At 44.8% G+C, this 128,641-nt stretch overlaps 1 protein-coding gene and 1 long non-coding RNA gene across 2 annotated transcripts; both read left to right on the forward strand.

Annotated features, from left to right (window-relative positions):
• Positions 1–51,170: 51,170 nt before the first annotated feature.
• Positions 51,171–114,246, forward strand: LOC112256991 (iron-sulfur clusters transporter ABCB7, mitochondrial-like). The gene is made up of 16 exons (XM_042326176.1): positions 51,171–51,344; positions 57,020–57,094; positions 57,183–57,257; positions 66,217–66,336; positions 71,022–71,154; positions 76,392–76,660; positions 79,939–80,027; positions 80,754–80,841; positions 94,757–94,931; positions 96,769–96,926; positions 98,440–98,603; positions 104,409–104,538; positions 105,530–105,701; positions 107,307–107,410; positions 108,537–108,644; positions 113,546–114,246. The coding sequence occupies exons 1-16, from the start codon at positions 51,204–51,206 to the stop codon at positions 113,762–113,764; spliced, it is 2,220 nt and encodes a 739-aa protein (XP_042182110.1). The 5' UTR covers positions 51,171–51,203; the 3' UTR covers positions 113,765–114,246.
• A 39-nt stretch (positions 114,247–114,285) lies between these two features.
• LOC121846962 lies at positions 114,286–115,166 on the forward strand. The gene is made up of 2 exons (XR_006083967.1): positions 114,286–114,373; positions 114,480–115,166. It is a non-coding gene; the product is annotated as an uncharacterized LOC121846962 (long non-coding RNA).
• The last annotated feature ends 13,475 nt before the right edge of the window (positions 115,167–128,641 follow it).

The following is a 128,641-nucleotide window of genomic DNA, read 5'->3' on the forward strand; positions in this document are numbered from 1 at the left end:
AACTCACCCCTCCATATTCTCTCTCACCCCTCCCTATCCCACCCCTCCATATCACCTCCCCTCCATATCCCACCTCACCCATCCATATCCCCCTCACCCCTCCATATACCAACTCACCCCTCCATATTCTCCCTCACCCATCCATATCCCAACTCACCAATCCATATCCCACCTCACCCATCCATATCCCCCACACCCCATCATATCCCACCTCACCCCTCCATATCCCACCTCACCCCTCCATATCCCACTCACCCATCCATATCCCAATTCACCCCTCCATATCCCCCTCACCCCTCCATATCCCCCTCACCCCTCCATATCCCCCTCACCCCTCCATATCCCCCTCACCCCTCCATATCCCCCTCACCCCTCCATATCCTCCCTCACCCCTCCATATCCCCCTCACCCCTCCATATCCCATTTCTCCCCTCCATATCCCATATCCCCCTCACCCCTCCATATCACCCCTCCACATCCCACCTTAACCCTCCACATCCCACCTCCCCCTCCATATACCACCTCCCCCTCCATATCCCACCTTAACCCTCCATATCCCACCTCTCCCCTCCATATCCCAGTTCCCACCTTAAACCTCCATATCCCACCTCCCCCCTCCATATCCAACCTCCCCCCTCCATATTCCCCTTACCCCTATAACATTACAGAGGCAGTAGGTGCTGGTTAGGTCAAGGAGAGAGCAGGTCCATTCGGCCTCCACACCCCTAGTCTTCACCAACTCTTACAGACCGTGGTTCCCCAAACCTCTGCCTCTGATCAGCAGGACTGGGTTGGAGCCGGGTTGAGTCCATCAGGTTTGACTTGGGCTGTCAGAGCCCCATGGTTTAACTCTCCCAAACTTCCTGATCGGGCCACAGCTTGTAGATCCCAAGTTAAATGTTCCAGGGCCGTTAGTTTAGGGTTGGGGCAGAGGCTGGGTTGGGATTGGGTAGAGGCTGGGTTGGGATTGGGTAGAGGCTGGGTTGGGATTGGGTAGAGGCTGGGTTGGGATTGGGTAGAGGCTGGGTTGGGGTTGGGTAGAGGCTGGGTTGGGGTTGGGGTTGGGTAGAGGCTGGGTTGGGGTTGGGTAGAGGCTGGGTTGGGGTTGGGCAGAGGCTGGGTTGGGATTGGGCAGAGGCTGGATTGGGCAGAGGCTGGGTTGGGATAGAGGGCTGGGCCTCAGCTATAGCTCCATGGTTAAATGCTCCAGACCATCAGGCTGGGATAGAGGGCTGGTCCTCAGCTATAGCTCCATGGTTAAATGCTCCAGATCATCAGGCTGGGATAGAGGGCTGGGCCTCAGCTATAGCTCCATGGTTAAATGCTCCAGACCATCAGGCTGGGATAGAGGGCTGGGCCTCAGCTATAGCTCCATGGTTAAATGCTCCAGACCATCAGGCTGGGATAGAGGGCTGGGCCTCAGCTATAGCTCCATGGTTAAATGCTCCAGACCATCAGGCTGGGATAGAGGGCTGGGCCTCAGCTATAGCTCCATGGTTAAATGCTCCAGGCTGTCAGGCTGGGATAGAGGGCTGGGCCTCAGCTCCATGGTTAAATGCTCCAGCTCAGGCTGGGATGGTTAAGCTCCATGGCTCCAGACCATCAGGCTGGGATAGAGGGCTGGGCCTCAGCTATAGCTCCATGGTTAAATGCTCCAGACCATCAGGCTGGGATAGAGGGCTGGGCCTCAGCTATAGTTCCATGGTTAAATGCTCCAGGCTGTCAGGCTGGGATAGAGGGCTGGGCCTCAGCTCCATGGTTAAATGCTCCAGACCATCAGGCTGGGATAGAGGGCTGGGCCTCAGCTATAGCTCCATGGTTAAATGCTCCAGACCATCAGGCTGGGATAGAGGGCTGGGCCTCAGCTATAGCTCCATGGTTAAATGCTCCAGACCATCAGGCTGGGATAGAGGGCTGGGCCTCAGCTATAGCTCCATGGTTAAATGCTCCAGGCTGTCAGGCTGGGATAGAGGGCTGGGCCTCAGCTATAGCTCCATGGTTAAATGCTCCAGACCATCAGGCTGGGATAGAGGGCTGGGCCTCAGCTATAGCTCCATGGTTAAATGCTCCAGGCTGTCAGGCTGGGATAGAGGGCTGGGCCTCAGCTATAGCTCCATGGTTAAATGCTCCAGGCTGTCAGGCTGGGATAGAGGGCTGGGCCTCAGCTATAGCTCCATGGTTAAATGCTCCAGGCTGTCAGGCTGGGATAGAGGGCTGGGCCTCAGCTATAGCTCCATGGTTAAATGCTCCAGGCCAGTCAGGCTGGGATAGAGGGCTGGGCCTCAGCTATAGCTCCATGGTTAAATGCTCCAGACCATCAGGCTGGGATAGAGGGCTGGGCCTCAGCTATAGCTCCATGGTTAAATGCTCCAGACCGTCAGGCTGGGATAGAGGGCTGGGCCTCAGCTATAGCTCCATGGTTAAATGCTCCAGACCGTCAGGCTGGGATAGAGGGCTGGGCCTCAGCTATAGCTCCATGGTTAAATGCTCCAGACCGTCAGGCTGGGATAGAGGGCTGGGCCTCAGCTATAGCTCCATGGTTAAATGCTCCAGACCATCAGGCTGGGATAGAGGGCTGGGCCTCAGCTATAGCTCCATGGTTAAATGCTCCAGACCATCAGGCTGGGATAGAGGGCTGGGCCTCAGCTATAGCTCCATGGTTAAATGCTCCAGACCATCAGGCTGGGATAGAGGGCTGGGCCTCAGCTATAGCTCCATGGTTAAATGCTCCAGACCGTCAGGCTGGGATAGAGGGCTGGGCCTCAGCTATAGCTCCATGGTTAAATGCTCCAGACCATCAGGCTGGGATAGAGGGCTGGGCCTCAGCTATAGCTCCATGGTTAAATGCTCCAGACCGTCAGGCTGGGATAGAGGGCTGGGCCTCAGCTCCAGGCTGTCATAGCTCCATGGTTAAATGCTCCAGGCTGTCAGGCTGGGATAGAGGGCTGGGCCTCAGCTATAGCTCCATGGTTAAATGCTCCAGACCATCAGGCTGGGATAGAGGGCTGGGCCTCAGCTATAGCTCCATGGTTAAATGCTCCAGACCATCAGGCTGGGATAGAGGGCTGGGCCTCAGCTATAGCTCCATGGTTAAATGCTCCAGACCATCAGGCTGGGATAGAGGGCTGGGCCTCAGCTATAGCTCCATGGTTAAATGCTCCAGACCATCAGGCTGGGATAGAGGGCTGGGCCTCAGCTATAGCTCCATGGTTAAATGCTCCAGACCATCAGGCTGGGATAGAGGGCTGGGCCTCAGCTATCCAGCTCCATGGTTAAATGCTCCAGACCAGTCAGGCTGGGATAGAGGGCTGGGCCTCAGCTATAGCTCCATGGTTAAATGCTCCAGGCTGTCAGGCTGGGATAGAGGGCTGGGCCTCAGCTATAGCTCCATGGTTAAATGCTCCAGACCATCAGGCTGGGATAGAGGGCTGGGCCTCAGCTATAGCTCCATGGTTAAATGCTCCAGACCATCAGGCTGGGATAGAGGGCTGGGCCTCAGCTATAGCTCCATGGTTAAATGCTCCAGACCATCAGGCTGGGATAGAGGGCTGGGCCTCAGCTATAGCTCCATGGTTAAATGCTCCAGACCATCAGGCTGGGATAGAGGGCTGGGCCTCAGCTATAGCTCCATGGTTAAATGCTCCAGACCATCAGGCTGGGATAGAGGGCTGGGCCTCAGCTATAGCTCCATGGTTAAATGCTCCAGGCTGTCAGGCTGGGATAGAGGGCTGGGCCTCAGCTATAGCTCCATGGTTAAATGCTCCAGACCATCAGGCTGGGATAGAGGGCTGGGCCTCAGCTATAGCTCCATGGTTAAATGCTCCAGACCATCAGGCTGGGATAGAGGGCTGGGCCTCAGCTATAGCTCCATGGTTAAATGCTCCAGACCATCAGGCTGGGATAGAGGGCTGGGCCTCAGCTATAGCTCCATGGTTAAATGCTCCAGACCATCAGGCTGGGATAGAGCTCCATGGGCTGGGCCTCAGCTATAGCTCCATGGTTAAATGCTCCAGACTGTCAGGCTGGGATAGAGGGCTGGGCCTCAGCTATAGCTCCATGGTTAAATGCTCCAGACTGTCAGGCTGGGATAGAGGGCTGGGGGCTGGGGCAGGCTCAGCTATAGCTCCATGGTTAAATGCTCCAGACCATCAGGCTGGGATAGAGGGCTGGGCCTCAGCTATAGCTCCATGGTTGGTTAAATGCTCCAGACCATCAGGCTGGGATAGAGGGCTGGGCCTCAGCTATAGCTCCATGGTTAAATGCTCCAGACCATCAGGCTGGGATAGAGGGCTGGGCCTCAGCTATAGCTCCATGGTTAAATGCTCCAGACCATCAGGCTGGGATAGAGGGCTGGGCCTCAGCTATAGCTCCATGGTTAAATGCTCCAGACCATCAGGCTGGGATAGAGGGCTGGGCCTCAGCTATAGCTCCATGGTTAAATGCTCCAGACCATCAGGCTGGGATAGAGGGCTGGGCTCCCTCAGCTATAGCTCCATGGTTAAATGCTCCAGACCATCAGGCTGGGATAGAGGGCTGGGCCTCAGCTATAGCTCCATGGTTAAATGCTCCAGACTGTCAGGCTGGGATAGAGGGCTGGGCCTCAGCTATAGCTCCATGGTTAAATGCTCCAGACCATCAGGCTGGGATAGAGGGCTGGGCCTCAGCTATAGCTCCATGGTTAAATGCTCCAGACCATCAGGCTGGGATAGAGGGCTGGGCCTCAGCTATAGCTCCATGGTTAAATGCTCCAGACCATCAGGCTGGGATAGAGGGCTGGGCCTCAGCTATAGCTCCATGGTTAAATGCTCCAGACCATCAGGCTGGGATAGAGGGCTGGGCCTCAGCTATAGCTCCATGGTTAAATGCTCCAGACCATCAGGCTGGGATAGAGGGCTGGGCCTCAGCTATAGCTCCATGGTTAAATGCTCCAGACCATCAGGCTGGGATAGAGGGCTGGGCCTCAGCTATAGCTCCATGGTTAAATGCTCCAGACCATCAGGCTGGGATAGAGGGCTGGGCCTCAGCTATAGCTCCATGGTTAAATGCTCCAGACCATCAGGCTGGGATAGAGAGGGCTGGGCCTCAGCTATAGCTCCATGGTTAAATGCTCCAGACCATCAGGCTGGGATAGAGGGCTGGGCCTCAGCTATAGCTCCATGGTTAAATGCTCCAGACCATCAGGCTGGGATAGAGGGCTGGGCCTCAGCTATAGCTCCATGGTTAAATGCTCCAGACCATCAGGCTGGGATAGAGGGCTGGGCCTCAGCTCCATGGTTAAATGCTCCAGTGACTCTGGGGTCCCTAGACATGATGAACACTTTCACAGCCCTTTGTAATAGGACGGCTGTTACTGCGGTTGCTATGCCACAACAAAAGGAATGAGAGAGAGAGTGAGTGATGAACAGAACACTCAGCCTTTCCACTGAGTTTTCAATGACTGGAACAGCAGAGGTCATTTATTAGGGATTCCTTTGTTGGGCTTTTTTTGTTCCAAGTTCCTAAAGTCACATCAGAACCTTTTAGCTGGTCTGATCTGGTCTCCATAACGGCCAGTGATACCTCTCATCAACTATTTCACAAACAACAATCATTTTATGCTGAGGTGACACAAAGCAACATGTATATATATATAATACTGGCAGTTGCAGTTGCAAGTGACATCACTTCAAGCAACTTTGCTGATACATGAAGAGACTCAAAAGCGAATAAAATTGCATGCAAAAGCTAGACATGAGGGAAAGAATGACTGTTTTTACACACCTGTATAGGACCAGAAACACATCTGTACACAGGTAGGACCAGAAACACACCTGTATAGGACCAGAAACACATCTGTACACAGGTAGGACCAGAAACACACCTGTATACAGGTAGGACCAGAAACACACCTGTACACAGGTAGGACCAGAAACACACCTGTATAGGACCAGAAACACACCTGTATACAGGTAGGACCAGAAACACACCTGTACATAGGACCAGAAACACACCTGTATAGGACCAGAAACACACCTGTATACAGGTAGGACCAGAAACACACCTGTATACAGGAAGGACCAGAAACACACCTGTATAGGACCAGAAACACACCTGTATAGGACCAGAAACACACCTGTATACAGGTAGGACCAGAAACACACCTGTACAGGAGCAGAAACACACCTGTATAGGACCAGAAACACATCTGTATACAGGAAGGACCAGAAACACACCTGTAGGACCAGAAACACACCTGTATACAGGAAGGACCAGAAACACACCTGTATAGGACCAGAAACACACCTGTATACAGGTAGGACCAGAAACACACCTGTATACAGGTAGGACCAGAAACACACCTGTATAGGACCAGAAACACACCTGTATACAGGTAGGACCAGAAACACACCTGTATACAGGTAGGACCAGAAACACACCTGTATACAGGAAGGACCAGAAACACACCTGTATACAGGGACCAGGACCAGGAAACACACCTGTATACAGGAAGGACCAGAAACACACCTGTATACAGGAAGGACCAGAAACACACCTGTATACAGGAAGGACCAGAAACACACCTGTATACAGGTAGGACCAGAAACACACCTGTATACAGGTAGGACCAGAAACACACCTGTATACAGGAAGGACCAGAAACACACAGGACCAGAAACACACCTGTATACAGGAAGGACCAGAAACACACCTGTATACAGGAAGGACCAGAAACACACCTGTATACATAGGACCAGAAACACACCTGTATACAGGTAGGACCAGAAACACACCTGTACACAGGTAGGACCAGAAACACACCTGTACACAGGTAGGACCAGAAACACACCTGTATACAGGTAGGTATACAGGAAGGACCAGAAACACACCTGTATACAGGAAGGACCAGAAACACACCTGTATACAGGAAGGACCAGAAACACACCTGTAGGACAGGTATACAAGGACCAGAAACACACCTGTATACAGGAAGGACCAGAAACACACCTGTACAGGAAGGACAGGTAGGGAACAGAAACACACCTGTATACAGGAAGGACCAGAAACACACCTGTATACAGGAAGGACCAGAAACACACCTGTATACAGGTAGGACCAGAAACACACCTGTATACAGGAAGGACCAGAAACACACCTGTATACAGGAAGGACCAGAAACACACCTGTATACAGGAAGGACCAGAAACACACCTGTATACAGGTAGGACCAGAAACACACCTGTACACAGGTAGGACCAGAAACACATCTGTAGGACCAGAAACACAAACACACCTGTATACAGGTAGGACCAGAAACACACCTGTATACAGGAAGGACCAGAAACACACCTGTATACAGGTAGGACCAGAAACACACCTGTATACAGGTAGGACCAGAAACACACCTGTATACAGGAAGGACCAGAACCAGAAACACACCTGTATACAGGTAGAACCAGAAACACACCTGTATACAGGAAGGACCAGAAACATACCTGTATACAGGAAGGACCAGAAACACACCTGTATAGGACCAGAAACACACCTGTATACAGGAAGGACCAGAAACACACCTGTATACAGGAAGGACCAGAAACACACCTGTATACAGGAAGGACCAGAAACACACCTGTATAGGACCAGAAACACACCTGTATACAGGAAGGACCAGAAACACACCTGTATACAGGAAGGACCAGAAACACACCTGTATACAGGTAGGACCAGAAACACACCTGTATACAGGTAGGACCAGAAACACACCTGTATAGGACCAGAAACACACCTGTACACAGGTAGAACCAGAAACACACCTGTATACAGGAAGGACCAGAAACACACCTGTATACAGGTAGGACCAGAAACACACCTGTATACAGGTAGGACCAGAAACACACCTGTATACAGGTAGGACCAGAAACACACCTGTATACAGGAAGGACCAGAAACACACCTGTATACAGGTAGGACCAGAAACACACCTGTATACAGGTAGAACCAGAAACACACCTGTATACAGGAAGGACCAGAAACACACCTGTATACAGGTAGAACCAGAAACACACCTGTATACAGGAAGGACCAGAAACACACCTGTATAGGACCAGAAACACACCTGTATACAGGAAGGACCAGAAACACAGAAACACATAGGACCAGAAACACACCTGTATAGGACCAGAAACACACCTGTATACAGGAAGGACCAGAAACACACCTGTATACAGGTAGGACCAGAAAACACACCTGTATACAGGTAGAACCAGAAACACACCTGTATACAGGAAGGACCAGAAACACACCTGTATACAGGTAGAACCAGAAACACACCTGTATACAGGAAGGACCAGAAACACACCTGTATACAGGAAGGACCAGAAACACACCTGTATACAGGAAGGACCAGAAACACACCTGTATACAGGTAGGACCAGAAACACACCTGTACACAGGTAGGACCAGAAACACACCTGTATACAGGTAGGACCAGAAACACACCTGTATACAGGTAGGACCAGAAACACACCTGTATACAGGAAGGACCAGAAACACACCTGTATACAGGTAGAACCAGAAACACACCTGTATACAGGAAGGACCAGAAACACACCTGTATACAGGAAGGACCAGAAACACACCTGTATACAGGTAGGACCAGAAACACACCTGTATACAGGAAGGACCAGAAACACACCTGTATACAGGAAGGACCAGAAACACACCTGTATACAGGTAGAACCAGAAACACACCTGTATACAGGAAGGACCAGAAACACACCTGTATACAGGAAGGACCAGAAACACACCTGTATACAGGAAGGACCAGAAACACACCTGTATAGGACCAGAAACACACCTGTACACAGGTAGGACCAGAAACACACCTGTACACAGGTAGGACCAGAAACACACCTGTATACAGGAAGGACCAGAAACACACCTGTATACAGGTAGGACCAGAAACACACCTGTATACAGGAAGGACCAGAAACACACCTGTATACAGGAAGGACCAGAAACACACCTGTATACAGGAAGGAAACACACCTGTATAGGACCAGAAACACACCTGTATACAGGGAAGGACCAGAAACACACCTGTATACAGGAAGGACCAGAAACACACCTGTATACAGGTAGGACCAGAAACACACCTGTATACAGGAAGGACCAGAAACACACCTGTATACAGGAAGGACCAGAAACACACCTGTATACAGGTAGGACCAGAAACACACCTGTATACAGGTAGGACCAGAAAACACACCTGTATACAGGAAGGACCAGAAACACACCTGTATACAGGACCAGAAACACACCTGTATACATAGGACCAGAAACACACCTGTATACAGGAAGGACCAGAAACACACCTGTATACAGGAAGGACCAGAAACACACCTGTATACAGGTAGGACCAGAAACACACCTGTATAGGACCAGAAACACACCTGTATAGGACCAGAAACACACCTGTATACAGGAAGGACCAGAAACACACCTGTATAGGACCAGAAACACACCTGTATACAGGTAGGACCAGAAACACACCTGTATACAGGTAGGACCAGAAACACACCTGTATAGGACCAGAAACACACCTGTATACAGGTAGGACCAGAAACACACCTGTATACAGGTAGGACCAGAAACACACCTGTATACAGGAAGGACCAGAAACACACCTGTATACAGGTAGGACCAGAAACACACCTGTATACAGGTAGGACCAGAAACACACCTGTATACAGGAAGGACCAGAAACACACCTGTATACAGGAAGGACCAGGACCAGAAACACACCTGTATACAGGAAGGACCAGAAACACACCTGTACAGGTAGGACCAGAAACACACCTGTATACAGGAAGGACCAGAAACACACCTGTATACAGGAAGGACCAGAAACACACCTGTATACAGGAAGGACCAGAAACACACCTGTATACAGGAAGGACCAGAAACACACCTGGAAGGACCAGAAACACACCTGACCAGAAACACATACAGGTAGGACCAGAAACACACCTGTATACAGGTAGGACCAGAAACACACCTGTATACAGGAAGGACCAGAAACACACCTGTATACATAGGACCAGAAACACACCTGTATACAGGTAGGACCAGAAACACACCTGTATACAGGAAGGACCAGAAACACACCTGTATACAGGAAGGACCAGAAACACACCTGTATACAGGTAGGACCAGAAACACACCTGTATACAGGAAGGACCAGAAACACACCTGTATACAGGAAGGACCAGAAACACACCTGTATACAGGTAGGACCAGAAACACACCTGTATACAGGAAGGACCAGAAACACACCTGTATACAGGAAGGACCAGAAACACACACCTGTATACAGGAAGGACCAGAAACACACCTGTATAGGACCAGAAACACACCTGTATAGGACCAGAAACACACCTGTATACAGGAAGGACCAGAAACACACCTGTATAGGACCAGAAACACACCTGAAACAGAAACACACCTGTATACAGGTAGGACCAGAAACACACCTGTATACAGGAAGGACCAGAAACACACCTGTATACAGGAAGGACCAGAAACACACCTGTATACAGGAAGGACCAGAAACACACCTGTATACAGGTAGGACCAGAAACACACCTGTATACAGGTAGGACCAGAAACACACCTGTATAGGACCAGAAACACACCTGTACACAGGTAGGACCAGAAACACACCTGTATACAGGTAGGACCAGAAACACACCTGTATACAGGAAGGACCAGAAACACACCTGTATACAGGTAGGACCAGAAACACACCTGTATACAGGTAGAACCAGAAACACACCTGTATACAGGAAGGACCAGAAACATACCTGTATACAGGAAGGACCAGAAACACACCTGTATAGGACCAGAAACACACCTGTATACAGGAAGGACCAGAAACACACCTGTATACAGGAAGGACCAGAAACACACCTGTATACAGGAAGGACCAGAAACACACCTGTATACAGGAAGGACCAGAAACACACCTGTATACAGGAAGGACCAGAAACACACCTGTATACAGGAAGGACCAGAAACACACCTGTATACAGGAAGGACCAGAAACACACCTGTACACAGGTAGGACCAGAAACACACCTGTATACAGGTAGGAAACACACCAGAAGGACCAGAAACACACCTGTATACAGGAAGGACCAGAAACACACCTGTATACAGGAAGGACCAGAAACACACCTGTATACAGGTAGGACCAGAAACACACCTGTATACAGGAAGGACCAGAAACACACCTGTATAGGACCAGAAACACACCTGTAGGACAGGTAGGACCAGAAACACACCTGTATACAGGAAGGACCAGAAACACACCTGTATACAGGAAAGGACCAGAAACACACCTGTATACAGGAAGGACCAGAAACACACCTGTACAGGAAGGACCAGAAACACACCTGTACAGGTAGGACCAGAAACACACCTGTATACAGGTAGGACCAGAAACACACCTGTATACAGGTAGGACCAGAAACACACCTGTATACAGGAAGGACCAGAAACACACCTGTATACAGGAAGGACCAGAAACACACCTGTATACAGGAAGGACCAGAAACACACCTGTATACAGGAAGGACCAGAAACACACCTGTATACAGGAAGGACCAGAAACACACCTGTATACAGGAAGGACCAGAAACACACCTGTATACAGGTAGGACCAGAAACACACCTGTATACAGGAAGGACCAGAAACACACCTGTACATAGGACCAGAAACACACCTGTATAGGACCAGAAACACACCTGTACAGGACCAGAAACACACCTGTATACAGGAAGGACCAGAAACACACCTGTATACAGGTAGGACCAGAAACACACCTGTATACAGGTAGGACCAGAAACACACCTGTATACAGGAAGGACCAGAAACACACCTGTATACAGGTAGGACCAGAAACACACCTGTACCAGAAACACACCTGTATACAGGTAGGACCAGAAACACACCTGTATACAGGTAGGACCAGAAACACACCTGTATACAGGAAGGACCAGAAACACACCTGTATACAGGTAGGACCAGAAACACACCTGTATACAGGTAGGACCAGAAACACACCTGTATACAGGTAGGACACAGAAACACACCTGTATACAGGTAGGACCAGAAACACACCTGTATACAGGTAGGACCAGAAACACACCTGTATACAGGACCAGAAACACAGGACCAGAAACACACCTGTATACAGGAAGGACCAGAAACACACCTGTATACAGGAAGGACCAGAAACACACCTGTATACAGGTAGGACCAGAAACACACCTGTATACAGGTAGGACCAGAAACACACCTGTACCTGTATAGGACCAGAAACACACCTGTAGGAGGACCAGGAAACAGAAACACCTGTATAGGACACCTGTACACAGGTAGGACCAGAAACACACCTGTATACAGGTAGGACCAGAAACACACACAGGACCAGAAACACACCTGTATACAGGAAGGACCAGAAACACACCTGTACACAGGTAGGACCAGAAACACACCTGTACCACAGGTAGGACCAGAAACACACCTGTACACAGGTAGGACCAGAAACACACCTGTACACAGGTAGGACCAGAAACACACCTGTATACAGGTAGGACCAGAAACACACCTGTATACAGGTAGGACCAGAAACACACCTGTATAGGACAGGATAGGACCAGAAACACACCTGTATAGGACCAGAAACACACCTGTATAGGACCAGAAACACACCTGTATACAGGTAGGACCAGAAACACACCTGTATACAGGTAGGACCAGAAACACACCTGTATACAGGAAGGACCAGAAACACACCTGTATACAGGACCAGGACCAGAAACACACCTGACCAGAAACACACAGGTAGGACCAGAAACACACCTGTATACAGGTAGGACCAGAAACACACCTGTATACAGGTAGGACCAGAAACACACCTGTATACAGGTAGGACCAGAAACACACCTGTATACAGGTAGGACCAGAAACACACCTGTATACAGGTAGGACCAGAAACACACCTGTATACAGGTAGGACCAGAAACACACCTGTATAGGACCAGAAACACACCTGTATAGGACCAGAAACACACCTGTACACAGGTAGGACCAGAAACACACCTGTATACAGGTAGGACCAGAAACACACCTGTATACAGGAAGGACCAGAAACACACCTGTATACAGGTAGGACCAGAAACACACCTGTATAGGACCAGAAACACACCTGTACACAGGTAGGACCAGAAACACACCTGTATACAGGTAGGACCAGAAACACACCTGTATACAGGTAGGACCAGAAACACACCTGTATACAGGAAGGACCAGAAACACACCTGTATACAGGTAGGACCAGAAACACACCTGTATACAGGTAGGACCAGAAACACACCTGTATACAGGAAGGACCAGAAACACACCTGTATACAGGAAGGACCAGAAACACACCTGTATACAGGAAGGACCAGAAACACACCTGTATACAGGAAGGACCAGAAACACACCTGTATACAGGAAGGACCAGAAACACACCTGTATACAGGAAGGACCAGAAACACACCTGTATACAGGAAGGACCAGAAACACACCTGTATACAGGAAGGACCAGAAACACACCTGTATAGGACCAGAAACACACCTGTATACAGGAAGGACCAGAAACACACCTGTATACAGGAAGGACCAGAAACACACCTGTATACAGGTAGGACCAGAAACACACCTGTATACAGGTAGGACCAGAAACACACCTGTATACAGGAAGGACCAGAAACACACCTGTATACAGGTAGGACCAGAAACACACCTGTATACAGGTAGGACCAGAAACACACCTGTATACAGGAAGGACCAGAAACACACCTGTATACAGGAAGGACCAGAAACACACCTGTATACAGGAAGGACCAGAAACACACCTGTATACAGGAAGGACCAGAAACACACCTGTATACAGGAAGGACCAGAAACACACCTGTATACAGGTAGGACCAGAAACACACCTGTATACAGGAAGGACCAGAAACACACCTGTATACAGGAAGGACCAGAAACACACCTGTATACAGGTAGGACCAGAAACACACCTGTATACAGGTAGGACCAGAAACACACCTGTATACAGGTAGGACCAGAAACACACCTGTATAGGACCAGAAACACACCTGTATACAGGAAGGACCAAGGACCAGAAACACACCTGTATAGGACCAGAAACACATCTGTACACAGGTAGAACCAGAAACACACCTGTATACAGGAAGGACCAGAAACACACCTGTATACAGGTAGGACCAGAAACACACCTGTATACAGGTAGGACCAGAAACACACCTGTATACAGGTAGGACCAGAAACACACCTGTATACAGGTAGGACCAGAAACACACCTGTATACAGGAAGGACCAGAAACACACCTGTATACAGGAAGGACCAGAAACACACCTGTATAGGACCAGAAACACACCTGTATAGGACCAGAAACACACCTGTATACAGGTAGGACCAGAAACACACCTGTATACAGGAAGGACCAGAAACACACCTGTATACAGGAAGGACCAGAAACACACCTGTATACAGGAAGGACCAGAAACACACCTGTATAGGACCAGAAACACACCTGTATACAGGAAGGACCAGAAACACACCTGTATACAGGAAGGACCAGAAACACACCTGTATACAGGAAGGACCAGAAACACACCTGTATACAGGAAGGACCAGAAACACACCTGTATACAGGAAGGACCAGAAACACACCTGTATACAGGAAGGACCAGAAACACACCTGTATACAGGTAGGACCAGAAACACACCTGTATACAGGAAGGACCAGAAACACACCTGTATACAGGTAGGACCAGAAACACACCTGTATACAGGAAGGACCAGAAACACACCTGTATACAGGAAGGACCAGAAACACACCAAGGACCAGAAACACACCTGTATACAGGAAGGACCAGAAACACACCTGTATACAGGTAGGACCAGAAACACACCTGTATACAGGAAGGACCAGAAACACACCTGTATACAGGTAGGACCAGAAACACACCTGTATACAGGAAGGACCAGAAACACACCTGTATACAGGAAGGACCAGAAACACACCTGTATACAGGTAGGACCAGAAACACACCTGTATACAGGAAGGACCAGAAACACACCTGTATACAGGAAGGACCAGAAACACACCTGTATACAGGACCAGAAACACACCTGTATACAGGAAGGACCAGAAACACAAACACACCTGTATACAGGAAGGACCAGAAACACACCTGTATACAGGAAGGACCAGAAACACACCTGTATACAGGAAGGACCAGAAACACACCTGTATACAGGAAGGACCAGAAACACACCTGTATACAGGAAGGACCAGAAACACAAGGACCAGAAACACACCTGTATACAGGAAGGACCAGAAACACACCTGTATACAGGAAGGACCAGAAACACACCTGTATACAGGAAGGACCAGAAACACACCTGTATACAGGAAGGACCAGAAACACACCTGTATACACAGTATACAGGACCAGAAACACACCTGTGTATAGGACCAGAAACACACCTGTATACAGGAAGGACCAGAAACACACCTGTATACAGGTAGGACCAGAAACACACCTGTAGGACCAGGAAGGACCAGAAACACACCTGTATACAGGAAGGACCAGAAACACACCTGTACACAGGTAGGACCAGAAACACACCTGTATAGGACAGAAACACACCTGTATACAGGAAGGACCAGAAACACACCTGTATACAGGAAGGACCAGAAACACACCTGTATACAGGTAGGACCAGAAACACACCTGTATACAGGTAGGACCAGAAACACACCTGTATACAGGAAGGACCAGAAACACACCTGTATACAGGAAGGACCAGAAACACACCAGGACCAGAAACACACCTGACCAGAAACACACCTGTATACAGGTAGGACCAGAAACACACCTGTATACAGGAAGGACCAGAAACACACCTGTATACAGGTAGGACCAGAAACACACCTGTATACAGGAAGGACCAGAAACACACCTGTATACAGGAAGGACCAGAAACACACCTGTATACAGGTAGGACCAGAAACACACCTGTATACAGGTAGGACCAGAAACACACCTGTATACAGGTAGGACCAGAAACACACCTGTATACAGGTAGGACCAGAAACACACCTGTATACAGGTAGGACCAGAAACACACCTGTATACAGGAAGGACCAGAAACACACCTGTATACAGGAAGGACCAGAAACACACCTGTATACAGGAAGGACCAGAAACACACCTGTATACAGGTAGGACCAGAAACACACCTGTATACAGGAAGGACCAGAAACACACCTGTATACAGGTATACAGGAAGGACCAGAAACACACTGTATACAGGAAGGACCAGAAACACACCTGTATAGGACCAGAAACACCTGTACACAGGTAGGACCAGAAACACACCTGTACACAGGTAGGACCAGAAACACACCTGTATACAGGTAGGGACCAGAAACACACCTGTATACAGGAAGGACCAGAAACACACCTGTATACAGGAAGGACCAGAAACACACCTGTATACAGGAAGGACCAGAAACACACCTGTATAGGACAGAAACACACCTGAAACAGAAACACACCTGTATACAGGTAGGACCAGAAACACACCTGTATACAGGTAGGACCAGAAACACACCTGTATACAGGAAGGACCAGAAACACACCTGTATACAGGAAGGACCAGAAACACACCTGTATACAGGAAGGACCAGAAACACACCTGTATACAGGAAGGACCAGAAACACACCTGTATACAGGTAGAACCAGAAACACACCTGTATACAGGAAGGACCAGAAACACACCTGTATACAGGTAGGACCAGAAACACACCTGTATACAGGAAGGACCAGAAACACACCTGTAACACACACCTGTATACAGGAAGGACCAGAAACACACCTGTATACAGGAAGGACCAGAAAACACACCTGTATACAGGAAGGACCAGAAACACACCTGTATACAGGAAGGACCAGAAACACACCTGTATACAGGAAGGACCAGAAACACACCTGTATACAGGAAGGACCAGAAACACACCTGTATACAGGAAGGACCAGAAACACACCTGTATAGGACCAGAAACACAGGAAGGACCAGAAACACACCTGTATACAGGAAGGACCAGAAACACACCTGTATACAGGAAGGACCAGAAACACACCTGTATACAGGAAGGACCAGAAACACACCTGTACACAGGAAGGACCAGAAACACACCTGTAGGACAGGAAGGACCAGAAACACACCTGTATACAGGAAGGACCAGAAACACACCTGTATACAGGAAGGACCAGAAACACACCTGTACAGGAAGGACCAGAAACACACCTGTATACAGGAAGGACCAGAAACACACCTGTATAGGACCAGAAACACACCTGTATATGACCAGAAACACACCTGTATAGGACCAGAAACACACCTGTACAGGACCAGAAACACACCTGTATAGGACCAGAAACACACCTGTATACAGGTAGGACCAGAAACACACATGTATACAGGAAGGACCAGAAACACACACCTGTATACAGGAAGGACCAGAAACACACACCTGTATACAGGAAGGACCAGAACACACACCTGTATACAGGAAGGAGAGAATTTTAGACGAAAGACTGGACAGGATATGGTTGGGAAGCAGTTTGAAGACACGTCCAAAAAGTCTCTGGGCACTGGTCAAAGGTACTCCACCTAACCTGACGATTAAATCTGGGACTATCCTCAATGTTTGTAAGGTGGCCCATGTACTCCACTTAAGCTGACGATTAAATCTGGGACTATCCTCAATGTTTGTAAGGCGGCCCACGTACTCCACCTAACCTGACGATTAAATCTGGGACTATCCTCAATGTTTGTAAGGCGGCCCACGTACTCCACCTAACCTGACGATTAAATCTGGGACTATCCTCAATGTTTGTAAGGCGCCCATGCCCATGACTATCCTCAATGTTTGTAAGGCGGCCCATGTACTCCACTTAAGCTGACGACTAAATCTGGGACTCCCAGGCGGCCCATGTACTCCATTTAGCTGACGATTAAATCTGGGACTATCCTCAATGTTTGTAAGGCGGCCCATGTACTCCACTTAAGCTGACGACTAAATCTGGGACTATCCTCAATGTTTGTAAGGCGGCCCATGTACTCCATTTAGGCTGACGATTATATCTGGGACTATCCTCAATGTTTGTAAGGCGGCCCATGTACTCCACTTAAGCTGACGATTATATCTGGTACTATCTCGTTTCACTGCCATTACAGCTGGATGAGTCAACAGACGTGGCAGGCCTGGCACAGCTCCTGGTATATGTCTGTTACAGCTGGATGAGTCAACAGACATAGCGGGCCTGGCACAGCTCCTGGTATATGTCTGTTACATTTATGGGGGGGTCAATTAAGGAAGACATCCACTTCTGCAAACCACTGGAAACCAGGACAGCATGAGAGCACTGGACAGCGTTGTGACATCAAATGGACTTTGGTGGTCAAGATGTGTTGGTATCTGTACTGATGGCGCAAAAACCATGACAGGGAGACATAGTGGAGTGGTAACACACGTGCAAGCAGTTGCTCCAACGCCACTTTGGGTACACTGCAGCATCAACCTAGAGGCTCTTGCTGCTAAGGGAATGTCTGATAGCTTGAAAGACATTATGGAGACTACAGTGAAAATAGTTAACTTTGTTAAACAAAGGCTCCTGAACTCTCGCATATTTTCTGCATTATGCACTGATATGGGCAGCGACCATGTAACGCTTTTACAACATACAGAAGTGCGCTGGTTATCAAGGGGCAAAGTATTGAGACATTGTTTTGAACTGAAAGACGAGCTTAAAGTTTTCTTTACTGACCATCATTTTCACTTGTCTGACCGCTTGCATGATGACGAGTTTCTCACATGACTGGCCTGTCTGGGTAATGTTTTTTGTCTCCCAAATGATCTTAATCTAGGATTACAGGGACTCTCCGCAACTATATTCAACATGTGGGACAAAATTGAGGCTATGATTAACAAGTTAGAGCTCTTTTCTGTCTGCATTAACAAGGACAACACACAGGTCTTTCCATCATTGTATGAATTGTTGTGTGCAAATGAACTCAAGCTTACGGACAATGTCAAATGTGATATAGCGAAGCACCTGAGTGAGCTGGGTGCGCAATTATGCAGGTACTTTCCCAAAACGGACGAGACAAACAATTGGATTCGTTATCCCTTTCATGCCCTGTGTCACGCCCTGACCTTAGTTATCTCAGTTGGTCTCCTCTTTACGACGAACGTGACAGAATAACCAACCAAAAAAGGACCAAGCAGCGTGCCAAAGAGGAGTGGACATCTTGGACCCGGGAGAAAGAGGAGTGGGGGACATCCTGGACCTGGGAGGAGATAATGGCAGGGGACAAGACCCTACCATGGAAGCAGGTGGAGCACAGGAGGAACGGTGACGATATGAGGGTACACGACTAGCACAGAAGCCCGAGAGGCAGCCCCAAGATTTTCTTTGGGTGGGGGCACACGAGGAGATTGGCTGAGTCAGGTAGGAGACCTGAGCCAACTCCTTGTGCTGACCGTGGGGAGTGTGTAACTGGTCAGGCACCGTGTTATGGAGAGATGCACACGGTGTCTCCAGTGCACTCTAGCCCGGTGCGCTCTATTCCAGCTCCTCGCATTTGCCGGGCTAGAATGGGCATCCAGCCAGGACGAGCCAGCTCTATGTTCTGGATCTCCAATGCGTCTCCACGGTCCAGTGTATCCTGTGCCTCCGCCCCGCACTCGCCCTGAGGTGCGTGTCACCAGCCCAGTACCACCAGTGCCAACACCACGTACCAGGCTTCCTGTGCGCCTCCAGAGCCCAGTACGCCCTGTTCCTCCTCCCCGTACTCGCCCCGAGGTGCGTGTTACCAGCCCGGTACCACCAGTTCCGGCACCATGCACCAGGCCTCCGGTGCGCCTCCAGGGTTCAGTACGCCCTGTTCCTGATCCTCGCACTCGCCCTGAGGTGCGTGTCCCCAGCCCGGTACCACCAGTGCCGGCACCACGCACCAGGCCTACAGTGTGCCTCGGCAGTCCAGAGCGTCCTGCGACAGCACCCAGTCCAGAGCGTCCGGCGACAGTACCCAGTCCAGAGTGTCCTGCGACAGCACCCAGTCCAGAGCGTCCGGCGACAGTACCCAGTCCAGAGTGTCCGGCGACAGTTCACAGTCCAGAACCTCCAACGAAGGGCCACAGTCTGGAACCTCAAACGACGGGCCACAGTCCGGAACCTCAAACGCCTGGCCACAGTCCGAAACCTCAAACGACTGGCCACAGTCCGAAACCTCAAACGACTGGCCACAGTCCGGGGTCTCCAGCGAAGGACCCCAGTCCGGGGTCGCCAGCGATAATCCACAGTAATGAGCCTCCGGTGATGATCCACGGGTCAGTGCTACAAGGGCGGAGGGCTCAATGTAAAGGGGGGCGGCGTCCAGAGCCAGAGCCGCCACCAAAGTTAGATGCCCACCCAAACCCTCCCTTATATATTTAGGTTTGCGGCCGGGAGTCCGCACTTTTGGAGGGGGGGTACTGTCACGCCCTGACCTTAGTTATCTTTGTTTTCTTTATTATTTTGGTTAGGTCAGGGTGTAACGAGGGTGGTTTGTGTAGTTTTTGTATTGTCTAGGGGGTTTTGTATGTCATGGGGTTGTTGTATATCTAGGTGTTTATATGTCTATGGTTGCCTAGATTGGTTCCCAATCAGAGGCAGCTGTTTATCGTTGTCTCTGATTGGGGACCATATTTAGGTAGCCATATTCCTTGGTTATTTCGTGGGTTCTTGTCTCCGTGTAGTTGCCTTTGTCTTCACTCCGTGTTCATAGCTTCACGTTCGGTTTGTTGTTTTGGTTAGTTTGTTCTTCCTTCATTAAAAGAAGAATGTATTTTAGTCACGCTGCACTTTGGTCTCCTCTTTACGACGAACGTGACACCCTGCCTCCAGTCCACTTAGCAATATGGGAACAAGAAAGACTCAACAAAATTGAAATAAGCAGGTTCTCTGAAAACTGAATTTAATCAGAAGCCACAGCCAGGTCTCTGGATAGGGCTGCGCTCAGAGTACTATGGTGATAATATATACTATGGTGATTCTATATACTATGGTGATATTATGGTGATACAATATACTATGGTGATGCAATATACTATGGTGGTACTGTGGTGGTACTATGGTGAAACTATATACTATGGTGATTCTATATTGATTCTATATATACTATGGTGATACCTATATACTTTGGTGAAACTATAGTAATACTAAATACTATGGTGATACTGTATACTATGGTGATACCATATACTATAGTGATACTATATACTATGGTGAAACCTATATACTATGGTGATACTATGGTGATACTATATACTATGGTGATACTATAGTGATACTATATACTATGGTGATACTATATACTATGGTGATACCTATATACTATGGTGTTACTATATACTATTGTGAAACCACATAATATGGTGATAGTATGGTGATACTATGGTTATACTATATACTAAGGTGATGCTATATACTGTGGTGGTACTAAGGTGGTACTATGGTGATAATGTATACTATGGTGATACTATATACTATGGAGATACTATATACTATGGTGATACTATATACTATGGTGATACTATATACTATGGTGATACAATATACTATGGTGGTACTATGGTGATAATGTATACTATGGTGATGCTATATACTATGGTGGTACTGTGGTGATAATGTATACTATGGTGGTACTATATACTATGTTGGCACCATGGTGATAATGTATACTATGGTGATACTATATACTATGGTGATAATATATACTATGGTAATACTATGGTGATACTATATACTATGGTGATGCTATATACTATGGTGGTACTATATACTATGGTGATACAATATACTATGGTGGTACTATTTACTATGTTGGTACTATATAGTATGGTGGTACTAAGTACTATTTACTATGGTCATACTATTTACTATGGTGGTACTATGTTGGTACTATTTACTATGGTGGTACTATTTACTTTGGTGGTACTATTTACTTTGGTGGTACTATTTACTTTGGTGGTACTATATACTATGGTGGTACTATTTACTTTGGTGGTACTATATACTATGGTGGTACTATTTATATACAATGGTGGTACTATATACTATTTATGGTGGTACTATATACTATGGTGGTACTATTTACTATGGTGGTACTATTTACTATGGTGGTACTATGGTACTATGGTACTATTTACTATGGTGGTACTATGGTGGTACTATTTACTATGGTGGTACTATGGTCGTACTATTTACTATGGTGGTACTATGGTGGTACTATGGTCGTACTATTTACTATGGTGGTACTATGGTGGTACTATTTACTTTGGTGGTACTATGGTGGTACTATTTACTATGGTGGTACTATATACTATGGTGGTAACTATATACTATGGTGGTACTATATACTATGGTGGTACTATTTACTGTGGTGGTACTATTTACTGTGGTTGTATTGTGGTGGTACTATTTACTATGGTGGTACTATATACTATGGTGGTACTATGGTGGTACTATTTACTATGGTTGTACTATGGTGGTACTATTTACTATGGTGGTACTATGGTGGTATATATACTATGGTGGTACTATTTACTATGTTGGTACTATGGTGGTACTATATAGTATGGTGGTACTAAGTACTATGGTGGTACTATATACTATGGTGGTACTATTTAATATATTGTTACGATTTACTATGGTGGTACGATTTACTATGGTGGTACTATTTACTATGGTGGTACTATTTACTATGTTGGTACTATGGTGTTACTATATAGTATGGTGGTACTAAGTACTATGGTCGTACTATTTACTATGGTGGTACTATGTTGGTACTATTTACTATGGTGGTACTATTTACTTTGGTGGTACTATTTACTTTGGTGGTACTATATACTATGGTGGTACTATATACTATGGTGGTACTATTTAATATATTGTTACGATTTACTATGGTGGTACGATTTACTATGGTGGTACTATTTACTATGGTGGTACTATTTACTATGTTGGTACTATGGTGGTACTATTTACTATGGTGGTACTATGGTGGTATATATACTATGGTGGTACTATTTACTATGTTGGTACTATGGTGGTACTATATAGTATGGTGGTACTAAGTACTATGGTGGTACTATATACTATGGTGGTACTATTTAATATATTGTTACGATTTACTATGGTGGTACGATTTACTATGGTGGTACTATTTACTATGGTGGTACTATTTACTATGTTGGTACTATGGTGATAATGTATACTATGGTGATGCTATATACTATGGTGGTACTGTGGTGATAATGTATACTATGGTGGTACTATATACTATGTTGGCACCATGGTGATAATGTATACTATGGTGATACTATATACTATGGTGATAATATATACTATGGTAATACTATGGTGATACTATATACTATGGTGATGCTATATACTATGGTGGTACTATATACTATGGTGATACAATATACTATGGTGGTACTATTTACTATGTTGGTACTATATAGTATGGTGGTACTAAGTACTATGGTCGTACTATTTACTATGGTGGTACTATGTTGGTACTATTTACTATGGTGGTACTATTTACTTTGGTGGTACTATTTACTTTGGTGGTACTATATACTATGGTGGTACTATATACTATGGTGGTACTATTTACTTTGGTGGTACTATATACTATGGTGGTACTATTTACTTTGGTGGTACTATATACTATGGTGGTACTATATACAATGGTGGTACTATATACTATGGTGGTACTATATACTATGGTGGTACTATTTACTGTGGTGGTACTATGGTCGTACTATTTACTATGGTGGTACTATGGTGGTACTATTTACTATGGTGGTACTATGGTCGTACTATTTACTATGGTGGTACTATGGTCGTACTATTTACTATGGTGGTACTATGGTGGTACTATTTACTTTGGTGGTACTATGGTGGTACTATTTACTATGGTGGTACTATATACTATGGTGGTAACTATATACTATGGTGGTACTATATACTATGGTGGTACTATTTACTGTGGTGGTACTATTTACTGTGGTTGTATTGTGGTGGTACTATTTACTATGGTGGTACTATATACTATGGTGGTACTATGGTGGTACTATTTACTATGGTTGTACTATGGTGGTACTATTTACTATGGTGGTACTATGGTGGTATATATACTATGGTGGTACTATTTACTATGTTGGTACTATGGTGGTACTATATAGTATGGTGGTACTAAGTACTATGGTGGTACTATATACTATGGTGGTACTATTTAATATATTGTTACGATTTACTATGGTGGTACGATTTACTATGGTGGTACTATTTACTATGGTGGTACTATTTACTATGTTGGTACTATGGTGTTACTATATAGTATGGTGGTACTAAGTACTATGGTGGTACTCTATACTATGGTGGTACTATTTAATATATTGTTATGATTTACTATGGTGGTACTATATACTATGTTGGTACTATATACTATGGTGGTATTATATACTATGGTGGTACAATTTACTCTGGTGGTTCTATGGTGGTACTATATACTATGGTGGTCCTGTATACTATGGTGGTACTATTTACTATGGTGGTACTATTTACTATGGTGGTACTGTTTACTATGGTGGTACTGTTTACTATGGTGGTACTATATACTATGGTGGTACTATATACTATGGTGGTACTATGGTGGTACCACCTATGGTAGTACTATATACTATGGTGGTACTATATACTATGGTGATACTATATACTATGGTGATACTATATACTATGGTGGTACTATGGTGGTACTATTTACTATGGTAGTACTATGGTGGTACTATTTACTATGGTAGTACTATGGTGGTACTATAGTGATACTATAGTGGTACTATTTACTATGGTGGTACTCTGGTGATAATGTGCTATATACTATGGTGCTACTATGGTGAAACTATATACTATGGTGATACTATATACTATGGTGATACTATATACTATGGTGATACTATGGTGATACTATATACTATGGTGAATCTATGGTGATACTATATACTATGGTGATACTAAATACCATGGTGATAGTATGGTGGTACTATATTGGAACGATATACTATGGTGATACTATGGTGATACTATAGTGATACTATATACTTTGGTGAAATGATATACTATAATGATACTATGGCGATACAATTTACTATGGTGATACTATATACTATGGTGATACTATTTACCATGGTGATCGTATGGTGGTACTATATACTAAGGTGAAACTATAGTGATACTATATACTATGGGGATACTATGCCGATACTATATACTATGGTTATACTATATACTATGGTGATACTATATACTATGCTGGTACTATGGTGATACTATTTACTATGGTGGTACTATGGTTGTACTATAGTGGTACTACATACTATAGTGGTAATATATATTATGGTGATACTATATACTATGGTGAAACTATATATTATGGTGATACTATATACTATGGTGATAGTATGGTGATAATATAGTGATACTATATATGATGGTGTTACTATATACTATGGTGATACAATTTACTATGGTGGTACTATTGTGGTACTATGGTGGTACTATATACTATGATGGTACTATTTACAATGTTGGTACTATGGTCGTACTGTTTACTATGGTGGTACTATGTTGGTACTATTTACTATGGTGGTACTATGGTGGTACTATTTACTTTGGTGGTACTATGGTGGTACTATTTACTATGGTGGTACTATATACTATGGTGGTACTATATACTATGGTGGTACTATATACTATGGTGGTACTATTTACTATGGTGGTACTATATACTATGGTGGTACTATTTACTATGGTAATACTATGGTGGTACTATTTACTATGGTAGTACTATGGTGGTACTGTAGTGATACTATATACTATGGTGGTGCTATGGTGGTGCTATGGTGGTACTATGGTGATACTATTTACTATGTTGGTACTATGGTGGTACTATTTACTATGGTGGTACTATGGTTGTACTATTTACTATGGTGGTACTATGGTGGTACTATGGTGGTACTATATACTATGGTGGTACTATTTACTATGGTGGGACTACATACTATGGTGGTAATATTTACTATGGTGGTTCTATGGTGGTACTATATACTATGGTGGGACTATATACTATGGTGTTACTATGGTGGTACTGTTTACTATGGTGGTACTCTTTACTATGGTGTTACTATGGTGGTACTATATACTATGGTGGTACTATATACTATGGTGGTACTATATACTGTGTTGGTACTATATACTATGGTTGTACTATATACTATGGTAGTACTATGGTGGTACTATTTACTATGGTGGTACTATGTTGGTACTGTATACTATGGTGATACTATATACTATGGTGGTACTATATACTATGGTAGTACTCTGGTGGTACTATTTACTATGGTGGTACTATATACGGTGGTACTATTTACTATGGTAGTACTATGGTGATACTATTTACAATGGTAGTACAATGGTGGTACTATGGTGATACTATATACTATGATGGTACTATGGTGGTACTATTTACTATGGTGGTACTATGGTGGTACTATTTACTATGGTGGTACTATTTACTATGGTAGTACTATGGTGGTACTATATACTATGGCCGTACAATGGTGGTACTATTTACTATGGTAGTACTATGGTGGTACTATTTACTATGGTGATACTATTTACTATGGTGGTACTATGGTGGTACTATTTACTATGTTGTTACTATGGTTGTACTATTTACTATGGTAGTACTATGGTGGTACTATATACTATGGTGGTACTATTTACTATGGTGAAACTGAGCCCTGCAGACAGTGAAAAACATCAGTAAATGGGATAAGACCTTTACATTCCACAGTATCCCATCTAAGATAAGCATATCCCAGTTATCTTATTTGGGTTCCTTAAAACTCTGACAGGAGCTTATTCAGGTTATTGTGAACGAGATGATGTTCATACGCATCAACTCGAAAAAAAATAATACTTGAGTATCACCAACAATAACGGGTTATTGGTTTGAAACTGGTCAGTGATAAGGGGTCTTTGGGTTTAGCTTGGTCCTGCAGCGCCCACTGCTGGTGACCAGGTGTAACATCTACACATGGTGGATGCCTTCGCCACTGTGTTTTTTTTAGTATTGTCAAGAAATGTCGCCGTAGCTCAGCTTGGTTTTAAGGGAACACAGAGCTATGATGACATAACCACTCCCCATAACCATGCCAAATGGCACCCTACTCCCTTTATAGTGCACTACTTTAGACCAGAGCCCTGTCCTACTCCCTTTATAGTGCACTACTTTAGACCAAAGCCCTATGGGACCCTACTCCCTTTGTAGTGCACTACTGCAGACCAGAGCCCTATAGGCCCTATGGGACCTGGTCAAAGTTGTGCACTATTTAGGACAGAACACATGAATTCCATCACTGTTTCCATGAGTAAACAGCTAATTGATAATATACTAATTGACTAACTATAATTGAGAATTTCAATAAGCATTTTTCTACGGCTTGCCATGCTTTCCACCTGGCTACACCAACCCCGGTCAACAGCACTGCACCCCCCACAGCAACTCGCCCAAGCCTTCCCCATTTCTCCTTCTCCCAAATCCAGTCACCTGATGTTCTGAAAGAGCTGCAAAATCTGGACCCCTAGAAATCAGCCGAGCTAGACAATCTGGACCCTCTCTTTCTAAAATTATCTTCCGAAATTTTTGCTACCCCTATTACTAGCCTGTTCAACCTCTCTTTCGTGTCGTCTGAGATTCCCAAAGATTGGAAAGCAGCTGCAGTCACCCCCCCCCTCTAGACCCAAATTGCTACAGACCTATATCTATCCTACCCTGTCTTTCTATGGTTTTTAAAAGCCAAGTAAACAAACAGATTACCTACCATTTCGAATCTCACCGTACCTTCTCCAATATGCAATCTGGTTTCAGAGCTGGTCATGGGTGCACCTCAGCCACGCTCAAGGTCCTAAACGACATCATAACCGCCATTGATGTGACATTACTGTGCAGCCGTATTCATCGACCTGGCCAAGGCTTTCGACTCTGTTAATCACCACTTTCTTATCGGCAGACTCAACAGCCTTGGTTTCTCAAATGACTGCCTTGCCTGGTTCACCAAGTACTTCTCCGATAGAGTTCAGTGTGTCAAATCGGAGGGTCTGTTTTCCGGGCCTCTGAGAGTCTCTATGGGGGTGCCACAGGGTTCAAATCTTTGTAGTAGAGTTACAATGGTTATTCCATCAAACTTCAAATGATTAGAATTGTACACAACACAGAACAGAACAACCAGGTTGAGGGTCAGTGGCCAAAGCCCACGAACAGGAATATTCCAAGTTCAGACAGAAGGGGGGAGTCAGATCGCTATGATTGCCAGGAACTTTTCTTTTGGTGTCTATTTTTAATTGTTGTGCTAATGGTGCTGCCTGTTGGTGTTAGGTAGGCAGCTACAGTAGTTGAATGATGTATGAACAGAACAGAGCAGAGTGCTAGCTGTCAAACAAATCAAATCTAATTTTATTGGTCACATACACATAGTTAGCAGATGTTAATGTGAGTGTATCGAAATGCTTGTAGTTCCGACAGTGCAGTAATATCTAACAAGCAATCTAACAATTTGCCAACAACTACCTAATACACACAAATCTAAAGGGATGTAATAAGAATATGTACATATAAATATATGGATGAGCGATGAACGAGTGGCATAGTGTTGTGTAGGTGTCCTGGAGGGCAGGTAGTTTGCCCCCGGTGATGCATTGTGCAGACCTTACTACCCTCTGGAGATTCTTACGGTTGTGGGCGGAGCAGTTGCCGTACCAGGCGGTGATACAGCCCGACAGGATGCTCTTGATTGTTCATCTGTAGAAGTTTGTGAGTGCTTTTGGTGACAAGAATTTCTTCAGCCTCCTGAGGTTGAAGAGGCGCTGCTGCGCCTTCTTCACCACGCTGTCTGTGTGGGTGGACCAATTTAGTTTGTCCGTGATGTGTACGCAGAGGAACTTAAAACTTCCTACCCTCTCCACTACTGTCCCGTCGATGTGGATAGGAGGGTGCTCCCTCTGCTGTTTCCTGAAGTCCACGATCATCTCCTTTGTTTTGTTGACGTTGAGTGTGAGGTTATTTTCCTGACACCACACTCCAAGGGCCCTCACCTCCTCCCTGTAGGCCGTCTCGTCGTTGTTGGTAATCAAGCCTACCACTGTAGTGTCGTCTGCAAACTTTATGATTGAGTTAGAGGCGTGCATGGCCACGCAGTCGTGGGTGAACAGGGAGTACAGGAGAGGGCGGCCCGTCAGGAAGTCCAGGACCCAGTTGCACAGGGCGGGGTCAAGACTCAGGGTCTCGAGCTTGATGACGACTTTGGAGGGACTATGGCGTTAAATGCTGAGCTGTAGTCGATGAACATCATTCTCACATAGGTCTTCCTCTTGTCCAGATGGGTTAAAATAAGTTATTTAGTCTGTCTGGGAGCAAGACATCCTGGTCCGCGACAGGGCTGGTTTTCTTTTGTAATCCGTGATTGACTGCCACAAACCTGACCACGACATACCCTGCCACATACCTCTTGTGTCTGAACCGTTGAATTGCGACTCTACTTTGTCTCTATACTGACGCTTAGCTTGTTTGATTGCCTTGCGGAGGGAATAGCTACACTGTTTGTATTCGGTCATGTTTCCGGTCACCTTGCCCTGATTAAAAGCAGTGGTTCGCGCTTTCAATTTCGTGCGAATGCTGCCATCAAACCACGGTTTCTGGTTTGGGAATGTTTTAATAGTTGTTGTGGGTACAACATCGCCGATGCACTTGCTAATGAACTCGCTCACCGAATCAGCGTATTCGTCAATGTTGTTGTTGGACGCAATGCGGAACATATCCCAATCCACGTGATCGAAGCAGTCTTGAAGCGTGGAATCAGATTGGTCGGACCAGCATTGAACAGACCTGAGCAAGGGAGCTTCCTGTTTTAGTCTCTGTCTATAGGCTGGGAGCTACAAAATTGAGTCGTGGTCAGCTTTTCCGAAAGGAGGGTGGGGGAGGGCCTTATATGCGGAAGTTACAATAACAATTATCCAGGTTTTAACCACCCCTGGTAGCAGAATCGATATGCTGATAGAATTTAGGGAGTCTTGTTTTCAAATTAGCCTTGTTAAAATCCCCAGCTTCAATGAATGCAGCCTCAAGATATGTGGTTTCCAGTTTATATAGAGTCAAATCAAGTTCGTTCAGAGCCATTGATGTGTCTGCTTGGGGGGGAATATATGCGGCTGTGATTATAATCAAAGAGAATTCTCTTGGTAGATAATGTGGTCGACATTTGGTTGTGAGGAATTCTAAGTCAGGTGAACAAAAGGACTGGAGTTCCTGTATGTTGTTATGATCACACCACTTCTCGTTAATCATAAGGCATACCCCCCCGCCTCTCTTCTTACCAGAAAGATGGTTGTTTCTGTCGGCACGATGGTTGAAGAAACCAGCTGGCTGTATCGATTCCGATAGCGTGTCTCGAGTGAGCCATGTTTCCGTGAAGCAAAGAACGTTAGTCTCTGATGTCCCTCTGGAATGCTACCCTTGCTCGGACTTCATCAACCTTGTTGTCAAGAGACTGGACATTGGCGAGTAGTATGCTAGGGAGTGGTGCGCGATGTGCCCATCTCCGGAGCCTGACCAGAAGATCGCTTCATTTGCCCCTTTTACGGCAACGTTGTTTTGGTTCGCCGGCTGGGATCCGATCCATTGTCCTGGCTGGTGGGCAAAACATAGGTTCCGCTTCGGGAAAGTCGTATTCCTGGTCGTAATGATGGTGAGTGGACGTTGCTCTTATATTCAGTAGTTCCTCCCGACTGTTTGTAATGAAACCTAAGAATACCTGGGGTACCAATGTAAGAAATAACATGTAAAAAAACAAAATACTGCATAGTTTCCTAGGAACGCGAAGCGAGGCGGCCATCTCTGTCGGCGTTGGAAGTTACAAACCACTCATATCTAGAGCAGCTTCTGAAGGTGAACCACTCAAATCAAAATCAAATCAAATTTATTTATATAGCCCTTCGTACATCAGCTGATATCTCAAAGTGCTGTATAGAAACCCAGCCTAAAACCCCAAACAGCAAGCAATGCAGGTGTAGGAGCACGGTGGCTAGGAAAAACTCCCTAGAAAGGCCAGAACCTAGGAAGAAACCTAAAGAGGAACCAGGCTATGTGGGGTGGCCAGTCCTCTTCTTGCTGTGCTTGGTGGAGATTATAACAGAACATGGCCAAGATGTTCAAATGTTCATAAATTACCAGCATGGTCCAATAATAATAATAAGGCAGAACAGTTGAAACTGGAGCAGCAGCACGGCCAGGTGGACTGGGGACAGCAAGGAGTCATCATGTCAGGTAGTCCTGAGGCATGATCCTAGGGCTCAGGTCCTCCGAGAGAGAGAGAAAAAAGAGAGAAAGAGAGAACTAGAGAGAGCACACTTAAATTCACACAGGACACCGAATAGGACAGGAGAAGTACTCCAGATAAAACAAACTGACCCTAGCCCCCCGACACATAAACTACTGCAGCATAAATACTGGAGGCTGAGACAGAAGGGGTCAGGAGACACTGTGGCCCCATCCGAGGACACCCCCGGACAGGGCCAAACAGGAAGGATATAACCCCACCCACTTTGCCAAAGCACAGCCCCCACACCACTAGAGGGATATCTTCAACCACCAAGAGACAAGGCTGAGTATAGCCCACAAAGATCTCCGCCACGGAACAACCCAAGGGGGGCGCCAACCCAACCCAGACAGGATGATCACTTCAGTGACTCAACCCACTCAGGTGACGCACTCCTCCCAGGGACGGTATGAGAGAGCCCCAGTAAGCCAGTGACCCAGCCCCTATAATAGGGTTAGAGGCAGAGAATCCCAGTGGAAAGAGGGGAACCGGCCAGGCAGAGACAGCAAGGGCGGTTCGTTGCTCCAGAGCCTTTCAAGGTCCTGGTCCTGGTGAGGTCCTTCACAGTTTTATTTGAGACGACTGTACAACCATTAAGATTAATTGTCAGATTCACCAGAAGATCTCTTTGTTTCTTGGGACCTAGAACAAGCATCTCTGTTTTGTCCGAGTTTAAAAGTAGAAACTCATATCTAGAGCAGCGTCTGGAGGTTAACCACTCATCTAGAGCAGCATCTGGAGGTGAACCACTCATCTAGAGCAGTGTCTGGAGGTGAACCACTCATCTAGAGCAGCATCTGGAGGTAAACCACTCATCTAGAGCAGCGTCTGGAGGTGAACCACTCATCTAGAGCAGCATCTGGAGGTGAACCACTCATCTAGAGCAGCGTCTGGAGGTGAACCACTCATATCTAGAGCAGCGTCTGGAGATGAACCACTCATATCTAGAGCAGCGTCTGGAGATGAACCACTCATATCTAGAGAAGCATCTGGAGGTGAACCACTCATCTAGAGCAGCGTCTGGGGGTGAACCACTCATATCTAGAGCAGCGTCTAGCGGTGAACCACTCATCTAGAGCAGCGTCTGGAGGTGAACCACTCATCTAGAGCAGCATCTGGAGGTGAACCACTCACCTAGAGCAGCGTCTGGAGGTGAACCACTCACCTAGAGCAGCATCTGGAGGTGAACCACTCATCTAGAGCAGCGTCTGGAGGTGAACCACTCATATCTAGAGCTGCGTCTGGGGGTGAACCACTCATATCTAGAGCAGCGTCTAGAGGTGAACCACTCATCTAGAGCAGCGTCTGGGGGTGAACCACTCATATCTAGAGCAGCGTCTAGAGGTGAACCACTTATCTAGAGCAGCGTCTGGAGGAGAACCACTCACCTAAAGCAGCATCTGGAGGTGAACCACTCATATCTAGAGCAGCGTCTGGAGGTGAACCACTCATCTAGAGCAGCGTCTGGGGGTGAACCACTAGAGCAGCATGAACCACTCTAGAGCAGCGTCTAGAGGTGAACCACTCATCTAGAGCAGCGTCTGGGGTGAACCACTCAGCGTCTGGAGGTGAATCTAGAGCAGCGTTTAGAGGTGAACCACTCACCTAGAGCAGCGTCTGGAGGTGAACCACTCATCTAGAGCCGCATCTGGAGGAGAACCACTCACCTAGAGCAGCATCTGGAGGTGAACCACTCACCTAGAGCAGCATCTGGAGGTGAACCACTCATATCTAGAGCAGCGTCTGGAGGTGAACCACTCACCTAGAGCAGCGTCTGGAGGTGAACCACTCATATCTAGAGCAGCGTCTGGAGGTGAACCACTCATATCTAGAGCAGCATCTGGAGGTGAACCACTCATATCTAGAGCAGCGTCTGGAGGTGAACCACTCATCTAGAGCAACATCTGGAGGTGAACCACTCATAACTAGAGCAGCGTCTGGAATCTAGAGCAGCGTCTGGGGGTGAACCACTCATCTAGAGCAGCGTCTGGGGGTGAACCACTCATATCAGAGCAGAGCAGCGTCTGGAGGTGAACCACTCATATCCAGAGCAGCGTCTGGAGGTGAACCACCACTAGAGCAGCGTCTGGAGGTGATCCAGAGCAGCGTCTGGAGGTGAACCACTCATCTAGAGCAGCGTCTGGAGGTGAACCACTCATCTAGAGCAGCGTCTGGAGGTGAACCACTCATATCTAGAGCAGCGTCTGGAGGTGAACCACTCATCTAGAGCAGCGTCTGGAGGTGAACCACTCATATCTAGAGCAGCGTCTGGAGGTGAACCACTCATCTAGAGCAGCGTCTGGAGGTGAACCACTCATCTAGAGCAGCGTCTGGAGGTGAACCACTCACCTAGAGCAGTGTCTGGAGGTGAACCACTCATATCTAGAGCAGCGTCTGGAGGTGAACCACTCATATCTAGAGCAGCGTCTGGAGGTGAACCACTCATCTAGAGCAACATCTGGAGGTGAACCACTTATCTAGAGCAGCATCTGGAGGTGAACCACTCATCTAGAGCAGCATCTGGAGGTGAACCACTTATCTAGAGCAGCATCTGGAGGTGAACCACTCATATCTAGAGCAGCATCTGGAGGTGAACCACTCATATCTGAGCAGTGTCTGGAGAGCAGTGTCTGGAGGTGAACCACTCATCTAGAGCAGCGTCTGGGGGTGAACCACTCATATCTAGAGCAGCGTCTAGAGGTGAACCACTCATCTAGAGCAGCGTCTGGAGGTGAACCACTCATCTAGAGCAGCGTCTGGAGGTGAACCACTGATCTAGAGCAGCGTCTGGAGGTGAACCACTGATCTAGAGCAGCGTCTGGGGTGAACCACTCATATCTAGAGCAGCGTCTAGAGGTGAACCACTCATCTAGAGCAGCGTCTGGAGGTGAACCACTCATCTAGAGCAGCGTCTGGAGGTGAACCACTCACCTAGAGCAGCGTCTGGAGGTGAACCACTCATATCTAGAGCAGCGTCTGGAGGTGAACCACTCATATCTAGAGCAGCTTCTGGAGGTGAACCACTCATCTAGAGCAACATCTGGAGGTGAACCACTTATCTAGAGCAGGATCTGGAGGTGAACCACTCATATCTAGAGCAGCATCTGGAGGTGAACCACTCATATCTAGAGCAGTGTCTGGAGGTGAACCACTCATCTAGAGCAGCATCTGGGGGTGAACCACTCATATCTAGAGCAGCGTCTAGAGGTGAACCACTCATCTAGAGCAGCGTCTGGAGGTGAACCACTCATCTAGAGCAGCGTCTGGAGGTGAACCACTCATCTAGAGCAGCGTCTGGAGGTGAACCACTCATCTAGAGCAGCGTCTGGGGGTGAACCACTCATATCTAGAGCAGCGTCTAGAGGTGAACCACTCATCTAGAGCAGCGTCTGGAGGTGAACCACTCATCTAGAGCAGCGTCTGGGGGTGAACCACTCATATCTAGAGCAGCGTCTAGAGGTGAACCACTCATCTAGAGCAGCGTCTGGAGGTGAACCACTCATCTAGAGCAGCGTCTGGAGGTGAACCACTCATCTAGAGCAGCGTCTGGAGGTGAACCACTCATATCTAGAGCAGCATCTGGAGGTGAACCACTCATATCTAGAGCAGCGGCCCAAATGGCTCCCTTTTAGTGCACTATATAATGAATATAGTGCCATTCGGGACACAGCCAAGCTTTTCCAGTCCTGTTAGCAAACCTATCAAACATTTAACAAAATACCAGCAACTTACTGTACCCATCAGTTCGTCATCTAGAACCTAATATCCTCCAGCATCTAAGTGTCTGGTAGATAAGATAAGGGAAGTGGACGATCGTATGGCTTCTCATCGTGTGTGTGTGACACCAGTCCACCTCTGATTGGACAGCATTATAAAGGTGACACCAGTCCACCTCTGATTGGACAGCATTATAAAGGTGACACCAGTCCACCTCTGATTGGACAGCATTATAAAGGTGGCACTAGTCCACCTCTGATTGGACAGCATTATAAAGGTGACACCAGTCCACCTCTGATTGGACAGCATTATAAAGGTGACACCAGTCCACCTCTGATTGGACAGCATTATAAAGGTGACACCAGTCCACCTCTGATTGGACAGCATTATAAAGGTGACACCAGTCCACCTCTGATTGGACAGCATTAGAAGGTGACACCAGTCCACCTCTGATTGGACAGCATTATAAAGGTGACACCAGTCCACCTCTGATTGGACAGCATTAGAAGGTGACACCAGTCCACCTCTGATTGGACAGCATTAGAAGGTGACACCAGTCCACCTATATAGATCTGTGTATATATCTGTTTATTGTGTATAAGATGGATCATTAGGGTATGTATATTTATATATCAGTCAAAAGTTTGGACACACCTACTCATTCAAGGTGTTTTTCTTTATTTTGACTATTTTCTACATTGTAGAATAATAGTGAAGACATCAAAACTATGAAATTACACATAGAGAATCATCATAGTAACCAAAAAAGTGTTATCACGGGGGGATGGAGTCCAGCCCCACTCCCCTGGACCATGACTGTCCTTCTGATACATGTTTACCGTCAGAAACCTATTTTCCTGGTCCTTATCACTGTCCTCAAACATGTGGATTTGCCTTCCCTTGCAGAGGCCTTCCTTTGTGGTATAGCTGAAATGCCTGGTTACAGCTGTACGCCAGGCAGTAGTGGGTCTGTGTAAAATAACAGGTTTGTAACAGTCCTGTTTTGTGACCAGTCGGCAAACAACGTTTATGAGTTCTCCCTCAGAATTCTGTGATTAAAGTTGTATCTCTCTCGCTGTCTCTATCTCCAGGGTGAATAGCTTTATTGGCATGGGAAAGGGCTTTATTGGCATGGGAAACATATGTTAACATTGCCAAAGCAAGTGAAATAGATAATAAACAAAAGTGAAATAAACAATCAAAATGAGCAATAAACATTACACTCACAGAAGTTTCAAAAGAACAGAGACATTTCAAATGTCATATTATGTCTATATACAGTGTTGTAATTAAGTGCAAATAGTTAAAGTAAAGGGAAAATAAAAATAAATAAATATGGGTTGTATTTACAATGGTGTTTGTTCTTCACTGGTTGCCCTTTTCTTGTGGCATCAGGTCACAAATCTTGCTGTTGTGATGTAACACTGGTATTTTACCCAGTAGATATGGGAGTTTATCAAAATTGGGTTTATTTTCAAATTCTCTCTCTCTCTCTCCAGGGTGAATAACTGTCTGTCTCTCTCTAGGGTGAATAACTGTCTGTCTCTCTCTCTCCAGGGTGAATAACTGTCTGTCTCTCTCTCTCTCCAGGGTGAATAACTGTCTCTCTCTCTCCAGGGTGAATAACTGTCTCTCTCTCACGCCAGGGTGAATAACTGTCTCTCTCTCTCTCTCTCCAGGGTGAATAACTGTCTGTCTCTCTCTCCAGGGTGAATAACTGTCTGTCTCTCTCTCCAGGGTGAATAACTGTCTGTCTCTCTCTCCAGGGTGAATAACTGTCTGTCTCTCTCTCCAGGGTGAATAACTGTCTCTCTCTCTCTCCAGGGGGAATAACTGTCTGTCTCTCTCTCTCCAGGGTGAATAACTGTCCCTTTCTCTCTCTCCAGGGTGAATAATTGTCTCTCTCTCTCTCTCTCTCTCTCCAGGGTCAAGAATACAGGAGACATGTTCTAGAGCCTACTCAGGGTCAGGAATACAGAAGGAATGTTTTAGAGCCATCTCAGGGTCAGGAATACAGGAGACCTGTTCTAGAGCCATCTCAGGGTCAGGAATACAGGAGACCTGTTCTAGAGCCATCTCAGGGTCAGGAATACAGAAGGAATGTTTAAGAGCTTACTCAGGGTCAGGAATACAGGAGACATGTTCTAGATCCTACTCAGGGTCAGGAATACAGGAGGAATGTTCTAGAGCCTACTCAGGGTCAGGAATACAGGAGACCTGTTCTAGAGCCATCTCAGGGTCAGGAATACAGGAGACCTGTTCTAGAGCCATCTCAGGGTCAGGAATACAGGAGACCTGTTCTAGAGCCATCTCAGGGTCAGGAATACAGGAGACATGTTCTAGATCCTACTCAGGGTCAGGAATACAGGAGGAATGTTCTAGATCCTACTCAGGGTCAGGAATACAGGAGGAATGTTCTAGAGCCTACTCAGGGTCAGGAATACAGGAGACCTGTTCTAGAGCCATCTCAGGTCAGGAATACAGGAGACCTGTTCTAGAGCCATCTCAGGGTCAGGAATACAGGAGACATGTTCTAGAGCCTACTCAGGGTCAGGAATACAGGATACCTGTTCTAGAGCCATCTCAGGGTCAGGAATAAAGGAGGAATGTTCTAGAGCCGTCTCGGGGTCAGGAATACAGGAGGAATGTTCTAGAGCCATCTCTGGGTCAGGAATACAGGAGGAATGTTCTAGAGCCGTCTTGGGGTCAGGAATACAGGAGGAATGTTCTAGAGCCATCTTGGGGTCAGGAATACAGGAGACATGTTCTAGAGCCTACTCAGGGTCAGGAATACAGGAAGAATGTTCTAGAGCCATCTCTGGGTCAGGAATACAGGAGGAATGTTCTAGAGCCATCTTGGGGTCAGGAATACAGGAGGAATGTTCTAGAGCCATCTTGGAGTCAGGAATACAGGAGATGGTGTCTAAATCAGAGTAGAACATGACATGTAAAAACCCTTGAGGAGAAAATGTATCTTAATTAAACGAGGATTTGTATTTTGCTGATTCATATCTCTAATACATACTATGGGACAATGATCACTGAGATCATATGCAAATACTCCACTAGACAAATATTTATGGTTGTTATTAGTAAGAATTAAATAAATCAGTGAGGAGTTAACAGTCTTTTTCACATTTAGCCTTGTGGGTTTTGAGATCAATTGAGTCAGACTTAAAATCAATGCATACAGTATCCCCTTAAATGATGGCGCTGGAGGAGATGGCTGCCGTTTTACGGTCCCCTAAACAATTGTGTTATTGTGTGTTTTTCTCGCTATTTGTAACTTATTTTGTCCATAATGTTTCTGCCGCCGTCTCTTATGACCGAAAAGAGCGTCTAGATATCAGGACAGCGATTCCTCACCTCGTACTGGAAGAAGATCTTTTCTTTAACGAGTCGGATGCAAAGGATTTACTTCAGACACCTGACTAGGACCTTTTCCTCATCATTCGCAGGAGAAAGAGAAGGAGATATTGGGGACGTAGGTCTGGGTGAGGATCTGACGGCGAGTGGATAAACTACCTTTACCATCAGTCCTATTAGCCAACGTACAATCATTGGATAATAAAATATATGAACTACGAGCAAGACTATCCTACCAACGGACATTAAAAACTGTAACAACTTATGTTTCACAGAGTCGTGGCTGAACGACGAAATGAATAATATACAGCTGGCAGGTTTGAAGCTTTTTCGGCAGGGTAGAACAGCCGCCTCTGGTAAGACAAGGGGCGGCGGTCTGTGTTCAGTGGCTTGAGAATGTATTCTCCCCCCTTGGCATTTTTGTTGCATTACAACCTGGAATTAGATTTTTGGGGGGTTTGTATCATTTGATTTACACGCCTACCACTTTGAAAATAATTTTCATTTTGAAACAGATAAGAAGTAAGATTAAGAAAAACTATTCACCCCCCAAAGTCAATACTTTGTAGAGCCACCTTTTGCAGCAATTACAGCTGCAAGTCTCTTGGGGTATGTCTCTAAAAGTTTGGCACATCTAGCCACTGGGTATTTTTGCCCGTTCTTCAAGGCAAAACTGCCCCAGCTCCTTCAAGTTGGATGGATTTCCGCTGGTGTACAGCAATCTTTAAGTCATACCACATATTCTCAATTGTATTGAGGTCTGGTCTTTGACTAGGCCATTCCAAGACATTTAACTGTTTCCCCTTAAACCACTCGAGTGCTGCTGGAAGGTGAACCTCTGTCCCGCTCTCAAATCTGGAAGACGAACATGTTTCCCTCAAGAATTTCCCTGTATTTAGCACCATCCATAATTCCTTCAATTCTTACCAGTTTCCCAGTCCCTGCTGATGAAAAAACACCCCCACAGCATGTTGGTGCCACTATCATGCTTCACTGTGGGGATGGTGTTCTCGGAGTGATGAGAGGTGTTGGGTTTTCCCCAGGCAGCATTTTCCTTGATGGCCAAAAAGCTCAATTTTAGTCTCATTTGACCAGAGTACCTTCATCCATATGTTTGGGGAGTCTCCCACATGCCTTTTGGCGAACACCAAACGTGTTTGCTTATTTTTTTCTTTAAGCAATGACTTTTTCCTAGCCACTTTTCTGTAAAGCCCAGCTGTCTGGAGTGTACAGCTTAAATGCCGTCCTTGCCTGGTCTGTGAGTTTTGCTGGGCAGGCCTCTGGGCAGGTTTGCTGTGGTGCCATTTTCTTTCCATTCTTTAATAATGGATTTAATGCTGCTTAGTGGGATGTTCAAAGTTTTGGATATTTTTTTATAACCCAACCCTGATCTGTACTTCTCCACAACTTTGTTCCTGACCTGTGTGGAGAGCTCATTGGTCTTCATAGTGCCGCTTGCTTGGTGGTGCCCCTTGCTTAGTGGTGTTGCAGACTCTGGGGCCTTTCAGAACACTCTTATTTAGGGGCTTCAAAGCGAATACATATGCACGCACCACTTTTCCTTTTTAATTTTTTAATAATTTTAAAAAACGTTTTTTACATTTTTATTTCACTTAACCAATTTGAGCTATTTTGTGTATGTGTATGTCCATTTATATGAAAGCCAAATAAAGATCCATTTAAATTACAGGTTGTAATGCAACAAATAAGAAAAATGCCAAGGGGGTGAATACTTTTCCAAGGCACTGTACATCTGTACAACAACTGGTGCACGAAATCTAAGGAAGTAGGAAGGTTTTGCTCACCTGAGGTAGAGTATCTCATGATAAGCTGTAGACCACACTATTTACCAAGAGAGTTTTCATCTATATTCTTCGTAGCTGTCTATTTACCACCACAAACCGATGCTGGCACTAAGACTGCACTCAATGAGCTGTATAAGTCCATAAGCAAAAAGGAAAATGCTCATCCAGAAGTGGCGCTCCTAGTGGCCGGGGACTTTAATGCAGAGAAATTTAAATCTGTTTTACCTCATTTCTACCAGCATATTAAATGAGCAACCAGAGGGAAAAAAAACTTGAAACCACCTTTACTCCACACACACAGACACATACAAAGCTCTCTCTCGCCCTCCATTTGGCAAATCTGACCATAATTCTATCCTCCTGATTCCTAACTAAAGCAGGGAGCACCAGTGACTCGGCCAATAAAAAAGTGGTCAGATGAAGCAGTTGATAAGCTACAGGACTGTTTTGCAGCACAGACTGGAATACGTTCCAGGATTCTTCCCATGGCATTGAGGAGTACACCACATCAGTCACTGGCTTCATCAATAAGCGCATCAATGAAGTCGTCCCCAAAGTGCCTGTACGTACATACCCCAACCAGAAGCCATGGATTAAATGCAACATCCACACTGAGCTAAAGGGTAGATCTGTCCGCTTTCAAGAAGAGGGACTTTAACCCGGAAGCTTATAATAAATTCCGCTATGCCCTCCAACGAACCATCAAACAGGCGAAGCATCAATACAGGACTAAGATCAAATCCTACTACATCGGCTCTGACGCTCATCGGATGTGGCAGGGCTTGCAAACTATTACAGACTACAAAGGAGAGCACAGTCGTGAACTGCTCAGTAACACGAGCGTACCAGACGAGCTAAATTACTTCTATGCTCGCTTTGAGGCAAGTAACACTGAAACATGCAGAAGAGCATCAGCTGTTCCGGATAACTGTGGTCACACTCTCTGCATCCGGTGTGAGTAAAACCTTTAAACAGGTCAACATCCACAAGGCCGCAGGGCCAGTCGGATTACCAGGACGTGTACTCCGAGCATGCGCTGACCAACTGCTATGTGTCTTCACTGACATGTCTCTCCCTGTCTGAGTCTATAATACCAACATGTTTCAAGCAAACCACCATAGTCCCTGTGCCCAAGAACACCGAGGTACCTGCCTAAATGACTACCGACCCGTAGCTCTCACGTCAGTAGCCATGAAGCGCTTTGAAAGGCTGGTCATGGCTCACATCAACACGATTATCCCAGAAACCCTAGACCCACTCCAATGTGCATACCGCCCCAACAGATCCACAGATGATGCAATCTCTATTGCACTCCACACTGCCCTTTCCCACCTGGAAAAAAGGAACACCCATGTGAGAATGCTATTCGTTGACTACAGCTCAGTGTTCAACACCATAGTGCTCTCAAAGCTCATCATTAAGCTTAGGACCCTGGGACTAAACACCTTCCTCTGCAACTGGATCCTGGACTTACTGATGGGCCGCCCCCAGGTGGTAAGGATAGGTAACAACACATCTGATCCTCAACACGGGGGCCCCTCAGGGGTGTGTGCTTAGTCTCCTCCTGTGTTCCCTGTTCACTCATGACTGCATGGTCAGGCATGACTCCAACACCATCATTAAGTTTGCTGACGACAGTGGTAGGCCTGATCACTGACAACGATGAGACATCCTATAGGGAGGAGGTCAGGGACCTGGCCGTGTGGTGCCAGGACAACAACCTCTCCCTCAATGTGATCAAGACAAAGGAAATTATTGTGGACTACAGGAAAAGGAGGACCAAGCATGCCCCCATTCTCATCGACGGGGTTGTAGTGGAACAGGTTGAGAGCTTCAAGTTCCTTGGTGTTCACATCACCAACAAACTAATATGGTCCAAGCACACCAAGACAGTCCTGAAGAGGGCACGACAAAACCTATTCCCCCTCAGGAGACTAAAAAGATTTGGCATGGGTCCTCAGATCCTGAAATGGTTCTACAGCTGCACCATCGAGAGCATCCTGACTGGTTGCATCACTGCCTGGTATGGCAACTGCTCGGGCTCTGACCGCAAGGCACTACAGAGGGTAGTGTGCACAGGCCCAGTACATTACTGGGGCCAAGCTTCCTGACATCCAGGTCCTCTATACCAGGTGGTGTCAGTGGAACGCCCTAACGATTGTCAAAGACTCCAGCCACCCTAGTCATAGACTGTTTTCTCTGTACCGCACGGCAAGCGGTACCGGAGTGCCAAGTCTAGGTCCAAGAGGCTTCTGAACAGTTTCTACCCCCAAGCCATAAGATTCCTGAACAGCTAATCAAATGGCTAGCCAGACTATTTCCATTGCCCTTTACACTTCTGCTACTCTCTGTTAGTATCTATGCATAGTCACTTCAATAACTCTACCTTCATGTATATATTACCACAATTACCTCGACTAACCGGTGCCCCCGCACATGGACTTTTTTAAAACCGCATTGTTGGTTAGGGCTTGTATGTACGCATTTTTTCTGTTGTATATGTGACAAATAAAATTTGATCTGATTTATCAAGCGTGTTAATTTGTTAAATCAAATCAAATGTATTTATATAGCTGATATCTCAAAGTGCTGTACAGAAACCCAACCTAAAACCCCAAACAGCAAGCAATGCAGGTGTTGAAGCACGTTGGCTAGGAAAAACTCCTTAGAAAGGCCAAAACCTAGGAAGAAACCTAGAGAGGAACCAGGCTATGAGAGGTGGCCAGTCCTCTTCTGGCTGTGCCGGGTGGAGATTGTTAGCTATCCAGTTGAGTGATCTAGCTTGTTAGCTATCCAGCTGAATGATCTAGCTTGTTCTGTTTAACCTGTCCTTGTGCTTGTCTCCAACCCCCCATCTTCCCCTTTATCCCATAGGTACTTATACCTGTGTTCTCTGTTTGTCTGCTGCCAGTTCATCTTGTTTGTCAAGTCAACCAGCATTTTGTCTCAGCTCCTGTTTTCTCCCAGTCTCTCCTTTTTCTTGCCCTCCTAGTTTTGACCCTTGCCTGTCCTGACTCTGAGCCCACCTGCCTGTCCTGACTCTGAGCCTGTCCCTGACCCTGTGTCTGCCTGCCTTCCTGTACCTTTGCCTCTACTCTGGATTATCGACCCCTGCTTGCCTTGACCTGTCCTTTGCCTGCCCCTGTTGCCGTAATAAACATTGTTACTTCAACAGTCTGCATTTGGGTCTTACCTGACACCTAATAGCTATCCAATTGAGTTATCAAGCTTGTTAACTTGTTAGTTTGTTAGCTATCAAGCCTTTTAGCTATCAAAGCTTGTTAGTGTAACAGGGTTATATTGGTGATTCCCCTTGCCACTTTATTGTTAAAGCCAATGGGTTTTTGGTTTTAGTTTTGTCTTGCCTTCACCTACTCAACATGGCATCTTATTGGCTGGTCTGCGTAGCTTGCTTTATGAGGGGGGATGTTTCAGTTAGAATTGTCCCAGTGAACAAGCACCAAACCAGCGGTAAGTTGTTGGTTGCAACGCACTGCACGTCAAACGTGATTTTTATACTCCCAAGTGAGGATTTAAATGTACAATTTATATCAATTTGTTTGTAAATGTTATTCGAATATCACACATAAGATGCAGCGTTTTTTTGAGAATATTTGTTGTGCATTTTGTTGTAGAGAATTCCAGCTAATACTAGCTAGCAACTTACTGCGTCTGGTGGGGGGGTTCGTATAGTTTGTACAGTGTGTGAGTGCAGAGTTGGATGGTGAGCCGTGCCTTGCATGACGTGCTGTTGTGCTGTTCCTATCAGGTACATTGTTAAAGATATTATATCGTATAGTTTGTACAGTGTGTGAGTGCAGAGTTGGATGGTGAGCTGTGCATTGCATGACGTGCTGTTGTGCTGTTCCTATCAGGTACATTGTTAAAGATATTATATCGTATAGTTTGTACAGTGTGTGAGTGCAGAGTTGGATGGTGAGCTGTGTATTGCATGACGTGCTGTTGTGCTGTTCCTATCAGGTACATTGTTAAAGATATTATATCGTATAGTTTGTACAGTGTGTGAGTGCAGAGTTGGATGGTGAGCTGTGTATTGCATGACGTGCTGTTGTGCTGTTCCTATCAGGTACATTGTTAAAGATATTATATGAGTTTGTACAGTGTGTGAGTGCAGAGTTGGATGGTGAGCTGTGTATTGCATGACGTGCTGTTGTGCTGTTCCTATCAGGTACATTGTTAAAGATATTATATCGTATAGTTTGTACAGTGTGTGAGTGCAGAGTTGGATGGTGAGCTGTGTATTGCATGACGTGCTGTTGTGCTGTTCCTATCAGGTACATTGTTAAAGATATTATATCGTATAGTTTGTACAGTGTGTGAGTGCAGAGTTGGATGGTGAGCTGTGTATTGCATGACGTGCTGTTGTGCTGTTCTATCAGGTACATTGTTAAAGATATTATATCGTATAGTTTGTACAGTGTGTGAGTGCAGAGTTGGATGGTGAGCTGTGTATTGCATGACGTGCTGTTGTGCTGTTCCTATCAGGTACATTGTTAAAGATATTATATCGTATAGTTTGTACAGTGTGTGAGTGCAGAGTTGGATGGTGAGCTGTGTATTGCATGACGTGCTGTTGTGCTGTTCCTATCAGGTACATTGTTAAAGATATTATATCGTATAGTTTGTACAGTGTGTGAGTGCAGAGTTGGATGGTGAGCTGTGTATTGCATGACGTGCTGTTGTGCTGTTCCTATCAGGTACATTGTTAAAGATATTATATCGTATAGTTTGTACAGTGTGTGAGTGCAGAGTTGGATGGTGAGCTGTGTATTGCATGACGTGCTGTTGTGCTGTTCCTATCAGGTACATTGTTAAAGATATTATATCGTATAGTTTGTACAGTGTGTGAGTGCAGAGTTGGATGGTGAGCTGTGTATTGCATGACGTGCTGTTGTGCTGTTCCTATCAGGTACATTGTTAAAGATATTATATCGTATAGTTTGTACAGTGTGTGAGTGCAGAGTTGGATGGTGAGCTGTGTATTGCATGACGTGCTGTTGTGCTGTTCCTATCAGGTACATTGTTAAAGATATTATATCGTATAGTTTGTACAGTGTGTGAGTGCAGAGTTGGATGGTGAGCTGTGTATTGCATGACGTGCTGTTGTGCTGTTCCTATCAGGTACATTGTTAAAGATATTATATCGTATAGTTTGTACAGTGTGTGAGTGCAGAGTTGGATGGTGAGCTGTGTATTGCATGACGTGCTGTTGTGCTGTTCCTATCAGGTACATTGTTAAAGATATTATATCGTATAGTTTGTACAGTGTGTGAGTGCAGAGTTGGATGGTGAGCTGTGTATTGCATGACGTGCTGTTGTGCTGTTCCTATCAGGTACATTGTTAAAGATATTATATCGTATAGTTTGTACAGTGTGTGAGTGCAGAGTTGGATGGTGAGCTGTGTATTGCATGACGTGCTGTTGTGCTGTTCCTATCAGGTACATTGTTAAAGATATTATATCGTATAGTTTGTACAGTGTGTGAGTGCAGAGTTGGATGGTGAGCTGTGTATTGCATGACGTGCTGTTGTGCTGTTCCTATCAGGTACATTGTTAAAGATATTATATCGTATAGTTTGTACAGTGTGTGAGTGCAGAGTTGGATGGTGAGCTGTGTATTGCATGACGTGCTGTTGTGCTGTTCCTATCAGGTACATTGTTAAAGATATTATATCGTATAGTTTGTACAGTGTGTGAGTGCAGAGTTGGATGGTGAGCTGTGTATTGCATGACGTGCTGTTGTGCTGTTCCTATCAGGTACATTGTTAAAGATATTATATCGTATAGTTTGTACAGTGTGTGAGTGCAGAGTTGGATGGTGAGCTGTGTATTGCATGACGTGCTGTTGTGCTGTTCCTATCAGGTACATTGTTAAAGATATTATATCGTATAGTTTGTACAGTGTGTGAGTGCAGAGTTGGATGGTGAGCTGTGTATTGCATGACGTGCTGTTGTGCTGTTCCTATCAGGTACATTGTTAAAGATATTATATCGTATAGTTTGTACAGTGTGTGAGTGCAGAGTTGGATGGTGAGCTGTGTATTGCATGACGTGCTGTTGTGCTGTTCCTATCAGGTACATTGTTAAAGATATTATATCGTATAGTTTGTACAGTGTGTGAGTGCAGAGTTGGATGGTGAGCTGTGTATTGCATGACGTGCTGTTGTGCTGTTCCTATCAGGTACATTGTTAAAGATATTATATCGTATAGTTTGTACAGTGTGTGAGTGCAGAGTTGGATGGTGAGCTGTGTATTGCATGACGTGCTGTTGTGCTGTTCCTATCAGGTACATTGTTAAAGATATTATATCGTATAGTTTGTACAGTGTGTGAGTGCAGAGTTGGATGGTGAGCTGTGTATTGCATGACGTGCTGTTGTGCTGTTCCTATCAGGTACATTGTTAAAGATATTATATCGTATAGTTTGTACAGTGTGTGAGTGCAGAGTTGGATGGTGAGCTGTGTATTGCATGACGTGCTGTTGTGCTGTTCCTATCAGGTACATTGTTAAAGATATTATATCGTATAGTTTGTACAGTGTGTGAGTGCAGAGTTGGATGGTGAGCTGTGTATTGCATGACGTGCTGTTGTGCTGTTCCTATCAGGTACATTGTTAAAGATATTATATCGTATAGTTTGTACAGTGTGTGAGTGCAGAGTTGGATGGTGAGCAGTGTGTGAGTGCAGAGTTGGATGGTGTGTATTGCATGACGTGCTGTTGTGCTGTTCCTATCAGGTACATTGTTAAAGATATTATATCGTATAGTTTGTACAGTGTGTGAGTGCAGAGTTGGATGGTGAGCTGTGTATTGCATGACGTGCTGTTGTGCTGTTCCTATCAGGTACATTGTTAAAGATATTATATCGTATAGTTTGTACAGTGTGTGAGTGCAGAGTTGGATGGTGAGCTGTGTATTGCATGACGTGCTGTTGTGCTGTTCCTATCAGGTACATTGTTAAAGATATTATATCGTATAGTTTGTACAGTGTGTGAGTGCAGAGTTGGATGGTGAGCTGTGTATTGCATGACGTGCTGTTGTGCTGTTCCTATCAGGTACATTGTTAAAGATATTATATCGTATAGTTTGTACAGTGTGTGAGTGCAGAGTTGGATGGTGAGCTGTGTATTGCATGACGTGCTGTTGTGCTGTTCCTATCAGGTACATTGTTAAAGATATTATATCGTATAGTTTGTACAGTGTGTGAGTGCAGAGTTGGATGGTGAGCTGTGTATTGCATGACGTGCTGTTGTGCTGTTCCTATCAGGTACATTGTTAAAGATATTATATCGTATAGTTTGTACAGTGTGTGAGTGCAGAGTTGGATGGTGAGCTGTGTATTGCATGACGTGCTGTTGTGCTGTTCCTATCAGGTACATTGTTAAAGATATTATATCGTATAGTTTGTACAGTGTGTGAGTGCAGAGTTGGATGGTGAGCTGTGCATTGCATGACGTGCTGTTGTGCTGTTCCTATCAGGTACATTGTTAAAGATATTATATCGTATAGTTTGTACAGTGTGTGAGTGCAGAGTTGGATGGTGAGCCGTGCATTGCATGACGTGCTGTTGTGCCGTTCCTATCAGAATAAAGCTCCATGACTGGTGCTACAAGTTGGAGTTCGTGTCGATGATTGATTGTACACAACGCAAGCAGAGTACTGTTACAATAGCTATCCAGTTGAGTTATCAAGCTTGTCAGCTATCCAGTTATCTTCTTGGGGTGGAATGAGACAGGAGGAGAGTAGGGTGAAGGGGTCAGGGAGTAGGGTGAAGGGGTCAGGGTGAAGGGGTCAGGGAGTAGGGTGAAGGGGTCAGGGTGAAGGGGTCAGGGAGTAGGGTGAAGGGGTCAGTACCTGTAGGACAAGGTTTCCATTTTAATTTACAGGATATTTGATAAATGTACAGGACCTATATGGAATGGGTGCTTAACCTAATTAGGGCGTCCACCGTCAGTGCACAGAATGACAGAAATCACATTTGCATTATGGTAATTCATATTAACAAAACATGCAAGTCGAGGATGCAACTATGTGGGGTCCTTCTTACTGAATTCTGATGTGCACTTTGAAGATGTTAGAAAACCTGTCCACATTTACTTTCCCTCAACCAACAAGGCAACTAACGAACAGCAAAATCACTAGCCTGTCAATCCACTACAGTTAAAAAGTTTAGGCTACCTTTTCTATATGCCAGCTTGCAATAAATCTGATGCAAAATATCAGCACGTTTAACATGTTGATCAACTATTATTTCTTCACGTTATAAGCGCAGTACGGCGTACAAGGCAGCAGGCTACCCGCAAACGTTTGTTCCATAATGCACATGGTGGGAAAACACGGTTGTCAAAAGGACACTGCACATGTGAGCGGTTTCATGTGACAGACGTAAGTTAGAAAGAGAGATTTAATAGGCTAATTTTATTTTTTTATTTGACCTTTTATTTAACTAGGCAAGTCAGTTAAGAACAAATTCTTATTTTCAATGACGGCCTAGGAACAGTGGGTTAACTACCTGTTCAGGGACAGAACGACAGACTTTGAAGCAAGGTAAGATATGCATCGTAATATGTATTAGGACATTCAGGTTTCAAACAAGTATTTGTTTTCAAAATGCATACTCCCTCCAACGTATTGCAAAGTTGGTTGTGAAGCGCTTATGAAGCCTGCCTTCCGTTGCCGTTTGATGCTGTGTTCAAGACAACTGGGAAATGGGGAAAAAAGAGCTCCGAATGGGAAAAATCGCTTTGAACGGTCATCCAACACTGGAACTCAGGCCTCTTTCTAGAGCTCCGACATTCCGACCTGAAGATCACTGACGTCATTTCACCTTGTATTTTTCAGAGTTCCCAGTTGTCTTGAAAGCACCACAAGATGATGCACTAGCAGCTCTCACGCTGTCTGACAGATTTTCCACTCCAAGACTCTATCTATATGCAGTGCACATGTGATAAATAAGATACATAACGAATATACTGTACACGCGCACCTATTTAATTCCACTAAATTATGCAAATTAACCTATAGAAGGATATGCATGACCAGTCAAACATGTATTTTCATTGACTGATATGTCCATCAGTGTAGAGGCTATAAGGCATTATGTCCATCAGTGTAGAGGCTATAAAGCATTATGTCCATCAGTGTAGAGGCTATAAAGCATTATGTCCATCAGTGTAGAGGCTATAAGGCATTATGTCCATCAGTGTAGAGGCTATAAGGCATTATGTCCATCAGTGTAGAGGCTATAAGGCATTATGTCCATCAGTGTAGAGGCTATAAGGCATTATGTCCATCAGTGTAGAGGCTATAAAGCATTATGTCCATCAGTGTAGACGCTATAAGGCATTATGTCCATCAGTGTAGAGGCTATAAGGCATTATGTCAGTGTTGGAATGTACCCCTGGCTATCTGTACATTTTAAAAACAAGAAAATGGTTCCATCTGCTTTGCTTAATAAAATACATTTTTAATGATTTATACTTTTACTTTTGATACATAAATATATTTTACATATTACATTTACGTTTGATACTTAAGTATATTTAGAACCAAATACTTTTAGACTTTTACTCAAGTAGTATTTTACTGGGTGAATTTCACTTTTACTTTAGTAACTTTCCATCAATACTTTTACTGAAGTATGTTTAGAAATCTTATCAATCACAAGAGTAAAACCTATATTCCAAGCTGAACAACGAAATAAACGTTATGTTATTTAATTAGGTATATAATGACCAAATGTTGCGAAATAGCCACATAGATAGCTATTATGATTTTATTGCTTTAAAAAAGGAATGAATGGCGAACAGGGCAAACGTTCGCTCTAATCGGAAATAATGTAACCAAAGATTTTAATAACAAAGAGACCCCAGCCCCTTGTTTCAAATGGAAACAAATGAGTCACAGTGGGCAGAACAGGCAAGATCCTATTGGCGCGTTCTGGCACGCATGCGCATATTTCCGTTAGGGAACGCCTACTCTGTGAAGTGCTTGTGTCCAATAACAACATTTCTCTTTGCACTCCTTCTAAACAACGCCATTTATTTTTTTGTATTTAATTTTTAATGCAAAGAGTAAAGTCTACAAAACCTAGTCCACTCTGTTCGTAATAAATTATAGTTTTGGGAACAGAACATTTTATTAACATCAAATATATCATCGATGAGAAATTTTGCAGAAATTTCAACCAAGTCCATCTCGGTCCAGCGTCTCCCAATGCCTGCATCTGGGCTTCCTTTTTACATTTATTTATATTTTTATTACCAATGTAGAAATGTCTGTATACTTACAAGAAGTACATAAATAGACAATGATATCATATGCTAGGGGGTACAACAAATTATAGATGATACAAATACCTTAAAACAATCAATATGTGTGTTTCTTTTAACAGCTTCCTTATTAGAATAATGTATAATGGTCTTAATGTACTGCTAGAATTCCTTATAGAAAACACGGAAGAGTGTTTTTATTTTATTTGTGAATTTACCATTTATGAATACAACTGGGCTTCCTCCGCGGTAACGCCAAGCGGATGCTTCACATTTATACATCCGGGGAAATATCGATCTCATTGCTGTGACGTAACGTCGTTGACTATGGAACCAGCCTTCCTCTGGCAAGATGGCGCCGCTGGTGGTACAGCTGAAATGTGGACTCCACTTGCAAAGACAAACATTTACTACTTTACTCCAACATACAAGTTCGTATCATATTTGGAGAGGAGGTAACACACCGAATGGGAAGCAACAGAGGACTTATTTGGTGAGTATTAACCTGGGGAGGAAGGATACTGCTCTTAGACACAAGTGTCCATCATAATGTTATAAAGTTAGCTAGTTTGGGGTGACTGGGTATTAAGTTGTGTTAGTCAGAAAGTTAACCAAGTTTGCGGTGCGTTGTTTCACAAGATTGCCATGGCTGTCGATGTTTGGCTTCAAGTTGAGATTAAAGTGAAAGTAATTTCGACATTAACTAGTTTAAGTTACTTGGATAACATCCCATAAGTAGCTGTGGTTAGCTTACCCAGTCGGCTCGGGGATTCGAACCAGAAACCTTTCGTTTACTTGCTCGTAACCGCTACCCTACCTGCCTACTTCAGAACTGACAAAGTACAGCGTGTCAGTGCAGTCTGTCCCGTGATATAAGACTGCGCATCCCACCGGTGGACCAACTGATAATAGCTGCAGGTGACAGACACCATGGGCTTATTAATTAGACCGATTTTGTTGCGAAACGTTTCTTAAACGGAAGCGAACGAAATGGACAGGGACCCACCGGGAATTTGTCCAATAAACTGTTTGAACTAATGATTACACCCCAGGTTGTAAGCCAACTAGTACTACTGGTACGATGACATGCTTTACTCACTGTTGAGCAACACTGTCACTGTGGTGATATAACGGTTAAATTGCATTGATCCTGGATATTCTGGCACATAGCTTGCTCTTGATGCCTAAAATCTTATCTTAAAGGCTGTAAAAATGTTTTCCACCACGAACCCTGTCTCAATGTGTTCCTGACACCTGAAATGGGTTGGTTTAGCCCTTGATCATGGACTCTCAGTCCCATAAGTCATTGGATGAAGGCGTCTTCTGAATGGGGAGTTTTGTTAAGATGCCTGACGCTCGGTCTGAACATGAACGTGTCTCGCTTGTGGTTTTGGACGCATAAGGGTCCTTATCTTTCAGCCAGAAATCATAAAGGTTAAATGAATACACTCCATGTTAGGGTTCCCACACGGCCATATCTCCATGTTTCCGCGCTTATTTACGGAGACAAGAGGCGACCACCTGTGCCAATTAGCTATCTAGCTCTGAACACCTGTGTGTAAACGTAATTTGGGAAGTGTAGTTTCAGCGGATGGAGTCACCCATAGCTGTATGTATCTGTGCAAAACTGCTACAGTAACTTTCTCACTCGTCATTATTCACAATTCATTCAGGATTATCCGTATTTAGAAAGTCTATTCGTATACTACATTATTTACCATTCCTATTGGGCACAAAATAACCTGAAACTCAATCCAAACAAATAGCAAATACATCCAACAAATTTGTCACAAGCTTGATGTAGTCATTGCATGTCATGAATATGGCATGCAATACTTTTTACTACTTTAATACACAAGTGAATTTGTCCCAATACTTTTGGTTCTCTAAAATGGACTATGTACATGTACTACTATTGTACTGTGTACAAAAATGCTGTAATTTGCAAACCGTTATGGAAGAAAATACTCACAAATTAAAGCTGACAGTCTTGACTTGAACCTCATTGTCATTGTATCATTTCAAATCTGAAGTGCTGGAATACAGAGCCAAAACAACAAAATGTGTCACTGTACCAATAGTGTTGGCGCTCACTGTATAGGACCAAACATCCTATTTGGACCAAACTCATGGCCAATCTCATGGCCAGTTTCCTCAACCCCCAACTGGATGGATCCATAAAGAATTACTTTGGGAATATTTTATTTATTTAACTCGGCAAGACAGTTAAGAACAAATTCTTATTTACAATGAGGGCCTAGGAACAGTGGGTTAACTGCCTGTTCAGGGGCAGAAAGACAGATTTGTACCTTGTCAGCTCGGGGATTCGAACTTGCAACCTTTCAGTTACTAGTCCAACGCTCTAACCACTAGGCTACCCTGCCACCCTGGGTAGAGGCTAATGCAATTGAAGCCATAAAATTGTGGCTTACTGAAATGCCCAAATAATACATTTGAGTCAGTAGCCTTCCAGTGTGGAGCCAACTATTCAGCACCGTTTCACACTGCTTTGAGACAAGCCTCTTGATAAATCAATTTCAGATATTTATTTTCAACCAATCTCCAGTTGGATACTGATTGTAGAAATGTTATGCTGAGGTGAGTGCTGCTCATGACCATCTTGTCTAGTAAGCTTGTTTATTATCACCGATCTGAACATTTAGACGGTGTGTTATGTAGTTTAACGAGTCGATTAGTTTGCTCTTCACTCGCTGTTGCTTAGTAACCTACTCTTTACCAAAAGCCTGTGTCTGAATCGATGTGATTTTTAATTTTTTTTTAATGAATGTCCATTTGGATAATTCTCTGGCTGAGAAAATAGGGTAAGAGGAGGTGGTATATCTCTTCGTTTGCCCATCTGTCACTGATCAGAAACATTTAGCATGCTATAATGTAGCCTAAATCAAGTGGTAATCTGTCACTGATCAGAAACATTTAGCATGCTATAATGTAGCCTAAATCAAGTGGTCATCTGTCACTGATCAGAAACATTTAGCATGCTATAATGTAGCCTAAATCAAGTGGTCATCTGTCACTGATCAGAAACATTTAGCATGCTATAATGTAGCCTAAATCAAGTGGTCATCTGTCACTGATCAGAAACATTTAGCATGCTATAATGTAGCCTAAATCAAGTGGTCATCTGTCACTGATCAGAAACATTTAGCATGCTATAATGTAGCCTAAATCAAGTGGTCATCTGTCACTGATCAGAAACATTTAGCATGCTATAATGTAGCCTAAATCAAGTGGTCATCTGTCACTGATCAGAAACATTTAGCATGCTATAATGTAGCCTAAATCAAGTGGTCATCTGTCACTGATCAGAAACATTTAGCATGCTATAATGTAGCCTAAATCAAGTGGTCATCTGTCACTGATCAGAAACATTTAGCATGCTATAATGTAGCCTAAATCAAGTGGTCATCTGTCACTGATCAGAAACATTTAGCATGCTATAATGTAGCCTAAATCAAGTGGTCATCTGTCACTGATCAGAAACATTTAGCATGCTATAATGTAGCCTAAATCAAGTGGTCATCTGTCACTGATCAGAAACATTTAGCATGCTATAATGTAGCCTAAATCAAGTGGTCATCTGTCACTGATCAGAAACATTTAGCATGCTATAATGTAGCCTAAATCAAGTGGTCATCTGTCACTGATCAGAAACATTTAGCATGCTATAATGTAGCCTAAATCAAGTGGTCATCTGTCACTGATCAGAAACATTTAGCATGCTATAATGTAGCCTAAATCAAGTGGTCATCTGTCACTGATCAGAAACATTTAGCATGCTATAATGTAGCCTAAATCAAGTGGTCATCTGTCACTGATCAGAAACATTTAGCATGCTATAATGTAGCCTAAATCAAGTGGTCATCTGTCACTGATCAGAAACATTTAGCATGCTATAATGTAGCCTAAATCAAGTGGTCATCTGTCACTGATCAGAAACATTTAGCATGCTATAATGTAGCCTAAATCAAGTGGTCATCTGTCACTGATTAAAAAATATATATATATATATATATGACACATTGCCGCAATGAAAGTTGTGTGGGAAAAATGAAAAGCTGAAATATTTTGAGTCAATCAGTATCAACCCTTTTATTATGGCAAGCCTACATAAGTTCAGGAGTAAACGTTTGCTTAACTACTCGCATAAGTTGCATGGACTCACTCCGTGTGCAATAATAGTGTTTAACATAATGTTTGAATGACTGCCTCATTGCAAAGAAGGGCATCGATGGGTATAAATAAAGAGTAGACATTGAATATCCCTTTGAGCCTGAAGTTAATTATGCTTTGGATGGTGTGTCAATGCGCCCAGTCACTACAAAGATACAGGTGTCCGTCCTTAGTTCCCGGAGAGGAAGGAAATCGCTCAGGAACTTCACCATGAGACCAATGGTCACTTTAAAACAGTTAGTTTGTTGTGATAGGAGACAATTATGGATAGATCAGTTACTCCACAATACTAGCCAAATTGACAGTGAAAAGAAGGAAGCCTGTACAGAATAAAAAATATTTCAAAACATGCATCCTGTTTGCAAACAAGCCAGCTAAGTCAGCCATTGGCTAGGCCATCAAAGTTAGATAAAGGCATCTGTCATTCAACTGTATATGGGGCAACATTTGGGAGTGACAGTGGAATCAACCAATCCATTTTCCTTGCCAAAACACCTGATACCGATAACTGGGGTTGCACATTTTGGGGAATATTCCGAGTTGGGAATTAATGGAGATATATGCAAATGAATATTATTTCCATTTAAATTATGTTTTTTTGCATTGGATATATTTACCATATCATATGGAGACAGAAACATAAACCTTAACAATAATCATTTGCAATTATGTCTACTTAAGTCCTTCCAATAGAAATAAATAAAACTATATTTAGTTACGAATTGAACGTTTGTGGACTTCACATGAGATGATTTCACTGATCGCCAATTATCTATCACCTCTTCCAAAAACATATTCAACATCTGTAAAATGATAGTCCAGAAACCAAAGCTTTAGTTGTCTTCCTCTCAGGCTTCCATGTCTTCTCCCTGGACCTCCTCAATGTCCACCTCTTGAACATCAGACTCAAAGGCCTCATCTTCACTGTCACTTTGCAACCTTGTTGAGGTTGGCTCGTTGTCAGGCTCAAAAAGCCTCAAATTTGCCCGGATGGCCACCAATTTTTCAACCCTTGTATTAGTCAGCCTGTTGCGTGCTTTGGTGTGTGTGTTCCCAAACAAGGACCAGTTGCGCTCTGAGGCGGCTGATGTTGGTGTGGTTTGGAGGATGATGGAGTCAACGGGGGAAACAGCCTCAGATCCACAATATCCCTTCCCCCAGGTGGCTGATGAGATATGTTGACATGACTGCCATATTGCATCCCAAAGCCCTTGCTTGGAAGTGTACTTCTCCAGACTGCCAAGAACCTTGCCCTCATCCAGGCCAAGGTGGCAAGACAGTAGTGATGACATCATAGGCCTTGTTGATCTCAGCACCAGACAGGATGCTCTTGCCAGGATTCTTGGGGTCCAACATGTACGCTGCGGTGTGTATGGGCTTCAGGCAGTGGTCTTCACGCCTTTTGATGTGTTTCAGAACTGCAGTTTCCTCTGATTGGAGCAACAGTGACGTGGGCAGGGCAGTATGGATTTATTATCTTACATCTGCAAGCAGAGTCTGAACATCAGACAGGATGGCATTGTCTCCCTCAATCTGTGCAATGGCTACTGCTATAGGTTTAAGGTTAAGTAAAAAAACCTTCTGATTCCAGGGGGACCATGAGCTGTTGCTATCTAAGGTGCCTGATTTTCACCTCGAATACAGAGGTTGCTTGTTGTGAGCGCTGAGGGAACTTTATGCACTTGGCCAGATGATTCTGTATCTTTGTTGCATTCTTCACATATGATTTGGCACAGCATTTGCAAATGTACACAGCGTTTCCTTCTATATTAGCTGCAGTGAATTGTCTCCACACATCAGATCGTGCCCGTGGCCTTTTCTGAAGAAAAATGAGTAAAAAAACAAATACAATTCCATGTATGTACCTGAAAATGTTTATGGAAACAAGCTCCTCCCCTCTGTTCTCCTCTCCTCCCCTCTGTTCTCCTCTCCTCCCCTCTGTTCTCCTCTCCTCCCCTCTGTTCTCCTGTTCTTTAGCTGAGCCCCAACCTGAGGACAGCCTCATGGACAGTCAACAGAAGTGACAACAGACGTATACTGGAGGCTGCAAAGGTATGTTCGATTTGTTATTGGGGCCTATGCCATTTATGATATCAGAAATTATTACGTTTGAATGTGAACTGTGCGTGCTTGCTCACAGCATTTGCAGGTGACCGAGAGGACATGTTGGCACGGAAATGCAGGTGGAAGGCTAAACGCAGACCCCAAAAATGTGGTAGGAAAACAAATAGTACTTCCAACTGTTCTATAACAGAAGCATGTTATGTTTATTAGCTCCATGATCAGCATGTAAACAGAGAGAGAAGGTGATCATTCATTTGTTCCTAACTCAGTTCTGTAGGGAAAGACTCACCTTTACTCTCATAGGCAAATGACTGTTAATTCATACCACTACTAGACCAGCAACAACTGACTGTTAATTCATACCACTACTAGACCAGCAACAACTGACTGTTAATTCATACCACTACTAGACCAGCAACAACTGACTGTTAATTCATACCACCACTACTAGACCAGCAACTGACTGTTAATTCATACCACCACTACTAGACCAGCAACAACTGACTGTTAATTCATACCACCACTACTAGACCAGTAACAGTTAATTCATACCACTACTAGACCAGCAACAACTGACTGTGTTAATTCATACCACTACTAGACCAGCAACAACTGACTGTTAATTCATACCACCACTACTAGACCAGCAACAACTGACTGTGTTAATTCATACCACCACTAGACCAGCAACAACTGACTGTTAATTCATACCACTACTAGACCAGCAACAACTGACTGTTAATTCATACCACCACTACTAGACCAGTAACAACTGACTGTTAATTCATACCACCACTACTAGACCAGCAACAACTGACTGTTAATTCATACCACCACTACTAGACCAGTAACAACTGACTGTTAATTCATACCACCACTACTAGACCAGCAACAACTGACTGTTAATTCATACCACTACTAGACCAGTAACAACTGACTGTTAATTCATACCTCCACCACTAGACCAGTAACAACTGACTGTGTTAATTCATACCACCACTACTAGACCAGCAACAACTGACTGTGTTAATTCATACCACCACTACTAGACCAGCAACAACTGACTGTTAATTCATACCACTACTAGACCAGCAACAACTGACTGTTAATTCATACCACTACTAGACCAGTAACAACTGACTGTTAATTCATACCACCACTACTAGACCAGTAACAACTGACTGTTAATTCATACCACTACTAGACCAGCAACAACTGACTGTTAATTCATACCACCACTACTAGACCAGCAACAACTGACTGTGTTAATTCATACCACCACTACTAGACCAGCAACAACTGACTGTTAATTCATACCACCACTACTAGACCAGCAACAACTGACTGTGTTAATTCATACCACCACTACTAGACCAGCAACAACTGACTGTTAATTCATACCACCACTACTAGACCAGCAACAACTGACTGTTAATTCATACCACCACTACTAGACCAGCAACAACTGACTGTTAATTCATACCACCACTACTAGACCAGTAACAACTGACTGTTAATTCATACCACTACTAGACCAGCAACAACTGACTGTTAATTCATACCACCACTACTAGACCAGTAACAACTGACTGTGTTAATTCATACCACCACTACTAGACCAGCAACAACTGACTGTTAATTCATACCACCACTACTAGACCAGTAACAACTGACTGTTAATTCATACCACCACTACTAGACCAGCAACAACTGACTGTTAATTCATACCACCACTACTAGACCAGTAACAACTGACTGTTAATTCATACCACCACTACTAGACCAGCAACAACTGACTGTTAATTCATACCACCACTACTAGACCAGCAACAACTGACTGTTAATTCATACCACTACTAGACCAGTAACAACTGACTGTTAATTCATACCACCACTACTAGACCAGCAACAACTGACTGTGTTAATTCATACCACCACTACTAGACCAGCAACAACTGACTGTTAATTCATACCACCACTACTAGACCAGTAATAACTGACTGTTAATTCATACCACCACTACTAGACCAGCAACAACTGACTGTTAATTCATACCACCACTACTAGACCAGCAACAACTGACTGTTAATTCATACCACTACTAGACCAGTAACAACTGACTGTTAATTCATACCACCACTACTAGACCAGCAACAACTGACTGTGTTAATTCATACCACCACTACTAGACCAGCAACAACTGACTGTGTTAATTCATACCACCACTACTAGACCAACAGCAACTGACTGTGTTAATTCATATCACCACTACTAGACCAGCAACAACTGACTGTGTTAATTCATACCACCACTACTAGACCAACAGCAACTGACTGTGTTAATTCATATCACCACTACTAGACCAGCAACAACTGACTGTTAATTCATACCACCACTACTAGACCAGTAACAACTGACTGTGTTAATTCATACCACCACTACTAGACCAACAGCAACTGACTGTGTTAATTCATACCACCACTACTAGACCAACAGCAACTGACTGTGTTAATTCATATCACCACTACTAGACCAGCAACAACTGACTGTTAATTCATACCACCACTACTAGACCAGTAACAACTGACTGTTAATTCATACCACCACTAGACCAGTAACAACTGACTGTTAATTCATACCACCACTAGACCAGTAACAACTGACTGTGTTAATTCATACCTCCACTACTAGACCAGTAACAACTGACTGTTAATTCATACCACCACTACTAGACCAGTAACAACTGACTGTTAATTCATACCACCACTAGACCAGTAACAACTGACTGTTAATTCATACCACCACTACTAGACCAGTAACAACTGACTGTTAATTCATACCACTACTAGACCAGCAACAACTGACTGTTAATTCATACCACCACTACTAGACCAGTAACAACTGACTGTTAATTCATACCACCACTAGACCAGTAACAACTGACTGTTAATTCATACCACCACTAGACCAGTAACAACTGACTGTGTTAATTCATACCTCCACTACTAGACCAGCAACAACTGACTGTTAATTCATACCACCACTACTAGACCAACAGCAACTGACTGTTAATTCATACCACCACTACTAGACCAGCAACAACTGACTGTTAATTCATACCACCACTACTAGACCAGTAACAACTGACTGTTGAAAGTGCAATATACAGCATTCACTCCACCATTTCCTGTTTGCTAAAATTCTAATAGACCACCTAATTTATAGTTTGTGACAAAACAAGCAATTGTGTAGAGAATCATCGAAGCCGCTGTGAAATGTATTTTCCATAAGCACAAATAATGTACTTTCAGTTTGAAGCTGATGTACAAAACTGAAAGCGAAAGCTGCAAAAACTTAAGAACGGGAAACAAATCTACCACTTCAACTTGCTTTCATTGAGAGTGATAGATCTATAACGCATTTCTATGTGAAGTTGATCTCTGCCCCCCCCCAAAAGCTCAGCAATCTACACACAATACCCCATATTGACAAAGAAAAATCATGGTTTTAGAAATGTCTGCTAATTTATTAAAAATAAAAATCAAATACCTTATTTACATTAGTTTTCAGACCCTTTTCTACCAGACTCGTATTTCCATTGATCATCCGTGAGATGTTTTCTAGAATTTGATTGGAGTCCACCTGTGATAAATTCAATAGATTGGACATGATTTGGAAAGGCCTGTCTATATAAGGTCCCACAGTTGGCAGTGCATGTTAGAGGAAAACCAAACCAAGCCATGCCGTCAAAATCAAAATGTATTTGTCCGTTGAGTTCCGAAACAGGATTGTTTTCGAGGATGAAAGAAGTTTGCAACCACTAAGACTCTTCCTAGAGCTGGTCGCCCGTCCAAAGTGAGCAATCAGGGGAGACGGGCCTTGGTCAGGGAGGTGACCAAGAACCTGATGGTCATTCTGACTGAGCTCCAGAGGTCTTCTGTGGCGATGGGAGAACCTTCCAGAAGGACAACCATCTCTGCAGAACTCCACCAATCAGGCCTTTGTTAGTGGCCAGATGAAAGCCACTCCTCAGTAAAAGGCACATGACAGCCCACTTGGAGTTTGACAAAAGGCACCTAAAGACTCAGACCATGAGAAACAAGATTCTCTGGATTGATGAAACCAAGATGTAACTCTGGCCTGAATGCCAAGCATCACGTCTGGGGGGAAAAAACGTGGCACCATCCCCACGTTGAAGCATGGTGGTGGCGGCAGCATCACTATGGTGGTGGCGGCAGCATCACTATGGTGAAGCATGGTGGTGGCGGCAGCATCACTATGGTGAAGCATGGTGGTGGCGGCAGCATCACTATGGTGAAGCATGGTGGTGGCGGCATCATGCTGTGGGAATGTTTTTCAGCGGCAGGGACTGGGAGACTAGTCAGGATCGAGGCAAAGATGAGCAAAGTACAGAGATCCTTGATGAAAACCTGCTCCAGTTCGCTCAGGACCTCAGACTGGGGTGAAGGTTCACCTTCCATCAGGACAATGACCCTAAGCACACAGCCAAGACAACGCAGGAGTGCCTTCAGGACAAGTCTCGGAATGTCCTTGTGGCCCAGCCAGAGCCCGGACTTGAATCCGATCGAACATCTCTGGAGAGACCTGCTTCTGTGCAGCGATGCTCCCCATCCAACCTGATAGAACTTGAGGATCTGCAGAGAATAATGGGATAAACTCTCCAAATACAGGTGTGCCAAGCTTGTAGTGTCATACCCAAGAATGGAAACAGAATGCATCTGAGCTCAATTTCGAGTCTCATAGCAAACGGTCGGAATACTTATGTCAATGTCACATTTTTATATATAAAGGAACACATTTCTAACCCTGTTTTTGCTTTGTCATTATGGGCTATTGTGATGTCATTATGGGCTATTGTGATGTCATTATGGGGTATTGTGTGTAGATTGATGACGGGGGAAAAAACAACAATTTAATCATTAATTTTAGAATAAGGCTACGTCATGTCTTTGCTATGCCGGATTAAGTGATATGACATGCTATTCTATTAAAATCATTTCTCTGTAATTAATATTACCTGATTAGTTAATTACATTTACATGATTAGTTTACAAAGTCAGGGCACCACGGAATTATGTTTAGAGAGCTGTTATCTTCCGAATAAACTCTTAAAGACCTAGTAATATTTTATATCAATAGCAGTCAATTATTAATCGTCACCTTATTCAGTCTCATCTGAAACTTGTAAATTCTTGGTTATCTTCGAACCCTGGCTAACAAGTTGAATCAGCAATACAACATTTGGTTTAATTGTTTAGGCATTTAGTAAATAAATACTCTCTGATCGGACCTTGCAAAGCTATGCTATCGTAAATACAGAATCTTATGCATTCTAAATAACCGCCCATTTGGAAAAGGAAAATGCAAGAAATATTTACTGAGCTGCGCTTTCAAAAGGTTGGTCGTAGATGGAAGGCAGTGTTGCTTAACAGAGATCTTCCTGTCCTCTGAAGAAGGTAGAACGGATGTGTTGTAGTAACGTTGTGTGTTTGGTTGAAGAGATACTTTCCTGTCCTTCCCTAGCCCACGTTTACAGCCGCTGCTGCTAACTCAACGGCTAGGAGGTATCACTTCTTTAGTGAATTAGAGATCAAAGTTCATACCAAGTTGCCGTACTTTAAGCTCACACTGAAGTTGGCTTAGTTCTGTAGTTTGATGTTAGCCCTTTTAATGTATGGACCGTCGTCCTCGGGAACACAAATGTAAAATTTTCCTAAAGGGCTTATATAGTGGTGGAGAGAAGGGGGTGTTTCATAGTTCACAACCAACATCTGTTCACTTGGGCGGGGCCACTGAGTTGACCGTAGTTCACTTATGAAAACCAATTCTCTCATTTAGAAGCTAAAATTACATTTCATCTGTTCACAAATTGTTTCATATTTAAACATTTAAATTGCACAATTCCTTATGAATCTGATAACTAGAATGTGTAGACTTTCCAAGATAGGATGACAAACTATCATCAGTAATAATGTCTCAGATGACAACTGATATGATTTCATATTCTTTAAGTAGCAACGCATATTTTCAACTGGTTGGATTACCGAAATATGGTTCCGTTCCCCAACCTTTTGATGTTACCCGACTCTCTGTTAACAAAGGGCTTTCCAAGAGTCACTCATAAACCTCACCAACAGGGCATCGTCATGACCGCTGTAACAAAGCGTGGAATAAGTCAAGGAACTGTAAATTGTACTTTCAAGAATTTTTACTTCAGTACTTTACATACTGGATTAAAGCCAGATTTAGGCTTTAACGCAAACACACTCGTGTTGTCACGATACCAGATTTAGGCTTTAACACAAACACACTCGTGTTGTCACGATACCAGAATTTTTTACTTCAATACCAGGTTTAGTATCACGATACTCGATACCAAAACGATAAGACAGCAACTTAAAAGCGTATTAGCCAAAGTCCCAGAATGACACCTGATCCAGACAAACTCGGCTTTGTTCAATCGTTGGACATCTTTTCACTTCAATATCATTTACATTTTTAAAGTTTTTTTTTTTTAGAAAGCCATGTATGCATTTAAGTAATCAATTCTAAAAATATATTTGACTTGTTTTACCAATTTAACTACAAAACACCTTAATGGTAATCATTTTTTGAATGGTCAATCTCTATTTATAAACTGGGTAAATCAAGATGTCACCTAGGTCTTTCCACAATACAGGTGACTACGTATTCAATAGGAGCGTCAGGCATTGACCTTATTCAGCTTGTTTTAGTTTATTTCATGGGGCTACAGATGAAAAGGAGAATATTTGATTGTACTAATCAACATTTGCATAAAAGCAATCCCTTTTAAAAAAAAAGCGTGCGCTGTCTCTTTAAGAAATTAATTATATAATTTCAAGGCAGAATGTGGAATCTGACTTTGCATAGCAACAATCTAGCAGAAGCCCGACAGGAGGCGAGGGAGACAAAGTAGTGAATTTGTTTTTGGTGGTGAGGTTTGGTGACACTCGGCATTGAAAGCAGCATATTTAACATTATGGTTTCATGTTATTACAAACAAAGTACTAGGTTAATTAATTCACCTGTCTGCTAGCAAGGAAAGGTAGCCCACAATTAAAGCTGGAAGCTACCGGTATCGTCTTGCATTGTAAAAGTGTTATAGCCTGTAGGACATTTGTTTTGCGAACAGGTTCAACATTCCGACATGTTGCATTATTCAAGTGTGTTAACTTCAGTTCATCATGAGGGAAGCTAACAACACTGCCAGACCGCTCTAGTAATGAATCAGGAAGTGGACAGACGGCTCTAGTAATGAATCAGGAAGTGGACAGACGGCTCTAGTAATGAATCAGGAAGTGGACAGACTGCTCTAGTAATGAATCAGGAAGTGGAGCTGTGTACAACATGATGAGCAGGGAGCTAACAACACAGCCAGACTGCTCTAGTAATGAATCAGGATGTGGACAGACTGCTCTAGTAATGAATCAGGAAGTTCAGCAGACTCTTTGCTCTTGGCGCTACAAAGTGGCTGTGCTGGTAGGCTGACTTGATCCTCTCAGTCACTTGAGACACATTTGACAGAGGTACCAAACTTAACAAAAATTCTACTATGAACAGTACATTTTTTTTGTATTGGAAAAGTACCATCGTTTCTGTATACCGTGCAACACACACACACACACACACACTCTCGTTCCTATAATCACCTTGGTGTTGCTGCAGCCGTGTAGCAGCCTCTAGTCCAGGCCACTGTGGCAGCTGGCTGACAGAGCAGGTAAACAACCATCTTGGCACCTCAGATGTGATGACAACCCCACGGCCTCCGGGGAGATGTAGTGTCAGACAGGATCTCCGGGTCTACCTGGAGACAGGTCTGTAGCATAGAGATAGAGGACTCATCTTTGTATCGGTGCCATTATGGCGTCTGCGGCAGCATGAGCAGCACCATCGAGGCTGTCTTCATTTTAAAGTAGGTATTTTATGTTTAAAATAAGTGTAAAGCTGATATTTACTGCCACCTGCAGTGCTAGAGTCCTGAACCTAATGGTGGTATTAATTTGCGGCCACTAGATGGCAGAGATATTGCTTAAATCCATTTTCAAACCGTAGGCAACCTAACTTGAAGACAATGCTCTGATCACTGGCTGCTCGCTCCCAGTTGACTTTAAAATGGTGGGAGCCCTTGATGTCCATGCCAGAACGGGTTTTATCCATCTACAGCAGTTTTCCTATCCCCACGGCCCACTAAGAGATGTCAGGCAGGCTCTCCGGGTCCACCTGGAGGCAGACGGCCAGTCTGCTCTCCATCCCTTGGGCGTACACACCCCCGCACCAAGTGTCAGTGTCCCCTGGGGGCTGGACAGCAACTACAGGCCAGGGGGCTCTAGTTTTCCCTGTCTGTCAAAGCAATTGGGCAAGAGAGCTACAGATCACATGTCTTGTCATATTGCTGTAAAAGCAACCCTGGCCATCAGCCCCGGCCGTGCTACTGCTTCAGAAACATTTTGACTATTACTGTTACTCTGACTATTACTGACTTACTGTTACTCTGACTGACTACAGTTACTCTGACTACTGTTACTCTGGCTGACTACTGTTACTCTGGCTGACTACTGTTATTCTGGCTGACTACTGTTACTCTGGCTGACTATTACAGTTACTCTGGCTGACTACTGTTATTCTGGCTGACTACTGTTACTCTGGCTGACTATTACAGTTACTCTGGCTGACTATTACAGTTACTCTGGCTGACTATTACAGTTACTCTGGCTGACTATTACAGTTACTCTGAATATTACGGACTATTTTTATTATTACTTCTACTCTGTCTATCGTTACTCTGTCTATGTTTTGGACGAGTGCAGCTTTTTCCAAAGTTTTGTGACGTTTGGTCCGTTACCTTCCTGTTCTGTGGTCAGTGAGGAGGAACAAATACATAAATAATAGTGGATGCCATTCAGCAGCCGCTTTTATCCGAAGCAACTTAGTCATGTGTGTGTATAGGAGGCCCCAGCGGGAATCAAACCCAAATTCCTTGTCTTTGCAACCGCCATGCTCTACCAATTGACCCATGTGAATAAACAATTATATAATCTAACAGTGTTTTTCTTGTGTCCTGGTGGCAGTTGAAGGAGGTGAATTCCCGGACCATCTTGTCTAACATGTTGTCCTACGTGTGGCCCAAGGACCGGCCTGATCTTCGGGCTAGAGTAGCCATCGCCCTGGGGCTGCTGGCTGGAGCTAAGGTAGGCTGCTGGAAGACAGACAGCTGCTGGCTGGGAAGTACAGTGCTTCTAGAAAGTCTACGCATCAGACCTTTTTCACATTTTGTTGAGTTACAATGTGGGATTGAAATATATATCTACACAATACTCAGTGTCAAAGTGAAAATAGAATTCTACACATTTTTACAAATGAATAATTAAATAACTAAAATATAGTTCAGGAGTAAAATGTGTCTTAATAAATCACATAATAAGTTACATGGACTCACTCTGGATGAAATAATAGGAGTTGACATGATTTTTGAAGGACTAACCCTTCCTCTGTGAAATATGGGTCAGCAGGGAGCCTCGTGGTTAGAGCATTGGGCCCATAAATAAGGTTGCAAGATCGAATACCCGTGCTGACAAGGTAAATATCTGTTCTGCCCCTGATCAAGACCGTTAACCCACTAGGGCGTCAACTCCTGACTGCTGCTAACTCCTCTGGCGTGTTGTGTGATGGCATCAACTCCTGGACTGCTCTGGCGTGTTGTGTGATGGCATCAACTCCTGGACTGCTCTGGCGTGTTGTGTGATGGCATCAACTCCTGGACTGCTCTGGCGTGTTGTGTGATGGCATCAACTCCTGGACTGCTCTGCGTGTTGTGTGATGGCATCAACTCCTGGACTGCTCTGGCGTGTTGTGTGATGGCATCAACTCCTGGACTGCTCTGGCGTGTTGTGTGATGGCATCAACTCCTGGACTGCTCTGGCGTGTTGTGTGATGGCATCAACTCCTGGACTGCTCTGGCGTGTTGTGTGATGGCATCAACTCCTGGACTGCTCGAGAAGTTGTGACTCGTGGGAGCTCTGGATGATACTTGAATGAATGGCCAATCGTATTGCTCCAAATACAAACCAGCAGTGTTTCTCTGTCACCTTTGTGACTGACAGGCTCCTGTCCTGTCTAGAAGATGCATATTGTTAATTCTAGTGCACCCTTATCGGCGTTGCCAACAACCGGGTGCTTCTGGTTCTCAGGGATACAGCCATCTTCAACCGGGTGCTTCTGGTTCTCAGGGATACAGCCATCTTCAACCGGGTGCTTCTGGTTCTCAGGGATACAGCCATCTTCAACTGGGTGCTTCTGGTTCTCAGGGATACAGCCATCTTCAACCGGGAGCTTCTGGTTCTCAGGGATACAGCCATCTTCAACCGGGTGCTTCTGGTTCTCAGGGATACAGCCACCTTCAACCGGGTGCTTCTGGTTCTCAGGGATACAGCCATCTTCAACCGGGTGCTTCTGGTTCTCAGGGATACAGCCATCTTCAACCGGGTGCTTCTGGTTCTCAGGGATACAGCCATCTTCAACCGGGTGCTTCTGGTTCTCAGGGATACAGCCATCTTCAACTGGGTGCTTCTGGTTCTCAGGGATACAGCCATCTTCAACTGGGTGCTTCTGGTTCTCAGGGATACAGCCATCTTCAACCGGGTGCTTCTGGTTCTCAGGGATACAGCCATCTTCAACCGGGTGCTTCTGGTTCTCAGGGATACAGCCATCTTCAACCGGGTGCTTCTGGTTCTCAGGGATACAGCCATCTTCAACCGGGTGCTTCTGGTTCTCAGGGATACAGCCATCTTCAACTGGGTGCTTCTGGTTCTCAGGGATACAGCCATCTTCAACCGGATGTGTCAACTTCGCTCAGGTGTTTTCTTTTATGCCTGCTACATTTAGGTTAATTCTAGTGGGTCAGCAGACTTTTTTTTCTCCTTCTGACTAGCGGCTCTAGTAACCGCCTGAAAGTTAGTTTGTAATCAGCTGTATAGCCAACCTGAAAACACTGTAAACCACACGCCCTTCTGGACTGAGCTGCAGGAGAGGAAGGAAACTGCTTAGGGATGTCACCATGAGGCCATTGGTGATTTTAAAATGGCTACAGAGGTCGATGGCTGTGATGGGTGAACTGAGGATGGATCAACAACATTGTAGTGATTCCACAATAATGACCTAAACGACAGAGTGATAAGATTACAAATATTCCGAAACATGCACTGAGGCACTAAAGTAATACTGTACAAAACAAAATGTTGGGCCTAAATGCAAAGCCTTAACATTTGTGGAAAATCAAACGCCTCATTGAGTAACTGCCTCTTTATTTTCAAGCATGGTTATGGGTATTCTTGACATCGACAAAAGACTGGGGAGTTTTTCAGGATGAAAAGAAAGGGATGGAATTCAGCACAGGAAAAATCCTAGAGGGAAAACCTGGTTCAGTCTGCTTTCCTGGGAGACGAATTCATCTTTCAGTAGGACAATAACCTAAAACACAAGGCCATATCTACATTGGAGTTGCTTGCCAAGAAGACATTGAATGCTTGAGTGGCCAAGTGTTTTTATTTTTACTTAAATCTGCTTGAAAATCTATGTCAATACTTGACTTGAATGGTTGTCTAGCCATAATCCCCAACACCTTGAAAGAGCTTTTAAGAATTTATTTTGAATAGAATAATGGGAAAATATTGTACAATCCAGGTGTTCAAATCTCTTATGAGAGTTCACCAAGGAGAGTCCCTGCTGTAGTCGCTACCAAAGGTGTTTCTAACCTGTATTGACTCAGGGAGCTGAACACTTATTTAATGAAGATGTATATTACTGTTTTCATTTCTTATTTTACTTTGACAGTGTTTTGTGTAGATCGTTGAAGGCACAGTGATGATGAAACGTTGTTTTTTTCACCCATTTAAATGACGGAGGTTATACGTATGGAGACTCTGTTTTTCTAGCTTCCAGTTTATTCTGCGTTAGTCAGCACCTCTACACTAAACCATTTTTTCTGGGTTGGCGCCAGCTCATGCAGATCGTTGACCAAATTAAATGTTGAGTTCCATTTGAATCCTGTTTGTAATAAAATACCGGGTTGGGCGGCACCGCACCGGGGGGTTGGGCGGCACCGCACCGGGGGGTTGGGCGGCACCGCACCGGGGGGTTGGGCGGCACCGCACCGGGGGTTATGCGGCACCGCACCGGTCCTGCCATGGCCTGAGGGCACAGAGTATCCTCATCTCTCCGTCTAGACCAGAAGTCTTTATCTCTACCTCAGTCTATTTTACCTGATGTTGAGATTGGCACGGTGTGTTAAACGAGGATTATCTTCAGCTTTATAATTGGAAAAGACCCCATCCATCGTATCAGTAATCTTGTTACCAGACACTTCCTCCCAAATGCGCAAAGAGTCTGGTGGACCAACTCGTCAAACTTGTCCTTCATTAGCCAATAGAACGACAAGGAGAAGCTCCCAGTGCATCGGCTTAATCTACTAACCAATCATCTCACACAGCTCTTTCCCCTAACCCTCCCCTATATGTGTTTTGGTTCCATTTGGAGCCACGCCTCGCAGACATGTGATTTGCTTAAATTACCTAAACTTTACTCAGTAAGGTCACTCTCATATAAATTCAATGATCACTCCTACTAAGGCCAACTTTAAATTGTTGATATCGCAGGCTTAAATACTGTATGCAATAGCCTGGAGTGAGGTTATTGCAGCAGTAGTAGTCAGCAGTAGTCATGTTTTGGCTGTTCTGCAAGGCATTTCAGTTGTCTCGGCAGCAGTGGTTAGTTCCAGGAGACCGGAGGGACAGTGTTGTAAACACTCAGCCCCTATTGTCATCAGGGTTAAAGCTGGGAAATGTCACCTGTATCGTTCATTCATTGACTCCTGGGCTTTTATTGCCAGATTTTTAGAATGAGACGAGCCATCAAACAGGCAAATACAGAATACCAGGACATGTACCCAGAATGCAAGTGTCTTCAGACATTTTCAACCTCTCCATGACCCAGTCTGTAATACCAACATGTTTCAAGCAGACCACCGTAGTCCCCGTGCCCAAGAATGCCAAGTTAACATGTGCTACGGACTATCGCCCATTTACATCCTATAGCCATGAAAGGCTGGTAATGTCTCACATCAACACCATCATCCCAGACACCCTGGACCCAATGGTCCAATTCACATACTGCCCCTACAGATCCATAGATGACGAATAACACTCCACACTGCCCTTTCCCACCTGGACAAAAGGAACACCTATGTGAGAATGCTGTTCATTGACTACAGCTCAGCCTTCAACACCATAGTACCCTCCAAACTCCTCAACAATGTGTAGGCAGGTAGCTTAAGATTCAAACCTTCTCAAACAGCCTAATTCATACTCTCGAAGGTGCTCCCATAATAATGTGATTTGTACCGCATACAAGGTAAGGCAATGCATTCTTCCCACACTAAGACATTACCTCGTTCCACTTCCTTTAAAAGTGTGTTTCCATATTTAAAATAAAACATCTTTCCTACGAACCATCAGGCTTGATGGAGCTGTTTTGTCTTGTAGTAATGTGGTGCCTGTGTTTCCTTTAACAATACTCATTGAATATTTGTTTTAAATGTATATTGATTAAAATGTTTAGGTTAGTAGTAACCACCACCACCTGTTATACTGGGTATGTTGGACAGTCATTCATGTAGATATAGAGGTCTATAGAGTGTCTGCATTCCTGATTTCTGGAACCGATAGCTTACCTGTGGAACATTTCCTTGTTTTCCTATCCTGACTTCTCTGGTCCCCACCAGGATAGTAATACAAGCCCACACACAGCCAGCCGTATTGCACCTAGCTTCTATCATCAGAGAAATTAATGATTTCACATCTCTCCCCCCCTCGCTCTCTAGATGACCAACGTGATGGTACCCTTCATGTTTAAGTATGCTGTGGACGAGCTGAATGGACTGTCAGGTCATATGTTGAACTTGAGCGACGCCCCCAGCACCGTGGCTACCATGGCAACTGCTGTTCTGATTGGCTGTAAGTCCCACAAAAAATGAATGTATTTGAATATCTTGGAACAGAATATTGTCAGTCCAGGAGTTATTATAGAATCAATCTGGGAACCATTAAACAATAAGTATATCAAACCTAGTCTGTGTCCCGACCTCTCTGCTGTCACTCCGTGAATAGACTAGAGGTCAGAGGTCAGGGTGTTGGTGACCAGTCCTTCCTATGAGTCCAGACTGCCTCCATCGTCTAACCCTGGCTCTGACTGCTGATGAAAACAACTAATGAACAACGGTAGCTAGCTAGACACCAGGATTCGCTTGAGGTGCTTAAAGTATTTGAATTTGGCATACTGATATTCAAGTACTGGGATACCTTGAAAATCTGACGCTTTCTCAAGTTGGTACTTGAAAAGTACTTGAATTAAAAGGAGAGGAGAACAGAAAATGATCAAAAATGTTAAAATAGATATTTTATTTATTTTTTATTTTTATTTCACCTTTATTTAACCAGGTAGGCTAGTTGAGAACAAGTTCTCATTTGCAACTGCGACCTGGCCAAGATAAAGCATAGCAGTGTGAGCAGACAACACAGAGTTACACATGGAATAAACAATTATCTCCCTAATATATATATATATATTAGGCCTTGTGAATTCCTAGGCATACTACAGAATTGTATTTCCTCATGTGTTTGGCGCTCCGGTTGCCAGGCGATACATAACTGACTGATTAGGCAAGGCGAGATCGCTCATTCCACCCACACTGCCTCCCAGCAAGGCAGATTCAACCCTGCCTGCAGGATATTGATGTTTATGAATGGTTTTGACAGACCCATTTGGGGATGTAGTAGAGGGTTCTGCCAGACCCATCTACACAATTCTTTAAAAATATTTTAGCGTATATTTTTTAGCGTTTACTCGCTTTTCTATATTGATAATTATTGTATACCCACTTGTCCTAGCGTTGATCAATGTTCAGAACGCTAAATGTTATTGATCTGAGTTCTTATCGTGTCTAACTCTCACGTTCCTCTGATTGACCTACCTCTGTCAACGAGTAGAATCATGAATGATCCAGGTAAAATCGTTATGTTCACCTGCTCTCTCTGATTTACCTTGTTAGCAGCACATTCACTCACCACTCTGTCCAATGGGGAATTCCGCCCACGACATAGGCCGATAGGTGAAACAAACTACCTCAACCCAGACCTACAGTAGTAAGTGGCAGAGACTCCTGTCAACAGACATCCTCCAAACAAAAAAAACCTGACTCTCGAAGAATGAGTTTATAACCGGTAAGTAGTCGCTGATATTTCAGTCAGATGTTTAGGTAGTTCAAGGGCTCTGGCTGTTAGCCAGGTAGCTAGTTATAACTAGCTGGCTAGAAGGAGGAGGTTAGAAGCTAATGTTGAACAGAGCCTGACCACAGCAAGAGAAGTTGACTGATATTAAGCTAGCTACCTAGCTATAATCAGAAGTTGGGTTACTAGAAATTCTTAGAACAAAATACATTTTTGTTTACAGTGAGTAGTGAGAGACAGTTGTGTTAGGCTGCAATGAAGGAGGCAAAGGAGAGACGGAGATTCATTGAAACTAGCAGGGAGAGCATCTTTAAATAGAATGGCCTTTTACGCTGTCAGAATTCACTTTCATGTCATTATGTGATGGGAAAGTCAACATCAGTCCTGACTTACCACTCATGTATGTAGTGAAACACATAATATTGAGTAGAGCTTGTAAGGTAGTGATGAATAGTACGTAGGTTGGTTTTTTCCACCAATGAGAATGTGGTGATATACTGCCACCTTGTGGTGACTAGAAATAATTGCATAATAGGAACTATTACAAATAGTCCTTGAAAATAAATATTAGTGTTTGAAAAAGTACTTAAGTCCTTGAATTTGACTTGCCACACTCTGTACGAACCATGTAGACACTCTAGCAGGGATCATGAACTAGATTCAGCTGCGCTACAATTTTTTTTCTTGAGCGGATGGACCGAATCATAATTACAAATAGATGTCAAATTGACCGCAAGAAACCCAAACATACACTACCGGTCAAACGTTTTAGTACACCTACTCATTCAAGGGTTTTTCTTTATTTTTACTATTTTCTACATTGTAGAATATTAGTGAAGACAAACTATGAAATAACATATATGGAATCATGTAGTAACCAAAAAAGTGTTAAACAAATCAAAATATATTTTATATTTGAGAATTCAAATAGCCACCCTTTGCCTTGACAGCTTTGCACACTCTTGGCCTTCTCTCAACCAGCTTCATGAGGTAGTCACCAGGAATGCATTTCAATTAACAGGTGTGCCTTGTTAAGTGAATTTGTGGAATTTCTTTCTTTTTTAATTTATTTGAGCAAATTAGTTGTGTTGAGACAAAGTAGGGGGGGTATACAGAAGAGAGCCCCGTTTGGTAAAAGACCAAGTCCATATTATGTCAAGAACAGCTCAAATAAGCAAAGATATATTCACCCAGAAGTGGTGCTCCTACTTGCAAACTTAAATCAGTTTTACCAAAATTTTACCAGCATGTCACGTGCAACCAGAGGAAAAAGAAATCCTAGACCACCTTTACTCCACACACAGAGATGCATACAAAGCTGTACCCTGCACTCCATTTGGCATATCTAACCATAATTCTATCCTCCTGATTCCTGTTTTCAAGCAAAAACTAAAGCAGGGAGTACCAGTGACTCAGTCAATACGGAAGTGGTGAGACGACGCGGATGCTACACTACAGGATTGGTTTGCTAGCACAGACTGGAATATGTTCCGGGATTCATCCAATGGCATTGAGGAATACACCACATCAGTCATTGGCTTCATCAATAAGTGCATCGATGGCGTCGTCCCCACAGTGAATGTACAGAAGCCATGGATTACAGGCAGCATTCGTACGTACATATCCCAATAAATTACAGGCAACATCCGCATTGAGCTAAAGGCTAGAGCTTCCGCTTTCAAGGAGCGGGAGACTAATCCGGACGCTTCTAAGAAATCCCGCTATGCCTTCAGATGTGAAATTCAGACGCGAACTGCCCAGTGACGCGAGCCTACCACACTGGCTAAATGCCTTTTATGATCACTTTGGAGCATGCACAAGAGCACCAGCTGTTCTGGATGACTGTGTGATAATGCTCTCGGTGGCCGATGTGAACAAAACCTTTAAACAGATCAACATTCACAAAGCTGCTGGGCCAGACGGATTACCAGGACGTGTACTCAAAGCATGCGCTGACCAACTGGCAAGTGTCTTCACTGACATTTTCAACCTCTTCCTGACCGAGTCTGTAATACCTACATGTTTCAAACAGACCACCATAGTCCCTTTGCCCAAGGAAGCGAAGGTAACCTGCCTAACTGATTACCGCCCTGTGGCACTCACCTCGGTAGCCATGAAGTGCTTTGACAGGCTGGTCATGGCTCACATCAACAGCATCCTCCCGGACACCCTAAACCCACTCCAATTCACTTACCGCCCCAACAAATCCACAGATGATGCAATCTCAATCGCACTCCACACTCTCCTTTATCAACTAGACAAAAGGAACAACTATGTGAGAATGCTGTTCATTGACTACAACTCAGCGTTCAACACCATAGTGCCCTCAAAGCTCATCACTAAGCTAAGGACTCTGGGACTAAACACCTCCCTCTGCAACTGGATCCTGAACTTCCTGACGGGCTGCCCCCGGGTGGTAAGGGTAGGCAACAACACGTCTGCTATGCTGATCCTCAACACAGGGGCCCCTCAGGGGTGTGTGCTCAGCCCCCTCCTGTACTCCCTGCTCACCCACCACTGCGTGGCTAAACACGACTCCAACACCAAGTTTATTGGGCGACAACAGTGGCCTGATCAGACAACTATGAGGCGGCCTATAGGGAGGTGGTCAGAGACGACAACAACCTCTCCCTTAATGTGAGCAAGACAAAGGAGATTATCGTGGACTACAGGAAAAGGCAAGTTGAACAGGCCCCCATTAACATTGACGGGGCTGTAGTGGAGCAGGTCTAGAGTTTCAAGTTCCTTGGTGTCCACATCACCAACAAACTAACATGGTCCAAACATACCAAGACAGTCGTGAAGAGGGCATCTCAAAACCTTTTCCCCCTCAGGTGACTGAAAAGATTTGGCATGGGTCCCCAGATCCTCAAAGTTCTGCAGCTGCACCATCAAGAGCATCCTGACCGGTTGCATCACCTGGTATGGCAATTGCTAGGCATCTGACCATAAGGCTCTACAGAGGGTAGTGCGAACGGACCGGTACATCACTGGGGCCAAGCTTCCTGCCATCCAGGACCTATATAATAGGCGGGGAAAGCCCACATTTTTCTGCTACCGCTCGGCAAGCCGTACCGGAGTGCTAAGTCTTTGACCAAAAAGCTCCTTAACCCATTAGACTGCTGGTCAATTAATAAAATCTCCACCGGACAATTTACATTGACCCCTCCCACCCCCCTCCCTTTTGTACACTGCTGCTACCTGCTGTTTATTATCTATGCATAGTCACTTCACCCCTACCTACATGTACAAAGGACCTCAACTAACCTGTACCCCCGCACACTGACTCAGTACCGGTGCCCCCTGTATGTAGCCTCGTTATCGTTATTCTTATTGTGTTACTTTTTACTTTAGTGTACTTGGTAAATATTTTCTTAACTCTTCTTGACGTCCGCTGTTGGTTAAGGGCTTGAAAGTAAGAATTTCACGGTGAAGTCTAAACTTGTTGTATTTGGCGCATGTGACAAAGTTTGTTTTGAGAAACGACAGTCCATTACTTTAAGACATGAAGGTCAGTCAATACGGAACAGTTTAAACAACTTTGAAAGTTTCTTCAAGTCCAGTCGCGAAAACCATCAAGCGCTATGATGAAACTGGCTCTCATGAGGACAGCGACAGGAATGGAAGACCCAGAGTTACCTCTGCTGCAGAGGATAAATTCATTAGAGTTACCAGTCTGGCCTGGGCCCAAACAGTCTCCTCTCTCATAAATTCAGGCTAGATTTGTCAGCCATGTCCATTTTGAGCCAGACCTGGGTCCTAATAGTATTTAACCCTAATAGTATGTATTTTTTCAAGTACCTGAGGTTAACCTCATTTGATTTGCCTAGTTTAATCAAATCAATGGATCTCTATTTTTGTCTTTACCTGATAACTCCAAAGGTTGGCTTGCCCCTCTCTCCGCTGAGCTCCGCCCCTATGTTGCCAAAGCCCTGACGAAATCCTCTCTTTCCCTCTTCTCCCAGACGGTGTGTCCCGTGCCGGTTCGGCCCTCTTCAACGAGCTGCGTAACGCCGTGTTCGGGAAGGTGGCCCAGAGTTCCATCCGGCGTATCGCCAAGAACGTGTTCCTGCACCTCCACAGCCTGGACCTGGGCTTCCACCTGTCCCGACAGACGGGGGCGATGTCAAAGGCCATTGATAGGGGCACCAGGGGCATCTCCTTCGTCCTCTCTGCCATTGTCTTCAACCTGGGACCCACTGTTTTTGAGATGGGGCTGGTCTCTGCTATCCTGGTGGGTAAAGTCCTCCTGCCTCCATATATCCATACTATCATGAACATTACTGTGTTAGTTTGACAGGAGAGTAGGAGCATATATCACTGTACCGACACTGCCCCTGAGTACCGACACTGTACCAACACTGCCCCTGACTACCAACACTGCCCCTGAGTACCAACACTGTACCAACACTGACTACCAACACTGCCCCTGAGTACCAACACTGTACCTACATTGCCCCTGAGTGAGTACCGACACTGTACCAACACTGCCCCTGAGTACCGACACTGTACCGACACTGCCCCTGACTACCAACACTGCCCCCTGAGTACCGACACTGTACCAACACTGCCCCTGAGTACCGACACTGCCCCTGAGTACCGACACTGTACCAACACTGCCCCTGACTACCAACACTGCCCCTGAGTACCGACACTGTACCAACACTGCCCCTGAGTACCAACACTGTACCTACATTGCCCCTGAGTGAGTACCGACACTGTACCAACACTGCCCCTGAGTACCGACACTGTACCGACACTGCCCCTGAGTGAGTACCGACACTGTACCAACACTGCCCCTGACTACCAACACTGCCCCTGAGTACCAACACTGTACCAACACTGCCCCTGAGTACCGACACTGTACCGACACTGCCCCTGAGTGAGTACCGACACTGTACCGACACTGCCCCTGTACCGACACTGCCCCTGAGTGAGTACCGACACTGCCCCTGTACTGTAGTCTTCTACGGGGTATAATGTTAACAACTTGTACGTGCTCAAATGTAACAATGTCCTTTTCCCAAATCTTTAATTCCGCCCATTCTCGACCCCAAGATTTGGGGGTCGAGGGCAGCCTAGTGGTTAGAGCGTTGGACTAGTAACCGAAAGCGTGCAAGTTCAAATCCCCGAGCTGACAAGGTACAAATCTGTCGTTCTGCCCCTGAACAGGCAGTTAACCCACTGTTCCTAGGCCCTCATTGAAAATAAGAATTTGTTCTTAACTGACTTGCCTAGTTAAATAAAGGTGAAATAAACACCATGATAACATTGTTGATCCTGCCCTGTGTTTTGATTCCCTAGTTGATCCTGCCCTGTGTTTTGATTCCCTAGTTGATTCTGCCCTGTGTTTTGATTCCCTAGTTGATTCTGCCCTGTGTTTTGATTCCCTAGTTGATTCTGCCCTGTGTTTTGATTCCCTATTTGATCCTGCCCTGTGTTTTGATTCCCTAGTTGATCCTGCCCTGAGTTTTGATTCCCTAGTTGATTCTGCCCTGCGTTTCTCGATTGTCCTACGGAAAAGATGCAGTTGTGCAAACAGTGAGCTGTTTTATAAGTTAGTACATGATCATGGGCAAAAATATTAGACTCAGAATATGGATTTATATTCTATGAACACTTTAAACGCCCAAGGTCAATGTCAGCACCCTCTTGGAAATCGAATTATTGTAATACAGTCCCCATAAATATCTGCCTGTTTAAGCCAGAGGTATCTGTTATTTTTGCATTGGATGCGTCTCAATATGCCACATCCGCCGATGTCGACTTCTGCATCTGGTGAAAGGTGTCCGGGCTAGAGCAGGGTTTGTCAGATTATCCCAAATTTGGTCTTCTCACGTCTCTGGAGTCCGAGTGGTTTGGGTGACTCTCAGGAACAGGATGGTGTTCTCCGTTTTGTTCTACAACCCCACCACAAGCGTCTTGGGTCTCGTCTGAAGTCGGTACAGCTGATCTGCCAACTTCTGTCTGAACAGTTTGGGCTACACTGACGTGGTTTTGATATAGGATGCCCACAGGCCTCACATGACTCATCTGAAGGACCCCAGGTACCAGGTGAACATTTCTATGGAAGTCCACCACATGACCAATAGTATGTGGACACCTGCTCGTCCAACATCTCATTCCAAAATCATGGGCATTAATATGGAGTTGGTCCCCCCTTTGCTGCTGTAACAGCCTCCACTCTTCTGGGAAGACTTTTTACTAGATGTTGGAACATTGATGCAGAGACGCTTCCATTCAGCCACGAGACCATTAGTGAGGTCGGGGCTGATTAGGCCTGGCTCGCATTCGGCGTTCCAATTCATCCCAAAGGTGTTCATTGTGGTTGAGGTCAGGGTTCTGTGCAGCCAAGTCAAGTTCTTCCACAACAATCTAGACAAACTATTTCTGTATGGACCTCTGTGCACGGTGGCATTGTCATGCTGAAACAGGAAAAGGCCCCCAACTGTTGCCGCAAAGTTGGAAGCACAATTGTCTAGAATGTTATTGTATGCTGTTGTGTTAAGATGTTCCTTCACTGGGACTAAGGGGCCTAGTCCCATCCATTAAAAACATCCCCAGACCATTATTTCTCCTCCACCAAACTTTACAGTTGGCACGATGCTTTGCGGCAGGTAGCGTTCTTCTGGCATCTGCCAAACCAAGATTTGTCCGTCAGAATGCCAGATGGTGAAGCGTGATTCTTCACTCCAGAGTTTAATGGCGGCGAGCTTCACACACCGCCATTTTATCCATGACAGTTTGAATGCACAGAGACACCGTGACAAGATCCTTAGGCCCATTGTCGTATGACATCTCCTTCGTGTTGAGTTGATCAGGCTGTGGATTGTGGCCTGTGGAATGTTGTCCCATTCCTCTTCAATGGCTGTGTGTTGTTGGATATTGCCGGGAACTGGAACGTACTCAAGGACAGTTTTATCTTCCAGGAATTGTGTACAGATCTTTGCTACATGGGGCCGCCTCAGGATCTCGTCTGTTCAAAGTTGATATCAGCAAACCGCTCGCCCACACTACGCCAGACATGTGGTCTGCCATCTGCCCGGTACAGTCGGTTAGGAAGTCGGTCACGACGCCGAACTGCAGTCGGGTCAAGATCCTGGTGAGGACGACGAGCACGCAGATGAGCTTAACTGACACTGTTTCTGACAGTTTGTGCAAATCCACAGTTTAGGGAGCAGAGTGAACAGTCTATGGGTTAGGTGGCTGGAGTCTTTATATTATAATAGTGTTAGCTACCTGGTGAGACTAATGGCTCGTCTTGTTATTCTCCTGATGTTCTAGCTTGGTAATGTCTTTATATTATATTAGTGTTATCTACCTGGTGAGACTAATGGCTCGTCTTGTTTATCTCCTGATGTTCTGCTCTGTTCTAGCTATAGTCAAACGTTGTAATGATAGCTTGGTAATGTCTTTATCCACCTCCAGGTGTATGTCTTTCTCCCTCTTTACTCAGCATTATGCTTTCTTCTTTTCTACAATATTAACATGTCTGTCTCTCTCTCTCCTCAGTATTATAAATGCGGGGTGGAATTTGCTGCGGTGACTCTGGGTACTCTGGGAGCATATACAGCCTTCACCATTGCTGTCACACAGTGGAGGTAATGTCCACTAGGTTGTTGTTGTTGACAGATGGCCTTCACCGTAGCTACCTGTTGGTGTTCATTGTACTAGGTAAATGCAGTGCCTTCAGAAAGTATTCAGACACATTGACTTTTTCCACATTTTGATATGTTGCAGCCTTATTCCAAATTAGATGAGGATTTCAAGACTGTTGGAAAAGCCTTCCAGGTGAAGCTGGTTAAGAGAATGCCAAGAGTGTGCAAAGCTGTCATCAAGGCAAAGGGTGGCTACTTTGAAAAATCTGAAATTATATTTTCATTTGTTTAACAACTTTTTTGGTTACTACATGATTCCATATGTGTTGTTTCCTAGTTTTGATGTCTTCACTATTATTCTACAATATAGAAAATAGAAAAAAAAGGAAAAACCCTTGAATCAGTAGGTGTGTCCAGACTGTTGACTGGTACTGTAAATGTAATATTTCAGTTTTTTAATTTTTTTAATTTTTACATTTGCAAAACATTCTAAACCAGTTTTTTGCTTTGGCATCATGGGGTGTGGTGTCATGGGGTGTGGTGTTATGGGGCATTCAACATTGATGAGGAAAAAAGGCTGTAACTAAATGGAAAAGGGGTCTGAATACTTAGCGAATGCTCTGAATGTGGTTGGCCTAGCTATAGCTAGCAGTTTAGAAAAGCTGAAGCTACCTTTTCCTGTGAATTCTTCCCAGCTGTGTAACCCTTGTCGTCCATCTTGTTCTCTAGGACTCGCTTCAGGATAGAGATGAACAAGGCAGACAACGAGGCAGGAAACGCTGCTATTGACTCTTTACTCAACTATGAGACTGTTAAGGTGAGACCGTTTCTCTCTCTGCTCTCTCCTTCTCCACCTTTCTTCTCCGCCTTAATCGTCTGCTGCTCAGTGACATGGATAGATATTCATGTTACTTGGAGGAATTAATACATCCCCATACCCCCCCCCACCCCGCCCAGACATCCGCAATACCCCCGCTGCCCGTACATCCACAATAACACCCCCCTACCCGGACAGCCACAATAACACCTCCCCCTCCTGCCCGGATATCCGCAATACCCCCCCCCCTGCCCGTACATCCGCAATACCCCCTCCTGCCCGGACATCCGCAATAACACCCCCACCCGGACAGCCACAATAACACCCGCCCCCTCCTGCCCGGATATCCGCAATACCCCCTCCTGCCCGGACATCCACAATAACACCCCCTCCTGCCCGGACATCCGCAATAACACCTCCTGCCCGGACATCCGCAATAACACCTCCTGCCCGGACATCCGTTTAATAACCCCCCCTCCAGCACATGTACAGGTGTTATCACAGTGTTTAATAGTCACAACTAATGGTGTCCTAGTGGGCAGGCAGTCGGCACCTAATGGTGACCTGGTGGGCAGGCAGTCGGCACCTAATGGTGTCCTGGAGGGAGTACAGAAGGGGACTGAGGACGCACCCTGGTGGGGCCCCTGTGTTGAGAATCGGTGTCGAGGAGGTAATGTTGCCTACCTTCACCACCTGGAGGCGGCCCGTCAGGAAGTCCAGGACCCAGTTTCATAGGGAGGAGTTCAGACCCAGGGCTGTGAGCTTTGTAATTAACTTAAAGGACATTATGGTGTTGAAGGCCGAGCTGTAGTCGATGAACATCATTCTCACACATGCATTTATTTAGTCCAGGTGGGTAAGGGTAGTGTGCAGTGAAAAGACTCTGGGGATGAGCATGTACCCATTGTTCCTCTTTAGTGCATTTTAAAGGTCGCAAATAAAAGCCTTGAGTGGCGAGTTGATGCAATTCCAAGTCAGGAAGATTAAACTCTCAGACTCAGGAAGACATCAAACTCAGACGAAAAAGAGAGGTTTTAAAATCAAATCAAATCAAATCAAATCAAATTTTATTTGTCACATACACATGGTTAGCAGATGTTAATGCGAGTGTAGCGAAATGCTTGTGCTTCTAGTTCCGACAATGCAGTAATAACGAACAAGTAATCTAACTAACAATTCCAAAAAAACTACTGTCTTATACACAGTGTAAGGGGATAAAGGAATATGTACATAAGGATATATGAATGAGTGATGGTACAGAGCAGCATAGGCAAGATACAGTAGATGATATCGAGTACAGTATATACATATGAGATGAGTATGTAAACCAAGTGGCATAGTTAAAGTGGCTAGTGATACATGTGTTACATAAGGATGCAGTCGATGATATAGAGTACAGTATCTACGTATGCATATGAGATGAATAATGTAGGGTAAGTAACATTATATAAGGTAGCATTGTTTAAAGTGGCTAGTGATATATTTACATCATTTCCCATCAATTCCCATTATTAAAGTGGCTGGAGTAGAGTCAGTGTCATTGACAGTGTGTTGGCAGTAGCCACACAATGTTAGTGGTGGCTGTTTAACAGTCTGATGGCCTTGAGATAGAAGCTGTTTTTCAGTCTCTCGGTCCCAGCTTTGATGCACCTGTACTGACCTCGCCTTCTGGATGACAGCGGGGTGAACAGGCAGTGGCTCGGGTGGTTGATGTCCTTGATGATCTTTATGGCCTTCCTGTAGCATCGGGTGGTGTAGGTGTCCTGGAGGGCAGGTAGTTTGCCCCCGGTGATGCGTTGTGCAGACCTCACTACCCTCTGGAGAGCCTTACGGTTGAGGGCGGTGCAGTTGCCATACCAGGCGGTGATACAGCCCGCCAGGATGCTCTCGATTGTGCATCTGTAGAAGTTTGTGAGTGCTTTTGGTGACAAGCCGAATTTCTTCAGCCTCCTGAGGTTGAAGAGGCGCTGCTGCGCCTTCCTCACGATGCTGTCTGTGTGAGTGGACCAATTCAGTTTGTCTGTGATGTGTATGCCGAGGAACTTAAAACTTGCTACCCTCTCCACTACTGTTCCATCGATGTGGATGGGGGTGTTCCCTCTGCTGTTTCCTGAAGTCCACAATCATCTCCTTAGTTTTGTTGACGTTGAGTGTGAGGTTATTTTCCTGACACCACACTCCGAGGGCCCTCACCTCCTCCCTGTAGGCCGTCTCGTCGTTGTTGGTAATCAAGCCTACCACTGTTGTGTCGTCCGCAAACTTGATGATTGAGTTGGAGGCGTGCATGGCCACGCAGTCGTGGGTGAACAGGGAGTACAGGAGGGGGCTCAGAACGCACCCTTGTGGGGCCCCAGTGTTGAGGATCAGCGGGGAGGAGATGTTGTTGCCTACCCTCACCACCTGGGGCGGCCCGTCAGGAAGTCCAGTACCCAGTTGCACAGGGCGGGGTCGAGACCCAGGGTCTCGAGCTTGATGACGAGCTTGGAGGGTACTATGGTGTTGAATGCCGAGCTGTAGTCGATGAACAGCATTCTCACATAGGTATTCCTCTTGTCCAGATGGGTTAGGGCAGTGTGCAGTGTGGTTGAGATTGCATCGTCTGTGGACCTATTTGGGCGGTAAGCAAATTGGAGTGGGTCAAGGGTGTCAGGTAGGGTGGAGGTGATATGGTCCTTGACTAGTCTCTCAAAGCACTTCATGATGACGGATGTGAGTGCTACGGGGCGGTAGTCGTTTAGCTCAGTTACCTTAGCTTTCTTGGGAACAGGAACAATGGTGGCCCTCTTGAAGCATGTGGGAACAGCAGACTGGTATAGGGATTGGTTGAATATGTCCGTAAACACACCGGCCAGCTGGTCTGCGCATGCTCTGAGGGCGCGGCTGGGGATGCCGTCTGGGCCTGCAGCCTTGCGAGGGTTAACACGTTTAAATGTCTTGCTCACTTCGGCTGCAGTGAAGGAGAGACCGCATGATTCCGTTGCAGGCCGTGTCAGTGGCACTGTATTGTCCTCAAAGCGGGCAAAAAAGTTATTTAGTCTGCCTGGGAGCAAGACATCCTGGTCCGTGACTGGGCTGGGTTTCTTCCTGTAGTCCGTGATTGATTGTAGACCTTGCCACATACCTCTTGTGTCTGAGCCGTTGAATTGAGATTCTACTTTGTCTCTGTACTGGCGCTTAGCTTGTTTGATAGCCTTGCGGAGGAATAGCTGCACTGTTTGTATTCAGTCATGTTACCAGACACCTTGCCCTGATTAAAAGCAGTGGTTCGTGCCTTCAGTTTCACACGAATGCTGCCATCAATCCACGGTTTCTGGTTAGGGAATGTTTTAATCGTTGCTATGGGAACGACATCTTCAACGCACGTTCTAATGAACTCGCACACCGTATCAGCGTATTCGTCAATGTTGTTGTCTGACGCAATACGAAACATCTCCCAGTCCACGTGATGGAAGCAGTCTTGGAGTGTGGAGTCAGCTTGGTCGGACCAGCGTTGGACAGACCTCAGCGTGGGAGCTTCTTGTTTTAGTTTCTGTCTGTAGGCAGGGATCAACAAAATGGAGTCGTGGTCAGCTTTTCCGAAAGGGGGCGGGGCAGGGCCTTATATGCGTCGCGGAAGTTAGAGTAACAATGATCCAGGGTCTTTCCACCCCTGGTTGCGCAATCAATATGCTGATAAAATTTAGGGAGTCTTGTTTTCAGATTAGCCTTGTTAAAATCCCCAGCTACAATGAATGCAGCCTCCCGGATAAATCGTTTCCAGTTTGCAGAGAGTTAAATAAAGTTGTTCAGAGCCATCGATGTGTCTGCTTGGGGGGGATATATACGGCTGTGATTATAATCGAAGAGAATTCTCTTGGTAGATAATGCGGTCTACATTTGATTGTGAGGAATTCTAAATCAGGTGAACAGAAGGATTTTGCCCATATAAAGTCTGTTATTAGCACGTCTATTCGAAACGTATTGGTTTGTTATTTATTTGTCCCGATTGATTCAACTTATAGGTCTATAATCGGCCGGGGACTCTCCAGATCTTCCTGGTTTTAATAGAAGTGAAATAACTGTTTGATACATGGATCTAGGAAGCTCTGAATTGCATGTGTTGTCATTTGTGTAAATAGGGGCGGGGGGGCTAATTTGTCCTTAATAAAAAAAATATATATATCTATTCAATGGGAAAGCCGTCCAATCCTGGTGTTTAATGTTTTATTATTTTTTAAGATAAACTCCACAATTTCGTCGTATCCAATTGGAAGTTACAACTGTGTCTTGTCGCTGCAACTCCCGTACAGACTCGGGAGAGGCGAAGGTCGAGAGCCGTGCGTCCTGAAGTTGTTGGCCCTCTTCAAAAGGAAAAGATCGTATTCCTGCTTCGGTTCAGAAATATTATATTCTTTCTTGTAAATATGTTTTATGGGCTTTTTCTAAAATGGTGTTTTTTTTTTCTCTTTTTTTCCCCTTGTTTAAAATTTCAAACTCAGATTGAACCTTTGCGGAGTATGAGATGTGCCCCATTAAGTCATCCCAGATTATATTGGGGGTCGGCTTTTCTATGTCCTCTGTCTACATTTGTAATATTAAACGTAAAATAATAATAATTCATTCATTAATGTATTTAACACATTTTGGGTCTTGAAGCTCTGCTCATTTCCCATATTCTGTCATGTGTATTTTCTGTTACATAATCTGATCAGATTTGCCCCTGATGGGATATACAATGAAATCGTTATGTATTTTTCACCAGGTGTAATTCAACAGTAGAAAACGTCCTCCTTCGTCCATTTGCTAGGATATAAGGGACAATTGTGTATTCTTATTTATCAGGATGCCTATCACTTCTGCTATTACTACAGTTGTGAAGAGGGCACAACAACACCTTTTCTCCCTCAGGAGACTAGCATGGATCCCCAGATCCTCTTTTTTTCTACAGCTGCACCCTCGAGAGCATCCTTACCGGTTGCATCACCGCCTGGTATGGCAACTGCTCGACATCTGACCGTAATGCGCTACAGAGGGTAGTGCGTATGGCCCAGTACATCACTGGGGCCAAGCTTCCTGCCATCCAGGACCTAATATAATAGGTGTGTTAGAGGAAAGCCTGAAAAATTAATCAAATAGACCCCCCTTTTGCTTTTACACTGCTGTGATTTGATGTTTATTTATGCGTAGTCCCTTTACAAGTTACATTGACTCAGTACCGGTACCCCCTGTATAAATCCTTTTTACCACAAGGTGACTGGGAATATGGTCGAATACAAACAGTGTAATTATTCCCTCCGTAAGGCAATCATACAGGCAAAACGTCAGTACAGAGACATAGTGGAGTCGCAATTCAACGGCTCAGACACGAGACGTATGTGGCAGAGTCTACAGGAAATCACGGATTACAAAGGGAAAACCAGCCACGTCGCAGACCAGCTTTGAGGATAACACAGCGCCACCGGCCTGCTCCCGAGAACTGTGGGCTCTCCTCTGTGGCCGAAATGAGTAAGACATTTAAGAGTGTTTGCAAGGCTGACGGCCCAGACGGCATCGCTAACCGCGGATGCGCAGACCAGCTGGCTGGAGTGTTTACGGACATATTGAATCAATCCTTATCCCAGTCTGATGTCCCCACTTGCTTCAAGATGTCCACCATTGTTCCTGTTCCCAGAAAGCTAAGGTAACTGAACTAAATGACAACCTCCCCGTAGCGCTCACTTCTGTCATCATGAAGTGCTTTGAGAGGCTAGTTAAGGACCATATCACCTCCACCCTACCTGACATCCTAGACCCACTTCAGCTTGCATACCGCCCCAACAGGTCAACAGACAATGCAATCGCCACCCCACTGCCCAAACCCATCTGGACAAGAGGAATACCTATGTGAGAATGCTGTTTATTGACTACAGCTCAGCATTTAACACCATAGTACCCTCCAAGCTCATCATTAAGCTGGATACCCTGGGTCACAACCCCGCCCTGTGCAACTGGGTCCTTGACTTCCTGATGGGCCGCCTCCAGGTGGTGAAGGTAGGAAACAACACCTCCCACTTCGCTGATCCTGCGTGCTCAGCCACCTCCTGTACTCCCTGTTCACCCATGACTGCGTGGCCACTCACACCTCCAACTCAATCATCAAGTTTACAGACGACACGGCAGAAGTAGGACTGATTAGCAACAATGATGAGACAGCCTACAGGGAGGAGGTGAGGGCCCTGTTGGAGTGATGCCAGGAAAATAACATTCCCTCAACGTCAACAAAATGAAGGAGCTGATCGTGGACACCATCAAGAGCATCCTGTCTGGTTGCATCACTGCCTGGTTGCATCACTGCCTGGTTGCATCACTGCCTGGTTTGGCAACTGCTCGGCCTCCGACCCCAAGGCTCTACAGAGGGTAGTGAGTACGGCCCAGTACATCACTGGGGCCAAGCGTCCTGCCTTCCGGGACCTCTATACCAGGCGGTGTCAGAGGAAGGCCCTAACAATTGTCAGACTCCAGCCACCCTAGTCATAGTGTTCTCTCTGCTACGTCACGGAAAGCGGTACTGGAGTGCCAAGTCGAGGTCCAAGAGACTTCTAAACAGCTTCTACCCTCCAAGCCATAAGACTCCTGAACACCTAATCAAAGGGCTACCCAGACCCCTCTTTTACGCTGCTGCTACTCTGTTATTATCTATGCATAGTCACTTTAACTCTACCTACGTACATATTACCTCAATTACCTCGACTAACCGGTGCCCCCGCACATTGACTCTGTAACAGTACCCCTTTGTATATAGTCTCGCTATTGTTATTTTACTGCTGCTCTTTAATTACTTGTTACTTTTATTTTCATGTTTCTTTTTACTTAACACTTTATTTTTTCTTAACTTATTAAAGCTGTTCAGGGCTTGTAAGTAAGCATTTCACTGTAAGGTTGTATTTGGCACATGTAACAAATAAAATGTGATTTGTACTGTATTCTAGTCAAGTCCATCCTATTCAACAATTGGTGTGTGTGTGTATATATATATATATATATATATATATATATGAGTTAAATTCTTCAGTCAGTCATATCATTTAGTGTCATTACTTGAAGTCAAGAGCAGTTCAGAATCTCCAAATAAAAAATGGCATAAAAGGTTAAATAAACATAGAAGTATTAATCCATCTCAACTGTAATCAATGAGTAGGAAAAGTAGGCACTGAAACATAACATAATGTAGCCTTTCACAATTTTCAAAATTCTCAACTCTGAATTCTATTGTAAAATGCTCTTTATTTTGGTGTATTTTTCGAGTGAACTGACACTGTCAAGGACAGTACATACATATTTTGTCTGTCTCTGTTTTTTTTTTTACATCCAGATCCAGATTCGACTATGATGATATGTGTTCGTTGAGCAGTAAATATTTTTCAATATTTATTTTTCACCTGCGCAGACAGGAAGTGCTTGTGTAGCCATTTCAGAAACCGGCACAGCTCTTTGTTTACTGCCACCATTTTTAATCTCATCTACACCTCAAAAATATGAACAATTCTGCTGTGGTCAGAAACATTAAATAATGTCTTTAAAATAATCTTCTAATAATGAATGTTTTGTTGTTAGGCTGTTTTTCTGACTTCGAGCTTGGCTTAGTTGATGAAACCATTTATATTATGCTTGTGTTTAAAAGGATAGTTCACCCAACAACTTTTATCATCATTCTTTTATCATATATATATATGTGTGTGTGTGTGTCCATGTATTATACAGATATACTACATATTACAATACATACTCAGACACTGCTCGTCCTAATATGCATTTCTTAATTCCATTCTTTACTTTTAGATGTGTGAGAATTGTTAGATATTGCTGCACTGTTGGAGCTAGGAACACCAGCATTACACTGTTGGAGCTAGGAACACCAGCATTACACTGTTGGAGCTAGGAACACCAGCATTACACTGTTGGAGCTAGGAACACCAGCATTTTGCTACACCCGCAATCTCAAGCTAAACTTGTACGCGACCAATAAACTGATTTTCTTCTTCCTGTCCTGTTGTTTCCCTGCATTGTTTTATTTCCTGTTTCTCTGTAATATTTCCTGTAGACCTGTTTCACTATTTTGAGATGTTTTTAGTGTTGGTCTGTGTGGTCTGTTTGAGGGCTGCATTCCCATGGGGCCTTGCAGGACGAGTGGGGTAACATCTCACAGCAAGAACTGGCAAATCTGGTGCAGTCCATGAGGAGGAGATGCATTGCAGTACTTAATGCAGCTGGTGGCCACACCAGATACTGACTGTTAATTTTGATTTTGACCGACCCTTTGTTCAGGGACAAATTATTCAATTTCTGTCAGTCACAAATACCTGTGGAACATGTTCAGTTTATGTCTCAGTTGTTGGATCTTGTTATGTTCATACAAATATTTACACATGTTAAGTTTGCTGAAAATAAACGCAGTTGACAGTGAAAGGATGTTTCATTGTTGTTGCTGAGTTTGTCTAGAGTGAATATGTAATTAGATATATGTCTCGTCCAGGGTTTCCGTTAGGCGTTAATAGCCGGCTTTTGGACAAACATTTTTTTTGGGGGGGGAAAGGCGATAAAATTATTTATCTTGGAGAAGAAAGAAAAAAATCCCCTCATTGTAATGGGTACATTAGGTGTGTGTGTATATATATATATATATGGGTATATTAGATATGGGTATATTAGGTGTATATATATGGGTATATTAGGTGTATGTGTGTATGTGTATATATATATATGGGTATATTAGGTGTGTGTATATATATGGGTATATTAGATATGGGTATATTAGGTGTGTGTATATATATGGGTATATTAGATATGGGTATATTAGGTGTGTGTATATATATGGGTATATTAGATATGGGTATATTAGGTGTATATATATGGGTATATTAGATATGGGTATATTAGATATGGGTATATTAGGTGTATATATATGGGTATATTAGATATGGGTATATTAGGTGTATATATATGGGTATATTAGGTATGGGTATATTAGGTGTATATATATGGGTATATTAGGTGTATATATATGGGTATATTAGATATGGGTATATTAGGTGTGTATATATATATATGGGTATATTAGGTGTGTGTATATATATATATATATATGGGTATATTAGGTGTGTATATATATGGGTATATTAGGTGTATATATGGATATATTAGGTGTATATATATATATGGGTATATTAGGTGTGTGTGTATGTATATATATATATATATATGGGTATATTAGGTGTATATATGGGTATATTAGGTGTGTGTGTGTATATATATATATATAGGTATGGGTATATTAGGTGTGTATATATATATATATATATATATATATGGGTATATTAGGTGTGTATATATATGGGTATATTAGGTGTGTATATATATGGGTATATTAGGTGTGTATATGGATATATTAGGTGTATATATATATATGGGTATATTAGGTGTGTGTGTATGTATATATATATATATATGGGTATATTAGGTATATATATGGGTTTATTAGGTGTGTATATATATGGGTATATTAGGTGTGTATATATATATATGGGTATATTAGGTGTATATATATATATGGGTATATTAGGTGTGTATATATATATATATATATATATATGGGTATATATATGGGTATATTAGGTGTATATATGGGTATATTAGGTGTGTATATATATATATATGGGTATATTATGCATATATATGTATATGGGTATATATTTGACTGGCTTGTCGGTCTGTAGTTTAATTTGCATGATTCAGTGGAATTAAATAGGCAAATGTGTATTGTATATTCATTATGTATCTTATCACATGTGTACAGCATACAGATAGAGCCTTTGAGTAGAAAATCTGACAGACAGCGTGAGAGCTGCTGAAACAGCATCCCAAACAACTAATACACAGGATGGCAGGCTTCATCAGCGCCTCACACCACTTAGTAAGGAGCTGGTGGAAGTATGTATTGTGTTTGAAACCTGAATGCTTTACTATGTGTTTTGAGGCAGGTCTTCCCTTCAAAGTAGCCTAGCCAAAATCAGACCATATCCGTGGAGGCAATTATTTGATATCGACCTTCTTTTGTCCAGTAGCCGAAGGCACAATCCCAGTCATACTATCAACCCATGCTAGTTGTTACATATTATTCTAAACAAAAATAAAACCGCAACAGTTGCAACCATTTTACTGAGTTACAGTTCATATAAGGAAATCAGTAAATTGAAATAAATTCATTAGGTCCTAATCTATGGATTTCACATGACTGGGCAGTGGCACAGCCATGGGTGGGCCTGGGAGGGCCCAGACAGAAATACTCCTCTGTTTCATCAGCTGTCCGGGTGTCTGGTCTCAGACGATACCGCAGGTGAAGAAGCCGGATGTCGATAGGCTTGTTACCTATGGTCTGCGGTTGTGAGCCCTGTTGGGCCTCCTGCCAAATTCTCTAAAATTATGTTACAGGCAGTTTATGGAAATTAACATTGAATTCTCTGGCAACAGCTCTGGTGGGCATTCCTGCAGTCAGCATGCCAATTGTACACTCCCTTTAAACATCTGTGGCATTGTGTTGTGTGACAAAACTGCACATTTTAGAGTGGCCTTTTATTGTCACCAGCAAAAGGTGTACCTGTGTAATGACCATGCTGTTTAATCAGCTTCTTGATATGCCACACCTGTAAGGTGGATGGATTATCTTGGCAACAGAGAAATGCTCACTAACAGGGATGTTAACAAATTTGTGCACAACATTTGCTTTTTGTGCGCCTGGAAAATTTCTGGGATCTTTTATTTCAGCTCATGGGACCAACAATTTACATGTTGCATTTATATTGTAGTATATTATTATTATTACTATTACATGTGTTTATATTTTAGTTCAGTATATTATTATTATTATTATTATGTTGTATATGTTGTGTATATTATTTAGACAGTCAAGCCACGGCTGACAAATGGAACATTAGCCACTCTGTTGTCCCAACCTGTCTGTCTTCATTCTCTATTACACAGTACTGTCTGACCTCACCTTACCTGACCTCACCTTACCTGACCTGACCTGTCTGTCTGTCTTCATTCTCTATTACACAGTACTGTCTGACCTCACCTTACCTGACCTCACCTTACCTGTCTCTCTTCATTCTCTATTACACAGTACTGTCTGACCTCACCTTACCTGACCTGACCTGACCTGACCTGTCTCTCTTCATTCTCTATTACACAGTACTGTCTGACCTCACCTCACCTCACCTTACCTGACCTCACCTGACCTGACCTGACCTGTCTGTCTTCATTCTCTATTACACAGTACTGTCTGACCTCACCTTACCTGACTCACCTCACCTTACCTGATCTCACCTGACCTGACCTGACCTGTCTGTCTTCATTCTCTATTACACAGTACTGTCTGACCTCACCTTACCTGACCTGTCTGTCTTCATTCTCTATTACACAGTACTGTCTGACCTCACCTTACCTGACTCACCTCACCTCACCTTACCTGATCTCACCTGACCTGACCTGACCTGTCTGTCTTCATTCTCTATTACACAGTACTGTCTGACCTCACCTTACCTGACCTGTCTGTCTTCATTCTCTATTACACAGTACTGTCTGACCTCACCTGACCTGACCTGACCTGTCTGTCTTCATTCTCTATTACACAGTACTGTCTGACCTCACCTTACCTGACCTGACCTGTCTCTCTTCATTCTCTATTACACAGTACTGTCTGACCTCACCTTACCTGGCCTCACCTGACCTGACCTGTCTGTCTGTCTTCATTCTCTATTACACAGTACTGTCTGACCTCACCTTACCTGGCCTCACCTTACCTGACCTGTCTGTCTGTCTTCATTCTCTATTACACAGTACTGTCTGACCTCACCTTACCTTACCTGACCTGTCTGTCTTCATTCTCTATTACACAGTACTGTCTGACCTCACCTTACCTGACCTGACCTGTCTGTCTTCATTCTCTATTACACAGTACTGTCTGACCTCACCTTACCTGACCTGACCTGACCTGTCTGTCTTCATTCTCTATTACACAGTACTGTCTGACCTCACCTTACCTGACTCACCTCACCTCACCTTACCTGATCTCACCTGACCTGACCTGACCTGTCTGTCTTCATTCTCTATTACACAGTACTGTCTGACCTCACCTTACCTGACCTGTCTGTCTTCATTCTCTATTACACAGTACTGTCTGACCTCACCTTACCTGGCCTCACCTTACCTGACCTGTCTGTCTTCATTCTCTATTACACAGTACTGTCTGACCTCACCTTACCTGACCTGACCTGTCTGTCTTCATTCTCTATTACACAGTACTGTCTGACCTCACCTTACCTGACCTGACCTGTCTCTCTTCATTCTCTATTACACAGTACTGTCTGACCTCACCTTACCTGACTCACCTCACCTCACCTTACCTGATCTCACCTGACCTGACCTGACCTGTCTGTCTTCATTCTCTATTACACAGTACTGTCTGACCTCACCTTACCTGACCTGTCTGTCTTCATTCTCTATTACACAGTACTGTCTGACCTCACCTTACCTGACCTGTCTGTCTTCATTCTCTATTACACAGTACTGTCTGACCTCACCTTACCTGACCTGTCTGTCTTCATTCTCTATTACACAGTACTGTCTGACCTCACCTTACCTGGCCTCACCTTACCTGACCTGTCTGTCTTCATTCTCTATTACACAGTACTGTCTGACCTCACCTTACCTGGCCTCACCTTACCTGACCTGTCTGTCTTCATTCTCTATTACACAGTACTGTCTGACCTCACCTTACCTTACCTGACCTGTCTGTCTTCATTCTCTATTACACAGTACTGTCTGACCTCACCTTACCTGACCTGACCTGTCTGTCTTCATTCTCTATTACACAGTACTGTCTGACCTCACCTTACCTGACCTGACCTGTCTGTCTTCATTCTCTATTACACAGTACTGTCTGACCTCACCTTACCTGGCCTCACCTTACCTGACCTCACCTTTACCTGATCTCACCTGACCTGACCTGACCTGTCTGTCTTCATTCTCTATTACACAGTACTGTCTGACATCACCTTACCTGACCTCACCTGACCTCATCTTACCTGATCTCACCTGACCTTACCTGACCTCACCTTACCTGACCTCACCTGACCTTACCTGACCTCACCTTACCTGACCTGACCTCACCTGACCTTACCTGATCTCACCTGACCTTACCTTTCCTGACCTCACCTTTCCTGACCTCACCTTACCTGACCTTACCTGATCTCACCTGACCTTACCTTTCCTGACCTCACCTTTCCTGACCTCACCTTACCTGATCTTACCTTACCTGATCTCACCTGACCCCACCTTACCTGATCTCACCTGACCTGACCTTACCTGACCTCATCTTACCTGACTTCACCTTACCTGATCTCACCTGACCTCACCTGACCTGACCTTACCTGATCTTACCTGACCTCACCTGATCTCACCTGACCTCACCTTTCCTGACCTCACTTGACCTTACCTGATCTCACCTGACCTCACCTGACCTGACCTTACCTGATCTTACCTGACCTCACCTGATCTCACCTGACCTCACCTTTCCTGACCTCACTTGACCTTACCTGATCTCACCTGACCGTACCTTTCCTGACCTCACCTGACCTCACCTTAACTGATCTGACCTTACCTGACCTCACCTGACCTCACTTGAACTTACCTGACCTTTCCTTACCTGATCTTACCTTACCTCCCTCTCTCTCTGTTCCAGTATTCTACTACACGATACTGTCTGACCTCACCTGATCTTACCTTACCTTTCCTTACCTGATCTTACCTTACCTCCCTCTCTCTCTGTTACAGTATTCTACTACACGATACTGTCTGACCTCACCTGATCTTACCTGACCTCCCTCGCTCTCTGTTCCAGTATTTCAACAATGAGAAGTATGAAGCAGAGAAGTATGATGGTTATCTGAAGAGCTACGAGTCCTCCTCCCTGAAGACCACCTATACCCTGGCCATGCTCAACTTTGGACAGAGTGTCATCTTTAGTGTGGGCCTCACTGGTATCATGGTACTAGCTAGCAATGGGATCATGGCAGGTCAGTCTACCCCTACACTCTAACTAACACGAATCCCTACACCCTAACTAACCCGAACCCCTACACCCTAACTAACCCCTACACCTTAGCCCCTACACCCTAACTAACCCAAACTAACCCCTACACCCTAACTAACCCTAACCCCTATAACCTAACTAACCCTAACCCATACACCCTAACTAACCCCTACACCCAAACTAACCCTAACCCCTACACCCTAACTAACCCCTACACCCTAACTAACCCCTACACCCTAACTAACCCTAACCCATACACCCTAACTATCCCCTACACCCTAACTAACCCTAACCCCTACACCCTAACTAACCCTAACCCATACACCCTAACTAACCCCTACACCCTAACTAACCCTAACCCCTACACCCTAACTAACCCTAACCCCTACACCCTAACTAACCCATACACCCTAACTATCCCCTACACCCTAACTAACCCTAACCCCTACACCCTAACTAACCCTAACCCCTACACCCTAACTAACCCCTACACCCTAACTAACCCTAACCCCTACACCCTAACTAACCCTAACCCCTACACCCTAACTAACCCCTACACCCTAACTATCCCCTACACCCTAACTAACCCTAACCCCTACACCCTAACTAACCCTAACCCCTACACCCTAACTAACCCTAGTCCTACCAAGGGCATCATTACAGGTGAGGAGAGGGTCCAGAAATAGAATGTTGAGACTGCTTTCCAAATCAATCAACATTCCATTCCTGCAGATTCCTCTTTTAATCAGTTGTGGATGACAGTGTGTTGTTGACAGGCTCTATGACAGTAGGAGACCTGGTGATGGTGAATAGTCAGCTGTTCCAGCTCTCTCTGTCTCTTAACTTCCTGTTGTTGTTGACAGGCTCTATGACAGTAGGAGACCTGGTGATGGTGAATGATCTGCTGTTCCAGCTCTCTCTGTCTCTTAACTTCCTGTTGTTGTTGACAGGCTCTATGACAGTAGGAGACCTGGTGATGGTGAATAGTCAGCTGTTCCAGCTCTCTCTGTCTCTTAACTTCCTGTTGTTGTTGACAGGCTCTATGACAGTAGGAGACCTGGTGATGGTGAATAGTCAGCTGTTCCAGCTCTCTCTGTCTCTTAACTTCCTGTTGTTGTTGACAGGCTCTATGACAGTAGGAGACCTGGTGATGGTGAATAGTCAGCTGTTCCAGCTCTCTCTGTCTCTTAACTTCCTGTTGTTGTTGACAGGCTCTATGACAGTAGGAGACCTGGTGATGGTGAATAGTCAGCTGTTCCAGCTCTCTCTGTCTCTTAACTTCCTGTTGTTGTTGACAGGCTCTATGACAGTAGGAGACCTGGTGATGGTGAATGGTCTGCTGTTCCAGCTCTCTCTGTCTCTTAACTTCCTGTTGTTGTTGACAGGCTCTATGACAGTAGGAGACCTGGTGATGGTGAATAGTCAGCTGTTCCAGCTCTCTCTGTCTCTTAACTTCCTGTTGTTGTTGACAGGCTCTATGACAGTAGGAGACCTGGTGATGGTGAATAGTCAGCTGTTCCAGCTCTCTCTGTCTCTTAACTTCCTGTTGTTGTTGACAGGCTCTATGACAGTAGGAGACCTGGTGATGGTGAATGGTCTGCTGTTCCAGCTCTCTCTGCCTCTTAACTTCCTGTTGTTGTTGACAGGCTCTATGACAGTAGGAGACCTGGTGATGGTGAATGATCTGCTGTTCCAGCTCTCTCTGTCTCTTAACTTCCTGTTGTTGTTGACAGGCTCTATGACAGTAGGAGACCTGGTGATGGTGAATGGTCTGCTGTTCCAGCTCTCTCTGCCTCTTAACTTCCTGTTGTTGTTGACAGGCTCTATGACAGTAGGAGACCTGGTGATGGTGAATGGTCTGCTGTTCCAGCTCTCTCTGCCTCTTAACTTCCTGGGCACCGTGTACAGAGAGACACGCCAGGCCCTGATCGACATGAATACACTCTTCACACTGCTCAGTGTTGACACCAAGATTAAGGTAACACACAACAAGATCAAGGTAACACAAGGTTTCCTAAGGGTTAGGTTCTATACTTATAGTCCAGTTCTAGAACACTGTAATTACTGATTATCTGCACACAGTATTCCTAAAGGTTCTATACTTATAGTCCAGTTCTAGAACACTGTAATTACTGATTAGCTGCACATAGGATTCCTAAAGGTTCTATACTTATAGTCCAGTTCTAGAACACTGTAATTACTGATTATCTGCACACAGTATTCCTAAAGGTTCTATACTTATAGTCCAGTTCTAGAACACTGTAATTACTGATTAGCTGCACACAGTATTCCTAAAGGTTCTATACTTATAGTCCAGTTCTAGAACACTGTAATTACTGATTAGCTGCACACAGTATTCCTAAAGGTTCTATACTTATAGTCCAGTTCTAGAACACTGTAATTACTGATTATCTGCACACAGTATTCCTAAAGGTTCTATACTTATAGTCCAGTTCTAGAACACTGTAATTACTGATTATCTGCACACAGTATTCCTAAAGGTTCTATACTTATAGTCCAGTTCTAGAACACTGTAATTACTGACTATCTGCACACAGTATTCCTAAAGGTTCTATACTTATAGTCCAGTTCTAGAACACTGTAATTACTGACTATCTGCACACAGTATTCCTAAGGGTTAGGTTCTATACTTATAGTCCAGTTCTAGAACACTGTAATTACTGACTATCTGCACACAATATTCCTAAAGGTTCTATACTTATAGTCCAGTTCTAGAACACTGTAATTACTGACTAGCTGCACACAGTATTCCTAAAGGTTCTATACTTATAGTCCAGTTCTAGAACACTGTAATTACTGATTATCTGCACACAGTATTCCTAAAGGTTCTATACTTATAGTCCAGTTCTAGAACACTGTAATTACTGATTATCTGCACACAGTATTCCTAAAGGTTCTATACTTATAGTCCAGTTCTAGAACACTGTAATTACTGACTATCTGCACACAGTATTCCTAAAGGTTCTATACTTATAGTCCAGTTCTAGAACACTGTAATTACTGACTATCTGCACACAGTATTCCTAAGGGTTAGGTTCTATACTTATAGTCCAGTTCTAGAACACTGTAATTACTGACTATCTGCACACAGTATTCCTAAAGGTTCTATACTTATAGTCCAGTTCTAGAACACTGTAATTACTGACTAGCTGCACACAGTATTCCTAAAGGTTCTATACTTATAGTCCAGTTCTAGAACACTGTAATTACTGATTATCTGCACACAGTATTCCTAAAGGTTCTATACTTATAGTCCAATTCTAGAACACTGTAATTACTGACTATCTGCACACAGTATTCCTAAAGGTTCTATACTTATAGTCCAGTTCCTCTCCTCTGTCTATAGGAGAAGGAGCTGGCCTCTGCCCTCCTTGTGACCCCCCCCCCCACCTCCCCAGGAGGGTTAGAGGTCAGGGGTTAGGGGTAAGTCTGTAGCAGTTAGTCCTAACTCTCCTGTCTCTCTACTCTAGGAAAGAGAGCTGGCCCCTCCTCTCTCCGTCACCCCTCAAGAAGCCACCATCAGGTTTGAGGATGTCTACTTTGAGTACCTGGAAGGACAGAAGGTTCTAGAGGGCGTCTCCTTCCAGGTGCCGGCTGGGAAGAAGGTGGCCATCGTAGGAGGGAGCGGATCAGGGTAAGCTCTCATTTAGAAAGGCCTTGACCTGTCTGAAATGGTCATATGAAGTGCACTGGTCAACAGTAGGGTTGCACATTTCTGGTAGCTTTCTCAAAGTCCCTGGAATTGGGAGGGAATAACCAGGAAATCCAGAATCGTCCATGCGGGATTTCTGGAGAACCAGGACATTTTGGGAATGTTTCCAGGATTCTGCAACGTTAGTCAACAGTGTTCATCTGTAACATCCTGGTCTGGCCGTGTCTGATTGTCCATGTTTACATGCTCACAGTATTCCACAATGTAGCTTATATCCCACTTAAGGTCTTATTCAGGATAAGCTGTTTACATGCACCGTTGATATCCTGTTCACAAGTATCCCTATAACCCCGAGTAAACAGAATATTCCTCATTGAAGTTCATATGGGTTAAATGGAATAGTAACTGAAGTCTGGACACTGACTGTCGGCCTATGACCTCACCTGTAGGCCTATGACCTCACCTGTAGGCCTATGACCTCACCTGTAGGCCTATGACCTCACCTGTAGGCCTATGGCCTCACCTGTAGACCTATGACCTCACCTGTAGGACTATGATCTCACCTGTAGACCTACGACCTCACCTGTAGGCCTATGACCTCACCTGTAGGCCTATGACCTCACCTGTAGGCCTATGACCTCACCTGTAGACCTATGACCTCACCTGTAGACCTATGACCTCACCTGTAGGCCTATGACCTCACCTGTAGGTCTATGACCTCACCTGTAGGCCTATGACCTCACCTGTAGGCCTATGATCTCACCTGTAGGCCTATGACCTCACCTGTAGGCCTATGACCTCACCTGTAGACCTATGACCTCACCTGTAGGCCTATGACCTCACCTGTAGGTCTATGACCTCACCTGTAGGCCTATGACCTCACCTGTAGGCCTATGACCTCACCTGTAGGCCTATGACCTCACCTGTAGACCTATGACCTCACCTGTAGGACTACGATCTCACCTGTAGACCTATGACCTCACCTGTAGACCTATGACCTCACCTGTAGACCTATGACCTCACCTGTAGGACTATGATCTCACCTGTAGACCTATGACCTCACCTGTAGGTCTATGACCTCACCTGTAGGCCTATGACCTCACCTGTAGGCCTATGATCTCACGTGTAGGCCTATGACCTCACCTGTAGACCTATGACCTCACCTGTAGGACTATGATCTCACCTGTAGACCTATGACCTCACCTGTAGGCCTATGACCTCACACATGTAGAGTAATATGTTATTAATTCCTGTAGAATGATGCATTTCTTGCAGTAAAAGGATACAACAAATGTGCTCAGGAACAGTAGTGGAGAAATATGAAAATAGAAAATGCAAAAGCGCGGTTAATGTGTCATCTTTGACTCTGTTATGCAAGCACACCGTATTTCAACCACACACCGTATTTCAACCGCACACCGTATTTCAACCACACACCGTATTTCAACCACACACCGTATTTCAACCACACACCGTATTTCAACCGCACACCGTATTTCAACCGCACACCGTATTTCAACCACACACCGTATTTCAACCACACACCGTATTTCAACCACACACCGTATTTCAACCGCACACCGTATTTCAACCACACACCGTATTTCAACCACACACCGTATTTCAACCACACACCGTATTTCAACCGCACACCGTATTTCAACCACACACCGTATTTCAACCACACACCGTATTTCAACCACATCAAATATGTCTTATCAGAAACATGTTCAATCGTTTTCTCAGCTTTTGATTTCCTTAAAATCGGTCAAACTGATGACATTTGACATGTTGCACAGGACCAATCTTTCCACTGTTTTGGATGCTGATGAGTTTTCTCCCGGTTCCTAATGGAAACAGACAACTTTACCGGTGTTAACTACATTACTAATGAATTCATTCTCTGTGTTAACTACATTACTAATGAATTCATTCTCTGTGTTAACTACATTACTAATGAATTCATTCTCTGTGTTAACTACATTACTAATGAATTCATTCTCTGTGTTAACTACATTACTAATGAATTCATTCTGTCGGTGTAAGACGTTGTTCTGCTCAGCAGTTATGACAGAAGAGAAGCTGTATGTATCTAACTATAGTTGACAAACAAATGGCCTACCAAATGTCATTAATTATAATATGGTCTACCAAATGTCAGTAATTATAATATGGCCTACCAAATGTCATTAATTATAATATGGCCTACCAAATGTCAGTAATTATAATATGGCCTACCAAATGTCAATAATTATAATATGGCCTACCAAATGTCAATAATTATAATATGGCCTACCAAATGTCAGTAATTATAAGCAGAAACTTGTGTAAAATAGACTGCCACCCCTGATATGCCCTTCGCTGACAACCGTCAACCGTCAACCGCATAAGATGTTGACATGCCACAGTATCCCGTCTAAGATCAGCATATCCCAGGCATCTTATTCTGGTTTCACATAACTGGGATACAAGCTTTTCGGGGTTTATTGTAAACGGGATATGATGTCTATATACGTCAACTCAAAAACAGAATACTTGAGTCTCCTGAATAATAACAGGATATAGGTAGCATGTAAACATGGTCACTGGGTCTGGGATCTGTCTCTGTGTAGAAACCCTTATTCACCAGCTCTACTTGGTACATAATTGGACGGCTGCTTCACTAATTTGTTCTAGTGTTGAAGTGGAAATGTGCCTCTTATGGTCCTAACCTGTATTTAACTTATCCTCTCCAATTATATCTGCAGATTCTGGGTTATAACCTTTAGGAGCTTATTCAGCGTCACACTGCAAGCTTAGTCTTTCTACTATAGTTACAATGTCAGTCCTATTACAATGTCAGTCCTATTACAATGTCAGTCCTATTACAATGTCAGTCCTATTTCCCAAAAGTCATAGAAAAATCTATTGGTCACACACACATATTTAGCAGATGTTATTGTGGGTGTTGCGAAATGCTGGTGTTCCTAGCTCCAACAGTGAAATGCTGGTGTTCCTAGCTCCAACAGTGAAATGCTGGTGTTCCTAGCTCCAACAGTGAAATGCTGGTGTTCCTAGCTCCAACAGTAATGCTGGTGTTCCTAGCTCCAACAGTGTAATGCTGGTGTTCCTAGCTCCAACAGTGTAATGCTGGTGTTCCTAGCTCCAACAGTGTAATGCTGGTGTTCCTAGCTCCAACAGTGTAATGCTGGTGTTCCTAGCTCCAACAGTGTAATGCTGGTGTTCCTAGCTCCAACAGTGTAATGCTGGTGTTCCTAGCTCCAACAGTGTAATGCTGGTGTTCCTAGCTCCAACAGTGTAATGCTGGTGTTCCTAGCTCCAACAGTGAAATGCTGGTGTTCCTAGCTCCAACAGTGAAATGCTGGTGTTCCTAGCTCCAACAGTCTAATTCTGGTGTTCCTAGCTCCAACAGTGAAATGCTGGTGTTCCTAGCTCCAACAGTGTAATGCTGGTGTTCCTAGCTCCAACAGTGAAATGCTGGTGTTCCTAGCTCCAACAGTGAAATGCTGGTGTTCCTAGCTCCAACAGTCTAATTCTGGTGTTCCTAGCTTATTCCAGCTCCAACAGTGTAATGCTGGTGTTCCTAGCTCCAACAGTGAAATGCTGGTGTTCCTAGCTCCAACAGTGTAATGCTGGTGTTCCTAGCTCCAACAGTGTAATGCTGGTGTTCCTAGCTCCAACAGTGTAATGCTGGTGTTCCTAGCTCCAACAGTGTAATGCTGATGTTCCTAGCTCCAACAGTGTAATGCTGGTGTTCCTAGCTCCAACAGTGTAATGCTGGTGTTCCTAGCTCCAACAGTCTAATTCTGGTGTTCCTAGCTCCAACAGTGTAATGCTGGTGTTCCTAGCTCCAACAGTGAAATGCTGGTGTTCCTAGCTCCAACAGTGTAATGCTGGTGTTCCTAGCTCCAACAGTGTAATGCTGGTGTTCCTAGCTCCAACAGTGAAATGCTGGTGTTCCTAGCTCCAACAGTATAATGCTGGTGTTCCTAGCTCCAACAGTGAAATGCTGGTGTTCCCTAGTTCCAACAGTATAATGCTGGTGTTCCTAGCTCCAACAGTGAAATGCTGGTGTTCCCTAGCTCCAACAGTGTAATGCTGGTGTTCCTAGCTCCAACAGTGTAATGCTGGTGTTCCTAGCTCCAACAGTGTAATGCTGGTGTTCCTAGCTCCAACAGTGTAATGCTGGTGTTCCTCGCTCCAACAGTGTAATGCTGGTGTTCCTAGCTCCAACAGTGTAATGCTGGTGTTCCTAGCTCCAACAGTGTAATGCTTGTGTTCCTAGCTCCAACAGTGTAATGCTGGTGTTCCTAGCTCCAACAGTGTAATGCTGGTGTTCCTAGCTCCAACAGTGTAATGCTGATGTTCCTAGCTCCAACAGTGTAATGCTGGTGTTCCTAGCTCCAACAGTGTAATGCTGGTGTTCCTAGCTCCAACAGTGTAATGCTGGTGTTCCTAGCTCCAATAGTGTAATGCTGGTGTTCCTAGCTCCAACAGTGAAATGCTGGTGTTCCTAGCTCCAACAGTGAAATGCTGGTGTTCCTAGCTCCAACAGTGTAATGCTGGTGTTCCTAGCTCCAACAGTGTAATGCTTGTGTTCCTAGCTCCAACAGTGTAATGCTGGTGTTCCTAGCTCCAACAGTGTAATGCTGGTGTTCCTAGCTCCAACAGTAATGCTGGTGTTCCTAGCTCCAACAGTGTAATGCTGGTGTTCCTAGCTCCAACAGTGTAATGCTGGTGTTCCTAGCTCCAACAGTGTAATGCTGGTGTTCCTAGCTCCAACAGTGTAATGCTGGTGTTCCTAGCTCCAACAGTGTAATGCTGGTGTTCCTAGCTCCAACAGTGAAATGCTGGTGTTCCTAGCTCCAACAGTGTAATACTGGTGTTCCTAGCTCCAACAGTGAAATGCTGGTGTTCCTAGCTCCAACAGTGTAATGCTGGTGTTCCTAGCTCCAACAGTCTAATTCTGGTGTTCCTAGCTCCAACAGTGTAATGCTGATGTTCCTAGCTCCAACAGTGTAATGCTGGTGTTCCTAGCTCCAACAGTGTAATGCTGGTGTTCCTAGCTCCAACAGTGTAATGCTGGTGTTCCTAGCTCCAACAGTGTAATGCTGGTGTTCCTAGCTCCAACAGTGTAATACTGGTGTTCCTAGCTCCAACAGTGAAATGCTGGTGTTCCTAGCTCCAACAGTGTAATGCTGGTGTTCCTAGCTCCAACAGTCTAATTCTGGTGTTCATAGCTCCAACAGTGTAATGCTGGTGTTCCTAGCTCCAACAGTGTAATGCTGAATGTTTCAGGTAGAGCACCATAGTAATCATGGTTCTGTGTTGTTTCAGGAAGAGCACCATAGTAACCATGGTTCTGTGTTGTTTCAGGAAGAGCACCATAGTAACCATGGTTCTGTGTTGTTTCAGGAAGAGCACCATAGTAACCATGGTTCTGTGTTGTTTCAGGAAGAGCACCATAGTAACCATGGTTCTGTGTTGTTTCAGGAAGAGCACCATAGTAACCATGGTTCTGTGTTGTTTCACGAAGAGCACCATAGTTCTGTGTTGTTTCAGGTAGAGCACCATAGTAACCATGGTTCTGTGTTGTTTCAGGAAGAGCACCATAGTAACCATGGTTCTGTGTTGTTTCAGGAAGAGCACCATGGTTCTGTGTTGTTTCAGGAAGAGCACCATAGTAACCATGGTTCTGTGTTGTTTCACGAAGAGCACCATAGTAACCATGGTTCTGTGTTGTTTCAGGAAGAGCACCATAGTAACCATGGTTCTGTGTTGTTTCAGGAAGAGCACCATAATGCGTATGTTGTTCCGGTTTTACGAGCCCCAGAAGGGAAACATCTACATCGCTGGACAGAACATCAGAGACGTTGGACTGGACAGCCTGCGACGGGCCGTAGGGGTGGTACCACAGGTAAAACTAAGTTGATTAGATTACATTTATTGATCCTTTATTAAGTTGACTTGGACAACAATCAACTCCCACAACAAGGGGGCAGATGTGGAAGCAAATACAAACTACAGGTTCTTTCCTATGTGTTCAGTGTGTTATAGTGGAAATGTCCTGTATTTACCAAATCACGAGACCAAACCACCACACAAGTCAGAGTTATCATAAAGTCCATCTTTAATTATTATGAGCTCCATCACAACCCTGTGACTCTCAGATCAATTCAGTGTCTATAAATGAATTCTCTGAGAGTGCTTACACATTGCAACTGATATCCTTTATAGCAAAGACACACCTAGCCAGACAGCATTGGCTATAAATTATCGTTCAGCTTTGGTCTCCTAAACTATGTTCTTATCTCGCTCTTGGTACCACTCAGGACCAACAGCATTACCTCACCCAATGGCATTTATCAAATACACCCCCTCCTGGACAAGATCACAAAGACAGTGACTGGCACACAGACATTGTGGAGCCAAGAGATAATTGGTTCCCCCTCAATCATCCTTTAACATGGTTTAAAAGATGTGTTTACATATGAAGACAAGCTTGACCTCTCCCCTCTCTGAGGCCCAAGTAACTGACCCCTGACAGAGAACAGATCACTGCAACTGGCCACCACTATAGTACAACAAGATACATTCTGATGAGAAGTAACTGACCCCTGACAGAGAACAGATCACTGCAACCGGCCACCACTATAGTACAACAAGATACATTCTAAATGACAAGTATCTCACAAGCATATTATGAAAATAAAACATCTTATCTATGTTACCCAACTAATTCTGATTCTGCCACGACAGTGTTTCCTCTCCTGATGTGTCCTCTCCTGATGTGTCCTCTCCTGATGTGTCCTCTCCTGATGTGTCCTCTCCTCAAGTTGAGTTGACGGTATTGATTGACTGTACTGTTTCCTCCCTCACTCTGTCTCTCTACCCTCCTCCCTACCCAGGATGCAGTGCTCTTCCACAACACCATCTTCTACAACCTTCAGTACGGGAACATCAATGCCACGGCAGAGGAGGTGTACCAGGTGGCACGGCTGGCAGGGATCCACGATGCCATCCTTAGGATGCCCCACGGATACGACACTCAGGTCGGCGAGAGGGGACTCAAACTGTCAGGTAGGTCAGACACACCCTGGTCGGGAGAGGGGACTCAAACTGTCAGGTCAGACACACCCTGGTCGGGAGAGGGGACTCAAACTGTCAGGTAGGTCAGACACACCCTGGTCGGGAGAGGGGACTCAAACTACCAGTAGATCAGACACACCCTGGTCAGGAGAGGGGACTCAAACTGTCAGGTAGGTCAGACACACCCTGGTCGGGAGAGGGGACTCAAACTACCAGTAGATCAGACACACCCTGGCCGGGAGAGGGGACTCAAACTACCAGGTAGGTCAGACACACCCTGGTCGGGAGAGGGGACTCAAACTGTCAGGTCAGACACACCCTGGTCGGGAGAGGGGACTCAAACTCAGGTCAGACACACCCTGGTCGGGAGAGGGGACTCAAACTACCAGTAGATCAGACACACCCTGGTCGGGAGAGGGGACTCAAACTACCAGGTAGGTCAGACACACCCTGGTCGGGAGAGGGGACTCAAACTGTCAGGTCAGACACAGGTCAGACACATCCTGGTCGGGAGAGGGGACTCAAACTGTCAGGTAGGTCAGACACACCCTGGTCAGACACACCCTGGGGAGGGGACTCAAACTGTCAGGTAGGTCAGACACAACCTGGTCGGGAGAGGGGACTCAAACTGTCAGGTAGGTCAGACACACCCTGGTCGGGAGAGGGGACTCAAACTGTCAGGTAGGTCAGACACACCCTGGTCGGGGAGGGGACTCAAACTGTCAGGTAGGTCAGACACACCTGGTCGGGAGAGGGGACTCAAACTCAGGTAGGTCACCCTGGTCGGGGAGGGGACTCAAACTGTCAGGTAGGTCAGACACACCCTGGTCGGGGGGGGGACTGGGGACTCAAACTAGGTCAGACACACCCAGGGGACTCAAACTGTCAGGTCAGACACACCCTGGTCGGGAGAGGGGACTCAAACTGTCAGGTAGGTCAGACACACCCTGGTCGGGGGAGGGGACTCAAACTGTCAGGTAGGTCAGACACACCCTGGTCGGGAGAGGGGACTCAAACTGTCAGGTAGGTCAGACACACCCTGGTCGGGGGAGGGGACTCAAACTGTCAGGTAGGTCAGACACAACCTGGTCGGGAGAGGGGACTCAAACTGTCAGGTAGGTCAGACACACCCTGGTCGGGACTCAAACTACCAGGTAGGAGGGTCGGGAGAGGGTGACTCAAACTCAGGTAGGTCAAACTGTCAGGTCAGACACACCCTGGTCAGACACACCCTGGTCAGACACAACCTGGTCGGGGAGGGGACTCAAACTGTCAGGTAGGTCAGACACATCCTGGTCGGGAGAGGGGACTCAAACTGTCAGGTAGGTCAGACACACCCTGGTCGGGAGAGGGGACTCAAACTACCAGGTAGGTCAGACACAACGTGGTCGGGAGAGGGTACTCAAAACTACCAGGTAGGTCAGACACACCCTGGTCGGGAGAGGGGACTCAAACTACCAGGTAGGTCAGACACACCCTGGTCGGGGGAGGGGACTCAAATATCTACCTCAAATAGACTGCATTATTGACTTGCTGTTATGTTTCTGTTGCCGTGTGTTTCAAGACTGTATTATTGACTTGCTGTGTGTGTTTCAGGTGGGGAGAAGCAGCGTGTGGCCATAGCCAGGGCCATACTGAAGAACCCTCCTATCCTGCTGTATGATGAAGCTACCTCCTCACTGGACTCTATCACTGAGGAGGTAACCCCCCCCCCCACACACCCACACAGAATCAGCTGTGGTTTCTTCTGCAGCTCAGTTTACCAACCAACCAATCAGCTGCGTAGATGTTAGGGGATAGAGTACACTGTGCCCTGAAGTTGGAGAGAACTGGCCACATGTCCTGTTAAAGTTTCATACTGAATTACATGTAGATGTGTACTGCTTTCTTATTGTGAAGCTTTTTATATGAGCATATGTAAATATTATCAGGAGCACACAGGGGTGGGCAGGAGGGGGGATGATGACAGGAGATATTGCTGGCTGCTGCTGTGTTGACTTAGTGGTTTTAATGACATTTTCTCAGAGAAACCGGCTTCATATATATCCTGCCTGTCATATTGGCATCGGTGTACTCCTAGAACATTCTAGAACTATTTCTAACACTTGATGTTCCTGTGTTGTTTCTCTACAGTGTTCTAGAACTATTTCTAACACTTGATGTTCCTGTGTTGTTTCTCTACAGTGTTCTAGAACTATTTCTAACACTTGATGTTCCTGTGTTGTTTCTCTACAGTGTTCTAGAACTATTTCTAACACTTAATGTTCCTGTGTTGTTTCTCTACAGTGTTCTAGAACTATTTCTAACACTTGATGTTCCTGTGTTGTTTCTCTACAGTGTTCTAGAACTATTTCTAACACTTGATGTTCCTGTGTTGTTTCTCTACAGTGTTCTAGAACTATTTCTAACACTTGATGTTCCTGTGTTCCATAATAATGGCGCCGTAGGGGATGGCTGCCATTTTACGGGCTCCTAACTAATGATGCACGGATATGACATTTTTGGCCGATATCGATATTTTCCTTGCCAAAAAAAACAATACTTTCTGGAAACATTCTGGAAATCATTTTGAATTCTTCATGTTCCTGTGTTGTTCTAGACCCTTCTAGAACTATTTGTAACATTCAATGTTTCTGTGTTGTAGAAAGTTCTAGAACTATTTCTAATACTTGGTGTTCCTGTGTTGTTCTGGAACATTCTAGAACTGTTTCTAATACTTTATGTTCCTCTGTTTCCCTACAAAATTCTAGTACAATTTCGAATAATTCATTCTAGAGCGTTCTAGAACTATTTCTAATACTTCATGTTGATTCTGTGTACTTCTAGAACATTCTTAGTTCCATGAAGGGTCTGGTCCAGGACCGGACGTCCGTGTTCATCGCTCACAGACTGTCCACCATCGTAGACGCAGACGAGATCATCGTACTCAACAAGGTAAGAAGACCTTCTCATAGTGATTATTCCAAGGAGGGAGCTTTTTTATTTTATTTTAATATTTTTAACTTTTCCTGTTGAAAAGTGTTATCCCAAGTATAAATACAGAAAATTACGCACACTGAAGGGTAAAAAACAAAAACATTTGGGAACAAAACAATTTTATTTTATACAACTGCAAACTTCAAGGAGTAGTTATATACTTGGGATATATTATTATTATATATATTTCTTTTAACCTTAAGTCAGTTAAGTCAGTTAAGAACAAATTCTTATTTTCAATGACGGCCTAGGAACAGTGGGTTAACTGCCTGTTCAGGGGCAGAACAACAGATTTTTACCATGTCAGCTCTGGGATTCGATCCAGCAACCTTTTGATTGCTGGCCCAACGCTCTAACCACTAGGTTATTGCTGCCCCGGATATCACTTTTCAACAGGAAATGTTCAAAAATCACTGGACGTGTTTTAGGATTTGGGATATTAGACCACGATTTCTTCTACCTCGAATAACATTCAGGTCCCAAATCTTGGCGCATTTGGTTGATCTTAATTTCCATCCACCAGGACAACTTGCAACACACACACCACACATCAGAACAGACCCTTGAGACCGCATCATTAAAACCATCGTTAGTAAAGTTGAAAACACTCATTATTTACCGACTACCTCAGACCACTAGAACAGTAAAGTTGAAAACACTTGTTATTTAGATATTGTTATTAAGATAATGGTAATTGTATGTCAGCTTATTTGTGGTCACCTTTTGTTCTGAAGATATCAGCGGTCACTTCCTAATAAAACTCCACTAAACACATAATCAACATTATTATGTGTCAATTTGACTGCAAAATAGTGTAGTCTGAAAAGATGCAAGATAAATAGAGTATAGGCTGAAAACCTAGATGACTGCAAGATAAATAGAGTATAGGCTGAAAACCTAGATGACTGCAAGATAAATAGAGTATAGGCTGAAAACCGAGATGACTGCAAGATAAATAGAGTATAGGCTGAAAACCGAGATGACTGCAAGATAAATAGAGTATAGGCTGAAAACCGAGATGACTGCAAGATAAATAGAGTATAGGCTGAAAACCGAGATGACTGCAAGATAAATATTGTACAGAGATCTTCCTGTCCTCGCAAGAATGTCTCTGGTGGTAAACTGGATACGTTGTAGTATTGTTGTTGTGTGTTAGACTGGTTCCGTCGTCCGTCCTTCCCTAGCCCATGTTTACAGCGGCCGCTGCTAACTCAACGGCTAGGAGGTATCACTTCTGTAGTGAATAAGAGTTCAAAGTTCATACCATTCGCAACCAAAGCTCAAGCTGAGGTTGGCTTCGTTCTGTAGTTATTATCTGAATCCTTCTGACATTGGATCGTCGTCCTAATGTACCCAGAACAGAAAGTTATTTGCCCTTTTAACGCAGAGGCTGCAGGCCTCGCGTACTTGGGACAGAAAGTTATATATAAGGGCTTATATAGTGGAGGGAGAGAAGGGTGTGTTTCATAGTTTATAACCAAGGTCTCTTCACAGGGGCGGGCCACTGATTGAGCAGAGCGCTAACCTTATGAAAACCCAATTCTCTCATTTGGAAGCTAAAATTACATTTCATCTTTTCACAAATAGCTTCATATTTAAACATTTAAATTGCACAGCAATTCCATGTGAATCTGATAACTATAATGTGTAGACTTTCCAAGATAGAGTTTATGCCATCCTATCATTAATAAGAATTTCTCAGATGACAACCGAATTGACATCATATTCATTAAGTACCAACGCATTTTTTCAGCTGGTTGGATTACCGAAATATGCTTCCTTTCCCCCCAACTTTTGATGTTCCCCGACTCTCTATGTTTAACAAAGGGATTTTCAATAGTCACAGTACAGGTAGAGTTGAGAGAGGAAAAAGAGAAAAGGTATTTATGGAGGTCATAAACCTCCCCCTCGGGTCAACGTCATGACAGATCATACATGTAACTTTGGACAGCCAGCCAACTAACGTTAGCTAGCTAGCTAACTGTACGCTTTAACTTGCAATGAAATCGACTTTCTGACAAAATTACAAACATATCAAATCTGGAAATGAACAAAAATATAAACGCAACATGCAACAATTTAAACGTTTTTACTGAGTTACAGTTCATATAAGGAAATAAGTGAATTTAAATTAATTAATTTGGTCGTGATCTATGGATTTCAAATGACTGGGTAACGGCGTAGCCATGGTTGGGCCTTGGAGGGCATAGGCCCACCCACTGGGGTACCAGGCCCACCTGCTGGGGTAGTAAGCCCACCCACTGGGATACCAGGCCCAGCCACTGGGGTAGTAGGCCCACCCGCTGGGGTAGTAGGCCCACCCACTGGGATACCAGGCCCACCCACTGGGGTGCCAGGCCCAGCCACTGGGGTAGCAGGTAGCCTAGTGGTTAGAGCGTTGGACTATTAACATACATACTGTAGGTGATCAGACAGTCACATACTGTAGGTGTATGTAGATCGGCAGGTAGCCTAGTAGTAAGAGAGTTGGGCCAGTAACCGAAAGGTTGCAAGATCGAATCCCTGAGCTGACAAGGTAAAAATCTGTCCTTTTGCCCTTGAACAAGTCTCTGTTCCTAAGCCGTTATTGAAAATAAGAATGTGTTTATAACTGACTTGCCCAGTTAAATAAAGGTAAAATAACATATTAAAAACATACTGAGCAGCTCACAGTCCTTCGTGACAGACCAATCCAAACTCATCTCTTGACATGTCTAGCCTATCAGACCAATCCGAACTCATCTCTCGGCATCTCTAGCCTATCAGACCAATCTGAACTCATCTCTTGACATGTCTAGCCCATCCATTATCTCAGCCAATCATGGCTAGCGGGAAGGTTCCTGTCTTTTCCCTTTTGGCAAACCATCTAGCCACGGAATTTAACAATTGTATTTGGATTTACAGATGGCATATAAGTTTGTTATGAAGGCACATGAAAGTTCAAATGTTCCAGAAGGCATTTCTGTCAATCAAGTATGTTACGTTCAAATGCCTCCTGTGAAGTAGTGACGTGTGACATACGCCTAGTTTCCTGAAACGAGTCACAATTATAGGATAGGCATTAGAATGAGATGCCTCAATAATAGCTACTATTGGTGGTAGGCCTAATATCTCTCCAGGAGCTGATCTGTCGTCAGTATTGTGGAATAATTCTAGTGTTAAGGAAAGATTTGAATAACGAAATCTGATCCGAGAGCAGCACTACCTTTCTTTCGATCCTATCAGTATCGACAAATGCCTCAACAACACACTTAGCGAAGGTTCTCAACAACACACTTAGCGAAGATTCTCAACAACACACTTAGTGAAGGTCCTCAACAACACACTTAGCGAAGGTCCTCAACAACACACTTAGCGAAGGTTCTCAACAACACACTTAGCGAAGGTCCTCAACAACACACTTAGCGAAGGTTCTCAACAACACACTTAGCGAAGGTTCTCAACAACACACTTAGCGAAGATTCTCAACAACACACTTAGCGAAGGTTCTCAACAACCTTCGCTAAGTTTAGTTAGTTATGTACCTCTTTTGGCTACTATATCTATTGAGGTAGTGTTCTCACTTACAACATTAATCTAGTGAGGTAGGAGGAGAGAGGAATGCGGAATAGAAAGAGGAGAGGAGAGGGGGTTGAGGTTTGGTTTGTCTTGTGGTGTGTCTTAGCTCTTTGAAAGCTGTTGGTGATGTTTTCCATGTTCCCCCGTGAGCAGAGGCAGAGCGTCAGATGGAGAGATCAGAAGGTCGTCGTGGCGAGGAGGCGTGTTATTCCGTGTCGCCATGGTGTCGGCTCGTTAAGTCACAGAGTTAGAAACAGTCAGTTACGTGCATGCCCACGGTGCCAACACTTCTGCCTCGCTCCCTGGGGGGTGGGATACTTTTATTACTGAGTGGGTGGGCGGGTGAGGGAGGGACGGGAGGGAGGGGTGTGTGCTGCTGTGTGCCAGTAGGGAAGAGTCAGGTAGAGAGGGAGGGTTTCAGAGAGACGGAGAGTAGGGAAGAGTCAGGTAGAGAGGGAGGGTTTCAGAGAGACGGATAGTCGGGAAGAGTCAGGTAGAGAGGGAGGGTTTCAGAGAGACGGATAGTAGGGAAGAGTCAGGTAGAGAGGGAGGGTTTCAGAGAGACGGATAGTAGGGAAGAGTCAGGTAGAGAGGGAGGGTTTCAGAGAGACGGATAGCAGGGAAGAGTCAGGTAGAGAGGGAGGGTTTCAGAGAGACGGAGAGCAGGGAAGAGTCAGGTAGAGAGGGAGGGTTTCAGAGAGACGGAGAGTAGGGAAGGGTCAGGGAGAGAGGGAGGGTTTCAGAGACAGAGAGTAGGGAAGAGTCAGGTAGAGAGGGAGGGTTTCAGAGAGACGGAGAGTAGGGAAGGGTCAGGGAGAGAGGGAGGGTTTCAGAGAGACGGAGAGAGGGAAGGGTCAGGGAGAGAGGGAGGGTTTCAGAGACAGAGAGTAGGGAAGAGTCAGGTAGAGAGGGAGGGTTTCAGAGAGACGGAGAGCAGGGAAGAGTCAGGTAGAGAGGGAGGGTTTCAGAGAGACGGAGAGTAGGGAAGGGTCAGGGAGAGAGGGAGGGTTTCAGAGAGACGGAGAGTAGGGAAGAGTCAGGTAGAGAGGGAGGGTTTCAGAGAGACGGAGAGCAGGGAAGAGTCAGGTAGAGAGGGAGGGTTTCAGAGAGACGGAGAGTTGACTATTCATCACTGTAGAGTTGATATTATAATTAATTCTCGATCTCTCCCATTCAATACTGCATTCTGTGTCAAAGTCCTTTTTACATGGACTTTAGTCGGACTCAACTAGACTTTATAGTAGAATAATCCTCTGTCTCTCCCTCTCTCTGTCCTCCCTCTGTCTCCCCTCCTCCTCCAGGGTAAGATAGCAGAGCGAGGGGACCACCACTCTCTCCTGGCTACTCCAGGCTCTCTGTATGCTGACCTGTGGAACACTCAGAACAGTAAGATACTGAACATTAAGAACAGCCCGGTGGAACTGCAGCCAGAGAGACTCAGCCAGAAGGAGGAGGAGAGGAAGAAACTACAGGAGGAGATCATGAACAGTGTCAAGGGCTGTGGGAACTGCTCCTGTTGAGGAGAGGAGAGACAAGGACATCCCTCAATACCTGTCCTCCCTTCTTCCTTCCTTCCTTCACTCACTGACAGCCTGCCCTCAGAACTTTAGTCTCTCTCAGGGGAGGGGCCATCTACACCTCTCCATCTCACTCCTGCCACAACAAACCCTGGGCTGACTGCCCCTCCCCTAGCTCCTCTTGAGAAGGCGATTGGTGGCCGAAGAGGAGACTGAGAAGGAAGCCTATCTGCCATTGGCTGATGTCTACAGAGAGGCAGTGTTCATCTACCAATCATCTCAGGACAAACCACGCATAAGAGATCTTGTATATGATGACATCATGGTGTATAGGGTTGAGTAAGAACAGGACTGAGTAAGAACAGGACTGATGGACTGAGTAAGAACAGGACTGATGGACTGAGTAAGAACAGGACTGATGGACTGAGTAAGAACAGGACTGAGTAAGAACAGGACTGATGGACTGAGTAAGAACAGGACTGATGGACTGAGTAAGAACAGGACTGATGGACTAAGAACAGGAGGACTGAGTAAGAACAGGACTGATGGACTGAGTAAGAACAGGACTGATGGACTGAGTAAGAACAGGACTGAGTAAGAACAGGACTGATGGTAAGAACAGGACTGATGGACTGAGTAAGAACAGGACTGATGGACTGAGTAAGAACAGGACTGATGGACTGAGTAAGAACAGGACTGATGGACTGAGTAAGAACAGGACTGAGTAAGAACAGGACTGATGGACTGAGTAAGAACAGGACTGATGGACTGAATAAGAACAGGACTGATGGACTGAGTAAGAACAGGACTGAGTAAGAACAGGACTGAATAAGAACAGGACTGAGTAAGAACAGGACTGAGTAAGAACAGGACTGAGTAAGAACAGGACTGAGTAAGAACAGGACTGAGTAAGAACAGGACTGAGTAAGAACAGGACTGAGTAAGAACAGGACTGAGTAAGAACAGGACTGAGTAAGAACAGGACTGAGTAAGAACAGGACTGATGGACTGAGTAAGAACAGGACTGAGTAAGAACAGGACTGATGGACTGAGTAAGAACAGGACTGAGTAAGAACAGGACTGATGGACTGAGTAAGAACAGGACTGAGTAAGAACAGGACTGATGGACTGAGTAAGAACAGGACTGATGGACTGAGTAAGAACAGGACTGAGTAAGAACAGGACTGATGGACTGAGTAAGAACAGGACTGAGTAAGAACAGGACTGAGTAAGAACAGGACTGATGGACTGAGTAAGAACAGGACTGATGGACTGAGTAAGAACAGGACTGAGTAAGAACAGGACTGATGGACTGAGTAAGAACAGGACTGATGGACTGAGTAAGAACAGGACTGAGTAAGAACAGGACTGATGGACTGAGTAAGAACAGGACTGATGGACTAAGAACAGGACTGTGGAAGAACAGGACTGATGGACTGAGTAGGAAACTGATGGACTGAGTAAGAACAGGACTGAGTAAGAACAGGACTGATGGACTGAGTAAGAACAGGACTGGAGTAAGAACAGGACTGATGGACTGAGTAGGACTGAACAGGACTGATGGACTGAGTAAGAACAGGACTGATGGACTAAGAACAGGACTGAGTAAAAAACTGAGGACTGAGTAAGAACAGGACTGATGGACAGGACTGATGGACTGAGTAAGAACTGAGGACTGAGTAAGAACAGGACTGATGGACTGAGTAAGAACAGGACTGTGGAAAAACAGGACTGATGGACTGAGTAAGAACAGGACTGAGTAAGAACAGGACTGATGGACTGAGTAAGAACAGGACTGATGGACTGAGTAAGAACAGGACTGATGGACTGAGTAAGAACAGGACTGAGTAAGAACAGGACTGAGTAAGAACCAGACTGAGTAAGAACCAGACTGAGTATGAACCGGACTGAGTATGAACCGGACTGAGTATGAACCGGACTGAGTATGAACCGGACTGAGTAAGACCAGGACTGAGTAAGACCAGGACTGAATAAGAACATGACTGAGTAAGAACATGACTGAGTAAGAACCGGACTGAGTAAGAACCGGACTGAATAAGAACTGATGGACTGAGTAAGAACCGGACTGAGTAAGAACAGGACTGATGGACTGAGTAAGAACAGGACTGATGGACTGAGTAAGAACAGGACATGGACTGAGTAAGAACCAGGACTGAGTATGAACCAGACTGATGGTATAAGAACAGGACTGAGTATGAACAGGACTGGAGTAAGAACAGGACTGAGTAAGAACAGGACTGAGTAAGAACAGGACTGAGTAAGAACCACACTGAGTAAGAACCACACTGAGTAAGAACCACACTGAGTAAGAACAGGACTTAGTAAGAACAGGACTGAGTAAGAACAGGACTGAGTAAGAACAGGACTGAGTAAGAACCACACTGAGTAAGAACAGGGCTGAGTAAGAACAGGACTGATGGACTGAGTAAGAACAGGACTGATGGACTGAGTAAGAACAGGACTGAGTAAGAACAGGACTGATGGACTGAGTAAGAACCGGACTGAGTAAGAACCGGACTGAGTAAGAACCGGACTGAGTAAGAACAGGACTGAGTAAGAACCGGACTGATGGACTGAGTAAGAACAGGACTGAGTAAGAACCAGACTGAGTACTGAACCAGACTGAGTATGAACCGGACTGAGTAAGAACCGGACTGAGTAAGAACCGGACTGAGTAAGAACCGGACTGAGTAAGAACCGGACTGATGGACTGAGTAAGAACAGGACTGAGTAAGAACCAGACTGTAAGTATGAACCAGACTGAGTATGAACCGGACTGAGTATGAACCGGACTGAGTAGGAACCAGGACTGAGTAAGACCAGGACTGAATAAGAACAGGACTGAGTAAGAACAGGACTGAGTAAGAACAGGACTGGAGTAAGAACATGACTGAATAAGAACCGGACTGAGTAAGAACCGGACTGAGTAAGAACCGGACTGAGTAAGACCAGGACTGAGTAAGAACAGGACTGAATAAGAACATGACTGAGTAAGAACAGGACTGAATAAGAACATGGACTGAGTAAGACCAGGACTGAGTAAGAACATGACTGAGTAAGAACATGACTGAGTAAGAACCGGACTGAGTAGGAACCAGGACTGAGTAAGACCAGGACTGAGTAAGAACAGGACTGAGTAAGAACAGGACTGAGTAAGAACCGGACTGTAAGAAGTAGGAACAGGACTGAGTAAGAACCGGACTGAGTAGGAACCGGACTGAGTAGGAACCGGACTGAGTAGGAACAGGACTGACCAGTGAAGAACTGGACTGAGTAAGAACTGGACTGAGTAAGAACCGGACTGAGTAAGAACCGGACTGAGTAAGAACCGGACTGAGTAGGAACCGGACTGAGTAGGAACCGGACTGAGTAGGAACCGGACTGAGTAGGAACCGGACTGAGTAGGAACAGGACTGAGTAAGAACAGGACTGAGTAAGAACAGGACTGAGTAAGAACATTAAAGTGTATTTGCCAGATCAGTGCCCATGTTGCATGATGTCATCGTGTACAGTTTGTTAGAACGGAACACAGAAAGAAAGACATTACAATGTGTATAATTATGTAAAGGCATTGGAGAAAGAACATGGTGTTTTTGTGTGATAACCTGAATAAAGAGCAGTGAGACTCAGATTGTTCCTATTATCCGTCAGTCTGATGAAGAGGAGGTCTTTCTTAATGTCCGGAGCCTGCTGCTTTTCTGTTCTACCTGATAATTAATTGCACCCACCTGGTGTCAAAGGTCTAAACCAGTCCCCGATTAAAGGGGAATCACCCACCTGGTGTCACAGGTCTAAACCAGTCCCTGATTAAAGGGAATCATCCACCTGGTGTCACAGGTCTAAACCAGTCCCTGATTAAAGGGGAATCACCCACCTGGTGTCACACGTCTAAACCAATCCCAGATTAAAGGGAATCACCCACCTGGTGTCACAGGTCTAAACCAATCCCTGATTAAAGGGGGATCATCCACCTGGTGTCACAGGTCTAAACCAGTCCCCGATTAAAGGGGAATCACCCACCTGGTGTCACAGGTCTAAACCAGTCACTGATTAAAGGGAATCACCCACCTGGTGTCACAGGTCTAAACCAGTCCCTGATTAAAGGGAATCATCCACCTGGTGTCACAGGTCTAAACCAGTCCCTGATTAAAGGGGAATCACCCACCTGGTGTCACAGGTCTAAACCAATCCCAGATTAAAGGGAATCACCCACCTGGTGTCACAGGTCTAAACCAATCCCAGATTAAAGGGAATCACCCACCTGGTGTCACAGGTCTAAACCAGTCCCTGATTAAAGGGAATCACCCACCTGGTGTCACAGGTCTAAACCAGTCCCTGATTAAAGGGGAATCACCCACCTGGTGTCACAGGTCTAAACCAGTCCCCGATTAAAGGGGAATCATCCACCTGGTGTCACAGGTCTAAACCAGCCCCTGATTAAAGGGGGATCATCCACCTGGTGTCACAGGTCTAAACCAGTCCCCGATTAAAGGGGAATCACCCACCTGGTGTCACAGGTCTAAACCAGTCCCTGATTAAAGGGGAATCACCCACCTGGTGTCACAGGTCTAAACCAGTCCCTGATTAAAGGGGAATCACCCACCTGGTGTCCCAGGTCTAAACCAGTCCCTGATTAAAGGGGAATCACCCACCTGGTGTCACAGGTCTAAACCAGTCCCTGATTAAAGGGAATCACCCACCTGGTGTCACAGGTCTAAACCAGCCCCGATTAAAGGGGAATCACCCACCTGGTGTCACAGGTCTAAACCAATCCCCGATTAAAGGGAATCACCCACCTGGTGTCACAGGTCTAAACCAGTCCCCGATTAAAGGGGAATCACCCACCTGGTGTCACAGGTCTAAACCAATCCCCGATTAAAGGGAATCATCCACCTGGTGTCACAGGTCTAAACCAGCCCCCGATTCCAAAGGGAATCATCCACCTGGTGTCACAGGTCTAAACCAGCCCCTGATTAAAGGGGGATCATCCACCTGGTGTCACAGGTCTAAACCAGTCCCCGATTAAAGGGGAATCACCCACCTGGTGTCACAGGTCTAAACCAGACCCTGATTAGAGGGGAATCACCCACCTGGTGTCACAGGTCTAAACCAGTCCCCGATTAAAGGGGAACAATGAAAACACGAAGTGGAACTGGCTTGGCGGTCCGGAGTTGAGTTTGAAGGATCCAGATTTTTATTCATTGCATTTTCTATGGATAACACACCAGCCGTTCTGTATGGTTCCTCCTCCCTGATGCCATGGCCCGGTACTTCCTCCCTACCAGTCTAGTTTGCTTGGTGATGCCACTCTGGTGGTTGCCCTGATGCCATGGTACTTCCTCCCTACCAGGGCTTGGTGATGCCACAGGGTGGCCCGGTACTTCCTCCCTACCAGTCTAGTTTGCTTGGTGATGCCACAGGGGCCCGGTACTTCCTCCCTACCAGTCTAGTTTGCTTGGTGATGCCACAGGGTGGCCCGGTACTTCCTCCCTCCCAGTCTAGTTTGCTTGGTGATGCCACGGGGTGGCCCGGTACTTCCTCCCTCCCAGTCTAGTTTGCTTGGTGATGCCACGGGGTGGCCCGGTACTTCCTCCCTACCAGTCTAGTTTGCTTGGTGATGCCACGGCCCGGTACTTCCTCCCTCCCAGTCTAGTTTGCTTGGTGATGCCACGGGGTGGCCCGGTACTTCCTCCCTACCAGTCTAGTTTGCTTGGTGATGCCACGGGGTGGCCCGGTACTTCCTCCCTACCAGTCTAGTTTGCTTGGTGATGCCACGGCCCGGTACTTCCTCCCTACCAGTCTAGTTTGCTTGGTGATGCCACTGGGTGGCCCCATACTTCCTCCCTACCAGTCTACTTTACTAACTGTCCTAACTACTATATACATAATGTTGCCTTGACTTTGCTAAATGCTAATCCTTATATCCATTCCCTCAGTTTATGCTAAATGCTAATGCTCCTTTGTTCTAGTTCTGTGTTGGCAGTCTCTTCAGTTTATATTTCATATCCTCCCCATAGTCTCCTCAGTTCATATCCTCCCCATAGTCTCCTCAGTTCATATCCTCCCCATAGTCTCCTCAGTTTATATCCTCCCCATGGTCTCCTCAGTTCATATCCTCCCCATAGTCTCCTCAGTTCATATCCTCCCCATAGTCTCCTCAGTTCATATCCTCCCCATAGTCTCCTCAGTTCATATCCTCCCCCCATAGTCTCCTCAGTTTAAATCCTCCCCATGGTCTCCTCAGTTCATATCCTCCCCATAGTCTCCTCAGTTCATATCCTCCCCATAGTCTCCTCAGTTCATATCCTCTCCCCATAGTCTCCTCAGTTCATATCCTCCCCATAGTCTCCTCAGTTCATATCCTCCCCTAGTCTCCCCATAGTCTCCCCCTCAGTTTATATCCTATCCTCCCCCCCATGGTCTCCTCAGTTCATATCCTCCCCATAGTCTCCTCAGTTCATATCCTCCCCATAGTCTCCTATCCTCCCCAGTCTTCATATCCTCCCCATGGTCTCCTCAGTTCATATCCTCCCCATAGTCTCCTCAGTTCATATCCTCCCCATGGTCTCCTCAGTTCATATCCTCCCCATAGTCTCCTCAGTTCATATCCTCCCCATGGTCTCCTCAGTTCATATCCTCCCCATAGTCTCCTCAGTTCATATCCTCCCCATAGGTCTCCTCAGTTCATATCCTCCCCATGGTCTCCTCAGTTCATATCCTCCCCATGGTCTCCTCAGTTCATATCCTCCCCATAGTCTCCTCAGTTCATATCCTCCCCATAGTCTCCTCAGTTTCATATCCTCCCCATGGTCCCTCAGTTCATATCCTCCCCATGGTCTCCTCAGTTCATATCCTCCCCATGGTCTCCTCAGTTCATATCCTCCCCATAGTCTCCTCAGTTCATATCCTCCCCATAGTCTCCTCAGTTTCACCCCCATATCCTCCCCATAGTCTCCTCAGTTCATATCCTCCCCATGGTCTCCTCAGTTTATATCCTCCCCATAGTCTCCTCAGTTCATATCCTCCCCATGGTCTCCTCAGTTTATATCCTCCCCATGGTCTCCTCAGTTCATATCCTCCCCATAGTCTCCTCAGTTCATATCCTCCCCATAGTCTCCTCAGTTTATATCCTCCCCATAGTCTTCTCAGTTCATATCCTCCCCATAGTCTCCTCAGTTCATATCCTCCCCATAGTCTCCTCAGTTCACAGTTCATTTTCTCCCCAGTGAGGTGACCCCCCCATGTTGCTGCCATGTCCTTTAGATCCATTCACCAGCCCAGTGAGGTGAGCCCAGTGAGGTGACCCCCATGTTGCTGCCATGTCCTTTAGATCCATTCACCAGCCCAGTGAGGTGATTCACCAGCCCCCCCATGTTGCTGCCATGTCCTTTAGATCCATTCACCAGCCCAGTGAGGTGAGCCCCCCCCATGTTGCTGCCATGTCCTTTAGATTCATTCACCAGCCCAGTGAGGTGACCCCCCCATGTTGCTGCCATGTCCTTTAGATTCATTCACCAGCCCAATTGGTCCCTCTACCTTGTTGCCAGCCTTAGAATATTTTCCTTGAGCTGGGAAGGTATTCTAAAACAATCGCTGTCGTCATAATTTGTTACTATGGCGATCATCAGGTCTTGGTACTTCCAACTAAGTGAAACATGAACATTCTTTACAGCTTGTGTGTTTATTTGAAGACACAATTCAAATACAACCATCTATTGCAACAACCACAGGAGAGAACAATATCCTATGAAGGTGTTTGTGTGGTGTGTTGTGTTGTGCACACCACCTCTGATATGAGTTAACGTGAACCCACACCTGCCATGAGAATACACAGTGTCTCATCTTGTTCAGGTCATTACTGGAAAAGAGAACGTTGTCAATGATTTACCTGGTTCAAGGCTAAACATAGTGTCAACTTAACATTCAGTGTGATTTCCCTTTATCTTCTGTTGGCTATATTCAGCCCTCTACCTCTGATTAATTATGAGGACACTAGAGATGTACAGGAATACCCTCACCTTACAATAGAAAAAGTGGTCAGATGACACAGATGCTAAACTAAAGGACTGTTTTGTTAGCACAGACTGGAATATGTTCCAGGATTCTTCTGATGGCATTGAGGAGTACACCACCTCAGTCATTTGCTTCATCAATAAGTGCATCAATGACGTCGTCCCCACAGTGAATGTACAGAAGCCATGGATTACAGGCAGCATTCGCACTGAGCTAAAGGCTAGAGCTACCACTTTCAAGGTGCGAGACTCAACCCGGAAGTTTATGAGAAATCCCCCTGTGCCCTCCAATGAACCATCAAACAGGCAAAGCGTCAATACAAGTGTAAAGACATCCTGTGTGTAGCTGGTGTAGAGAGTCAGGCGCAGGACAATGTATATTTACTCAAATACAAATGCAAAATATGCGAGCCCACAAATACGGACCGTCTTACAATAAACAATTACTCACAAACAAACATGGGGGAACAGAGGGTTAAATAACAAGTAATTGGGGAATTGAAACCAGGTGTGTAAGACAAAGACAAAACAAATGAAAAGTGGACCGGCGATGGCTAGAAAGCCGGTGACGTCGACCGCCGAACCCCGCCCGAACAAGGAGAGGGACCGACTTCGGCGGAAGTCATGACAACAAGACTAAGATCGAATCATACTACACCTGCTCTGACGCTCATCGGATGTGGCAGGGCTTGCAAACTATTACAGACTACAAAGGGAAACCCAGCCGAGAACTGCCCAGTGACGCGAGCCAACCAGACGAGCTAAATAACTTCTATAATCGCTTCGAGGCAAGTAACACTGAAACATGCATGAGCGCATCAGCTGTTGCAGATGACTGTGTGATCATGTCAACATTCAGAAGGTCTGATTACCAGGACGTGTACTCCGAGCATGCGCTGACCAACTGGCAAGTGTCTTCAGGTCAGGCTAGCTGTCAGATGACTGGTTTAAGTCATGGTTAAAGGGTTAGGGTCAGGCTAGCTGTCAGATGACTGGTTTAAGTCATGGTTAAAGGGTTAGGGTCAGGCTAGCTGTCAGATGACTGGTTTAAGTCATGGTTAAAGGGTTAGGGTCAGGCTAGCTGTCAGATGACTGGTTTAAGTCATAGGGGGTCAGGCTAGCTGTCAGATGACTGGGTTTAAAAGTCATAGCTGTCAGATGACTGGTTTAAGTCATGGTTAAAGGGTTAGGGTCAGGCTAGCTGTCAGATGACTGGTTTAAGTCATGGTTAAAGGGTTAGGGCCAGGCTAGCTGTCAGATGACTGGTTTAAGTCATGGTTAAAGGGTTAGGGTCAGGCTAGCTGTACCTCTAGGGACTGGGTGAGGTCATACAGCTTCAGGGGTCAGCCTCTGACAAAACAAGGGCCAACATCTCAAATGGCATCCTATTCACTATACAGTGGGGCAAAAAAGTATTTAGTCAGCCACCAATTGTGCAAGTTCTCCCACTTAAAAAGTTGAGAGAGACCTGTAATTTTCATCATAGGTACACTTCAACTATGACAGACAAAATGAGAAAAAAAATCCAGAAAATCACATTGTAGGATTTTTAATGAATATATTAGCAAATTATGGTGGAAAATAAGTATTTGGTCACCTACAAACAAGCAAGATTTCTGGCTCTCACAGACCTGTAACTTCTTCTTTTAGAGGCTCTTCTGTCCTCCACGCGTTACCTGTATTAATGGCACCTGTTTGAACTTGTTATCAGTATAAAAGACACCTGTCCACAACCTCAAACAGTCACACTCCAAACTCCACTATGGCCAAGACCAAAGAAATGTCAAAGGACACCAGAAACAAAATTGTAGACCTGCACCAGGCTGGGAAGACTGAATCTGCAATAGGTAAGCAGCTTGGTTTGAAGAAATCAACTGTGGGAGCAATTATTAGGAAATGGAAGACATACAAGACCACTGATAATCTCCCTCGATCTGGGGCTCCACGCAAGATCTCACCCCGTGGGGTCAAAATGATCACAAGAACGGTGAGCAAAAATCCCAGAACCACACGGGGGGGACCTAGTGAATGACCTGCAGAGAGCTGGGACCAAAGTAACAAAGCCTACCATCAGTAACACACTACGCCGCCAGGGACTCAAATCCTGCAGTGCCAGACGTGTCCCCCTGTTTAAGCCAGTACATGTCCAGGCCCGTCTGAAGTTTGCTAGAGAGCATTTGGATGATCCAGAAGAAGATTGGGAGAATGTCATATGGTCTGATGAAACCAAAATATAACTTTTTTGTAAAAACTCAACTCGTCGTGTTTGGAGGACAAAGAATGCTGAGTTGCATCCAAAGAACACCATACCTACTGTGAAGCATGGGAGTGGACACATCATGCTTTGGGGCTGTTTTTCTGCAAAGGGACCAGGATGACTGATCCGTGTAAAGGAAAGAATGAATGGGGCCATATATCGTGAGATTTTGAGTGAAAACCTCCTTCCATCAGCAAGGGCATTGAAGATGAAACGTGGCTGGGTCTTTCAGCATGACAATGATCCCAAACACACCGCCCGGACAACGAAGGAGTGGCTTCGTAAGAAGCATTTCAAGGTCCTGGAGTGGCCTAGCCAGTCTCCAGATCTCAACCCCATAGAAAATCTTTGGAGGACTGCCCAGTGACGCGAGGATCTTTTTCAGTTGAAAGTCCGTGTTGCCCAGCAACATCCCCAAAACATCACTCCTCTAGAGGAGATCTGCATGGAGGAATGGGCCAAAATACCAGCAACAGTGTGTGAAAACCTTGTGAAGACTCACAGAAAACGTTTGACCTCTGTCATTGCCAACAAAGGTTATATCACAAAGTATTGAGATAAACTTTTGTTATTGACTTGCACAATTGGTGGCTGACTAATTACTTTCCCCCCCCCCCACTGTATAGAGCCCTGGGTTCTGGTGAAAAGTGTTGCACTATAGGCCAAAAGGTTATAGGTTAGCATTTTGGACATCTCCAAGGGCTCTCCCTATGGGCCCACTGTCCATACTCTAGGTGCTTGGTACCAGTTAATATGTATCCTGTATGCTTTACTGCTCATGTATGTGAATGTCAGGCTACATTAGTGTATGGTTACATCCCATTGGCAGTGACTATGATATATATGAATGTCACTAGGTAATAATATATGATCATGTATTATGCAGTGTCCCAGTGTAATTATCACAGTATTTAGACCTGCCGGTCGCCCTTCTCTGGACTGGTACCTCATGTACTGCATGCTCGCAGCGCGTCCAGTGTGCAATGCCTGCGTGTGTGGCCTTGCTTGCGTCGATTCAATTGGTTCGCGTGTCACGCTCTCATCATAGGTCGGGGGAGTGGAAGAGAAAAGACAGAGAGAGAGAGAGAGAGAGAGCAGAGCAGGAGCGCGCTTATCTATGACACTGTGCCCGGCAAGGAGGGGGAGAGGTCCAGCTGAAGAAAAAAGGAAGACAAAACCTCCATCGCAGCGGTGACGATGGCAGCATCAAACTCCTCATAGAGGTACAGACCCGCTGGAGTTACAGCCCGCCTGACTGGACGGCCTTTACATTTTCATTGGCACACTGCTGACTGACATCCCTAGTTTTCCCTAGCTCCGTTCCTGGAATACCAATCATTGTGTAGGCTAATTGAAAATGGAGCGGCAGGGGAGAGGATGATCTCTCTGCCTTCTCCTCCATCACTGAGAGAGAAGCGCGTCCACCTGCCTCAACCCGAGGCCCGGTGTACTGGTGGCGGCTGTAGAACACGGGATCATGCCGCAGACCTGTCCGTGTTTCCGGGGAAAGACATCGCTGATATCGGTCTAAAAGGCGAAAGAGAGACTCCTTCACGACAGGGAAAAAAACGCAGTTTGGTTGCAACCAGGAGCTGAGGTAGGAAGCGCGTTCAATTATGTCGTTATTCACAGGCACACAGCACCTTATGATACTATTTGCCTTACTATGGAGGGCTGTATTTGTGCAAATAGGCTACCCATAACAGCTCTGTGTATGCGTAAATAAACAACATATACACGTTACATTTGTTATACAACAGCATTATTGGAAGACTGCATGGGCTTCTCCAAGCATGCGCTGTTCCTCCTTGGCTCGGGACATCTGTCAGAGGTATTATCCATCAGTTAGTCGTCACTGCTACATAGATTACCATATTATCTCTCTGCGAAAAAACACACATCACATTCACAGCAGAGAGGAACCGTCATAGCATACAGTCATAGCCTACACACACTAGTAGACTACACAGCAAGTTAAGAGATGCCACGTGTAACTAAACTCAATAGGATTTAAACCCATCGGGACGTCACAGACGCTCCACACCTGCACTGAAGAGGTTCCCAGCTCCACAATCAGATACATCCTTTATAAATTATTGATAGATTATTTATGTAAACAAATATTCCCTATGGAATAAACATGGGTCGGTCTTAAAAACATGCTGCTCTCCACATCCGCATGATGAGGTAAGTTCCTATATCATTGAACACACATCAGACTGAGCAGAGTGGAGCTGCTGAGCGACATTCCTGAAGGCTGGAGCGTCAGCCTTCTCTCGCTCACTTCACGAGCTCCGGGCATGCCCGGCTCAGCATGCATTTGTAGTCTACTTGTGTGCTGCTAATAGCCCCTTGCTTTAGTTACTATCATGGAGCACACTACATATTTTCATAAAGAAACTGCTAAAACACACAGGTGCAAAATGAAGGTGACTTAGAAAGATGAGGACCAAGAGAGGGGGTGCGGTGATGTAGTGTCCACAACTAAACAATCATTGTGGAATCTGAAAAGACACGTGTCCCGGAGCATTATTACGTGCACATGCCTTCACATGCTAAAATATAGAAATGAGGTGGGTAGATAACTAAGTGTGTCATTGTAGCAAAGTATTTATAAACAAAAATCTGATAACTTTAAAGTTTCGTTCATTTTAGTTGTATTATCTATACAATAGGCTATAATTGATTTTGGCCCAATGGGCGTGGCATATTCCCACGTTCAAGGAGCTTTCCGTTTTGATTGGGTTATTTGACAAAAACAAAACAAAAAAACTTTTAGGCCAATTTATAGACGAATTTAAAAAGAACAACTGCATCTCTGCAGTGGCCAAAGGGGGTTCATCATCCCCAGTGGCTCTGTAAGTGTGGAAAGGATGTTCTCCACTGCCTGCCGGCTCTCCAGGAACCATCACATGAGCCTGAAGCCCCAGACTGGCCAGACTCACATTTCTAAAAGTGAATTCAAAGACACTGTAGACTGAGACTAATAAGGGATGTTTCATTTATTTGTATTGAATTCTAAGTGAGTCACAGCCTTTATGCGCAATTTACAGACTTTTTAATAATTTAATACAACTAAATGTTGTTTAAATGCTGAGCGTTTTATGTCCCTACTTATTGTGTCACACTCCCAAATGCTTCAAGTTGTATTTCTTTGTAGGCTGAAGCCTTAAAATAATCCAACCTGAATAATTCATTTTCATTCCTTCTCAGGCTCCCTGTCTGGTTCCTGACCTATTTACAGTGTTTATATGCTGTTTAATATGACATGTAGCCTATTTGAAATGATGAGTGCCTCTTACATTCACCTTTTCATGTTTATAAAAAATAATTTTTCGTCAAATCATGTGGTATGGTTTCAGTACTTCAAATCCAAATGGTATGTCCAGGTGGTCACAACAATAGGTTGGTTACATTGTGATTTTAATTTGGCGCTGCAGCTTTCTGTCCTATGGTTTTTAGAGGAGCGGTTGGAAAGGAAGTGGTTTTTAGAGGAGCGGTTGGAAAGGAAGTGGTTTTTAGAGGAGCGGTTGGAAAGGACGTGGTTTTTAGAGGAGCGGTTGGAAAGGACGTGGTTTTTAGAGGAGCGGTTGGAAAGGACGTGGTTTTTAGACTGACACACACACACTACCTAACCGCTCCTACTACCTACTACCTAACCCTTCCTGTTACCTACTACCTAACTCCTCCTACCTACTACCTAACCCTTTCTGCTACCTACTACCTAACCCCCCCTGCTACCTACTACCTAACCCTTCCTGCTACCTACTACCTAACTCTTCCTGCTACCTACTACCTAACCCTTCCTGCTACCTACTACCTAACCCCTCCTGCTACCTACTACCTAACCCTTCCTGTTACCTACTACCTAACCCCTCCTGCTACCTACTACCTAACCACTCCTACTACCTAACCCTTCCTACGACCTAAACCTTCCTACGACCTAACCCTTCCTGTTACCTACTACCTAACCCCTCCTGCTACCTGCTACCTAACCCTTCCTATTACCTACTACCTAACCCTTCCTGTTACCTACTACCTAACCCCTCCTGCTAGCTACTACCTAACCCTTCCTGCTACCTACTACCTAACCCCTCCTGCTACCTACTACCTAACCCTTCCTACTACCTACTACCTAACCCTTCCTGCTCCCTACTACCTAACCCCTCCTACCTACTACCTAACCCTTCCTGCTCCCTACTACCTAACCCCTCCTTCTCCCTACTACCTAACCCCCCCTGCTACCTAACCCTTCCTGCTACCTACTACCTAACCCCTCCTACTACCTAACCCCTCCTACTACCTACTACCTAACCCTTCCTTCTACCTACTACCTAACCCCTCCTGCTACCTACTACCTAACCCCTCCTGCTACCTACTACCTAACCCCTCCTGCTACCTACTACCTAACCCCTCCTGCTACCTACTACCTAACCCCTCCTGCTACCTACTACCTAACCCCTCCTGCTACCTACTACCTAACCCTTCCTGCTACCTACTACCTAACCCTTCCTGCTACCTACTACCTAACCCTTCCTGCTACCTACTACCTAACCCTTCCTGCTACCTACTACCCAACCCTCCCTGCTA

The sequence above is a fragment of the Oncorhynchus tshawytscha genome, linkage group LG08 (assembly GCF_018296145.1).
Source record: "Oncorhynchus tshawytscha isolate Ot180627B linkage group LG08, Otsh_v2.0, whole genome shotgun sequence".
In the NCBI taxonomy this organism is placed as follows: Eukaryota; Metazoa; Chordata; class Actinopteri; order Salmoniformes; family Salmonidae; genus Oncorhynchus; species Oncorhynchus tshawytscha.

Coding starts and splice junctions, on each gene's coding strand:
- LOC112256991 (XM_042326176.1), top strand. CDS start 51,204: ATGGCGCCGCTGGTGGTACAGCTGAAATGTGGACTCCACTTGCAAAGA. Junction 57,258..66,216: donor ACGCAGACCCCAAAAATGTG/GTAGGAAAACAA, acceptor TCCTGGTGGCAG/TTGAAGGAGGTGAATTCCCG. Junction 104,539..105,529: donor CCGTAGGGGTGGTACCACAG/GTAAAACTAAGT, acceptor CTCCCTACCCAG/GATGCAGTGCTCTTCCACAA.